This window comes from Hippopotamus amphibius, chromosome 11 (assembly GCF_030028045.1).
Source record: "Hippopotamus amphibius kiboko isolate mHipAmp2 chromosome 11, mHipAmp2.hap2, whole genome shotgun sequence".
Taxonomy (NCBI): domain Eukaryota; kingdom Metazoa; phylum Chordata; class Mammalia; order Artiodactyla; family Hippopotamidae; genus Hippopotamus; species Hippopotamus amphibius.
The window spans coordinates 20,825,247-20,965,017 of record NC_080196.1 but is presented as its reverse complement, the minus strand read 5'-3'; the positions used below and the strand labels follow the sequence as shown (position 1 = coordinate 20,965,017).

Here is a 139,771-nt window from a genome sequence, read left to right as displayed (position 1 = left end):
TCACAAATATAATGGCAGGTTTGGAACAAAGAACCAAAGGAGTCTGACATCCGAGTGTGTGCTCTTAAGCCCCATTCCATACTGCCTCTCATTCTCAAAGGAGAGGACTGCTCTCGGATATTTATGCATTGAGTGTTGATTTCGGTAACTAGGGCCAGTTAAGAACTTTATGACATTTTTAAGTAAGACGTGTCTACCTAAGTTTTATACTGTCTATATCTCAGTGTCAAACATCACTCTTAACATCTATACGTTTGCTGAATTCTTACCTTCTTTTTTCCTTTTGCATGCCCCTACCTGCCACAGAGCTCTAAAATAAGTATTAGCAAGCACGTTTCTTTTTTGTAAGATATTGCTTTTTCACAGTAAGAGTAGCAAAAGATGCGGTGACGTCCTTCAAAGTGTTCCCGTCCACGTTATGTTTCAAGCCTGAGAAGCACCATCATTTTCGACTGCAGGTTCCAAAGTGAGAAATATCTCCCATAGGAAGTTGTAAACGTTCCTGGAAGTGAAATGGTTTGGCTACCTCTTTCAGGGGCGCAGGGGCTCAGAAAGTTTCTCTTGTCTTGACGCAGCATGTAAACTGCTGTGCATATTTCAGGCGAGAAAAAGGAAAAGAACGTGATAGAAATCCTGAGAAATAGTCCCGAGACTCTGTGATTGATGAAAAATTCTTGAGAAATGCATTGGTGAGACAGGAACGTGAAATCTACCTCAAGGAACGTAAGAATCAGCCCCATGCTGTAGCTGGCTCCGTGGCTTAGTTGGTGAAAGCGCCTGTCTAGTAAACAGGAGATCCTGGGTTCGAATCCCAGCGGGGCCTCTTGGGGTGCTGTTTTAAACAGAGCAAATAAAAATGGGAGTGAGCTGGAATCTACACCTCTTGACGTGCCAGGAAGAAAGAAATCTGAGAGCAACAAGACCTTTGAAAGGCGCTAAGAAAACTCAGGATACTTGCTCAGAAATCTTGAGATGAAGATTAGAATTGCCGAAGGCCATAGCCTCTTGGTCGTTCCTTTGCCTTTTAGATCAGGTTTCAAACGTTGCCAGTTTCATTTTGTGTGATCTCTTCATTTATTTTTGCCTCCTAGAACTTCTTCCACAGCTGAGACTTTTGTTCTTCTTGAGTGACTCGTTGAATGGTCAGTCTCTCCCCTCTGATCCCCCCAATTTTGCGCCAGATAGCTTTTTGGCACACTGAAGAGCGCCGTAGAGCCACGCTTCTCAAACTTCTGTGAGCATATGAATGACCCGGTGTGGTGCATTACAATGACCACTTCAAGGTACTACATCTGCAGTGGGGCCTGAGAGTCACCATTTCTGCAATCTCCCAGATGAGTGACGTCTACACTACTGTTACATGGACCATACTTTGTGAAGCAAGTCTGCTGAATTAGTGATCTAGTTTCAATGGGTGTGCGTTCCAGTTCTGCACTTTCATATGTTTACAGCTATTTTCGACACGCATTAGTTCATCTGGAGGTGTTTTTATGTATTTGCCTTTTGTCAGGTCTAATCCAAAAGAAATAAAAGAACAAGGAAAAATTCTAAGAAGTAGAGTAGTGTAAATCAAGTAGTGTGATAACTGTTTCCTCTTTTCTTTTTCAGTTCATGTTTACTGGAGTATAGTGGCTTTACAATGTTGTGTTTGTTTCTGCTGTATAGCGAAGTGAATCACTTATACATATACATATGTACCCTCTTTTTAAGATTTCCTTCTCATGTAGGTCACCACAAGCATTGCAGAGGTCCCTGTGGTATACAGTAGGTTATCATTAGTTATCTATTTCACACACAGTAGCGTACATATGTCAATCCCAATCTCCCAATGTATCCCACACCACCCCTTCCCCCCTTGGTATCCATAAGTTTGTTCTCTACATCTTTGTCTCTATTTCTGCCTTGCTCATACGTTCATCTGTACCAGAAAATGCATGATCATTTATCTCTGTGGTTTCATGTGGCAATTTTAAATGTAATTAGCTGATCTCATGCAATCTTCTTATAATAATCGGTGCATGTGCTCTTTGCTACCCCAGGCTTGCATGATTTTTCAGGATATCTGCTAGGGTCAGGACTGGGCACACTGGAGGCTACTCATTAGTTGCTTTACAATAGACTTCTAATCAAATTATTGGAAAATGATAAATCATCATTTACGCTGCCAACTTGATGTGGGAGGGGGTGCGGTTGGGGGTTGTGGGGGGAGAACTCCAGCCTTGCTAACTGGGAAATACTGTCTCTTTTCTCTGTTTCCTGCAACCTTGTGACCAATCCAAGTTTTAGGCGCTGAGAGCAGGAGTTTTCAGCTTTGCTATTTGTCACAGATGCTGATGTAGAGCTGTCCTATCACAGATTTCTCACAAGGGATTTGAGGAGAGACCATGGTTTTTGTTCTCTTTTGGTTTGGTTTGGTTTGGTTTGGTTTGGTTTGGTTTGGTTTTGAACATGGTTTTGCTGCTGAGCGCCTTCCTGGTCCTCGCGGGAAATGCTGGGAAGGGGGAAACTACATTGACAAAGGTCAGGTGAAATGAGGAGAACGATAAAGCATAGGCTAGTACCTCATCTATTGAACAGGTTGACATGGCTCAAAGCACAGGCGTTCCAGGGCAGTGTGAGGGACACTGTACAATAAGTTGACTGGTGGCTCCCACCTGGGCTTATTCGGCACAAAATCCAGTCGCATGAATTCTCAAACGCTACTCCTCTTGTGACTCCCGCCTGAGAGACAACTGCGCGCAGCCCAGCCCGCCCCCGCTCAGCAGTCTCCTCCAGACAAGCGTGCCCTCTGGGAAGCTGGGTGGTCTCCAGGGCTCTGTGTGTGTGTCGTGTCCTGGGTCCTACGATGAGGAAGAGAGGTGGAAATCAAAGTCACAGGATAATGTCGGGGAGTTCCTTGTAATCAAATGCCTGAAGCTACCCTGCCTGATGCTTGGGAAGGAATTTGGGCTCTGCTTTTGAGTGCCGTTTGGTTATGAGTCATACAGTGTCTATAGTCTAACTTAAATTTTTAGACAGGAAGGAAAGCAAAGTGAGTGAGTGAAAATATACTCAAAGAAATATTTAAAATTATTAGGTTTGGGGGCACCGCCGAAAAGAGCATGCCATTTCTTTCGACTTGTTAACAGCGCCCCAGCGTGTCGTGTTTCCGTAGTGTAGTGGTCAGCACGTTCGCCTTACACGCGAAAGGTCCCCGGTTCGAAACCGGGCGGAAACAGTGCTCCGCGCAGGCTTTTGTTACTCCACCGACAGGTACAAATATTTCCGTACTACCTTGCTGCCCTCTCTAAGGTGCCCGACTTGGAAACAGAAGCTTTCCAACTTACCCTCACAGCAGCACTGCTCAGACCTGCATCTCATCAAAGGACTTAACTGTATTGTAACATTTCTTTAGGTTCCTCGGGCTCCAGCACCTTTACAATGTGTGAATTATGAGTATCTCCTTCCAGCCTGTGGCTACTGTTTTTCTCTCTTAACGGACTTGTGAGGAGAAAGGTGTTCAGTTTTTGTGAGGTACAGTGTAGCAATCTTTCCTGTATGCTTAGTGCCTATTATGTCCTGTCTAACATACAGTTGCTCAGCTCAAGGGCATGGAGTATTTTGCTAAACTTTCTTCGACAGGCTTTGTTGTTTTCCCTCTCACTGTTGGCCTAAAGGCACACGATTTGAAATGCAAGCAAATGGCCAGTAAGCAATCGAGGTATGCCTACCGCAATTACCAGTGAACAGATGAATGAACGCAATCAGACAAACAAGAATGTAAAACAAACAAAGGAGAAACAAAAGGTGACCTTTCCAGATGTCTTCCATCTCCGGCATTTTTTTTTTTCTTTGCCAGAAATATTTTCAAGAACCTTCAATATAAAATTTGTGTGTGGTGACGATGGAAAGGAATAGAGGAGGGGATGGAGGAAATGAATCAGAAGTTTCCTGTCCCCAGAAACGACACAGAGATCTTGCGTCCGGCAAAGACCGTTGCTTAACTTTTCCTTCCCCTCCCCCCCCCCCCCCCCCCAGTTCCCGGGGTCCGCGTTCGTACCCGCATCAGCACCCCCAGGGACTTGGTCCGTAGTCCGCCTGGATCCGAGTCTCTCGGCTCAAGTGTTTTCTTTCACAACGCGGTCAACGCCAAGGCGCCCGCTTTCCGGAAGCCCGGGCTGCGCGCCGGGATCCTTAGCCCGACCCGCATCACCCACCCAGGCTTGCCTGGGAGGGGTGGCCGCTCGCTGCCACGAGTTGTCCTTTGGGCGCAGAGACCTGTCGCTTCCGTGGGCTCAAAAGGCAATTGCCTTGAGGCACAGAAGAGTGGGGTTAGTGTGGGTTTCCCTGCGTGGGTGTTTAGAGACAAGGCCGTGGGACAGACATGCACGGAATGGGGCGTGGGGCCCTCGCGGGCAGGGTTTCTAGGCCGGCAGCGGCTCCTCTCGGACCTGTCAGGGACTCGGCATCCAGCTCAACTCAAGGTGCGGCCCGGCAAGCCCAGGTGGTCCGCGTTGCAACCCGGGAGGCCGACTCTTCCCGGAGTCAGGACCATGAACAGCGCGCTCTGGATTTGCGGGGCTGCGCGAGGGATTTCTCAAACGTGAGAAAGGAGAGGGGGAAATGTTTTGATGGTCTATTGAGCCTGGTGTGTGTGTGTTTTAGGCACTTTTTTTTTTAATTGGAAAAAAAATACGTAGCTCCGCATGTAGTATTTCTACTTGAGGGTTGTGGAAGAAATATTCACATGTTAAGGTATGGGGAATTCATTCTGGCTCACATATGATTTAACTAACACAACGCTAGCTAGAACAGCCTGTTTTGCGACCTATGAAACAGACCTTTTACATCTGCGTTTTCCGTTAGAAAAGGGGGGGGGGGGAGGGAGGGGTGTGCATTACCAGAAGTAGAAATGTCTGTTTTAAAGATAAAGATTAAAAGCCTCCCTTCCTGGAACGCCAATGCTAGTAGTACTTCCTCTCTACAGGGACCACCGTTGCTGTCCCTCGTGGACTAAGGGGAGTCACATCATCTGAATGCCTGAGTTTTCTCAAATGTTTGGGGCAATTTTAGCTGGCTTTTGCTTAGAGTAGGTCAGACTAGATCTCAGATTCTGTGAACTTTGAGAGGACAAAGGTGTGACAGGCAGAAAGCAGTGTTTCTAAAAGAGTTGCCTATCACCTAGACATCTGGTGGCCATTTTATTATGTGATACCCTTCAGATTATGGCCTGAAAATCCTCTCCGTGGCCACTCCTATGTCTTCAGCTTCATTTCATACCTCACTGCCCCCTCTCTCCCAACCACACTGTCCTACTTGCAAGCAGTTCCTCTTGTTTCCCAGGGACGTGGGCACATATTACCTGCTCTACCTCAACTACTTCTCTACACATAGTGAACATCTCCTCACCTTGAAACTTGACCTCCATCGTTACTCCTTAGATAAAACTTCCCCAAATCTTCCTAAGTAAATCTTCACATCCCTGGCAGCACTGACACCTCTCTTTTATCGCAAAGGCCAGTTAGGCAAAAGGTGGCAAAGTTGGGATGAGAAAGCGTTGCGTTCTGGATTCCGAGAATCTTGTGTACGGTCGAGAACATTACTATACCGTGTCTCGCCCTCAACAGCGAAGATCCTTCTCTCGAGGCAATTGTACATTTCAAGGTGTCTCTTTTGCCTAATTTGAAAACTAAAATAAACAAATAACCAAATTATCTAAAGAGAGCCTATCTGTCTGTTTGAAATGTGTGTGGTATTAAATCAGTTCCTAAATTCCAACATTCTATCTCAAATTTGACTTCTGCAATGTGTGTACCTTGACTCAATTCTTGCCTCTTTTTGCCTTTACTGTTGACCTTTGCATGCTTTTATCCGATGCATGATTTATCACAGAACTTGGCCGTGATTCTCCCTCTTAGTGAGTATTACGCTTTTAACGGTCTAAGAGGAAAAGATGTGATTCTGACAGCCAAATGCATTTCCAAACCAAGTAAATGTACTTTATTTTATCACACTTAATTAAAGAGAATACAGGGCAGTCATCAGTCATCCACGCACACATCATCAGGGCCCGATAGAAGTACATAAGAATATATGAGGAAGGCGGAAGCATGGCAGATTAACAGATTGCAAAACATTAGCCAAGAGCACTCACGGGTGAAAACTTGCCTTCAGGGAATGACATTCTTTCCACCATGTGTGGAATGTTCTGAGGGTTAAAACTCTTATGATTTTAAATATAGATATGGCAAACAACGTGTTATTGTGTACGCTAACCACAAATGACAGGAATCTGCCGGAGTCAACGGCTTTGCGGTTCTTTCTGTCCTCATACCGGAACCAGCGACTTCCGACGTCTTGTGTAAGTAGGCACACTTTAAGCTAGAACCTTGCAGGGGGGCCAGTGGCGCAATGGATAACGCGTCTGACTACGGATCAGAAGATTCTAGGTTCGACTCCTGGCTGGCTCGAAACCCTTTTGACACCTAGTCATCTTGCAACTGACATGCCAACCAATTCTTCAAACTTTCTCCCATCACAATTACGTACTCGGAAAACCTCCCTCACCTTGCTCGTTGTTTTGTTGCCCCACAGGGCAATCCTACCTCTCGCGCAGCTCGGAAGGACCCTTCGGAGGCGATCACAGGAACGTTCACACGCTAACATTTTCTCGTTTCCATCTCCTACCGCAAATGTGCAGAAAGGATCACATAGAGACACCTCTACACAGTTTCAAATCAAAGAGGCTTTAACAAAAAAGAAGAGGAGGAGGAGGAAGAACAAGAAGAAAGAAAAAGAAAGAAAGAAAGAAAGAAAGAAAGAGAGAGAGAGAGAGAGAAAGAAAGAAAGAAAGAAAGAAAGAAAGAAAGAAAGAAAGAAAGAAAGAAAGAAAAAGAAAGAAAGAAAAGAAAAGAAAAAAGAAAAAGAAAGAAAAAATGTGGCTGGCTCTATGAGTGTCTTCACCAATATTATTCTCACTGGGTTACCCCTCACCCTCTTCCTAACAGAAGGAGAAGAGGCTTTGACTGAGGAAACGTCAAATCCAGAAAGGCCAGGGTTGTGGCGACCGGATAGCGGAGCTGGTCCTGACTCCCACGCACTAGATTCAAGGTCGCAGCTTTGCTTCCCAGCACCGCGACTTCCAGAAGAGCGCTCGTTGGGCAATTCCAAAATGAAGGCGTAAGGTAAGTAACGTGTTGACTTCTTTTCAAGCAACCTGAGCTGCAGGTCTCAACTAGAAACGTGTAACGAGTAACCACCTCGGGTGGTAAGGAGTAAAACTTCCCCTGGCCCGTACGGGGATCGAACCCGCGACCTTGGCGTTATTAGCACCACGCTCTAACCAACTGAGCTAACCGGCCACGACGGAAAGCGACTTTTCGCTTAAAACTTTTCACCACTCTTCTCCCGCAGTACCTCTGCAGAAAGGCAAACATTTGCTTTTCACAGTCTTCAGATAGCTAGCTGCTCCGTGGGGAACCCAGCAAAGATCCGCTGTGCCCTCTGCACAGAAAGCCAAACTCGGACAGCAGCCCTTTGGACCAAAGGAAGCCTTGGATTGTACGGCGCCAGGCAAGGAACTGGGACACAAGTCTCACGTCCAATCCGCCTTGGTCTTTGAGACACGGCTGGTTTTAAAGGGCAAGAACAAAGACACTGGGATTCATCACCCACGTCTGACATTTCTGAATCACAGCTTCAGGAGGCAGGATGTTTCCGGTTTACCGTTCTCTGGTCAGGTGGGCCATGGCTCGGGGATCGGTTAGCTCAACTTGCCCTGGAGGAACAAACTGACTTTGGACGCTGGTGATAATAGCGACAACAGCACTTTTAGTACATTAACGATGTTATCCACAACAGCAATTTTAGTCTCACTCTGGTTGATCGGTGTTCAGGTGGCACAGAACTGAGGTCCAGAGAGGACAAGAAAGGACTGCCTGGCAGACCAGTGGGCATTTCCCCCTCTCCGTCCCTCGGTTTCCATCGGTCAGACGCTGCCCGGCACAGAATGGGCAGCTGCCAGAGTTCAAGTGCACCGAGTCCCGGTTCCTTTTCTGCGGTCGTTTTCTGGCGCCCAAGAGATGGTGATCCCAGAACTTCCCAAGGTCACATAAACTCAGGACAAAATCGAGCAATTTTTCAGAAATCCGCTGCACCCGGACGCTGCCTAAAATACCTGTCCTGCCTTTGGGAAGGAATTCTTCGCTTAAGGGTAGTATTTGCCTGGTGTGACTCTCTGACTTTAGTATCATTGGTTTTGAAAGAAAAGCGCAGTAACCTTGATCATTTCCTTCAAGAGAAAAGCCATTCAGTGTGGCCGAGCCTGGGCAAGCCAGGAAGTCTTTTCTCTTAGACACAGCAGTGGAGGGGGTGGGGGAAATAACGAGAGGCAGCAAGAGCAAGTTTCCGTAGTGTAGTGGTTATCACGTTCGCCTCACACGCGAAAGGTCCCCGGTTCGAAACCGGGCGGAAACACCTCTCCTCGTCGGGGTTTGCATTTTGAACCACCCTCCCGAATCTCGCAGGAACCTTCCGAGAAACCAGCTCCGTGAGGAGGCTCCCGAACGCCCACCAAATCTCATCCGGGAACCTGGGGGACTCCGCGACCATCGACAATCCGACCCGCCGGAACAGCCTTCGTGCACCACATTCCATCTTGCATGACAGAGCCTGCGCTCACTCCTAGCTCAGGGGAGGACTGCCGGGCATTTACACAGCAGCAAAAACACTTGCATGGGTTCCCCGGGCCGTTGGCCGCAGCTTCCTGCAAAACCTTCAGCTTCCTCTTTCACGTCTAGGAATAAGACTGAAAACCAACATGCCTTCTTTTCCGTCGGTTTTCTTTTAAGAGAAAGCGTCTCATTCTTCTTAGTAAGGGTGGAAAGCAACACCACCACCAAACTTCTCTTAATGGAAATGACACTATCATTCGGAACTTAACATTTTGGGGGGGGGGGGGGCGGGGAACGCACAAGAAGCACAGAAGAAGGGAATGACGCCCCTGAGCCTGACGGCCGGTTAGCTCAGTTGGTTAGAGCGTGGTGCTAATAACGCCAAGGTCGCGGGTTCGATCCCCGTACGGGCCAATCTCTTTGCTTTCCCCTTCGCAAGAAGGCCGCCTGCCCTTTTCCGAGGAGGGAACTGCCTTCTTACCCTACAGAGACCTGGGAATACTGGAGAGTATTCTCTAGCATCTTTCAAATCTACCGCCCTCACGCAGCTTTTATCCACTCATTGCCCAGCTCACCACAGCTTCAACATTTTTCCAGGCAGGCACTGACTGTTCTTTCCTTCCGGACCAATGGCTGAGAACAGAGAGCCGTGCAGGGCCAGAGGGCACAAGAGTGGGAGCCCAAAGGGGGGTGGGGGTGGCGAGTGGAAAAGATTACTGGCAACCTTTTGTTCAAAGCTTATTCGATTTTAAATTGTCTTTCCAAAGTAGTTGCGCAGTCAACGTCCTTTCTCAGATCCTCAAGCGGTACAAAGTAAAGAGGCGTTCTTCGAAGGTCGTTCTTTCCATGCCTCCGAAGACTCTGACAGCCGACATGGCCCTGTGAGGAAGGACCACGCAAGGTGGACTCTTCAGGATACTTCCTCTCCCTACATGTCTGCAGCACTTTGATCACTTTCAGGAGGAAATACAACACACAGACCCTTTTTCTTTTTCTTCTTCTTCTTCTTTCTTTCTTCTTCTTCTTTCAGATTCGATTCCTTAGAAAGACGGGCGTCTCGCATCCTTGCTTCTGACTTGAAAGGACAGTTCAATACCGTGGTTACTTCTCTGATCTTTGCGCGGAGTCCCTCCCCAGCCTCGTACAGTTGCCATACCTGAGTGTGCTGACCAGTGCTAAGCTCCACGTGGAGTACTTTCTGGAGGTTTCCCTTCTCACGGCTCTCTCCTTGCAGGTATTCTGTCCTGCCAACTCTAGCTGTCTTGGTCTCCTGGACTATCCACCCTGTCACTTCAACTCAGGGAGTTCAGGAGCCTCCGCCTGGGTTCCTGCTGGGTGCACTGGGGCCTGGAAACTCTCTCAAGGCAGTAAGAACTAGGGTGCAGTCCTAGATCTCACCTCAGTTCCCAGCAAAATTGCTCATTCCTTTTTTTTCTGTCAGGGATTACCATCCTTTGTTGCCTGACGTTTGGTGTTCTGAAAAGTGTTTCGTCTATTTTGCCAGGTTTTGGTTCTCTCAGGCAGGAGGGTGTATCTGATCCTGGTGATTTGGTCTTGGCTGGAAACAGACCTTTCTGCTCTTTGGAGGAGCAAGCCGGGGAAGCTGAGGCCTCTTCAATTCGTGCCGTGGGTTGCAGGCTCTGGGTGAGCAGAGAGGGGCGGGTTGGTTAGCCCAACGGCCTGTCTTAGGGCAGTTGGCGTTGCCTTTCTGGGAGACGCGGGGCCTCGTGTTGCTTGTGGCAAGCAGTGTGGGCAAATATTGGACCGGGGCTCCCGGCTCCGACTGGGCCAACCTGTCTGGAGGGTTGAGGCTACAGGCCTCAGCCCCGGTGAGATGGTCTTCTCCAGTGTGCGAGTGTGAGTCTGTGTGTGTGAGTGTGTGTGTGTGTGTGTGTGTGTGTGTGTGGACGGGTGTGTGTCTGTGTGTGTGTGCCAGGGCTGGTTGGGGGAGAGGAGGGCTCCTGTGGGAGAGCAGGGCCTGAGTCCGGGGGTGCTGAGGGGCCAATGCCACCAAAACGGGCATTCGGAACTCTGTCTCGCTGGCAGGCTGAAAGTAGGAGTTTTCTGATGAGGGGGTGAGAGCCTTGGAGGGTGTGGGATCCCTGCACTCTTTCTTTGTCGCCGCCCTGCTGTCACCTGCAGGGCATGGGAGCACCCACCTGCTCCATCAGTGCCTCCCCGTGGGTGAATTCTGGTCACCCTCCTTGGTGGCCTGGTGATGATCGCCACTTGGTGCAGCCTCAGAGGCCGAGACTGGATGAATCAATGGGGCCCACCCAGCACCCGAGTCCACCTGGGTGACCCCGCTCAGTGCTTCCCTCCCGTGCTGCCTCTAGTCCCCTTTCTTTCTCTCCCCCACCCTTCCTTCTCGCCTTTCCATTAGGTTATTACACCTCTGTGGTACCCTCTTCCCAACACTACTTGGCTAAAGTATATTTTAGATACCTTACAATGTACATAGCTTATGTGTACACTGAGCTGATAAAGTTTGCCAATGTATCCTACTCCCATGTGACCACCACCCAGATGGAGATTGAGAACATTCCCATTAGGCCAGAAAATCACCTTATGCCCCCTTACCAGTCAACATTGCATCCTGCAAGCTGATCGCTGTCTGATTTCTAGCACCAGATAGCTTGCCTGCTCTTAAACTTCATAGAAGTGGAATCATATAGCATATCCTATTGTGAGGCTTTGGTTTGGTTGGTCCAGCATGTTATTTCTGAGAGCGATTTGAGTCCTTACACGTACGATAAGCCACAGAAGTTTGTTCTTATTGCTGGGAAGTTTATTCTTTCGATTTTGTAAACAAACCAAAATTCATCTATGCATACAAGGAAACGAGACATAGCTCATGGTATTCATAGTTGGGAAAATGGCAGCCCGCGGGCAGAGCCTGCCAGCAGAGTGGCGCAGCGGGAGCGTGCTGGGCCCATAACCCAGAGGTCGATGGATCGAAACCATCCTCTGCTAGGCTTGCCTTTTGTAACGCCCAGTTCGCTCCTGGATCGCAGGCACAGCACAGCACCAAGAAGTTTCCTCAACTTGCAGATGCACCTTCTTCTGTGATCACTGCTAGAACCCATTACCAACCCTTACCTGACCGGTATAAACGGCTAAGCCTTGCCCTTTTCCCTTTCTTTTCTCTTTCCTTTTGCCCCGGGGGGCGGGGGGCGGGGGGGGGGGGGGAGCAAAATCCGGCCTCCTCTCTCACTTCAAAAGAGAGGCAAATCTCTGGCCCCTCTTACCCGAGGATGGTTGACAGATTTACCGTTCATTTCCAATGCATCAGCGTTATTTCTTCCAGGGAACGAAGTACACACTTGACTCCAGTTAGGGTTTTATATTTTCTTTACACGCGAAAGAAAAACCTTTTATTTCCCCTTGATTCCTGCCTGATGACTGTGTTGCAGCTTTACTTGCGCGCGAGTCTCCTACCCTTTGTCGCCTCTTTTTTCGCTCCTGTGCGTGATTTATCAAACTTAGATCAAATTTATGCGAATGTTTTGTGAATCCTTTTTGAAAGCGATGCATGTTGCCATTACCGTGAAGACGCCATTCGAGGGCGCTTTATGGGAAAAACGGAAGCTAATATCTTGTCGAGTATCTGGAAGGTAATAAACGATCTGAGCAAGGCAGTAGGAGGTGGGAGGAAGTGAAGCAGGAAAAGCTGTACAGTGCACAATTCCTTCCTTATCTGCCACATAATTTTAACCTAATGCTATGTATTTTTATGCTCACTTACCCACTGCTGCCTCTATGCAATAGAAAGTATTTACATTAATTGGAGTCTAACTTTGTTATTTCCCGTGACTATAAATGTTTGTTTTTTTACCCCTGGCTTGAATTACCGTCACATTTAGTAGTAGCATTCAGTAAAAGACATAATTTTGATAAGCAATTTATTATATATTTAAAGTAGAATTTCATTGGAAATACATCTTTCAGTGAATATTTTCCCATTAATTCACGCGTTTGTGGATGAAAACTTCTTATGGGGAGGAAAGGGAGAGGAGGAGGAGGAATGAGTAGAGAATGAAGACAGGTGAAATGAAGGCAGCAGGGACGACCAGAGTGTCGACAATGAAGAATGAGAAGATTATGGATCTTGGGGAGAATAGGAAAAATTTCACCGTGACTGGAAGGCAAAGTGAGTACTGAGGAAGGATGACAAGGCTGGAGACACGAGCAGGTTAAAACATTATCAAGGTGCGAAAGGTTCCCCCAGAGGAAGGCTCTGTGTGAAAAGTCTCTTTAAAAATTCTCTTTAAAAAATTATCGTAAAATGACTGCAGTTTGAAAAGCGGTACTGCACAGAAAGATCAAAATGTTAAAGCTTTACCAAAATTAAGACTTTTAAAAAGTACTCAAAAGACCAATCTAATGTAAGACGAGGTGGCCGAGTGGTTAAGGCGATGGACTGCTAATCCATTGTGCTATGCACGCGTGGGTTCGAATCCCATCCTCGTCGAGCCTTACAGTGGTGGGTAAGCGCGGTTTTCGCTGACAAACGAATTAATTGCACACTGTATAACTTTTCCTGCTTCACTTCCTCCCACCTTCTACTCCCTTTGGCCAGATAGTTTCATTACCTTCTCGGATACTTGAGTATTCTTGAATGCCGGGCTGGGTACAATTGCTCTCTACTCTTAATATCAATTACTGCTTATCTTCTCAGGTCCCACACATGGAAGTGCTGTGGCCTCATAGGAAAGGTGTCTTCAAGGTGCAACCGTCCCCCACGCCCCAGCGCCCTTTCATCACATTGTGGCACAAACTGCAGAGCGAAAGAACCCAAAGGTTTGGTCAGAACCTGCCGATTCCCTCCTCTGAACAATTTACAAGGTAAACAGGCAAAGGAAGTTGAAGAATGTTGATTTAGTGGGCCTCCAAATAAGAACATCTTAGAAGCAACAAGCAAAGGAAGAGAACAGGTCCCCCCACCGCCACTTTCACCTTAATTTCTATTTTTCCATGTGATTTTTAAAGATTCTCATTATTTAGGATGCTTGCTGCTTGGAGAAATTTATAGTTTCTTGTCGTAATGGAAGGACTCATTGAAGAGTAATATCACTAAAACCGTTTCCGCAAAAAAAGGAAATTTTTTTTTCCTAAGACTTCCACGGGTGTGTTTCCCCCAGCTGGATCGCGATGCACAAATCTTTTGATTTTAACGTATTCGATTGCTTTTAGCCTGTCATTTCACACTTAACAGCTTTGCTTCCGTTTTTCCCATAAAGCGCCCTCGAATGGCGTCTTCACGGTAATGGCAACATGCATCGCTTTCAAAAAGGATTCACAAAACATTCGCATAAATTTGATCTAAGTTTGATAAATCACGCACAGGAGCGAAAAAAGAGGCGACAAAGGGTAGGAGACTCGCGCGCAAGTAAAGCTGCAACACAGTCATCAGGCAGGAATCAAGGGGAAATAAAAGGTTTTTCTTTCGCGTGTAAAGAAAATATAAAACCCTAACTGGAGTCAAGTGTGTACTTCGTTCCCTGGAAGAAATAACGCTGATGCATTGGAAATGAACGGTAAATCTGTCAACCATCCTCGGGTAAGAGGGGCCAGAGATTTGCCTCTCTTTTGAAGTGAGAGAGGAGGCCGGATTTTGCTCCCCCCCCCCCCCCCCGCCCCCCGCCCCCCGGGGCAAAAGGAAAGAGAAAAGAAAGGGAAAAGGGCAAGGCTTAGCCGTTTATACCGGTCAGGTAAGGGTTGGTAATGGGTTCTAGCAGTGATCACAGAAGAAGGTGCATCTGCAAGTTGAGGAAACTTCTTGGTGCTGTGCTGTGCCTGCGATCCAGGAGCGAACTGGGCGTTACAAAAGGCAAGCCTAGCAGAGGATGGTTTCGATCCATCGACCTCTGGGTTATGGGCCCAGCACGCTCCCGCTGCGCCACTCTGCTGGCAGGCTCTGCCCGCGGGCTGCCATTTTCCCAACTATGAATACCATGAGCTATGTCTCGTTTCCTTGTATGCATAGATGAATTTTGGTTTGTTTACAAAATCGAAAGAATAAACTTCCCAGCAATAAGAACAAACTTCTGTGGCTTATCGTACGTGTAAGGACTCAAATCGCTCTCAGAAATAACATGCTGGACCAACCAAACCAAAGCCTCACAATAGGATATGCTATATGATTCCACTTCTATGAAGTTTAAGAGCAGGCAAGCTATCTGGTGCTAGAAATCAGACAGCGATCAGCTTGCAGGATGCAATGTTGACTGGTAAGGGGGCATAAGGTGATTTTCTGGCCTAATGGGAATGTTCTCAATCTCCATCTGGGTGGTGGTCACATGGGAGTAGGATACATTGGCAAACTTTATCAGCTCAGTGTACACATAAGCTATGTACATTGTAAGGTATCTAAAATATACTTTAGCCAAGTAGTGTTGGGAAGAGGGTACCACAGAGGTGTAATAACCTAATGGAAAGGCGAGAAGGAAGGGTGGGGGAGAGAAAGAAAGGGGACTAGAGGCAGCACGGGAGGGAAGCACTGAGCGGGGTCACCCAGGTGGACTCGGGTGCTGGGTGGGCCCCATTGATTCATCCAGTCTCGGCCTCTGAGGCTGCACCAAGTGGCGATCATCACCAGGCCACCAAGGAGGGTGACCAGAATTCACCCACGGGGAGGCACTGATGGAGCAGGTGGGTGCTCCCATGCCCTGCAGGTGACAGCAGGGCGGCGACAAAGAAAGAGTGCAGGGATCCCACACCCTCCAAGGCTCTCACCCCCTCATCAGAAAACTCCTACTTTCAGCCTGCCAGCGAGACAGAGTTCCGAATGCCCGTTTTGGTGGCATTGGCCCCTCAGCACCCCCGGACTCAGGCCCTGCTCTCCCACAGGAGCCCTCCTCTCCCCCAACCAGCCCTGGCACACACACACAGACACACACCCGTCCACACACACACACACACACACACACACACACTCACACACACAGACTCACACTCGCACACTGGAGAAGACCATCTCACCGGGGCTGAGGCCTGTAGCCTCAACCCTCCAGACAGGTTGGCCCAGTCGGAGCCGGGAGCCCCGGTCCAATATTTGCCCACACTGCTTGCCACAAGCAACACGAGGCCCCGCGTCTCCCAGAAAGGCAACGCCAACTGCCCTAAGACAGGCCGTTGGGCTAACCAACCCGCCCCTCTCTGCTCACCCAGAGCCTGCAACCCACGGCACGAATTGAAGAGGCCTCAGCTTCCCCGGCTTGCTCCTCCAAAGAGCAGAAAGGTCTGTTTCCAGCCAAGACCAAATCACCAGGATCAGATACACCCTCCTGCCTGAGAGAACCAAAACCTGGCAAAATAGACGAAACACTTTTCAGAACACCAAACGTCAGGCAACAAAGGATGGTAATCCCTGACAGAAAAAAAAGGAATGAGCAATTTTGCTGGGAACTGAGGTGAGATCTAGGACTGCACCCTAGTTCTTACTGCCTTGAGAGAGTTTCCAGGCCCCAGTGCACCCAGCAGGAACCCAGGCGGAGGCTCCTGAACTCCCTGAGTTGAAGTGACAGGGTGGATAGTCCAGGAGACCAAGACAGCTAGAGTTGGCAGGACAGAATACCTGCAAGGAGAGAGCCGTGAGAAGGGAAACCTCCAGAAAGTACTCCACGTGGAGCTTAGCACTGGTCAGCACACTCAGGTATGGCAACTGTACGAGGCTGGGGAGGGACTCCGCGCAAAGATCAGAGAAGTAACCACGGTATTGAACTGTCCTTTCAAGTCAGAAGCAAGGATGCGAGACGCCCGTCTTTCTAAGGAATCGAATCTGAAAGAAGAAGAAGAAAGAAAGAAGAAGAAGAAGAAAAAGAAAAAGGGTCTGTGTGTTGTATTTCCTCCTGAAAGTGATCAAAGTGCTGCAGACATGTAGGGAGAGGAAGTATCCTGAAGAGTCCACCTTGCGTGGTCCTTCCTCACAGGGCCATGTCGGCTGTCAGAGTCTTCGGAGGCATGGAAAGAACGACCTTCGAAGAACGCCTCTTTACTTTGTACCGCTTGAGGATCTGAGAAAGGACGTTGACTGCGCAACTACTTTGGAAAGACAATTTAAAATCGAATAAGCTTTGAACAAAAGGTTGCCAGTAATCTTTTCCACTCGCCACCCCCACCCCCCTTTGGGCTCCCACTCTTGTGCCCTCTGGCCCTGCACGGCTCTCTGTTCTCAGCCATTGGTCCGGAAGGAAAGAACAGTCAGTGCCTGCCTGGAAAAATGTTGAAGCTGTGGTGAGCTGGGCAATGAGTGGATAAAAGCTGCGTGAGGGCGGTAGATTTGAAAGATGCTAGAGAATACTCTCCAGTATTCCCAGGTCTCTGTAGGGTAAGAAGGCAGTTCCCTCCTCGGAAAAGGGCAGGCGGCCTTCTTGCGAAGGGGAAAGCAAAGAGATTGGCCCGTACGGGGATCGAACCCGCGACCTTGGCGTTATTAGCACCACGCTCTAACCAACTGAGCTAACCGGCCGTCAGGCTCAGGGGCGTCATTCCCTTCTTCTGTGCTTCTTGTGCGTTCCCCGCCCCCCCCCCCCCCAAAATGTTAAGTTCCGAATGATAGTGTCATTTCCATTAAGAGAAGTTTGGTGGTGGTGTTGCTTTCCACCCTTACTAAGAAGAATGAGACGCTTTCTCTTAAAAGAAAACCGACGGAAAAGAAGGCATGTTGGTTTTCAGTCTTATTCCTAGACGTGAAAGAGGAAGCTGAAGGTTTTGCAGGAAGCTGCGGCCAACGGCCCGGGGAACCCATGCAAGTGTTTTTGCTGCTGTGTAAATGCCCGGCAGTCCTCCCCTGAGCTAGGAGTGAGCGCAGGCTCTGTCATGCAAGATGGAATGTGGTGCACGAAGGCTGTTCCGGCGGGTCGGATTGTCGATGGTCGCGGAGTCCCCCAGGTTCCCGGATGAGATTTGGTGGGCGTTCGGGAGCCTCCTCACGGAGCTGGTTTCTCGGAAGGTTCCTGCGAGATTCGGGAGGGTGGTTCAAAATGCAAACCCCGACGAGGAGAGGTGTTTCCGCCCGGTTTCGAACCGGGGACCTTTCGCGTGTGAGGCGAACGTGATAACCACTACACTACGGAAACTTGCTCTTGCTGCCTCTCGTTATTTCCCCCACCCCCTCCACTGCTGTGTCTAAGAGAAAAGACTTCCTGGCTTGCCCAGGCTCGGCCACACTGAATGGCTTTTCTCTTGAAGGAAATGATCAAGGTTACTGCGCTTTTCTTTCAAAACCAATGATACTAAAGTCAGAGAGTCACACCAGGCAAATACTACCCTTAAGCGAAGAATTCCTTCCCAAAGGCAGGACAGGTATTTTAGGCAGCGTCCGGGTGCAGCGGATTTCTGAAAAATTGCTCGATTTTGTCCTGAGTTTATGTGACCTTGGGAAGTTCTGGGATCACCATCTCTTGGGCGCCAGAAAACGACCGCAGAAAAGGAACCGGGACTCGGTGCACTTGAACTCTGGCAGCTGCCCATTCTGTGCCGGGCAGCGTCTGACCGATGGAAACCGAGGGACGGAGAGGGGGAAATGCCCACTGGTCTGCCAGGCAGTCCTTTCTTGTCCTCTCTGGACCTCAGTTCTGTGCCACCTGAACACCGATCAACCAGAGTGAGACTAAAATTGCTGTTGTGGATAACATCGTTAATGTACTAAAAGTGCTGTTGTCGCTATTATCACCAGCGTCCAAAGTCAGTTTGTTCCTCCAGGGCAAGTTGAGCTAACCGATCCCCGAGCCATGGCCCACCTGACCAGAGAACGGTAAACCGGAAACATCCTGCCTCCTGAAGCTGTGATTCAGAAATGTCAGACGTGGGTGATGAATCCCAGTGTCTTTGTTCTTGCCCTTTAAAACCAGCCGTGTCTCAAAGACCAAGGCGGATTGGACGTGAGACTTGTGTCCCAGTTCCTTGCCTGGCGCCGTACAATCCAAGGCTTCCTTTGGTCCAAAGGGCTGCTGTCCGAGTTTGGCTTTCTGTGCAGAGGGCACAGCGGATCTTTGCTGGGTTCCCCACGGAGCAGCTAGCTATCTGAAGACTGTGAAAAGCAAATGTTTGCCTTTCTGCAGAGGTACTGCGGGAGAAGAGTGGTGAAAAGTTTTAAGCGAAAAGTCGCTTTCCGTCGTGGCCGGTTAGCTCAGTTGGTTAGAGCGTGGTGCTAATAACGCCAAGGTCGCGGGTTCGATCCCCGTACGGGCCAGGGGAAGTTTTACTCCTTACCACCCGAGGTGGTTACTCGTTACACGTTTCTAGTTGAGACCTGCAGCTCAGGTTGCTTGAAAAGAAGTCAACACGTTACTTACCTTACGCCTTCATTTTGGAATTGCCCAACGAGCGCTCTTCTGGAAGTCGCGGTGCTGGGAAGCAAAGCTGCGACCTTGAATCTAGTGCGTGGGAGTCAGGACCAGCTCCGCTATCCGGTCGCCACAACCCTGGCCTTTCTGGATTTGACGTTTCCTCAGTCAAAGCCTCTTCTCCTTCTGTTAGGAAGAGGGTGAGGGGTAACCCAGTGAGAATAATATTGGTGAAGACACTCATAGAGCCAGCCACATTTTTTCTTTCTTTTTCTTTTTTCTTTTCTTTTCTTTCTTTCTTTTTCTTTCTTTCTTTCTTTCTTTCTTTCTTTCTTTCTTTCTTTCTTTCTTTCTTTCTTTCTTTCTTTCTTCTCTCTCTCTCTCTCTTTCTTTCTTTCTTTCTTTCTTTCTTTTTCTTTCTTCTTGTTCTTCCTCCTCCTCCTCTTCTTTTTTGTTAAAGCCTCTTTGATTTGAAACTGTGTAGAGGTGTCTCTATGTGATCCTTTCTGCACATTTGCGGTAGGAGATGGAAACGAGAAAATGTTAGCGTGTGAACGTTCCTGTGATCGCCTCCGAAGGGTCCTTCCGAGCTGCGCGAGAGGTAGGATTGCCCTGTGGGGCAACAAAACAACGAGCAAGGTGAGGGAGGTTTTCCGAGTACGTAATTGTGATGGGAGAAAGTTTGAAGAATTGGTTGGCATGTCAGTTGCAAGATGACTAGGTGTCAAAAGGGTTTCGAGCCAGCCAGGAGTCGAACCTAGAATCTTCTGATCCGTAGTCAGACGCGTTATCCATTGCGCCACTGGCCCCCCTGCAAGGTTCTAGCTTAAAGTGTGCCTACTTACACAAGACGTCGGAAGTCGCTGGTTCCGGTATGAGGACAGAAAGAACCGCAAAGCCGTTGACTCCGGCAGATTCCTGTCATTTGTGGTTAGCGTACACAATAACACGTTGTTTGCCATATCTATATTTAAAATCATAAGAGTTTTAACCCTCAGAACATTCCACACATGGTGGAAAGAATGTCATTCCCTGAAGGCAAGTTTTCACCCGTGAGTGCTCTTGGCTAATGTTTTGCAATCTGTTAATCTGCCATGCTTCCGCCTTCCTCATATATTCTTATGTACTTCTATCGGGCCCTGATGATGTGTGCGTGGATGACTGATGACTGCCCTGTATTCTCTTTAATTAAGTGTGATAAAATAAAGTACATTTACTTGGTTTGGAAATGCATTTGGCTGTCAGAATCACATCTTTTCCTCTTAGACCGTTAAAAGCGTAATACTCACTAAGAGGGAGAATCACGGCCAAGTTCTGTGATAAATCATGCATCGGATAAAAGCATGCAAAGGTCAACAGTAAAGGCAAAAAGAGGCAAGAATTGAGTCAAGGTACACACATTGCAGAAGTCAAATTTGAGATAGAATGTTGGAATTTAGGAACTGATTTAATACCACACACATTTCAAACAGACAGATAGGCTCTCTTTAGATAATTTGGTTATTTGTTTATTTTAGTTTTCAAATTAGGCAAAAGAGACACCTTGAAATGTACAATTGCCTCGAGAGAAGGATCTTCGCTGTTGAGGGCGAGACACGGTATAGTAATGTTCTCGACCGTACACAAGATTCTCGGAATCCAGAACGCAACGCTTTCTCATCCCAACTTTGCCACCTTTTGCCTAACTGGCCTTTGCGATAAAAGAGAGGTGTACAGTGCTGCCAGGGATGTGAAGATTTACTTAGGAAGATTTGGGGAAGTTTTATCTAAGGGAGTAACGATGGAGGTCAAGTTTCAAGGTTGAGGAGATGTTCACTATGTGTAGAGAAGTAGTTGAGGTAGAGCAGGTAATATGTGCCCACGTCCCTGGGAAACAAGAGGAACTGCTTGCAAGTAGGACAGTGTGGTTGGGAGAGAGGGGGCAGTGAGGTATGAAATGAAGCTGAAGACATAGGAGTGGCCACGGAGAGGATTTCAGGCCATAATCTGAAGGGTCACATAATAAAATGGCCACCAGATGTCTAGGTGATAGGCAACTCTTTTAGAAACACTGCTTTCTGCCTGTCACACCTTTGTCCTCTCAAAGTTCACAGAATCTGAGATCTAGTCTGACCTACTCTAAGCAAAAGCCAGCTAAAATTGCCCCAAACATTTGAGAAAACTCAGGCATTCAGATGATGTGACTCCCCTTAGTCCACGAGGGACAGCAACGGTGGTCCCTGTAGAGAGGAAGTACTACTAGCATTGGCGTTCCAGGAAGGGAGGCTTTTAATCTTTATCTTTAAAACAGACATTTCTACTTCTGGTAATGCACACCCCTCCCTCCCCCCCCCCCCTTTTCTAACGGAAAACGCAGATGTAAAAGGTCTGTTTCATAGGTCGCAAAACAGGCTGTTCTAGCTAGCGTTGTGTTAGTTAAATCATATGTGAGCCAGAATGAATTCCCCATACCTTAACATGTGAATATTTCTTCCACAACCCTCAAGTAGAAATACTACATGCGGAGCTACGTATTTTTTTTCCAATTAAAAAAAAAAGTGCCTAAAACACACACACACCAGGCTCAATAGACCATCAAAACATTTCCCCCTCTCCTTTCTCACGTTTGAGAAATCCCTCGCGCAGCCCCGCAAATCCAGAGCGCGCTGTTCATGGTCCTGACTCCGGGAAGAGTCGGCCTCCCGGGTTGCAACGCGGACCACCTGGGCTTGCCGGGCCGCACCTTGAGTTGAGCTGGATGCCGAGTCCCTGACAGGTCCGAGAGGAGCCGCTGCCGGCCTAGAAACCCTGCCCGCGAGGGCCCCACGCCCCATTCCGTGCATGTCTGTCCCACGGCCTTGTCTCTAAACACCCACGCAGGGAAACCCACACTAACCCCACTCTTCTGTGCCTCAAGGCAATTGCCTTTTGAGCCCACGGAAGCGACAGGTCTCTGCGCCCAAAGGACAACTCGTGGCAGCGAGCGGCCACCCCTCCCAGGCAAGCCTGGGTGGGTGATGCGGGTCGGGCTAAGGATCCCGGCGCGCAGCCCGGGCTTCCGGAAAGCGGGCGCCTTGGCGTTGACCGCGTTGTGAAAGAAAACACTTGAGCCGAGAGACTCGGATCCAGGCGGACTACGGACCAAGTCCCTGGGGGTGCTGATGCGGGTACGAACGCGGACCCCGGGAACTGGGGGGGGGGGGGGGGGGAGGGGAAGGAAAAGTTAAGCAACGGTCTTTGCCGGACGCAAGATCTCTGTGTCGTTTCTGGGGACAGGAAACTTCTGATTCATTTCCTCCATCCCCTCCTCTATTCCTTTCCATCGTCACCACACACAAATTTTATATTGAAGGTTCTTGAAAATATTTCTGGCAAAGAAAAAAAAAAATGCCGGAGATGGAAGACATCTGGAAAGGTCACCTTTTGTTTCTCCTTTGTTTGTTTTACATTCTTGTTTGTCTGATTGCGTTCATTCATCTGTTCACTGGTAATTGCGGTAGGCATACCTCGATTGCTTACTGGCCATTTGCTTGCATTTCAAATCGTGTGCCTTTAGGCCAACAGTGAGAGGGAAAACAACAAAGCCTGTCGAAGAAAGTTTAGCAAAATACTCCATGCCCTTGAGCTGAGCAACTGTATGTTAGACAGGACATAATAGGCACTAAGCATACAGGAAAGATTGCTACACTGTACCTCACAAAAACTGAACACCTTTCTCCTCACAAGTCCGTTAAGAGAGAAAAACAGTAGCCACAGGCTGGAAGGAGATACTCATAATTCACACATTGTAAAGGTGCTGGAGCCCGAGGAACCTAAAGAAATGTTACAATACAGTTAAGTCCTTTGATGAGATGCAGGTCTGAGCAGTGCTGCTGTGAGGGTAAGTTGGAAAGCTTCTGTTTCCAAGTCGGGCACCTTAGAGAGGGCAGCAAGGTAGTACGGAAATATTTGTACCTGTCGGTGGAGTAACAAAAGCCTGCGCGGAGCACTGTTTCCGCCCGGTTTCGAACCGGGGACCTTTCGCGTGTAAGGCGAACGTGCTGACCACTACACTACGGAAACACGACACGCTGGGGCGCTGTTAACAAGTCGAAAGAAATGGCATGCTCTTTTCGGCGGTGCCCCCAAACCTAATAATTTTAAATATTTCTTTGAGTATATTTTCACTCACTCACTTTGCTTTCCTTCCTGTCTAAAAATTTAAGTTAGACTATAGACACTGTATGACTCATAACCAAACGGCACTCAAAAGCAGAGCCCAAATTCCTTCCCAAGCATCAGGCAGGGTAGCTTCAGGCATTTGATTACAAGGAACTCCCCGACATTATCCTGTGACTTTGATTTCCACCTCTCTTCCTCATCGTAGGACCCAGGACACGACACACACACAGAGCCCTGGAGACCACCCAGCTTCCCAGAGGGCACGCTTGTCTGGAGGAGACTGCTGAGCGGGGGCGGGCTGGGCTGCGCGCAGTTGTCTCTCAGGCGGGAGTCACAAGAGGAGTAGCGTTTGAGAATTCATGCGACTGGATTTTGTGCCGAATAAGCCCAGGTGGGAGCCACCAGTCAACTTATTGTACAGTGTCCCTCACACTGCCCTGGAACGCCTGTGCTTTGAGCCATGTCAACCTGTTCAATAGATGAGGTACTAGCCTATGCTTTATCGTTCTCCTCATTTCACCTGACCTTTGTCAATGTAGTTTCCCCCTTCCCAGCATTTCCCGCGAGGACCAGGAAGGCGCTCAGCAGCAAAACCATGTTCAAAACCAAACCAAACCAAACCAAACCAAACCAAACCAAACCAAAAGAGAACAAAAACCATGGTCTCTCCTCAAATCCCTTGTGAGAAATCTGTGATAGGACAGCTCTACATCAGCATCTGTGACAAATAGCAAAGCTGAAAACTCCTGCTCTCAGCGCCTAAAACTTGGATTGGTCACAAGGTTGCAGGAAACAGAGAAAAGAGACAGTATTTCCCAGTTAGCAAGGCTGGAGTTCTCCCCCCACAACCCCCAACCGCACCCCCTCCCACATCAAGTTGGCAGCGTAAATGATGATTTATCATTTTCCAATAATTTGATTAGAAGTCTATTGTAAAGCAACTAATGAGTAGCCTCCAGTGTGCCCAGTCCTGACCCTAGCAGATATCCTGAAAAATCATGCAAGCCTGGGGTAGCAAAGAGCACATGCACCGATTATTATAAGAAGATTGCATGAGATCAGCTAATTACATTTAAAATTGCCACATGAAACCACAGAGATAAATGATCATGCATTTTCTGGTACAGATGAACGTATGAGCAAGGCAGAAATAGAGACAAAGATGTAGAGAACAAACTTATGGATACCAAGGGGGGAAGGGGTGGTGTGGGATACATTGGGAGATTGGGATTGACATATGTACGCTACTGTGTGTGAAATAGATAACTAATGATAACCTACTGTATACCACAGGGACCTCTGCAATGCTTGTGGTGACCTACATGAGAAGGAAATCTTAAAAAGAGGGTACATATGTATATGTATAAGTGATTCACTTCGCTATACAGCAGAAACAAACACAACATTGTAAAGCCACTATACTCCAGTAAACATGAACTGAAAAAGAAAAGAGGAAACAGTTATCACACTACTTGATTTACACTACTCTACTTCTTAGAATTTTTCCTTGTTCTTTTATTTCTTTTGGATTAGACCTGACAAAAGGCAAATACATAAAAACACCTCCAGATGAACTAATGCGTGTCGAAAATAGCTGTAAACATATGAAAGTGCAGAACTGGAACGCACACCCATTGAAACTAGATCACTAATTCAGCAGACTTGCTTCACAAAGTATGGTCCATGTAACAGTAGTGTAGACGTCACTCATCTGGGAGATTGCAGAAATGGTGACTCTCAGGCCCCACTGCAGATGTAGTACCTTGAAGTGGTCATTGTAATGCACCACACCGGGTCATTCATATGCTCACAGAAGTTTGAGAAGCGTGGCTCTACGGCGCTCTTCAGTGTGCCAAAAAGCTATCTGGCGCAAAATTGGGGGGATCAGAGGGGAGAGACTGACCATTCAACGAGTCACTCAAGAAGAACAAAAGTCTCAGCTGTGGAAGAAGTTCTAGGAGGCAAAAATAAATGAAGAGATCACACAAAATGAAACTGGCAACGTTTGAAACCTGATCTAAAAGGCAAAGGAACGACCAAGAGGCTATGGCCTTCGGCAATTCTAATCTTCATCTCAAGATTTCTGAGCAAGTATCCTGAGTTTTCTTAGCGCCTTTCAAAGGTCTTGTTGCTCTCAGATTTCTTTCTTCCTGGCACGTCAAGAGGTGTAGATTCCAGCTCACTCCCATTTTTATTTGCTCTGTTTAAAACAGCACCCCAAGAGGCCCCGCTGGGATTCGAACCCAGGATCTCCTGTTTACTAGACAGGCGCTTTCACCAACTAAGCCACGGAGCCAGCTACAGCATGGGGCTGATTCTTACGTTCCTTGAGGTAGATTTCACGTTCCTGTCTCACCAATGCATTTCTCAAGAATTTTTCATCAATCACAGAGTCTCGGGACTATTTCTCAGGATTTCTATCACGTTCTTTTCCTTTTTCTCGCCTGAAATATGCACAGCAGTTTACATGCTGCGTCAAGACAAGAGAAACTTTCTGAGCCCCTGCGCCCCTGAAAGAGGTAGCCAAACCATTTCACTTCCAGGAACGTTTACAACTTCCTATGGGAGATATTTCTCACTTTGGAACCTGCAGTCGAAAATGATGGTGCTTCTCAGGCTTGAAACATAACGTGGACGGGAACACTTTGAAGGACGTCACCGCATCTTTTGCTACTCTTACTGTGAAAAAGCAATATCTTACAAAAAAGAAACGTGCTTGCTAATACTTATTTTAGAGCTCTGTGGCAGGTAGGGGCATGCAAAAGGAAAAAAGAAGGTAAGAATTCAGCAAACGTATAGATGTTAAGAGTGATGTTTGACACTGAGATATAGACAGTATAAAACTTAGGTAGACACGTCTTACTTAAAAATGTCATAAAGTTCTTAACTGGCCCTAGTTACCGAAATCAACACTCAATGCATAAATATCCGAGAGCAGTCCTCTCCTTTGAGAATGAGAGGCAGTATGGAATGGGGCTTAAGAGCACACACTCGGATGTCAGACTCCTTTGGTTCTTTGTTCCAAACCTGCCATTATATTTGTGACCTCGAGAAAATAATGTAAAATCTCTATTGCTTGTTTTCATTTTCTCACGTTCTTTAAAGAGTGCTGGCAGATGGTGTAGGTTATGACCAGCCTCAGTCTGTAAGACTGCTGCAGGTGTGTTATATCTAGGCCAGGTAAACAGTATTGCTCCCTAAGCTGATAGAGAATAGTATAAGGAAACCGCCTGTATCTCTTGCAACAGCAGACAATTTTGTTTCCTTTTGTTGTTGATTTCAACAACTATAGCTGCTCTAGTACTTCTGTAAAGGTGGGTCATATTTTCCACTCCTTTCTATTTGAAGAACTCCGCTGTAATCAAATGCTCTATGAGATTTAAAATTTTCTGCCCAGTGCGACACACCTCTTCTAGTGTATTTTAAGTATCCGGTATTATCTGTATTAATGGGAAGACTAAGTTAACTTAGGAACCACCTGCATTTAGGCACATCAGAAATGCCTAAATCTTAAAAAAATAAAAAATAAAAAAAGCACGCACGTGCTCGCACACCCACACAGACACAAACACACCCAGCATTAAAGTAATCTATGATCTCTTCAAGAACAAAAAAGAAGGGGTGATTAATATTGCCTGGGAGAAGTCTGAGCTCTGCGAAGATCTCACCAAAGAACATTGAACTGGCCACTGTTCCCTCTGAAATAGTCAGATTTTATAATCGAACCACAGTGTGATGGATAAAAACAATTTTGCGGGGCAGGATGTAAGAAAGGGAAGTTAAAATGTTTATTTACCCAAATGGAAATATTTTAGGGCCAGGATAGGAAAGAAAGATTTTGGGTATGTTTTGAAAGTTGGTGAGAGAAACCCACTGAACTTCAATTTCAACATAAACTATATGGCTCCATTTCAGATGTCTTTTATAGGCTGAAGACAAATCTCATTGGTCTGATTTGCATTTCAACGTGCGAATGGGACTCTAGGAGAATATTCTGCAGGACAAGCATACATCATCTACCACAGGTAACCATGTAAACATCTCTGCCATGACCTTCACCAAAATAAGACATGAATCACATTCCTTCAGCTTTGAACCACTACCTATCATGGCCCTGCTGTCAACCAGGCATTTGTCTCAACACTGATTTCAGTGGTGGCAAAAGAGAAATGTTTCTTATTATAATTTTTAAAATCAAAATTTTTAAAATATCACCATTTATTTATTTTTTATCACTTGCATTATTTTTTTCCCAGTTTTACTGAGATATTGACAAGCACTGTATGACTAAAAAGTTATCTTGGAAATTTGTCTATTCAGTTCTGCTGCCCAGTTTTTACTCAAGGTTTTTAAATTAACCATTTAAAGTGATCAATTCAGTGGCATTTAGTACATTCACAATGTTGTGCAACTCTCACCTCTATCTAGTTACAAAACATTTTCATCACCTCAAAGGGAGACCCCGCACTCATTAAGCAGTTTCTCCCCATTCTCCTCTCTCCATAACCCATGGCAACCACCAATCTGCTTTTTTTTAAATGTACAATTTGATTGTTTTTCTTATGTCATCTCTTTTACACATATTAATGTATATATGTCAATCCAAATCTCCCAGTTCATCCCACCTCAACCCCCCCACCTTGATGTCCATATGTTTGTTCTCTACATATGTGTCTCTATTTCTGCCTTGTAAACTGGTTGATCTGTACCATTTTTCTAGATTCCACATATATGTAAAATCAAATTTTTATTTTGGAGTAAGTTTTGAAACACTGCAAAGACAATACAGAGATTTTCGTTATACCCATTACCTAGTTTCCCTTAATATTAGCTTCTTCCATTACCATGGCACTTTTGTTAAAACTAAGAAACCAATGTTGATGCTTTATTAATAACTAAACTCCTGACTTTGTCTATATCACATCAGTTTTTACATTAATGTCCCTTTTGTTTCCAGGACCCCATATTGTATTCAGCCTCATCTAGTCTGTGACATTTTCTCAGTGTTGATGAAGTATTTTTGTAGAATACTTGACTATCTTCCAATCTGGGTTTGTCTGATATTTTTTGCATGGTTGGTTTGGGGTTATAGGTTTTGGTGGGAGACCACAGAGATAAAGTATTTGTCCCATCACATCATATCAGATGTTACATGATAGGAGCATAGCTAACCATTTGTGATGCCAACCTTGATCGTTTTTAAGGTAGTGTTTGCCATTTTTCTCCCTTGTGAGGTTTCTAATTTTTCCTACTTCCTGCTCTACTATTTAGAAGCTAGTCACTAAGTATGGCCCATATTCCAGAAGGGCGGGAAATTAAGCTTCATCTCCTGTGTGAGTGGGTAGAATATTATATTAGTTGGAAGTCTTCAGTAAGGAAAATGTATCCTATTTATTTATTTATTTATTTAATCATTTATTTATATCAGTATGGACTCATGAATATGTATTTACACTTTGGATTATAATCCAAAACTATACTATTTGTTGTTCAAACTGTTTCAGCTTTGGTCATTGGGAGCTCTTTCCCCCTTATAAAGAGACAATTGGTGAAGCTGTTTCTTTCCTACTATGTCGATATTAATAATTTTTTTTCACACGTCATGTAAAAAATCTTGTTTCATCTTTTGCTGAACTAGTTAAGACCCAGGTGAAAAAGTGTAGAAAGTGTGGGTGCTTTCACAGTTTATTTTTGGACGAAAATAATCCGATAAGGTCAGTTTCTTTGCAAGAATCAGTTACTCAGTGAACAAAAATGTGTCCAAAGCGGCTCTATTTCCCTTGTTGGGTCACTCACTGTTATCCTTTCTCCTTGCAGATGGAAGTCAAAACAGGACTTAAACATTGGGAGAAATCAAAGATGTGCGTTTAAAGTTTTAAAAATTGTCAGCGAGAGATTTGTCTCCCAGACATTGAGACATCGCAGCGGACTTCAGACTGGACGAACTCTCATCTGTGTTTAAGTGAAATAAAAAGACGTACTTCATTACACATCTTGGCCCGTACGTGGATCAAACCCGTGACCTTGGCGTTATTAGTACCGCGATCTAACCCGCTGAGCTAATCCTCCACCACGTTGTAAGAAAGTTCCTCTTTAGAAAATTAAATGGAAAGGAAATAAAATGGTTTCTTCAAATTTTTCTGGGGTGGGGAAAAGGGAACACAAAGAACGAAAACAACCAAAAACTAACATTAAAAAAAAAAATCACATTCTTCCTATTTCACTCTCCCTCATCGCGGAGTTAGGAAAAAGAAAACGAGAAAAACTTACCATTTGGGCTGAATGAACTCTGCTTCTTGGGGGCCTCTCTCAAATTAACAATTCTGACTTCAAAAGATCAAAGTCCCCGAGTGGTGTCCTTCCTCCTACCCAGGGAAGGCCAGGGGCCAACGGGAAGCTGCTCCAAGTCAGATTTGGGGGCGGGCGGATCACGGAACTGACCACGGAGCGGCCACGGAGCAGGGCTCCCAGGCCTCGGTTCCGGCGCGCTCCTCTTGGGGATGCTTATCGCTCCTGGAGACCATTCGGGCAGATCCCAGATCATGAGACCTGCGAACCTGCACTCTCTTGCCGTGGGCCTCGGCCTCGAAGTGAAATGCCTCCCGCCCTGCTTGCTGGGCTCTGTCCCGGAGCAGACCTAAGCCCTTAGAATCAGGGGCCTTTATCGGGACCCGGAGAGAAACATCTAGATCTGAAAAGGGTGGCAGCGTCGAGGCTCAAATCGAGCAACTTCAGAGGAAAGAGGCAGAAACACCTGCACCTACCAGGTGCGGAGCAGCCCCGGCTTTTTTCACTGGCCATGAAGCACCTCCACAGAAAACCCTCAAAGGCAGAGGTAATCAACATTCTGGAATACCTGAGGGCTAGCCCTGGCCCCACAGGCACATTGGTAGGGAAGCTTGAGAATACATAAGAGAAGATAGCCCGCACCAAACCCAAGCCCATTCAAATAATAAATGGAGAAGAAGTTTGCAAAGGAGAATGCAAAAATGTGCATCCAGCAACGTAGGAGGAAAACCAAGAGTATGTGAAGAGTAGAGGGTAGACCGCATTCTTTCATTTCTCAACAGGTAGTGCGCACCCACGAGGTGTCGGAGCGCGGTGCACATGCTAAACATATAAAGGGAGACACTGAGGCTAGACCTAGCATGAGGCGCAGTGGTGAGTGGGGCTGGGATTAATCCTCAGATGGAAATAAAAGTTATTCCTCAGGGTTTGGAGTCAAGAAAGGCAGGGAGTGACTTCCTCACAGAATGGGCTTTATGGCTTCTGTTACCAGGCCCCCACGCCCACCCCTGTCCTGATTTGCCTTTACTTCTTCACTTCCCAGCTTCCCCAGAGGCACTCAGTCTCCCTGACTTGCTAGTTCCTGCTCCTAGTGGCTGCTGCTCCAAATGGTGAACAGGGCACTGTTGGCAGTGCTAAAGCAGGCTAGGTGGGTACCCTTGGAACTGGGTCCAACCTCTCAGAAGGTTTGACCATCAGGAAGGCTTGACTAGAACCCTAAATCCCTAGGGTTGGAAGCTGGAAATACCTGAGAGTGACATTTAATTATGGAAAAAGATGGTGAATGAAAAAGATGGAGAACTGAAAGACTGAGAGAGAAAGATAAAGATTAAGTGACAGGAAGAGAAAGAGAGACAGTGAGGAAAAGCATAAGGGACAGAAACAGAGCCTCAGGGAGAGAGAGAGAGATTGAGAGGATAATGAAGGAGACACAGAGAAAGTCTGAAGAGAGGAAAATAGAGGCAGAGAGAGAGAGACAAAAAGTGACTAAAGGGACACAGAGACCAAAAATGAGAGACAGGAGTAGAGCAGTGGAGATAACTAAGGATGGAGAAAGCAAGAGAGAGGAAAGGTAGAGGAGATACTGACTGCAAGGCAGGGACAGAGACATAGACACAGAGAAATAAACAGAAACAGACTAAGACACAGAGAGAGACAGAAATGAAGATATTCAGAGAAACAGGAGGAGACTGAGAGACAATTAGAGACAGAGACAAGTTAGATAGGAAGAGACTGAGGGAGGAGGGCACAGTGAGAGAAAGAGAGAAGCAGAGACAGGTCAGGGTCTGAGGTCCAGAGAGAGACTTGTAGCAAGGTGCCAGGTATAGGAGCTGAGCAGAATTTGAGCCAGAAGCTGATCTGCAGGGAGAGAAGATGAGCACAGAGCCATAGTTCTTTGATATTTGACATTTAAAATAACAATATTCACAATGAGAATAATCACTTATATTTACATAATTGTTTGTCTGTAACAAAGCACTTTTGTTGGGAGTGAGGATGTTTGCAGACACAAGTCAGTTTTATGCAGAACAGGTGCTAAATCCGAATTCCTGGGAATTTCCTCTTTCAAAACAAGCTGCTTTCTCTTGTCCAATAAATGTATATATCCAGGACGGAGGTGGCCACACAGGGATTGGTGAGGATGGGGGGCTTAGGCCCCACCCCTAACCTGGCTCTTCTTTGCCAGACCCAGCCAGGTCTGCAGCTGCTGGAAGATGTTCTGTGGAGAGGTGGGGAGAATTTGGACAGTCAGACTCCAGCACTAGTAGAGACCAGGAACATGCAAATTAGTATGCAAATGACAATGCGAATCACCCAGAGCTGCTTCTCTCTTACCTGGCGTGCTAGGCGGAGGCTGGGGGAGTCTGAGGGCCTCTCAGGTGCCATGTCCAAGCAATGAGAGGCATTAGGGATGAGAAGGGCTGACTCTGAGGGTCCCAAAGGCTGTGTTACACTTAGCACATGCCAGGGGTCTGTATCCCCTGGAAAGAAAGGAGAGAGTGGTGTGCTGAGCTGAGGCCAGGTAGACACTAAGGAGTCAGGTTCTGATGGCATGCTCACCATTAACAAACAGCACTTGGGTGGCCCCTGGGGTCTGGCCACCATAGTAGGAGTTCGTCTGGGCCACAGCCTGGGCTATGGATGAGGGTGAAAGTCCGAACACCTGCTCACATAGCTCTAGTTGGGAGGGTAGAGCTGGGAGCTGGGAGAAAGGGCATCCAGGGACCTCACAGGTGACATCTGTGGAGAGAGGTATCCATAAGTGTGGAGTATATAGCCAGCTCCCTACCTCTTTAATAATCGCTTACAGAACTCTCCCCAGTGATGACCAGATAGCTCCAGACCCTCCCTTCAATGAGTTCATGGTCCTGTCAGAGACACACTCAGCCCCAGACAGTGATGGCCCAGAATGATCAGGGCTGTGATGGAAAAAGGCCTGGACTGGGGGGTGGGGGTCTCAGAGGGAGCATAAAGGGCTCAGGGACAGCATCCTGCAAGGAATAAGACCTTGAGGAATTAGCACGAGTGAGACAAACAAAGAGAGAAAAGAGGAAACAGCATGTGCAAAGGTCTAGAGGTAAGAGGGAGCTTGGAGTGCTGAAAGCACAAATTGGACCATGTCTCCCCTGCTTAAAATCCATAGCTCCCCTGTGATTCAGGGTAAATCGAATTTCTCAGCCTCACATCAATTCAGTCCTTCCTTCACCATTTATTTGAGCACCTACCATGTATTCACATATATGTTGAAGAAAATATTGGGAACATAGTGACAACCAAAACAGACCCCAGGCTTTGCTGTCATAGGACTCACAGTCCAGAAGGGGAGATAGGCAATAAAGAATTTATGATAAGACTATGGAAAGTGCTAAGGAGAATACAGAGCTAATGAGGTGGGAGGCAGGGAGGCAGACATTCTGAGAGATCATTCCTCCCTTCCTGAGGAGGAGACATCTTCTGTTGAGACTTGAAGAGAAGTAACCTGTGTGAAGAGGGGAAGATAAGTAATCCAAGAAAATTCCTGAGGATTACGAAGCTTGGTGTTTTTTTTTTTTGGCGGGGGGTGGTCAAAATATGTAAAGCCCTGTGAGGAAGTTGCATTGTATAGGTGAAGTGAAGGCCTAGAGACCAGAGAAGAGGCTGGGTCGGGGATGCAGGCAGGACAGCATGGGGGCCTCTACCAGGACAGCAGAGGTGGGAAGAAAAAGGGGTTGCCTGAACTGCAGAGATGTCCAGGATAAAGAGTGGGCAAGCCTCAGTGATTGACAGGCTATGGGGATGATGGGAAGGAGGCATGCAAAGCACTGTTAGGGTTTCTAGCCTGGTAACTGGAGAGAGTAGGGCCATTCCTGGGACAGGGACACAAATGAAGAGCAGATTGAAGGCACGATCACTCAGGTTGAGGGCTAAGTGTGTGAGTGAGAAGGTACATGAGGGCCAAGCACACATGCATACTCTAGTACGGCTGTCCACCCCCTCCCCCCCCACACATACCTGCCGGTTAAGTAAGTTAGGCTTGTCATTCCATGGAAATAAAAATGAGTCCTAACCACCTGTGAGATGGCTTGTCTGGGCATAGTACAGGATGTATGTTTTGGGGGTGAGGGTTGGGCCAGTCACTCACAGTAGCCAAACTCGGTACAGGTCTGGTACAACCACTGCCGGTCACCCACACAGGACACTTGGGGTTCTGTGACCTTCAGCTGTGCCACTGTCTCTGCTCGAGAAAAGCTTAAACACTTCTGGCCCAGGCTGCGAGTGACAACCTAGGGAACAATATACATACATACATACATTCCTCCCTTCCCCCCATCAAGCCAGGGCCTGGAGCCATAGGTCCCTACGAGAATTCAATGAAATAATAAATGTGAAGCACCCTGCACAGCGCTTGGTGCAGACAGCGCTGGAAAAGTGACAGCTGGAGTGTAGCAGTGGATTCCGAGGCTGGGGGCACTGGTATCTAGGAGAACTGTGTCCCCAGGACTACCGTTTTTTATTCATTCTGTAAATACTAACTGAGCGCTTGCTGTGTGCCAAACACTGTTGCAGGCGCTAAGAGGCTAGCTAGAACAAGGTAGGCAAATTAGATAGTAAGCATAGTCTCTAACATTTGCATATTGTGTGCCAGGCTCCCTGTTGAGTGTTTTCCATTCCCCTACTTCATTTCACCTCCGAGGTCCCTGTGAGATATCATGCCCATTTTACAGATGAGGAAACTAAGGTGCAGAAGAGTTTACGCTTGCCCAAGATCACACAGCGGACGTGGAGCAGGAACCCTTGCCTGCTGACTCCTGGCGGTGCTCGGGGGTGCTCACCTGCACTGCCCGACGAAGCCCGCGGTAGGGCGCAGGGCTGCTGCCGTTGCCCCGCTCCCCGAGGAGGAGTCGGCAGAGCTGCCGCACACTCAGCGGCGCTCCCGCTTGCCCGTCGTACTGCACCGCGCCTCCCACGAGTGCCTGCAGCGCCCCCAGCAGCTCTGCCTGGTCCGCAGCGCGCCCCAGGGACCCACATGCGCCCAGCTCCGCCCGCAGCGTCGCGTGAACTGCCCCGCCCGCGCGCAGCCGCCTTTCCACCTCCGCAAAGGCCGCGGACGCCGCCGCCCGGCACTGAGGGAAGCGAGAGGCAGCGTCGGCGAAGACTCGGGTGCGGGCCCCGGGCCGTCCTTATCCATGACCTGCATCCTCCCTAGACGCCTCACCTTTCCAGAGCCAGATTCATTCCCCCCGCAGTTGAACGCAGCTCTGGCCCGGGGCCCGGTCCTCTTCCCGCTCCTCCTCTGGGTCGTTCCCCCCAGGCCCCGCCCCACACTGAGGCAGCCTCCTGATAGGGTCGTCCATCCTCAGGCTCCGCCCCCTATCAGCCCCTCCTGTTGGATCTGCTACCTTCTTGGTACCCGGACCCATCTTCATCTCCTGCCTTTTTCCCAAATCCACCCACCTCTTGAGGCTCTCAAGTCTCTCAGACCCCGCCACCTTTCAGGCTTCACCGTTTTTTTTCTGGCTCCCACCCTCAAGGCCTCTTCTCTCTCCCTATCCCCCTAGGAATACGCGCCACCTCCTACCTCCCGGGATCCGCCAATTTCAGTGTTCATTAGGCTTCTAGACACCACCTAAAGTCCGACGGTAGGAGAACATCAGGCGACTCCGACCACTGAGGCCCTCGGCCCCCCGGACCCACCGCCCGCCATCCTTACGTCATTATACTCGGAGAAATCCAGTATGGCCCGCACTGGAGCGGAAGAAGCGACGGAGGCGAAAATGAGATGGGGAAACTGAGAGAGGAAAAGTTGTTAACCGGGGGCTGAGGAACTGGGATTCCATATCTTCCCGCCGCTGTGTCACTCACTCGTTGTGTGGTTTTAGGCAAGCCCTACCTTCTTTACACGGGACTCCCGTGAAGGCAAATTGTGAAAAGCTCTTCTGGGGGGCAAAGAGGGTGTGGGAAGAAGGAGTGTGGTGGGCAGGTATTCCTATTATCTGAGTTGGGGACCCTGGAGTCCAAGTTCCCTCCCCCCAGTCCTCCCAGTGGAGTCCCGGGACCTTCAGCCGGGCCCAGGCAGCCAGGGAGCCGGCATAGGAGCCTCCGAAGCAGATCCAGGGGCTGAAGGAGGAGACATTGAAGAGGCGGGAGAGTGCGAGGCGGGCAGAGACCACATCGGCCAGCCTAGGGTCAGAGGGGAGGCTGGGTCAGTCCTCATCGCTAGGAATCCCTGAAGATTCCCCCCATTGTACAGGAGGGGATCCAGAGACAAGAATGGAGGGAGTCTGGCTAGAAGCTCGGGCTCTTCTCTCATGAGGTATTTCTGAGGACTCCCCATACACGCATATTCATTTCCGCATGAGTGCCTAGGTCAGGGGAAACCCACCTGGAAAGCCTCCATCCTTCTTTTCCAGACTAGGTGGGAGAGGAAAAAAATCCAAGGCAGTTTAGGTGAAAATCTAAACTATAGGAGGGATTGGAGACAGTCAAGGAGAGCTACTCAGGAAGAGGAGGGGGCCTAGGCTAGACAGGTTAGAAGGTATTGGGGGAGAGGGAGACACGGTTAGAAAAAGAGAAAGATATTGATATATGTCTAACATCCTTCTCCCGCAAGCCCCCCCCTTTCTGGCTCTCCCCCCCTTCGCCCCCCCCCCCGCCCCCGCTTCCGCCTGTGCCTCAAAGCTTGCGGAATCTTAGGGATCAAATCCGTACTCGCTGCAGTGGAAGCGCGAGCTCTAACCACTGGACGGCCAGGGAATTCCCTAACAATTCTCTTACTTATCCTAAATGCTTTCTCTCCTCCCTAACTTTCCCAAAGCAGTTTGCAGTTAGTGCCATCCTACTTCAGTTAGAAACCAGTTTAGCTTGTGAGAATATTAAGATACAGAAAAGAACGTAGAGGCAAAGAGATACAGATGGAGACGCACAGAGATGGGGACAAGAGTGAGGCAGGGAGAGACAAAGAAACTGATTACAGACAGATAAAGAGAGACATCAAGTAGGAAAGGGAGAGATAAGTCCTGTGGGGAACAATAAAGTGGGGGGGGGGGAGCAGGGAGGAAAGAGTAGGGGTTGGTACTAGGAGTAGGGTGCACTGAAGGAGGTGAGACAGGGCACCACACAAGTATCTGGGGGAAGCCCACTCCTTGCAAAGTGAAGAGTTCAAAGGTTCAAGGCAGCAATGTGCCTGTAAGTCTGGAGAACAGCCAGGACCTCAGTGTAACTGGAGCCCAGTGAGTGTGAGAAAGAGGCCAGAGTCTGGGGAGGGAGCCAGAGTCACTCAGACCCTGCGGCCACTGTAAAGATTTTTGTCTTTTCTCTGAGTGTGATGAGAGACATGTGAAGGATTTGAGCCAGGAGAGAGGTGATCTGGTTTATGCTCTGATGATCGCTCTGGCTTCATCTGGAGAATAAGCTGAAGGGGTCAAAAGCAGAAACAGGGAGACCAGTGAGGAGGCATCTTCAAGTAAGAGGTGCTGGTGGTCTGGACCAGTAGGCCATAGTGTAACAGCAAAACAATGGAAGTGAGGGGTGGGGGGGAAGATAGAGAAGGAGAGAGACCCAGAGATAGGGAAAGAAAGAATAAGACACCAAAAGACAGAGAAGAAAACACAGGACCAGAAACTCAGAGGTCAGTTTTGGGCAGTAGAAGAGAGAGACACAGATGCAGAGATGCCAAAACACAGACATCCTCAGTCCCATGACCCCAAACACTTTCCCTGCCCCGACTCACGCATGGCGGCTGGACAAGAAGTGGAGCCGGGCCATGTCCAGCCCCTCAGCAGGTATACTCAGGCCATAATATCTGTGTTCCAGACCTATCACCAGGGCCCCCCAGACTGGGGCCAAGGTTGCAGGGTGCCCTGTGAAGAGTCCAAAGGGGGTGTGTGTGAGGTGGGTATCAACTCTTGCACCCCTCAGGCCTCATAGCACTGCAATATACAGCGGCCTTTCCTGGCCTCCACCAGCTTCCCAGCTATGTGTCTCCTCACCCTTGCTTCTTACCTCTCATCACTGAGCCAGGCCCAAGGCTGCCTTCGCCCCCCAGATGCAGGAATACAGGTCCATCCTGGCTGGTCCAATATTGGTCATTTACCCAATAGCGCTAAGAGGTGCGATGGGGAAGAAGAAATGGGACTGTGAGAATTCTGACCTGTTCTTTATTCCCTGTTCATTCCAGTCTCTCTCCCTAATGGATCTTCGTGTACTTAGTAGTATCTGAAATAGGCTTATTTATTTGTGAGTTCATTTCTCTCCTGTGTGTCTCCTCATTTAGAATGTAAGATCTACAAGAGCAGATATTTTTGTCAACTTTTTCACTCTTATATCCCCAGGGTCAAGAATAGTGTCTAGCACATGGTAGGCACTTGCAATATATTGAAATAATAATTGTAGAATAAGTAATGAACGCAGACGGATTTAGGAACAGGGCCTACGTGAGATGACCTTTGGAGACTGTGGATTGAGTAGGTGTGAAAAATGGTAAATCTGTTCATTCATTCAGTAGATATCTTCATGTGCCTATTGTGAGCCAGGTCTGGTTCCAATGCTGGTCCAGATTTTTGCTGCATACTGAGACTTGGTGGTGGGTTTAGTGTTTAATCTGAATGATGGGGGGGGGTTGTTGAGGGGCAGTGAGGGAGTGCGTGAACAACAGGGAAAAGGGAAGACTGAAGGACAGGACCTGAGGGATAAAAAAAGTGGGAGGCTGAAGAAAGGAAGGGGAAATTAGGGGTTAGAGGGCAAATCCAAGAAACAGAGGGGCTAGACTAAAGGGTGGTGAGGGATTCTGATAACAAGTACCAGATAAGACTGAGAGGGAGAGGGACGCGGAGACAGAGGTGTAGAGATAGAACAGGGGCAGAGTAGGGAGACTGAGGAGGGGCAGAGGAGGCAGTGGACCTCCCTTCTCCGGGCCTTACCTGCAGGAAGGATCGTCTGTCAGAGGCATTGAAGGGGTCCAGTGGCTGTTCAAGCCACCCCTCTTTTGGGAGGGCCACACCACCCGAGCCCAGGCTCAGGCCCAGGCCAGAGGTCTCCTGAAACCGCTGAATGTGCTCACCTAGGCGCCTAAGGAGGAAAGCTGTGGGACACGGAGGGGAAAGAGTCAGGCCATGCCCCTTTAGGGGCCCCTGCCTGACCCTCAGGATCCTCCTACCTGGAGTTGAGGACCCCCAGAGGGAAAACAGGAGCAGAAGGTGCAACCACAGGACAGGCCCGACAGCCATGCTGTCCAGTCCTCTGTGCAAGGGCTCTAGGGACTGTTTTCTCCCCACTCACTGAGGACATCATCCCAGCACTGGCCTTTAAATTTATGGTCTTTGATCAGGAGCTCAGGTTTCTTTTCAGACTCCTGTCCTGGAAAAAGTCAAGCTTCTGTTGGAACCACTAAAGCGAGGCAGGGACACCAGAGTCTGTATATAGAGACCCGCTGGTGTGGCCCCTGGATATCCAATTACCTCTTTCTCTGCTCCTAATTTTTTCCTATCTTGCTCCCTGATCTCCCTTCCCTCTGGCCCTCAGTCTCCCTGACTGTGCCCCAGTCTCCCCTCTCCTTCAGTTGCCACCTCTCTCTGCCTCAGGACCCCTCTTGCCCCCCTCCTCTCTCTGCCCTTCAGCATACCTTCAGTCCCCATCAGTTGTCCCAACACTCAGTCTGTCCCTCTCTTTGTTTCTCGGTTCTCTTTCAATCTTCTCTCTATCTCTCTCTTTCATTCTCACCCTGTCTATTTTCCAGTCCCGCCCCGACCCCCCCCCCACACCCCCTTTTTGTCCCTCATCAACCCCACCCCCACCCCTCTGACCCACAATCTCACCACTTTCCTTAGAGTCCTTATAGCACTTTGAATATTTCAGGCTCGCTCCTGCCTCAGAATGCTTGCTCCTGCTGTTCTCACTCTGTTAATTCCTATTTCTCTATAAATCCTCATGGCTTGCTCCCTCACCTCAATTAGATCTCTATTCAAAAGCCAGAAAGATCTTCCATGGTCAGCTCTTTAAAAATTGTCAACCCTGTAGGTCTCCTTTATTCTTTACTCTTCTTCATAGCAACTTATCACTATCAGAAGTTTACATATTTTATTTATTTATATAAGTTCATCATCTGTCTCCCAGACCAGAAAGTCAGCTCCATGTGGCTCTGGATTTTCATCTCCTTTGTCCATTGCTAAACGTCGGGTTCTTATAAGAGTGTACACAGTGTGCAATCAATAAACGTTTGTTGAGTAAATGAATAATCCATCCACTAATGTTGCTGGTTCTACTCTAAAAATTTATCTAGAATCAGACAACTTCTCCCCACCTCCAGCGCTTTCTTCTAGCCACCATCATCTCTGACTCGGACCCTCGACAAGCCTCTTAACTTTATCTTCAAAACAGACATATTTTACTTCTGGACAATGCACCCTTTTCTTTAATGGTTAAAGCAGATGTACAAGGTATGTTGGATGGGCCACAAGACAGGCTGTTCTAGTTAGCATAAAGTTCACGCCAAATTTTGTGTAAGTCAGAATGATTTCCCCATATCTCAATATGTGAGGTGGCATCCTTGTCTGGGTTTGGTATTGGGGTAATGCTTGCCTGGTAAAATGTGTTTGGAAGAGCTTCCCCCTCTTCTACTTTTTGGAAGAATTTGAGAAGGATTGGTCTTAATTCTTTGAATATTTGGTAGAATTTACCAGTGAAAGCCGTCTGGTCCTAGATATTTGTTTGTTGGGAGATTTTTGATTACTGATTCAATCTCCTTGCTAGTAATAGGTCTGTTCAGATTTTCTATTTTATCACGATTCAATTTCGGTAGGTTGTATGTTTCTAGGAATCTATTTCTTCTAAATTGTCCAATTTACCTATCAGTTTTAAGCAGACACAAGAATCTGAAACTTTTTTATTTATGTGAGAAGTCGTGCTTTCTGGGTGGCCGGTTAGCTCAGTTGGTTAGAGCGTGGTGCTAATAACGCCAAAGTCGCGGGTTCGATCCCCATACGGGCCAAAAGTGGCTTTAGAGTTACCAAGTAGTTTTGCTGCAGTCACCTTACAAATTGAAAATAACTTCGCAGACATAAAGTTGGGATTAAATGCTGATTTCATTTGTTCTTCATCAGTGATACCTACCTTGCTTGGCACCCTGCTCTACCCCACCCCCACTCTCACCCCCACCCCAGCCAACACAGTCCCAGCAAAAATGAAATTCAGGCAATTCATATTTGACAAAGGGGCACTTTCACCACTCAATACTTAAAATACAAAGCCAACGTTCATTTAAGGAGGGAGCAATGTTGGTAAGGCGCAGTCCCTTTGAAAGAGCTGATGGCTAATGGTTTCTGGCAGGGGGCACACGGGAGGCTTTCAGAGGCTAAGTGGGTTGACATATTCTGTGGAAGCGTGGTCATTTGGGAGAAACTGCTGTTGTTCGGTTGGCAGTAAAAGGTTTATTGAAGTGAGTGCATCCCTGGCTGCCTCACTTTCAGAAAGCAGAGGTTGACAGTGACTGGTTGTCATGCGAAAGTATGTTCACAAAACAGGTATCACGGATAGATTGAATTGGTTTAAATTCGAGTCTCGCGGCTACTTGTTGTCACTGCTACGGAACAATCAGTCTTTTCCTAAGTTTGCGATTAGTATGTGTTCTCAACATTTTACTTTGGCATAAAGCAAAATTATTTGCTTGTTTAAATATCCAAGTAATGTATACTGAAGACACTGATTTTTATCATTAATGATTTTTCGTTAATTTATTAATGACTTTGAGGGTTAACTGAAATAAGTGAGATAGAAAAAGACAAATCCTGTATCATCTCACTTACATGTGGAATCTAAAAAACAAAAAACGAAATCAAAATCGAGTTCATAGACTCAGAGAACAGATTGGTGGTTGCCAGCAGTGGGGGTTGGAGGATGGGCTAAATGAATGAAAGGGGTCAAAAGGTACAAATTTCCAATTATAAAATGAGTAAGTTATGGGGAGGTAAGGTACACCATGGTAGTATAGTAAATAATACTGTGTTGAATATTTGAAAGTTGCTAAGAGAATAGATCCTAAAAGTTTTCATCACACAAAAAAATATGTAACAATGTACGGTGATGGCTGTTAACTAGACTTATTGTGGTGATCATTCTGCAATATATACAAGTACTGAATCACTACGTTTATACTTGAAACTATAAGGTTACATGTCAATTTTACTTCAATTAAAAATATTGACCAAATTCACAATAATAGAATAATAAAACTTTTGTGTATGTCAACATATAGGGACTCCTTTCTCTGATATGCCTTTTCTTGCACCCACAACTCACGCCTCCCAATTCAGCTCTGACCCAGGCACTGACAGGCCTGGATTTCCCTCAATACGCAAAGGCAAGAATCTCTCAGGCCATGTCTTTGCTCATTAGCACAGAGTATCTAAAAGTCCAGAGACAGAACTTGGCACTGGATGGACCAATGAAATGAGTGACACACTGTTATACCAGGCAATAGAGGACATAGGTTTTTGAACTTAGTAAGCCTTGCGCATTGCCAACAATGGCTAGATTCCTTCTGCATCAATGGTTTTAAGCTTGAGAGTAGCTCTTGAACCTTTAGTGCTTGCATGGTACAGTCAACACAATCCTCTCTATTATCTCATATTACCATATGGGATACAGAGCATGCTAACAGGGAGTGCTGACTGTAAGGAACTTGATCAACCACAAATTTTGGTAGCTGAGGAAGTTCCAGGAACAAATCCTGGCAGATGTAGATACCAAGGGGCAACTTTATTTATTTATTTTGGTGGCTTGCAATGGGTGTTTTATGATGTTTATAAATTAATTCTATTCCAAACCCTACTCCAGGATTTAATTTCATCTCTGGTTCCAGAAGCCTTCACAGACTCTCAACACAACTCCCCAAATATCCAACTGAAACCTGTTATAATGAGTTCTTAAGCAACCCAATACCCCATTCCCAAAGTTTCTGGCACTGTCTTACTGACTTGGTAGATTAGGTGTACCTGGTTCAGTGCTTAGCACCCAGTAGGTAGTCAGGAAAGAAATTTCATTAGGGGATAGTTAGAACTTTTGGTTGAAATGCTTCCTTATTAAAACAAATGTCCTGTATTCACATTCCAAACTCCATATACTTGCACTGGGGTTTTCCAAACGTACTCAAGAGGAACTTGTCTTAATATTAACTATCTTCTGGATAGTTAAACATGAAGCCCTTACCTGGACAATTAGATTCAATGGGTTTGGAATGGGGCTTAGATTCGCAGGCAAAACAGTGTTCTCTAATGAGTAATAAAACGTGTAGGTATCACCTTTGTAGATCCATGAAACATGGTTCACGAAGTTGCATTCTCCCTACCTCTATTACATCACTTTCTTTCCTCTTTGGTTTTTCTTTCCAGATCCACTAAAAGAAGTGTCTTTTCTTGAGCATAAGTGGTGACAAAGTGAGTTGGGTCTGGAAAAGTATGTACTTCCGTAGCAGCATGTTTTTGGGGTTTTTGTTGTTGTTTTGTTTTCACATAGTATTCCTCATTTTAATGCAAGTCCATAAGATCACGGGTGGTTCAGTGTTCCGCCAACCCTCGTTATAAAGCGTGGCACAAACTAGTGATTAGATAAACTAATAAACTAATGAAAATGAACGTTTTCATTGTTTTTTCCCAGAAGCATTACAAGGATTTGTTTTTTCTCTTTAAAGCTTGGTCCCAGATTTCAAAAGTGTAAAATTCTTCATAATCTTCCAGGGACTGGGAAGTTTAATTTTAACCTAGTAATACTTGACAAGTAGGGCTGGTTTCCGCCACCGGGATGGCCGAGTGGTTAAGGCGTTGGACTTAAGATCCAATGGACATGTGTCCGCGTGGGTTCGAACCCCACTCCCGGTATATGAGTTTTAGCAGCTATCTTACCTGAAAATGAAATTCCTCACGCAAAGTTGGAAACCAGTCCAACATACAGTTGGCTCCGTCTGAACTCCTTTCATCCAATCTGACAGGGTCTATTATAATTGGTGGGTGTAGATAAATTAGATATAATGTAAATATTGACAAATTTGTTTGAAGATCCACTATCAGTTGTTTTCTATGTGTTCCTTTTGGTCTATTACAATTGGTGGGTGTAGATAAATTAGATACAATGTAAATATTGACAAATTTGTATGAAGATCCACTATCAGTTGTTTTCTATGTGCTCCTTTTGTTCCTTTCTTTTATTTCTTTCTTCCAGTCTCTGAAATATATGAACATTCTACATGATTTAATTATATCTCCAGTGTTGCCTTATCATTTGTAGGTCTTAAAAAAAATCATGAGTGGTTTCCCTAGGGTTACAGCTACAATTAATCAGAGTCTACCTTCAAATAATATCATGCTGCTGCCGGTGCAGTGTGTGTAAGAAGTTTGCAATAATATACTCCCCCCTATATTGTGTGTTACTGTGGTCATAGATTTTGCTTTCATGTATGCTATACCTGTACCATACATCACTACTACTTTTGCTTAATGCAGTCAATCATTTTTAGAGTGATTAAAATTGGGAAAAACTATTCCTTATATGTACCTCTATTGTATCCATTTCTGTGGATATTCATTCCTTTGTATTTCCTCTTCCTGAAGACCATCTTAAAACATTTCCTATTTTGCAGGCCTGATAGTAATGCACTCTTCAGTTACGTTTGTCTGGAAAGAACTTTATTCCTTCTTCACTTTTGGAAAATAGTTTTTCCTTGGTAGAGAATTCTGGGTTAACAGATTTAAAAAAAAAAAATTTTTTTTTTTAGCCTCTCATCACTTTAGAATGTCATTCCGTTATCTTCTGGCATATCTAATTTCAGATGAGAGGTCTGCTGTTTTAAATGATAGATAAATAGATGATAGATAGGTAGATGATAGATAGCTTGGAATTCTCTAACCTTGGAACTGAGGCCTGATGTACAGGTGTCCTCTGCTATGGAAAAGTAGAGCATTCCTATAAAACCTTCCACAAGCTGAATTGGCATGAAGTGAAGAAACAATTACCTCAGGATACTTCTTGCACACGGATGCACAAGATAAATAAAGATAAAGCACAGATACTCAGTCACAGTTCAAAGCCATAGCAGCTTGATGCTGAGATCAGAGTATATTTCCTGGAGTTTGGGGGTGAGCTTGGCGGCCCCACCCTAGCTGCTCCTGCTGTGCGCTGCCTCTATAATGGCTCCCTGCAAAAAAATCGCTGAACACTATTTTCACTTTTCTCCTTCATAAAAGCAAAAATCCTCTTTGAATTTCTTTCCCTTAACAAAACAGGTACTAATGTAGGCCTTTCCTAAAAATGAAGTGGCAGCAAAGTGAACTTTTAAAAAGCAAGGGAAACCTATATTTCATTATATTGGAAAAGTAATTGGCCATTAACTCTTCAAATATTTTTTCTGCTCTTATCTCTCTTCACCTTCTGGGATTCTGATTACCAATATATTAATTCGATTACAAATATATTAATCAATAACTCTTCGGTGCTCTTTTTTCAAATCATTTTTTTTCTTGGTATTTCAGCTTGGGTAGTTTCTAGGCCTACCTTCAAGTTTATCACCTCTTTTCTCAGCTCTATAGAGACTGCTAGTTAGTCTATCAGAGGCATTCTATGTCTCTTACTGTGTGTGTGCGCGGGTGTGTTTAAATTTAGCATATTTATTTGACTTTTATTTTCCAACAATCTACTGAAGTGTGTCATCTATTTATGTGTCGGGGTAACTGGGGACCTTCTACTTTCCATTGGCATCTGAAATGGGAGCAGTTTCGAGGGACTAAGCCCGTAACCTGTGGGATCTGATGCTATAGCCAGATAAATAGCGTTAGAATTGAGTTAAACTGTAGGACACTCAGCTAGTGTTGCAGAATTGCTTGGTGGGGGGAAAACTCCCATGTATTTGGTGGCCAGAAGTGTCAGAAGTAAAGTGTTCTTTGTGAGTAGCGAAGGAGACACACAAGAGAAAAAACAGGTTTTTTTCTAACACACTTCTCAGCCCCAAATTCACCCTTTTAGACTGCTTTTTGAAAAGGGATCTGGGCCTTGAAGATATTTATTTTCTTGTGCCAGCTGGCGCTGAAATATTGTCAGTAGCAGGTGCAGGAAAAACACAGTAGGAGGAAAGAGTTCCTGGAGCTCCTGCAGCTGTCAGTATCTCCAGCATCCATTTTACTGACTTCCACAATAGTTGGCAAAATAAACTGGGTATTCATTGATCCATTCACAAATATTTATTGAACATATCATATGTGATAAATATTCCAGGATGCAAAAAAGAATTAAGACTGGTTGTGCGTATCATACAAAATAAAAAACAGTGGTTTCCAGTAACTGCTGTAGCTTTCATTGCAAACTTTCAAATGGTAAAGTCATAGATTAAAGACAAAATATCCAATGATTGCAAAGCAAATCACTGATAATCTCATTGCATATGAGAGGGGCATTGTCATCTGATGAAAATTCTGAATCGTTTGGTGTCCAAATTATTTATGGTGCTTCAGTAATGCCATGTGTGGAATGATTTTTTGTGCAGTTTTTTACATAGCCCATCCAGTCTTTATCTTTCTCCTTTTAAAACTTCCAGTGCCTGCCACCTTCAGAAACCACATCTATAAAGTAAACACCAAGCTCTTAGTTTTCCACATCATATAGGAATTGAAAAACACAAGTTTGATCAAGGGTAAATTCCCCAAACTATGTTCAAGAAAATGAGAGCTAACAGTTTTCAAAATTATAAAGCCTATAGAGACAGCCCCATCAAATTGCAATCTAGGACCTTTAGTTTACTAAACATACTCTTTAACCAGCCAACCCACAGAACCCTCTTGAATAGAAAAAGAAAAACAGGTAAAGAAATATAGTGTGAGAAAGTTTTTATTTTCACATACTAGGAATTGCCTTTGAAGAAGAATATGTATATTTTTTGAAACAAAAAACTAACAGAAATTCTTTAGAATACTACACTGCCATGGAGTCTGCTTGAAAGAACCACATCCCTGGCAAATGGATCATAATTTACTGTTGTCACTACATCAATAACCACAAGAAGATGTGAGAGTTAACAAGTAATATCACATAATACGTGTTTAATTTTTCTAGTGGTCATATTTTAAGAAGTGGAAATAAAGTGGAATTAATTTTAATGCTTCAACTCTAAATATTATCATTTCAACATGCAATCAATAAAAAATTAATGACGTACTTTTTTTAAAACTAAATGTTAGAAACGTGTTAATGGCTATTGTTTTGGACAGGGCACCTCTACAACACTCTGGGGGAAAGGAAAAAATACTCACTTCACAGTATAATCTCTGCAGATTTTTTTGGGGGGTGGAGGGTTCCCAACAGGCAGATTTTTGGAAAAGCCTAAGTTATCTCCTTGAAGTTCAAGAGTGATTTGATTATTATATCAAAGGTCTTTTTGTTTGAGAGGGAGGTTGAAACAGACATCTTTCTAAAACAACCCTCCACCACTGCCAGCACTACCACCAAAAAAAAAAAAAAAAAAAAAGTATTCAATGAAACTTAAACGTTTATAACAGAGAAAAGCAAACCAAAAATCTTGAGAGTAGAAAAGTCAGTTACCTTGGTTGGTTGAAGCCTACTGGCATAATACTAAAGTTGTGAGTATCTCCATATAGACGGTCTATTTTTTTCCTTCTGCCATGGAATTTCCCTGTTGATCTCAGCTGGAAAAAGTAGGTAATAAAATGCAATGCACTAGTCTAGTCCTACTTAAAGTATGGTCTGCAGAATAGCAGCATAAGCATCACCTTGCTAAAATGTCATGGGCTGCATCCTAGAACCAATATAGAATCTTTTGGCGGGGGTGGGGGGCGGGGGGCGGTGAAGCCTAGAAATTTGGGCTTCATACGCCTTCGTAGCGATTCTCCTCAGCGTGAAGATTTGAGAAGCATTTATATCAGGAAGTTCCAATCCTTTGGACCTGTCTTCCCTCCCCACTCTGCCCCCTTTTTGATTCGGCAACAGCCCAACAGATCATGTATCAAACGAGGTCTAGAGGCGTGGCAGGTTCATTCTTTCAATTGCCAGCACCCCTCACAAAGCACGTTGTCCGGAGTAATCAACTTTTATAAGATAAATACATGAATGTCAACAAATGAAAGTCTCCTTCGCATGTTTTCGTTCCTTCCCCAGCTTCACCTTGATTTCCTTCCCAGGCTCCTCCACTCTGCCCCAAATGTCTGAAGTCGCGCCCAGAAACACCTAAAAAGGAGATCCAGTTGTCGAAAGAGACACCACCCCCAAACTGCCACTTTCCTCGTCTCCTCTGATACCCTCGCCCTGTTTTTGTCTGTTTAACTTTTGTCTAGGATCCCTTACAACTCGGAACAGTTTCTTACTCTGTCTTTGGCGGTGAGGCTGCCGAGCTCTTCTCGTTGAAATCGGAGCTGGGCTGGGACATAAAAGTCTGAATAGCTTTCTCGGGTGACAGGGCAGATCTCTGCCAAGATCGCTGAATTGAGGGCCTAAGGGGGACGCTATGATTTCATTTGTCCACAGGAGCGTCTTTCCTGATTTAGTTTCTCCAGTTGACGTCCCTTCTTTTTCCTCTAGGACCGATGCTCAGAGACAGAAAGTATTCAGGGAGAGGAGCTGGAAGAGTAAGAACTCTGCCCAATGGGGGAAAAATTAATGAAGAAAATATTGGTCAGATTTTGTTTCTTTTCTTTGACACTTCTTTGATTTTTAAAAACTAAGATATACTTCCGACATACTGTAAGAGTCACATAAAAGTGTACAATGCAGTGTTTTTGAGTATACTCCCAAAGTTGTGCAACCATTCTCATTATTGAGTTTCAAAACATTTCCATCACCCGCAAACCAACTCTGTACCCTTTCTCCTGCTCTTGGCAACTACTAATGTCTCTGTGAATTTGCCTATTCTGGACATTTCATATACATTGAATCATACAACATATGGCTTTTTGTGTCTGGCTTCTTTCATTTAGCACGAAGTGTTCAAGTTTCATTTTTGCTGTAGCATGTATCAGATATTCATTTCTTTTTATGGTCAAATAATAGTCCCTATTTAATTTTTTAAAAGTGTTTTTCCAAAGACCTTTCCGTCAACTCCCCTTCTCAGTATCATTAAAAGAAACGAGATAAAAAGGACACTTCAGAAGAGATTATTTAAGCATCCATTCAGACTTAACGGACAACCAAAATTGCACTGCGTGGCGGGTACCATGCAAGCTGCAGAACCAGATCAGAGGATTTACCTTCAAAGGACTTTAAGAATTTGTTTGTGTTATCAATTTGAAAAATGTACACAAAAACGTATTTGTTCCCAAAACGTAAGGGGAAGTCGAGCCAGCCAGGAGTCGAACCTAGAATCTTCTGATCCGTAGTCAGACGCGTTATCCATTGCGCCACTGGCCCCCCTTCACATACGTTTCTCTTTTATTCTTTGCTCACTAGAATCATTGAGAAAACGGTTGACTCATGATACAGGCGGAAATTAGTTGGACGAGAAAGACTTGTGGATTCTAGTAAAACGGATTGATTATCTTGGGGTCAATCTGCATAAGCTATATTCACTTTAAATATTTATAATTAGCAAAGAATCTTCTGCCTTGGAGCATAATGTATGTGATAGAAGGACTGTGGTTAGCATTTCCTCCCCCCTCCCCAATTTACGTGTGTGCTTGTTTGCATTGTTTCTACTTGTGAACGCTTCATTAATTTCTGCAGTCGGTTCACCTGTCCATTCATCACGTCATTTCATTTTTCTTTGGCACTTAGATACTGATGCTGTGTATAGGTCAACTTTTAGTGACCCATTTAATTTTCAATTTTGATATAGTGAAAGAGAAAGTGGAATAAGACACATTGTTGAGGTATGAATCACACGTTTTCAATACCACTCTCCAAAAAGCCGAAACTGTTCACAGAGGAAATAATTTCAGGCTCTATGCAGCAAAAGACTTCCGAAAGACCCACCCTCCCAAATTAGGCGAAATTAGGAGGTAATAATTCAATAAATGTAAACACTTTCAGAACCAAATTCACATAGGAACTTAGAAGTTCAGAGTCAATATAATGATAAAATTAAAGAACCCCGGTCATCATTACATACATTGGCTAGCTGTATTAAGGGCTCAGTGTAGGCGAAATAGGCACGTGGAAGTACAAAAGTGTTTATAATTGAGGGCAGTCCTTTGAGCGAGAGGTACAATAGTTTGGGTCCGAGTGCAGCCACGGTCCCCACAGCCTTTATCCATACTGTTCTCTCGTTAGATTTATTGCCTTGGCCCAAGCTGTGTATCTTCTCTTTGCCTCGGTTTTCTCATTTCTAAAGTACAATATTTTAAAGAGCGCGCGCACACACACACACACACACACACACACACACACACACACAAATGGATATTTATTATCCTGTCCTGTTTATGCTTCTCACTAGCCTGTTTTTGGTTTGATAGTTTTTAAATACCAGAGAACTCTTTAAGGAAGCTACCTGCATTTCTGTTACCAGAGAGGGGAATTTTACTACAGATTTTTAAAAACAAAATTTCTTGTTTCTCTTTGCCATTGGGGCCTGCTGCTACTTTTAGATTTAACAGAATCGGCACAAAACAAGCAGTTTTCCCCCCGCGTACTTCGGGGAAGCTGCACATAGCTGAGCTGAAGGAAGTTGAGCTGAAGGAGGTTGGGCTGAAGGAGGGATTCACAGGTGCTCGCCCAGTTTGGAGGAGGATAGAAGAGATAAAAGACTGAGCGTGTATTCCGGACGGAAAGCTACCTCCTTTACTTCTCAGTTTGTTTATTTACAGAATAAGATAGAGAGCTGAGAAGCACCATTGCGACAGCTGCTTTGTGATTTGAGCAGTGAAGCAGAAAGCAACGCTGTGAGCAGGATTTGAACCTGCGCGGGGAGACCCCATTGGATTTCGAGTCCAACGCCTTAACCACTCGGCCATCACAGCTTGCCTGCCAAGCTCTTTTTAGGCTTTAAAAAACACACCCATATACATCCCTGATTTATAATCTTGCTTACCAGTTCTGGCCATCCTTGCTTATTTGGCGTGTTTACTTTAAGCAGGATGCAAAAGCAGATCACTCCCCAAGCCCTTTCACTAGATCTCTCACTTCAGCCTCATCCAACTTGTCCCCATCCTGCCAGGCTCCGGGCTGCCAAGTCTCACCTCTTTCAGAGAAGGCAATATTCCAACATCACAAGAATCCTTGATTTTCTAAAATTTTCTACAGTCTTCATCGATTGCCTGTTTTTGCTTTATACTTGTCATGGAATGAAGTAAGAGTTGTGTTAAGTGTGCCTGTGATCCTACTCATTTGTGCTCTCCACAGACAAATACACTATGCCTTGCTGCTAGGAGGACAACTTGGCAGGATCTACCAATATTTCAAAGGCATATACTCTTTGATATAGCATCTCCACAAATGTAAAAGATAGACTTGAGCACATGAGAAATTATACTGTGTAACAGTCTCTGCAGCATTGACTGTAATAGTAAGATTGAGGAGAAACCTAATTAGTCAATTATTTAATTGGATAAATTATGGCATAACTACACAGTGGAAAGCTATGCATATTTAAAACAAATGATAAAGATCCCTATGTACATACATATATTATAAAATAAAAGCAAGATCCAGAGCAATCTCTAAAGAATGCTACTATTGGAGATATGTTTGCTTTAGATTGTACACGCATCTTACAAAAACAAACAAACAAAACAAAACAAAAAACAACTCTCAAGGATAATCAGTAAACTCAAAAAACAGTTCCCAGTTGAGCGGCTGGAGATGAGGGAGGTGGAAATCTTTGGAAGCAGGAAGGAAAAAGTGACCGCATGTCACTTGAGACTTTAGATGTTACCTATTATAAAAATCAAATAAAAGCTCAAGAAAACACCATAAATGAGGAAGTGGGGCAGAAAAAATTTTCTTACCAGGATTCTCCTCTGGAATGGTGAATAGAGCTTCCTTTCTGGAACTCAGCAATAGCTAGTGCTCTGAAGGAGGCCTCGCCTGGAGCCTCAGAAGGAGCTAATTGCACACATGAGATTTGAAGCCACTCAGGAAGCTTGAGGCAAAAAAGGCAAGAAGGTTCCAGAATGCTGTCCAAGCCTAGCTAGCCCTGGATACACAGGGCATAGAAGACCTGGGAGTCTCTAGGAGAATCACCTGATCCAAGATCAGATGGTTCTGGAATGTTCTTCAGACACTGAATTGGATCTTCCATTTGTGAGCAACCAGGACCAGCTCAGTAGGTCAGACTCATCATCTTTACACTCTGACTTCAAGGCCCTTGATTTGCTCTAGGATGTTCTGAGGGAAGTGGAAGAAATTCTCTCTCCACAGTGTAATCTCAGTGGACTATTTTGTCCAAATTCTCAGAATTTAAATAGCTTTAACTTCCTCCTTTGGGTCTAGGAATACAACTTTAAAAGTTGTTTTTTGTGTGTTTATTTTGTGGCTTTGTTTTTGTAGAGAAAGGAGCATACCTCTCTTTTTATTTTCTGTCTTGGGTAGAGTGTAGTTCTCTTTACAGCGGACAGTTCCCAGGTGTTGTTTCCACGAAATCCTCTCTCAGGGCAGAGGACTGAGTGAAGTGACTTTATAAATCTCCAGTTTCCTGTCCCCAGTTTTGCCGTTGAACCAGCTCACAGTTCTGGTGGTTTCACAGCACTTCCAACAGATTGCTTGGGGAGAAGACTGTGAAATCCACTCACAAATTAAAAAGCTCTTTTGAAATGTTTGCATTTTTTTCTCAGCTAGATCTTGATTTTCTTCCTAGTACTTCTACTCTGTTAAGGAATTCAGGAGTCCCCAAGGTGGGGGGAGGGGGGTGCAGGAAAAGAAGGCAGTTTAAAATAACACCAACCAAAAGCAGTCACTGTTCATCCCGTCCTCCCTGTGTCCACCTTGGGAGTTTAACTTTTGTCAGAGATTCTTTTCAGTTCCAAATGGTTTCTCAGACTCTCTGTGCCACTGTGAGCCCACCACATTTTTCTACACATCAGCATTCCCCCAGGAAACGTTCTTTCCCTTTCCTCCTGGATTTATGCTTGTGGACTGGTGTTTTCTTTAAAGCATCTTTGATTTTAAAATTTGTCCAAGCATCTTTCTCAGTCAACTTCCTTTCTCAATTTCAGGAAGAAGTGGAAGATAAAAAGAAATCTTAGAAAATGATTCCTTTGATGGCTATGAAGACTCTGAGACTCAACTGACAGTCAGGACCGGTGGCGCCGCACTTCTGGATGTGAAGGATCAGTTCAGGATAATTTCCTTTCAAAATGTTTTAATAATTGGTTTCAACATCACCCACTGGCCACTGGCCTCCCCACACGGAAGGTCAATATCAATTTATCGTTGACTAAACATAGTTGAAGTCAGAAGAGGAAACGGATGTTTTGGGGATTGCTGTAGCCTGAAACTGCCCCCCTCCCCCAAATTGATATCTTGAAACTTAATCCCCAGTGAGATTGTAACTGGAGGCGGGGGCTTTAGATCATGAGGATGGAATCATGAGTGGAATTAGGTCCTCATAAAAGAGATGGCTGAGAGCTCTTTCACTCGTTCCTTCATCTGAGGACACAGTGAGAAGACTGCTGTCTGTGAGACAGGGAGCCAGGAAGAAAAGTTTCACCAGACTGAGAATCAACACTAGCCTGTGGGAAATAAACGTTTGTCCTTTAAGCCACACTGGTATTTTTGTTACAGCAGCCCATGTGGACTAAAACCGGGGTAAAGACACAAATGAGGTGCGCAAGACTGAGCCAGTTCTGGAAAGGTAGACTCATTCACTTGTGATCAGTTGCACAGTATACATTTGCCTAAACTGTCAACATATAAAACAACAATAATCAGCTTTCAACTTTAGAACATATGGTAAGGTGGTGAAGAGCTCTGTAGACTAATTTATAACATATGATTGAAGAGCTAATATACCCCTGAGGTAGGGTAGGTAAGGGGGCCTATTGGCTCAGCCAGCTGAAGGCTCACTGCCTCTGATGGTCTTTCTGATTGAGTATAGAGAAAATAGCACTAACCATATCCGTAGCTGCATACCAGGTGCCAGGGCATGTTTTAATTTTCTCCATCAATAAAGGGACATCTGGAATAGCAGATGCAATTGAAATAATCACTTGAATAGATTTACAATAACTGTCATTTTCCACAACCCATTTATCTTCTACAGTTGAGTAAATGAGTTGAATAGAAATTTGGTGAATCTCTGTCCCTGTATCTTTCAAGTTCTTGATGTTGGCACTAATCTCTGAAATCCATCCAGGAATATCAGTATTGCATTTGGTTTAATTATTTTCACAGAGGAATTTCTGGTGGCTTCTAACTGGCCTTTTATGCCATAATAGCCTTCACTCCATCTGTCATGGAAATCATATCGAAATTCTGTCTGGAACTCGTAAAGTAACCACAGGGTGGGTTCAGGGACCCACTTATGCCCACAGTGAAATGGACCGGAGGCAAAACTTCATTGGTTGTCTGACCTTCATGAGTACCTTCTTTGCCTGGTGGACAGCAGTGGTGTTTTTTTATCTCTAGCAATTAAGGCCGGTTCAGAGCCATTGTCTAGTCATTCCTGAAAAGTCTATTTCCTTTTCCCTAATGCACAATCGCTTTGGTACGCTGGTGCAGTCCCTTCAGGAAAGGCCAGGAGGAAGAGTAACAGTATACATTTTTGGCAATGTGTCAGTGGTCTTTCTCAAGGGAAACCGGGTTTCTCTTCATTCAAAATTGCCTTGAGCGTGGGAGACTTCTGCCACAGGTCAGGTCCAAAATAAAGGTGCCGTCGGGGTCGGTTCCTGGTAAAGACTCTTTTCTTAGAAATCCAAATTCGGAAGAGAGCTACCATTTCCGAGGCGCCGGCTCAGCTCGGTCCTCTGATATTTTCCCAGGGACCCTCTCACAGGCCCTGTGGGAACCTAGCAGAGGAGAGAAGAGACAAGGGGGAAAACTGCCCCGTGTGAACAACCGAAACCATGCATCAGCGCGGGACTCTCAGGACACTTTCTTCTTTCAAACAAAGAGCAAGTGCGAAGATTCGTGGGTTTTATTATTTTTAAATCAGTTGAAATCTCTGAAATCCAGTAGAAGTACGTAACCTTTCAGGAAAAAAGAAAGCAAGAAACAAAAACCACCTGTTTCCGCCCGGTTTCGAACCGGGGACCTTTCGCGTGTGAGGCGAACGTGATAACCACTACACTACGGAAACGGCTGAAGAGCTTTTTTTCCAGCGGTTACATAACTGAGTAGACTTTGCCTGCAGAGCCCAGATCTGTTGACTTCCTGCCTGTTGAGGAAATGTTCATTGTTGCGGCGCATTTCTCTCCCCTTTCCTCTATTTATGAAAAACAAAGCAGAACAGAACAAAAACCTTTCATAATACCAATTCTTGAATAATTTTCAGGCTTGGAAAGCTAAGGCAGCATCCTGGGGATTTTTTTTTTGGGGGGTGAATTAAGGATATAAGTTTTTGTCGTTTTTTGTTTTGTTTTTTTGTGTGTGTGGATGTTTGTTTTTTTTTGTTGTTGTTGTTCTTGCTTGTTTTTTAAAGCTCTGATGCTTTCATTCAGACTCCACTGTTCTCCAGATAACTTACTAGTGTTAAATTCTTCAGTCTACAGTTTCCAAGGCAAAATTTAAAGTACTCTTTTGAGGCCTCGCTGGGAGGCCTTTTTTCATGCAGTCTTTTATATGAACGAATCCTTCCACCTCGTTCTATACAAAATACCCCACTGTCAGCTCCTGACCTCAGAATCCTCGTTTCCTAGCGGACAAGGTTCAAATTTTCTCCATCATTTAACTTCTAAAAATATCTGTTTTATCATGTTGTCTTCAACATTGCTGGTGATTTGATTCCCCAAAATTACAAAAAACAAAAGATAAGGATTCCAAACAGGATATTCTGTGTAAGCAGATGCGCTAAGACATGGATGTTATGTACCTACATATGGAAGTTTTCCACGGCACATAGTATAAGTGCTTTCACTGGATAATGTTGCTAATCTGTCCTGATCATTTGTGTAGAAAATACACCAGTATCAGACACAAAAGACTGAAAAAGATCTTCCCTAAGGTAAAATGAAGATACTGCCTATGTGAAGAAGACCATCTCCACTGTTAGACAACTAATCAGAAGTCATGGTGGTATTGGATTGTAAACTCTGGGAGGGTGAGGGAGGGACCAAGAGTGGCTTTGGGACCATTATGTTGGTAGTGAAGACTAGATTCTCAATAAATATTTGTCAAACCAGAGAGCAATATTAGAGATAACTTTCTGAAATGTATCCAAATTCCATGTGACATTCTTTTGTCCTGCAAGTGCCCAGCAGTCTCATCCAGAAGTCTAAGTAAAATCTGGCAACACATCTGCAGGTGGTCAGCCATTTTACTTCTTGAAGTTTTCATGGTGTCATGTGAATATTACGTCTCACCTTTTCTATCTTCAATATAAGCACAAAACTGACTATTTTAAAATATCAGTTGAGTAAATGACATGTGACATAAGGATTACCTGAAACAATATGCAAAGCACCTGGCAACATTAGGTTATGGTTAATTTCCTTATTGAGAGAGGCTAGTCTGTTACTATATATTTTAAAGGAAATAGTTTCAAGGAATGACAAAAGCAGTTTTGGCAAATAAATCTGGAAATATTTAAAAAATATAAAGCACTGAGTTCCACTTGTGGTTAAATTGTCGGAAGTTACAAGAGTGTGTCCCTCTCAACCTACTAACTGAAGCAAACGCATAATGTTAAGAGGAGTAGATTTTCTGAACCCATCAGGAGTTGAGGATACAAAAGAATCAAAGTAAACTAAATTCTAGAAAGAGGCCCTCATAGGAGAAAAGAAGCCCCTGGCTGTCCTTATCCCTGGAAGATGGGCAGAAGGGCATAGGGGGAAAAACCCATGAAGACCAGATTAGGAGAAACCAGAAGAAACTAAGAAATGTTTAAGTTTTGCCTGTGGGCTTGCTTGACCCAAACAGAATTCCAAGTAGTCAAAACCAGTTCCGGTTGTCTCTTTTAGGGGAGAGTAAGTCAAAAGGGGGTGAGGGAAAAGGCCAGAAAGTGGAAATACCCACTGAGACAATTTGAAGTGCAAAGCCTTCTGAAGCTGGGGAGCAGGCAGGAAAACAAAGAGCAACCAATACAAGGCACTTTGTATTTTAGCTTCCAACAGCCAGGACTGGACAGCTGAGAGAAATCTCTCCAAGGCGTACTGAACAGAGAGAGATCTCCCAGCCAAAAATAGCCTGGGGAAGACAGGAGAGCAAAGAGAATGTCCAGTCACCCAAACAGCTAACATTCTGGCTGTTAAGCAGAGAGAGCTTTCTTAGGGTTTGGAAATCCGGGAGAGTGGCAGTAAAGCACAAAGGGAGGAGAAAAGACTACAGATCAAGTACTGTAGTAAATTTTTTTTTAATAAAAATAAATACATACAAGTAAATTAAAAATTGTTTTTTCCACTCACCTTCCACCAAATTTTTACTAGAGGATAAAGAAAATGAAGACAACTACTAGTTCGTATGATGGATACTGACACAAAGTTAAAGAAATGTACTAAATATAAGAAATACCATCTTACAGCTTTTTAAACAATTAAAAACAAGATTTATAAATTGCATAACGTAGAACAAGTAAATGAAGTTAACTTGCCTCATTAAAATAGCTCTCTTTAGTGTTTCAAATCTTACTCGATATTATACATATATATACGAGTCAATTAACTTCAGATGCAAAAAAGTAGAAAAAAAAAGAGAGGGTTGTAAGGTCCAACAGAGAAAAGAAAGCAAGCAGAAATTTGCTGCACTTCTTGCAGGTGGATCAGGCCAGGCTCACAAGGGCAAAGGTTTCCCAACTCCTTCCTTTGAGTTGCCTGCCTTTGGCTTTAGTTCCCCTGCTCCCCTCAGATTCCGGTGTTTTTCCCTGGTCCGGATTAAGGTCCTGACTCCCTTGGTCTCGACTTCCTCTGTCATTGATTTGGAGGTTTTGGGGGAATGGGGAGGGGTCAGAGGTTCAGAAGGGCGGTCTTCACAGTCTTTATGCCTCAGATCTCAGCCCTGCACTCGGGCGCCACCAAGTGTCCTATGGCCGGCACTGCAGCGTCAGTTCCCCATCTTATTCGGCTCGGGATGAACAGTTTACAGATTTAGTTTAAAGGCGACCACGGAACCACCCTGATGCCAAGTGGCTAACGGCCTTTGGGAAGAGGTGACCCGCCCGGTATGGCCTTCAGGAGCAGAAAATCCGCATCCCGCGCGCGGAAGCCGAGTCCACCGAGCCCGGCACTGCTGGGGCTCTGTGTTCTGCTCCGTGATCCGCTCGCCGCCATCTCAGGCTTGCCGCAGCTTCACGTTTCCCAAGGCCTTCTGGGAATAGTTGCAAGGAAGTAGTTGCTTCCGTATGGTCTGGGTCTTTCTCGGTCGGTTTGAAAAAGACTGTGTTTTCCTGGGGAGAAGAACGGTTCATCTGTGCAGATTTGTCTTTTCCTTTCTGATAGAAAAAAGAAAAAAATTTTAAGGTTTTGGGAAGGAAAAAGACCGCCGACTTTAATTGGATATGACTCTAAAATATGTAAGTAAAGAGCTTTGTTCCAGGGTGGCCGGTTAGCTCAGTTGGTTAGAGCGTGGTGCTAATAACGCCAAGGTCGCGGGTTCGACCCCCGTACGGGCCAGTAGTTGTCGCCTTTTCCACCTCCTATCTATAGACCAGTGGATAAATTGCTGCTTTGCATCCAAGTACAGATACTCCTAATAACACCACCACTGAATGATTTAATTGTGACTTTTGTTTCTTTAGAAGAAACAACGTACCAGAGTCAGGATGGAGAGCTTTCAAAGAAAATTGAATGAGGTAAGGTGGCTGTTTTTAGGGAAGAGGAAACAGGGAGAATTAGAGAATGTCTTGCATCACTGGAAAAAACTTCAGGCAATAGTATTTTGATATAGTTTATACTTATGAAATGTAAAAACATCATTCCTCTTCATGGTAAGTTGCTCAGTTGATTAGGGTATTGTTTTTAAGGTGTTAAGGTCACTGATATGAGGTACATGCCTGGTGGTATTTCGGTTTTCTTTTTTTCAGTGTGGGAATATCTCAGACTTGTGGCGTAGCCTCAGACCAGCATCCGCGAGTGCTCTGCGGTAAAATGGAGCAACGATCAGCCTTTGGGTTATATTTGACCGTTACCTTGGTGCTGCCACTTCCCAAGCCATTTACAACTCGTGTAAATTTTTTTGAACGTTTATCATAAAAGCGTTGGATTTAAGATTTGAATTCAAAATGAAAACGGGGTGCGCAGTGCGGGATAAGAGGGCCAGAGTCCCTGGGGCCGCTCTCAGTCTAAGCGCCTCACTCTCCCGGTCTGTCCTTTTCTTGAACGTCTGGCCCCTGGGTCTGCGTGTGCCCACCACGAGCCTCCTCGTGTTTCTCTCCTCGACCCTTGCACTGTCCCTCAGACTCCCAGCATATTTTTACTCTTTCTCTTGTTTAAAATTATGGGGTTACTTTGAAAATGACATATACGATATCTTTAAAATAATGACATAAGTAATGCCTCAAGCCAGGGACATAGTGGGTGCTCAATAAATCTAGGAAGGCAAGGCCTTCCTCTGCTTTGGTCAGTGCTGCATCCTTCCTGTCAAGTATTGTGACTGGCTCAAATCCAGTGCTAAAAAATTTTTTTTTAAGTAATAAAGAGTATCCACTACTCCATGGCATATTAAATAATATACTTACAGATTTTAAGTACAAGAAGTACTTGACAGGTCATTGCTAACTCTGAAGATGAATGGGGCCACTGGCCAAGGAACGTGGACATTCACTAGAAACCAAGAATGACTGCTAGCTGATAGCCTTCAAGGAATGGGAAATTCCTAGAGATTTATCAGTGCCCACTGTTCATAACCTGTTTCTATTTGTCAGAGTCCTGATGTTGTTTTGCCTGATACTAGACAACAGCAGCAGAATTTAGTGAGTCATAATGTCAGTTATTTTTCTAAATGTTAATTTGGTTGCACTTTGAATCTAACATCTTCTAGGCAACTGGCTTTCAACTGAGGGTTTACATTGCTTACCTGTGAAGCTTTATTATTATATAAGTGTGTAGGACCTACTCCAGACTTACTGAATCTCTCTGCTTGATATTGTTGATATATTGTTATATATTCTTATTACATGGTTTGGATATTCATGGCATATTGTGTCTCAGAATTATTATATGTTATGTATCAAGATTTTTTTCTCTGTGAAGATTATGTTCGTTCACATTTATAATTAGATGCACAGTTTTCTGTCTTCTTTGAAAATGCAGTTGATTGTTATGTCTTTAGAGATTTTTGTCTAAAATTCATTTTGGAATGGCTCTGTTATTCCTTGTCATTCTTGTTCCAGAATTCCTTGTTAGTGGCATTAGTCTTGTTATAAACTCTCATCAGATCTTTCACTTCAAAAAGCCTAGTTAGTAAAATTTGTTATTTAGATTCCAGGCTGATAGGATCTAAAGTTGTCTCTGGGGATTAATCTCTGCTCTGCCCTTCCTGGTAAAGAGTGGAGGGGGAGCACCTTTGTAAATGTATTATGTCCTTTGTGTGTCCTGCTTTATAGGCAGATAGGGAAAGGGCAATGAGCTTTTCTTGTATCTGCTTCTTCTCATTTATCTTCAGCTCACAATAATCCTTATGCCAAAGTGGCATTTTTCGGTGGCATAATCTGCTACCCTTTATGACTACCTTTTTTGCTCACATTCCTTGGGAAATAGATGGGGAAGAACTACTCTAGAGAAACTGAGGAAAATGAAACCAGGTTTCCATGAAGTATAAACAGGATTTCAGGCATAATGCAGGACTATTTCTACTAAAGTGAAAAGACAATGACTCTTGTGGAACTCCAATCATAATCTTTGAAATTTCTTTAGATAAAAGGGAAAAGCCCACTCTGTAGGCCAGTTCTACATAGTGTACACTTTAGGTGTAAAATACAATGTCACTTAAGATTCAAAAAAGTGATAATCTACTTGTGATTTATTTTCTCAAAATGTCATTGAGCTCCCGTTTTCCCTCTTGCCCTCAGTAGGTTCTACTGATGCACAAACAAATACGGTTCTTCAGGCTGTACAAAACCAAAATGATGAGAGTCTAAAATTGACATTGCTGTCTTACTTGTTCTCAAAAATAAAAATGTCTGATTCCAAACCAAATATTGTGACTTATTAATTCTTTGCCTGACACTGATAACCAAACTCCATCATTTAGCTGAATATGTTGGATGTCACAAGTTAAGAGAGCTGAGACTGAACTTCCAAGAAACAATTTGAAATCAGGCACTGGAAGATAATTTGTGTTCAATTCATATACCAATCATTAGCAAATCCATCACTTTCTATCAATTACAGGAAATCTATTCACTTTTTCCTTCATCACAACTCTTCATATTGTGATGGTATTATCTGGGAAAAGACTCCACAATTGGAATAACAATTCAATACAGGCTTTACCAGTAATATAAATTGCTCAATGCATCTCCAACATGTTTAGTGGCAACTACACTGTTGAAATTGGCAACTACACTGTTGAAATACAAAAACTGAAAGGAAGGCCCCGCTGGGATTCGAACCCAGGATCTCCTGTTTACTAGACAGGCGCTTTGACCAGCTAAGCCACAGGGCCCCCTTTTAAACTGGGATTCAGTTATATCATATTTGTAACATTTTCTGTGAAATGTAGCATTGTGCAAGAAACGTACTTGATTTTGTGACAAAGAGAACGCATCTGAATTTCTGAACTATATTTCTATACTAAAGCAGAAACTTCAACATTAAAAAATAAAAATACATTCTTTAGTGTGATGTTTTAAAAATTATTTTAAATTGGAGTGAAATTTCTATTTCATGGTGACTTTCGCCCTCTAGAGGAAATATTGGATATTGCAACACATTTAAAAAATTTCTCCGTTAATTCATTTTGTCCACAAATGTGGCTTCTTCTGTATTTCAGGTAATTTTCTAGGCACTTGAGATAGAACAGCGAACAAAGAAAACAAAACTTCTTCATCTAGAGGATTTGTATTCTAGAAGCAGGTAAATAAAGCAAGTTTTAAAAATTTCCCCCTCCAAAGCCCCAAACAACGAGAGATGTAAGCACCAATTCCGCTACCGCCAGGTTACAGAACCCACGGTGCTACTTTCTGGGCTAATTCGCTGCACAAGACTGTCATGCTTCCTTCTATGTTATCTAATCTGGCACAAGAAAGCAAGCAAAGATAAGGACACACTGATACACAGGAGATTCTGCTCATTGCACCGTTGAGTTAAAACTGACTCGACTCCTGTCTTCATAGATTGTAAAAATGAGTGGAGGATGCAGAGAATTAAAGAGAAAATTAGGGCACAATGTGGTAAATTACTCTCGCAGGAGGTCGTGGGAACCTCTAACTTGGGCAAGATGCAGGGCCTGTCTTAGCAGAGTCACGTGACCTCTCTTCTGTTTCCAGGTCAGATTGGTGTTTGAAGAAGAGGTTGAGGCATGTTGGCCGAATACAGTTTAGCATGGGGGAAGAATAGATGAGACCATCGTCTGAAATGTTTAAACAACCGCCTTGTGCCTTGTACTTTATGGGAAAGGACGAGGGCTTATGCTTTCACTGAGCACCCATAAAATGCAAGACCCTGGAGAAAAGAGAAATCACTTAGGAGATCCTGTGACAGATCTACAATACCCGATTTCCTCTGGGCAACCCCCCAGCCCTTCCCTGCCAGTCTAGCCTGTCCTAATCTACTTGCCCTTTCTTACAACAAGACTCATTCATTCCTTTTGTCCCTATGTGCTGCTGCCATTCCTCTCTTTACATAAACAGCTTTTCTAATTTGTTTATTGTGTATCATTTTGATCATATATATGATTTTGCAAAACTGGCATTTTTGTTTTGTGCACTATATATTATAAATTTATAGAAATGATATATATTCTTGTGCTTTAAAAAATTATGACTTTAAGATCTATCAAAGTTGCTCTGTGTACACTTAATCATTGCTTCTAATTGATATGTCAAATCGCATAACCGGCATTGTAGTTCTTATCTTCTGTCCCAGTGATAGACTCACAGGTTGCCTGCACTGTCCTCCTACTCCATATAACACCACTTCCTCATCCATCCCCTTGTACGTACTTGTGCAAGTGTGTGTGTGTGTGTGTGTGTATACACACATTGATTAGTATATATATGTATACTAATTAATCCCAGTTTATTTTTGTCAGTCTACACTTGGACCAGCATGACATATCTCTTTATCCCTGCCCTGGCTTAACATTATTCAGCTTTCTACTTTGTAATCTAATACCTGAAGAGTGATAAATCTCATCATTTTTTCCTTTATAATCTGTATTTATGTTTTCTAAATATTTTGAGCATCTGTCTACATGTTTGTTAGTCATTTGTATTGCATCTTATGTACACTGATACTTTTCTTATCATTTACCCATATTCCTATAGAGGTTGAGGTTGGTGTATATTTCATGTTGATATACTTGGGGTACATTGTATGTTGTAGTTATGTCTATTGTGAATTTTGGACCTTACAGTATTGTCTACTGTTATGTTACCTGTCTGTTGACTTTGATGGAACTTAATGGCAGATCCTTGATTTTGTTATGGATTAATCTTTTTTCCCCTAATGGTTTGTACTTTTGCAGTTATGCTTAAAGGGTCTTTCTCCGCTACTAGGTTAAAAACTATTCTCTCTTTTAAAAAGCATAGACTTTCTTTTTTATATTTGAGGCATTATCTCTCTAAATATCTAGAGAAGTGTACTGGTTTTTTTAATAATAGTCTGTTGGGGTTGTATCTTCTAGTGCCCAAAGTTTTGGTTTAGGAAGCGTCTCCAGGATGTGTTGGTGGTCATGTAGCATCCTACACTTCCTTTACTTAGCCTCCTCACATTTTCATGAAATTATGTATTTAGTAAAATTATGTGCTTTTCCTGTTACAATATATGTCTGCAAGGTCAGAGAGAGTAACAACCCAGCACAAGTCATAGCATGTAAAGAGTAAATTTTATGAAAATAATTGTTTGAACTATATTTTATGAATTTCCCATCAAAGAACCTTCCAAAGATTTGTTTTTTGTTTATATTCTTGTAAGCTTGGGCCAATGTTTCATGGGCCTATGAGGTCAATCCTAGACTCCCCAAACTGTAAACAAATACTTTTTGGTTTCTTATAAGAAAAGTTATGAGAACAAGAATCCTATGTTGCTGCAATTGGTGAGTGGGAAGGTTTTGAACTTAAAGTTTATAAATTGCATATCTGTTTGGGTTCAATCCTTGCTTCTGGCTCATGAGCTTATTTTCTAATTTGTTCTTTTCAATAAGAACTGGAAACCCCTCTTATTTGTTCCAGAAAACTTATGAGTTTCTGTTTTGTGCTCAGGCTATTTGGTTATTTTTCACTCTCCTGTAATCCTACACCTTACCTCCAGAGCCTAGAAAAAAAATTCAAGTAGGCAGTGTTTAATAGGTACATGGTTGAGTCTTTCCACTATGGCCCTTGCCCACCATCAGTTTGGTATAACCACCCCAAGCCCATCAGTTCTTAAGTCTACTGTTAATTGATTTTAAAGAGAAATGAAAACTGAGAAGACCTTGAACAACTGGGATTATGTGACTTGCAAGCAACCTCCTCAGTCTGGTGGCCCTTACCAGTGACTGGACTTCCAAAAGGCTCCTAACTCTTCAAAAAGGCTCTGGAAATCAGGGCCCAGAGTTTGAAGGAGATGTGTTAGACCAATATATCGTATATCACAAGGAAGGAGGGAGGGGAGAGAGAGAGAGATTGTGTAGGGGAGGTAAAATTTCTCCTCTACTCAAGGTTTCTGGCTTGGCTTAAGAATTAAACTAGCATAAAACAAATTAATAGGAGAAAGACATACAAATTTTACTAAGTTTTACATGTACATGGGGGCCCTCACAAGAAAAATGAAGACTCAAAGAAGCAATGAGAGCCCAAGGCTTAGGTACTAGGTTGGACAAACGCTGTGAAAATATGCCAAGGTGAAAGGTTTTGGACTAGGGCAAAGTGGAAAAGTGGAAAATTAGTCACTAGTGGAAAAGTGACTAGGAAGATAAGGGTTAGTTTAAGGAGGGTTTTTTGTACAGATTTCTCTCTGCTTGGACTCCCCAGTCTCTGGTGATAAGAATGCTTCCTTCCTCCTGGTTCAGAGAGGGCATATGGGTATTCTGTGTCCTGCTATTGGAAGAAAAAGGAAGGTAAGAGTGCTCTTCTTGCATCTGCTGTTTTTCAAGTGTCTTTAGCTTAAAATAATCAACATACCAGAGAGGCATATTTTGGTGTGGCATGCTCTGAACCCCTACCATTGAAAACTTTATTTGCCTCCCATCTTAATTAACATACAAATATCCTAAGTTTAACTTAGTGAGCAGTCCTCAATCGGCCAGCTCTAACCCAGTTGCAAAAAAAGGGAGGTCATGAGAGTGCTGCTAGCTTCGTTTATAATTTCCTTGAAATAAAGATACGTTTATTCAGCACCGGTTATTTGCTAAGAACTACAGCGAAAGGTGGGTACACACAGGGGTTTTAACTTGCACTGCTCTAGATCTGCAGCACTTCCGCAAGTGCTTGGCACGTAGGCTCAACATAAATAGTCTCTAAGTGAATGGATAGAGATTAGTTTAGAAGTGTTCAAAGGGGCGCAAATCAAGAATCGTGTGTTCACAGATGATGCGACTTGAGGACATCTTTCAAGCTTGTGCGTGAGTGAGATGCCCTAGAAATGTAATTAGGGTCCAAGATTTCCTGTGTTCAAAGCTATCTGTCCAATAACTGTATTTTCTGATGTATTTTTCCAGAACCTTTTGTATTTGGGGACTTAAGTTCTGTTAACTAGCGGTTCCATAGTGTAGTGGTTAGTACGTCTGCTTTACACGCAGAAGGTCCTGGGTTCGATCCCCAGTGGAACCAGCTTGTGACAACTGTTTCTTTTTTTCTTCCTTCACTCCAAGGCAAACAGAGTGGGGTTTTCGTTTTCGTTTTTGTTTTTGTAAATTAGGCTTCCGAGAGCTATTTATGAAACAGAATTTCAGATTCTCCTCTGACTTTTCTTTGGGAGATCCGCTTTCATACTCCGCTTAGTTCTTTGCGGCAGTGTGGAGCATCAGGTTGTCACCAAAAAATTAGTCTTGTTATTTCTGTTATCTCTAGTCATCATAAAAGTCAAGGAGAAATAGATTTCAATGAGACCTGATCACTGGGGGCAATAAACATTTTCTCACCCCAAAAGTGAGAGAACCTAATCCGCAGGAATTTCTAAAATTGTAAAACTGGACGGAGGGGCAAGGATCAGATTTTAGGTCAAAGGCGTGTAGCCTGGGCCTCCGATTGAGAACAGTGCCAAAGAAATGTGTGGGCAGGTCTAAACACAGGCTGACCCCTTCGACATTTCTCATTCTTTCAGGGGACTCAGGTTCTCTCTTCTAGAACTCTTCAAGCTCTTCTAGCTCTTGCCTGGAAGTCTCAGGAAGAAGACTCCAGCTTTATGCTCCGAAAAGGATAAAACAGAGATCTCTGTCCTGAGAGGCATTGGACGGGTTTGATGGCTGAGGTTCCAGACCGAAGACAAGAGACATCTATGAAAATCTTGACCTCACACAGTGACTCTTCGCAACCCTCTTCGACCCCACTTCCACTCAAAATAAGCAAGCATCATTCAAAGGGTCAGAGCTTCCAATAAACTTCGCATAGCCTGCTCTTAACCGTGAATAGAAAAGTCACAATCGTTATATAACTGAAGACTGTATTAAAGAAATGTAACAAAAACAGAAACAAAAAGCAACTTATGGACAAAGGCTACATTGGCAGAACAATGCTGATAATAAACCAATATTAATATACTCAGAGAGATGGGAGACAACATTGAATACTGAAATAAAGATAAGTGTATTTACACAAGGAAAAAGGCTTTTGTAAAATAAAAATATATTATCAGAAATGAAAATTTTAATAAATAGATCATAAAGTGTGATAATATCTTGGAATAGCAAGCAAAAACAATTAGTGATACAGAGAAAAAAAATCAGTTTATTAGAGGAAAACTCTAGGATGTGCAATACCTAAGTAATATTACTTCCTGATATAAAGAATAGGGAAAATGCAAGGATGATAAACCTCAAAGTATTAGGTACATATCACAACACACATACACACACACAATGTCGATAGGCAGGGATCACTGAGTAGTCAATAAAAAGGATTTTTAAAAAGTCACAGAAAGGATCAGTGAACAGAATAGCTGACTTTTCAAAATTGGCACCGGAAGCTAGATGACAATACAGCAATGGTTTTGAATCTGAAGGAAAAGGAAATCCACCGTAGAATCCAACATGAAACCCAGGTGTCCATCAGGTATGAGTGTAAAAGAGAGACATTTTCAAATATACATTGCCTCATAAAATTTACCTTGCATACTTCCTTTCTTGGAATCCGTGGGAGGATGTGTTCTACCAAAGTGAAAGTGTGGGTTAGGAGGTAGGAAGACTTGGGATATGGAAAGTATGAGATGCAAGTGCAGCATAGGAGGTAAGTGAAGGGATAGTCCAGGGTGACAGGAATATCATACATATAGAGCGTTAAGCGGAGCGAGACCAGATTCTAAGGGTTTAGAAATGTCTGGGGAAGAGTTCTTCAAGGAGATGAGGTTGAGCAAAAACTGGATGTGGATAAACACCCTGAAAAGAGATTTAAATAACTGGTGGATGGATTTGGGGTTGAAATAATAAGACCTATTGAAAATTGTGTGAATAAAAATAAGATTACTTATTCCATGTGGGAGGAGTAATAATAGTTTGTTAGGCTAGTTTAAAATGAGGAAATATGTATAAGGAATGAAAAGGAAGAACTAAGTAATCATTAGTTGCAGATACTATGATATCTACAGAGGAAACTGGAGAGTCAATACATGTTTAAAATCAATAAATGAGTTTAGAACATTTGCTAGATAACTTCATAATTTTAATTCAGAAATGCATAGAAAATAACGTTTTAAAAATTTTACCTAAGAATTTGACAAATTATGTACAGTACTTTCACAGGGAGAGTTGTAAAATATTATGGAAAGATATAAAAAACTACCTAGGTAAATGCAGTGATACACCATATTAATGAGAACAAAAGCTCTATAAAATAAAAATACAAAATTTCTTTAACATTAGCTAAAATGTAAAATTATATATATAGTGAGATTTCAATCAAAATACCAACAGATGCTAACACTTGGAAGAACTAGAGAGCTTCCAAGCTAAATTATTTTAAAAGAGAAGAAAAGGATGGTACTGGTGCTTTCTCTTCTAATGTCAGAATGTATTTTAAGGATAGTGATTAATATGTACGTATATAGACCAAGGCAAATAGTGAAACACCAAACATATATATAGAAGAGTCGAGGTAAAAGGGAGAGAATTGAAAAGAGTGGGAGGACTATTCTTTACTTATCAGAGAACAGTGATATTGTTGTCGAGAAAAACCTGGCCTCTGTCCACCGATGCCGCATAGAAATACGGAGACAGAGCTTTGGAGGAGTAGAAAGGAAGAGCTTTATTACTTTGCCAGGCAAAGGGGGAACACAGTGGCTAGCGCCTCAAGAACTGTACCCCCCTCTCTGGGGAATAGGGAGAGGTCTTACAGTCAGGGCTCCTGGTCAGGGGTAAGAGATAAGGATCAAGGCAGTCAGAGTCTGGCATTCTTCTGACGGGTGGGTGGTGAGGTAAGAAGGAGTCAGCATCATCAACCTTCAAGTCCAACTGCTCTGGGGTCTACATGCTTGTGGGCAGCGTACCACCATTAATCATTAACTTCTTATACCTGGAGGGGGTTTCAACTTCTGCAAAATAGCCCAAAGATATTGTTCTGTGTATTGTTGCTGGGGAAACAGGACCTGCCCCAAGCCCGCTCTTGCCTGTTTCTCCCAGGTCTCTGCAGCCCCTCCCTTCACTAATTAACAACAGCTTGAATCTGCGCATTGGAACGCAGGGAAGCTCACGGAGGCTGAATGAGGGCTGTTTCCTATAATCAAAGACATAGGGGACACAGAGAGGCTTTGTGCCCAGGAGCCCCACAGGGCCGTGCTCGGTATCAGTATTGGTTTGGACCCAGAACTGAAATCCTCCTTTTCAGTCCTTGTATGAGCTTTTCCCATCGTTGTCATGGTAATTTTCAACTGTCAGGGTGCTGGTGGGTGTGTCATTTAGCATGCTAATGTATTCTAATAAATGTATAACGTGGCTCAATGTCTATGGGAAGTCAACTCTTCTGCCATCTTGCCTCTAGTTGGTTCTAACGAGTTCTTGTACTTTTTTCTCTTTGCAGCTTCCTTCTGAAACTTAGAAAAGTGATTGGTTTCTATTCGAGGGAGGGGGCAGGGGTATGATTCTGGGGAGACAGCCTTGGTAACACTATGGCAAACATTTTGGCAGTCATGGGCCTAAAAAATAGCCTGGCTGAAATCTTGACGTGAACCTTAATTCTGAGGACAGACAGAACTCTTGCTGCCATGGTTGGAATGAGCTTATCACCATCAAATTATCTGAGGACTGTAGTCAATTTAAATAGATGCTGAGTTCAACAGCAGTGTTTACAGCATTACCACTACAAAGGCACAGAGAGCAATCCTAAGTATGTATGTATGTATGTATTTATCAATAAAAACAATAGCTTATCTTATCGTGTTTTTGGTTTGTACCTCACTGAGCTAGTGCCCCATGCATATTATGTCCTTGAACCTTTAGAGCAGTTGTAGAAAGTGTAGAAACTCTCATTAACTTCCACTGAGAGATGAGGATGATGAGGCACAGAGAAATTAAAAAAAAAAAAAAAGGACCATGAGTGCCACAGAAAGAGGAGGACACTTCTCTCTTTGCAAATGCGATTGGCAGGTTGTGTAGGATGCTCCCAAGCCAATATTAAAGCAATCATAAAAGGACACCTGGAAAATGCAAACTTTTAATCTCATAATTCCTCTGTTCACCTTATATCAGATTTGCTAGTGATGTCACTCAAAGCTACACAATATAATTGTGAACCAGAGAGACTATGTCTAATAGAAATGTATTGGCACTAAGTATCACGTGGTACATGCCAAGCAAACTCTCTACTTTTTGGGCAAATCACCAAGTGTAGGTCTTCTTTATCCCATCACTCACCTGGCACTACAAGCAAACTCTGTGCCAGATTTAGGACCCTAACCCTCTTACTAAGAAATAGCCTCTGGGCCATAGTCCATGGGTTTCTGCTACTCAGGCCAGTGACTCCTAGAGAAAGTATGTTCTAGAGAATTGCAGGATGAAGATGTTTGTCTCTGTCTTAAATCTTGAGTTTACTCATTCACTGGTGGGAAAAAAAAAAATTGATAGGAGCCAGTCCTTCTGGGTCTATACAATACTTGATCCCTGAAATCACCCTTATAAAATTGAATAGAAATAACATACACAAAAGAGAAAATTGAAGTAGATGTGATACAAGTAAACATAGATGGTCATTGTGAATATTGTTAAACTACTGGGAAGCAGCTTCACACTTGGGCTGCTGGAAGGATGACATTCAGAATATAAGACCCTACAGCTTAGTTACAATATCTCTGAAGCTTTGTTGGTTCAAGTTTCAGAATCCGTGTCAGATAGACACTTGGGGAAGAAGTGAGGGCTATTTTAGCCCTATAAAGGGAAGGCTTTAGGAAATCAAAGGAGAGATCTTCATGCTGAAACTCCTAATAAGCTACTAAAAATATAAGACAGGAAAGAGGACAGTATTTTTTGAGCACTGAAAATTTACAAGGCCCAGCGGAGATGAAGTGCCACTGATGTATTCTCAGAGTGCTGTGCTGTGCGGAGTGAACTCACCACAGCGCCTCTGGGGACCTGCTTCTCCCTAGTCATCTCACTGGGGTCCCCAGGTAGCATCTGCTGCTTCTGCTTTCTAGCCACCTCCCCTCCCCAGATCAGGGCTCTTCCACTCCCACCTTACCCAGTCCACTTGCCTCTTTCTAACTCACTCAAGAAACTGAAGAGGCTAGAGATAGCAGCTATGCTTCTGAGCCATGATCCTCCCCCCCACCCCCACCCCCTCCCCCCCAAAGCTCCTCTAATGTTTTCCAGATTATCAAAGTTTACAGTTTCTCAGCACTGGTCCAGCCAGAACACTTATACACCCTACGATACATAAAATAGAGAACTAATAAGGACCTACTGTATAGCACAGGGAACTTTGCTCAACACTCTGTAATGACCTATATGGGAAAAGAATCTAAAAAAGAGTAGATATATGTATATGTATAACTGATTCACTTTGCTGTACAGCAGAAATTAACACAACATTGTAAATCAACTATACTGTAATAAAAATTAAAAAAATAAAATGCATCCAAAAAAAAAAAAAGAGAAAAAGAAATGTGTGATTCATAGTTAGTCCTTTGTGCGCTAGAAAAGATTGCCACAATAAACCCGGATCTGCCTTTGAACAGTCATTTCATCGTGTTTAAAAGGAAAATTTTTCTATTTTTATTGTTACTACCTCAGCTTCTTCCTTGGGACTTCCAGCCAATGCTAACAGGAGTGTTGGACTTTGGTGTGGTTGGGAAGAGAAACATTGGAGAAAATACCAAAACAAACAAACCAACCTCCGTGCCAGGGATACTCTGTTTGGCTTGCCAGTGGGGGCACGATGCTGGATATTTGTCTTCAATTTCGCAGAGGTTTTTGAGAGGCTGTCTCCGTGGCAGTGTTGCAAAAAAAGTAGGTGAAGCACCGGTGAGGATTCAGACTCCTGCCGTGACTCGGATTCGAACCGAGGTTGCTGCGGCCACAACGCAGAGTACTAACCACTATACGATCACGGCTAGCCACTAGGAAGCACCTGCCTGAAAGCTGTACCTCTGCTCTTTTCTCAGGAACATCTATTCCAATCATCTTAAGAAATATGCACTGTGTTCTCCGTCTTTATTTAGAAATGCCTTCTCAGCTTATTGCTTTATTCTGCCTCTCCACTTCCTAATACAGTATGTTGCTCCTTGCAAACAAATCAAAAGGAACAAAAACTAAGTTTCCCTGCATGGAATTTTCCAAATATTATGTCTCCTCTCTGGGGTTGCTAACCCTTGCGGAATCACTACTCTCACTTCTACTCCCAACCCATGCATGCCTCTTGCTTAGTCCTAAAGAGCGTGGTCCTCAGACTTCCAGCGATAGAATGGAGAGGGTGTTGCTTCGAAGTGAACCTTTCTGGGTCCCATTTTTAGCCAAACTGGTCAGAATTTCCAGGTGCTTGGCATAGAATCTGGCATCATATCAGGTGCCAAAAGTGAGTTCAAGGGAAAGGATATGGCTCCATCCTGACCCGTACATCTGTGAGTCTGGCGCGCCCTGGACTCAGCCTGCCCAAGCGAGAAAATGTTCGGTGTCTCTGGGTGATTTCACGTTATTGAAACTTCTTCCTCCCAGTTTTGCCAGGTTGCCAGAAGGGGATAGAGGAAAGTACTTCGTGTGTGGCCTGGAAGCTCTATGGCCCCCACCCTCTTACAGGCAGCTCTGGGAACAGTAGAGTCAGAGTCCTGGACGTGCCTTTTCCTTGGTACAGAATAATTTCCTTTCTTCTCTTTACCTGGTTAAATTTCATTCATGCTTCAGCTTTCCACTGAATTCATTGGGGGAAGCTTTCCCTGACCTCCCCCTCCACACAACGTATTCCTCTCTGTCTAAGTCAAATTTTATTTTCTGTGTTCCATGATCCTTTTTTAACTTTTCTGTTGATGTCCCTATATCAGTTTCTTATAATGTATTAGTTACTGGAGTTATTTTAAATTAATGTCAGTCTCCTCCCTTCCTCCCCCTCCACCACTGTGCTCCAAGAGGAGTTAACTGTCTTGTTTAATAATCTATCATCAGGGCTCCACATTTAGTAAGTTCTTTATGAATATTGTTCCACTGCACAATGAATGAGTGAATGAATGCACAGAGAGTCCAATCCAATGCTTTATGAAGGCAACTTCTCCCAAGAGCCATGTGGCCAGGCACATGGCTTTATTGTGTTCGGATGCTGTGGGTAGGAAAGGATAGATAGAAAATGAAAGCAAAGGAGTTCAGAACTACCTCAGCAGCTGTCCCTATAAAGCTTCTCAGCAGAGCCAAAATGATGTCTTTAGTTTTCTGAGATTTTCTTTTTTAAATTAATTTTTATTGGAGTATGGTTGCTTTCCAATGTTGTGTTAGCCTCCACTGCACAAAAAAATGAGTCAGCCCTACACCCACGTGTATCCCCTCCCTTTTGGACTTCCCTCCCCTTTAGGTTACCACAGTGCATTAGGTAGAGTTGCCTGTGCTATACAGTTTGTTCCATCAGTTGTCTGTTTGATACATAGTATCAATAATGTATATGTGGCAATCCCAGTCTCCCAATTCCTCCCACCCCCCCCCCCTTCCCCCTTGGTATCCACACATTTGTCCGCTACATCTGTGTCTCTATTTCTGTTTGGCAAATAAGATCATCTATAGCATTTTTCTTTATCTCCTTTCTTCTAGATCACACAAAACCACCCTAATTACTGGCCGGTTTGCTGAAGAATTACCTGCGTCCCAGTATTAATTTGACCAGGGAAGAGAGCTAGGGGTTTTCTGTCTCAAGGAAATGAGCTCAGTTACACTGAAGGAAAGGACATGCTTCCCGTACAGGGAATGCAAGCTGCTTCTGTCTCAGGCCTGTTTGAGTTGGGCCTCTCCTTCCTTTCTTTCCCTCAGCGACTTCCTCTCACCCTGTTTAGAAAGCACCCTATTTATGGACACAAGTGCTTTTCTGCATTTTCCAGCTTTTCTGCTGGAGTGTTTTTGGCAATTGGATTGATTTGCATGTGCTTCTCTATAAGGAGAGAGAAAAGCCAATACTGTGTGCTAGTCCTTGGTGTGGCAAAGGCCTAGAAAATAGCCTCTTTTCTGGTGCTTTTTATTTTTGAAAGCCTTTCTGAGGCTTTTGCCTGACACATTTACTACAGTGATTCTAAGGAGGATAAGAGACAGGGTGGCCTAATCCAACCTCCTAGCTCTATGTTTATCAATACCATGGACTTTTCTACTTCTGACTTTCCTAAATTTTCTATAAAAAATAAATTTAAAACTCTTTTACTCAGGGGCATAGCTCCAGCAACTCTTCCCTCTCTCTCTCCTATATTATTAAAAAAAAAAAAAATCTCTGTAGGGGGAGTTCCCTGATGGTCCAATGGTTAGGACTCCATGCTTTCACTGCCTTGGGCCCAGGGTTCAATCCTTGGTCGGGAAACTAAGATGCCATATGGTGCAGCCTAATAGTTATAATAATAATAACAACAATAATAATAATCTCTGTAAGATCTTTCCTATCAGCTTTTATTTCTTTCATCTGAAATGTTCTCTAGCTACCCTTTGAGCTACTAGCATTACTGTCCCTCAGTTAACAGTCATATTTCCCCAAAGTGACATGCACCATATTTGGATATGCTACCCTCACCAGCTATCAGATAATTTGTAAGCCTGCTGGTTTTTAGTAGGTCCCACTTTGAAGTGGATGTCCTGCCACTTGGGCTTTATGACACATAAGAGTCATTGGTCTGGAGTTATGCATGGCAGACAGACATGCTCTAAGGAGACTCTTGCAAAGCTCATGAAGAGTATCATGCTTCGGGATTTAGAATAAAGCCAAGTCATTCTGATGGCAACTATTATTTATTTGAAAAGTAGCTTCTGACATCTACTGAGCCATTTTAGTTACTGAATGCCTGACAGTGGGACATAAAGCACATATGAGCCCCAAAATATTCACCAGGAACTGGGTGTCCTATGATCCACCGAATTATAAAGATGGATACTTGCAGGAGCATTTCATTTTAAAATGAAATTCTATAGACAAGACCAGATCTGAGGTGGTCTGAGCAGCATGTGTAGTGCTCAGACTCCTGTGCTATCTGTTTCTACTGCTTTGCTACCTCTCCTTCAACTGTTTTTTATAACCTCTTGGTAAACTCCCTATGACCAGTTAACAAAGGATTAACAATCATGGCCCTGTTTGGATTGGATTTGCAGAGGTTTTTAACACTCGTAGAATTGGATGGCTATGCACTACAAGTTATACTTCCACTTAGAGATGGGAGGTCTTGAGAAATCCTCCCTGTCAGCCAAATACTGGGTGGTACATCTGGTTGTACATTTCTTATGGAAGGGAATCTGGCCTGATGCAGGAAAAGTAAGTCTATATATATATATGGACTAATTTATAGACAGTGACTAATGAGTTATCCAGCTAATCAACGTCATGGAAAACATGACTAGAATGTTATTATAATGAAGGTCTTGTGGAGTATAATGTATCAATAAATGGACACAGTAAATATATGAGTTACCCCAAAATGACCACCAGAGGGCTTCTCCTATGAAGGAGGCTCTTAAGAATGGGGTAGAAATGATGACCCATCCTATGGATATCGGTCAACATCTTTCCCCAACCAAGCAGTGATTGCAAAATTGTCCATGTACAAATTTGTTAACATCTCCCTTTAACATTCCTACTCATACCTTATACCAAAGTGTGTAAGCCCAGGTAGTTAAGAGACGGCAGTTATATGTGGGTTCTGTGTTGAGTTAGATACATTAATCTTGATTTCTAACTTTATCTCGTACAAATTGAGAATCTGATCAAAAAAATTACATTGTGCTTTCTTGTCTTACTTCGTTTGGACTGCTATGACAAATATTACAGGATGGGTGGCTTAAACAACAAACATTTATTTCTCATAGTTCTGGAATCTGGGAAGTCTAAGATCTAGGTGCCAACAGATTCAAGGTCTGGTGAAGATCTGCTTCCTGGTTTGTAGGTGCTGCCACCTCTCTGTGGGCTCCTGTGATTTCTTCTTTGTGGGCTTCAGGAGTGGATGGGGTGGGCTCTAGTCTCTTCTTTTTCTTATAAGAGTGCTAATCCTACCATGAGGATCCTACCTTCATGACCTCATCTAAACCCATTTAACTCCCAAAGCCCCCACCTCCAAATACCATCACTTGGTGGGGGTGGGGGTGGTAGGATTTCAATATATGAATGGGGTAACAGGAGGCTCAAACATCCAGTCCCATAGCATTTCTTTTCTAAATTGTAATTGGAACAATGCCCACCGCAAGTGCACTCATATTACATATGTAGCCCATAAGTGGTCTATACTGAATATCTCTTCATGTTTTCTTTAAAGCCGCATTCCCTTCTCTTTTGAGGCCTCAAGTATTCACTTTGAAGCATTCACATTATGGTACAAAACTGGATTATTTCCCAGGACTGGGTAAGTGAAGTGATTGCTGGATCTGGAGGAGGGAGAGAAGGCCAGTGGAAGATCCTCTTATTCCTTATAATTGTTTTATATCACCTTCAATTTGCAATGATTGAGGCATCTAAAACTCTTACAGGAGTATATGAAGTTAGTAAAGATTTTTAGAAAGTAAGTTTTCTCATTTCCCTAAAAAGAAGATGCATCCCCTTTAAATTTCCCAATGAAAGTAAAGAAACAATATCAACTATGTATGCTAAAGTCAGTTTTACAAATAAGATCACAGACATTACTCAATGTTGGTATTTATATTAATGTTAATGTAAGTCATAGACATGAAAATGCAGTATCCAGATTCCCCACCAAGGAGAGACTTGCAGAGTGCATTCAGTAGATAGGCAGCAGCTCTTATCTCCTTCAGGGTTAGGCCAGAGTTGCAGGCACACCCTTCCCCAGGGCAGTCCACAACAGTGGCAGAAGAAAAGCCTAATCCAGGGACATTTTCACCTAACGTGGGAACTCTGACAGGCAATTCAGGCTCCATTGCTCTCCACATGTTTGTATGGCCTGTATCACAGTTTGACATTCTCTATTCAATCCTCCTTCCTTCCTCCCTTCACAGATGTTAGTCCCTAATAAACATCTTGCACTCCAAATGCCATCTCAGTATCTACTTCCAGAGAACACAACCTGCATCACTATACCACCGTAATTTTTTTCCTGGATCTCTTGCATTTTATTTTCACTTCATTCAACAGGGCTTCTGCAAGCAAAGATTAGGAGTAGCAAATAAATCCTGTATTGAATTATAAACTATGTTCTCTGAAATCTTTCAGTTTTTGAACCATATAATAAAGTCAATACTATCTTTTAAATTAATTTTTATTGGACTATAGTTGCTTTACAATGTTGTGTTAGTTTCTACTGTACAGCAAAGTGAATTAGCTATACGTATACATATATCCCCTCTTTTTTGGATTTCATTCCCATTTAGGTCACCACAGAGCACTGAGTAGAGTTCCCTGAGCTATACAGTAGGTTCTCATTAGTTATCTATTTTATACATAGTATCAATAGTGTATATATGTCAATCCCAATCTCCCAATTCATTCCCCCCTCCAGTCAATACTGTTTTTATGATGTATTTTTTTAAAGTGGGTTAGATTTCATAACCTTTTCTATTTAGCTAATCTGTATTATCAAATTTATTATCTCAAGAGATCAGGGTTGCTATTGCTTTTGATTACCTATACACAGTAATTTACACACCCAAAGTCCTATATTATGGTGTTCTCTCCCCTCCCCCCTCGTGGGCCTTCTGTCTGTTCCGAAGAGAAACACATTTTCTGTCTTAAGGCTCTGCATTTTCAGTTTCCTCTACTTCAAATACTCTTCCTCTAATATCTGCCTGTCTTGTTCTTTTTTCAATTTATGTAAATCTCTCATCAAGTAACACCTTTAAAAGAGGCAATCTCCATTTACCTCCCCCATCTAAAATGAGTCCCCATTATGCTCTACAGCTTATCTCCTATGTTCTTCACAAGATATATATCATCCTACATATTATATATTTACATGTTTTTTTATGGCTCCATCACCTAGAGTAACTTCCAGAGAAGCAGATTTTCTAGGTTGCATTGACTGTTGCATCCAGAGTTACTACAAGCGTGTGTTAAATGAATATATGCATCCCAAAGAAATAGGACCAAGGATTTACTAACATGGGATTAAGTAAATTCTGCATATTTTTAATTAACAAACTCTAATTCCCATTAGAATTAAATCCTAAAGAAAATGTAAATGTTTGCTGAGCGGAATTTTAAAAATTTCATCATCTGATGCAACTATCCTTTAGTTAGGTCACTTAACCAGGATGTTCCTTCAAAGGACTTTTCTAAGTAGTACACTCAGAATTGCTAAGTTTCCTAAAAGCAATCAGCACACCCCGTATTTTGACTGCCTAAGAACATTACTATTGGTTAACATTAGGGTTACAAACTTGTTTCAAGTACTTGCCTATCTAATTCATCTCCCAACTTCTGAACAAGCCTCTCCTGGACATACTAGTCCATGTCAATCTGCAAATAGTCCTTTTGATGCTGAGCAGGGTCCTATGGGGGCTCCTGGACACGGAGGCCTTTTTGTCTCCCATTTTTTAGTAGGCAAGACTCCAACCTCCATGACCTTCCCTGAGTTCCAAAGGGCAGATTCGAACAGTTGCTAATCAAGGGAGGAACAGCCAGGAAACCACCTGAGGCAAGATACCCAGAAAATCTCATCAAGATTAGGACACTGGACCACCTGAGACCTGGCACACACGCTAATCCTGTCAGCAACTCCACTTTTGAAACCTTGCAGAATGCAGACCTGTTACAGCTTTGATCCTTACCACACAACTCTGACAACAGGGTCCTATGTAACCTCTCCCTTTTCCCTAAGGATGGGGGCACAATCCTTGAGGCACTAGCCTACCGTGTTCCCCCTTTGCCTACCAAAGAAAGCCCCTGTTTCTCCATAATTGTCTTTTTCTGTCCAGCATTGGTGCAGAAAGCCAAGATTTTCAGTTCAGACCACACTCGGAATTACTATTGGAGTTTCTCCACCTCCTCAAGAGAATAAAAGCATTTTGTAATCAAACACTCAAAATACAAGATTGTGTGTACCAGCTTTCTCTTTGATACCGTAGGTGGCTCTGAAAAGAGCCTTTGTTTTTCAGTTTTTGTCACCTTGTTTCTTATTTGGCCTTGTGGTGGCTGTCGGTCTTCTTGGGCAGCAGCACCGCCTGGATGTTGGGCAGGACGCCGCCCTGAGCGATGGTGACTTTGCCCAGCAGCTTGTTGAGCTCCTCGTCGTTGCGGATGGCCAGCTGCAGGTGACGCGGGATGATGCGCGTCTTCTTGTTGTCGCGGGCCGCGTTGCCCGCCAGCTCCAGGATCTCGGCCGTCAGGTACTCCAGCACCGCCGCCAGGTACACCGGCGCCCCGGCCCCGACCCGCTCGGCGTAGTTGCCCTTGCGGAGCAGGCGGTGCACTCGGCCCACGGGGAACTGGAGCCCGGCCCGCGAGGAGCGGGTCTTGGCCTTGGCGCGAGCTTTGCCGCCTTGCTTGCCACGTCCAGACATTATGAGTCCCAAAACTTCACTTCGGGTACCTACCAAAATGAAGGTGCAGGAGCAGCACTGTTTATAACCCTTATTGGGCGCGAAAAAGCAGATGTGTCATTGGTTAGGATTGTGGCTTCATTTTAACCAATGGAAAGGCGAAAGTGACATCCTTGCTTTCTGACTGGGCAGAACGAATTTCTGACGGCTTCTTGAACAGCCACCAATCAGATACAAGACTTTAACTTATCACTTTATTTGCATAAGGGGTTCTATATAAAAGAGGCCCTTTGTATCTTTTCCACACTGTTTTTCTTTTTCCTGAGCTCTTTCGAGTTGCTTTCCATCATGCCTGAACCGGCAAAATCGGCTCCGGCCCCGAAGAAGGGCTCCAAGAAGGCCGTCACCAAGGCGCAGAAGAAGGATGGCAAGAAGCGCAAGCGCAGCCGCAAGGAGAGCTACTCCGTGTATGTGTACAAGGTGTTGAAGCAGGTCCACCCGGACACCGGCATTTCATCCAAGGCCATGGGCATCATGAACTCCTTCGTCAACGACATTTTCGAGCGCATCGCGGGTGAGGCGTCGCGCCTGGCGCATTACAACAAGCGTTCGACCATCACCTCCAGGGAGATCCAGACGGCCGTGCGCCTGCTGCTGCCCGGGGAGCTGGCCAAGCACGCCGTGTCCGAGGGTACTAAGGCTGTCACCAAGTACACCAGCGCCAAGTAGATTTGGCAAGTAAGCGTCTTTACATCTAACCCCAAAGGCTCTTTTAAGAGCCACTAAGCTGTCAATATTAGAGCTGCAAATACATACTCTGAAAGTAAGTTTAAGTTCTAGCAATGATCTGAGTGATTGAAAATTCAATTGTGTGGAGTAATGCAGTATGTGGTTGTAATTGCTTCTGGGCAGAAGGAAACCAGTTATATTATCGAATGTCTCAGAAACACGGCCCTTAGACCTGGTAAGTTAACAGGGGAACACAAAGCGAATCATTCCTGTTGGGCCGCGAAAATGGACCCTTCTGTGTGAAGTAGAGTGACTGCCGGTTTAAGCCTTAACAGCCTATTATGTCACTTGTCATTTTTTTCTCCACCACCACCACCGGTGTGATAATATGCATTTATGTATTAGTAAACTTGGTCTCCAGTGACCTCCCCAAATGCATAGCCTTTTATCTCAGCAGTTATCTCCTGTCCGTGGCGGTAAGATGTGCTTAAAAAGATATAAGATAGAGAGTGGCGGCAGGGGCATAACTTGGCAAAATAATGTTTTCGCTTAGCTTTTAAATTTTGCCGCCCCCCCTCCCCCCCCCCGCCCCGCACTGCGCAGCCTTCCCAACCCCCAGGCCAGGAGGAATAGTCTGCAAGACAGAAGCTTGTCTTCAGAGTGAAATATAATTTACTAGTATTTGAAATATACACGGCTAGAGAAATAGAGATGGGTGTATAAGGGGGAAAAACAAGGTCTTATCACTTACCCGACATTGAGAAATATAAAGGATTTAAGAGTTGGGCCTTTAGATTCCAGGCCTCTGGTCTCAAGACTCAGGCCTCCAGGCAAATCCAACCTGTAGCCGTTTAAGTTTGGCAGAGGCTCCACTCGCCGGGGTCAAATGACTAAATACCATGCTGTGTCCACATTTTCACACCCTGAATTATGTAAGCTGTATTGAGTGACCCACTTTAAATGGTTAAGACACCAGTGTGCAGACGGGTTGTTACTTTAGCCCTTTCCATGAGAACTTGAGGGCCCTAAAAAGGGCCTTTTTAGTAAACCAACACGATCCAACTCTTTTTTTTACCCGCCGAAGCCGTAGAGAGTGCGTCCCTGGCGTTTGAGAGCATAGACCACGTCCATGGCGGTGACCGTCTTGCGCTTGGCGTGCTCGGTGTAGGTGACCGCGTCCCGGATCACGTTCTCCAGAAACACCTTCAGCACCCCGCGGGTCTCCTCGTAGATGAGGCCGGAGATGCGCTTGACACCCCCACGGCGGGCCAGGCGGCGGATGGCGGGCTTGGTGATGCCCTGGATATTATCGCGCAGGACTTTGCGATGGCGCTTGGCGCCCCCTTTACCCAGACCCTTTCCACCCTTACCACGCCCAGACATTTTCAGCAAATCAGCAGAAAACTGCATTCAGGTTGTCGCAGCAACGTTTAAAAAGTAACCTATGCGGACCAGAGTGAAAACCGAAAGAGCTGTGGCGGGAATCTCTCTGGGTTGGGGGAGGGGACCTAAAGGAAGAAGCCGGCCATAGTATTACTTTTGTGTTCTCTTTCAGTTATTTTTCGCCCCTTTTCTCATTTAACGTACTTCGCTCCTCATCCTCGTTAAGCAACCAATTAACATTGTAGATAATACGTAAAACAGCACAGAGAATAAAATATTCTGCTTTTATCTCTAGCTATATACATGCATTTTTTTTCTCCAACAGTATTTGCATAAGGTTATACCATTTTGTGAAGTTTTTCTCCTAATATGTGGGAGAAATACACTAACTTCCTAGAAATAGAGCAAGATGGGCTATTAAAATAGAGAATTTCAATATCTTCCAGGTATATTGTTTAATTTTCTTCTACCAAATGTATATTAATTTTCATACCAGTTTCTATTATTTTGCTGATAATGGGTAAAATCATTAAAAAATTAACTCTATAATAATGCGGACTTGGTTTTGTGAAGGACGATAGATGTTTTATGATTCATTTCCAGCAAATGAAGCAAAGCTTGCTGATGTGACCAATGGCTCGTGCCAAAAAAAGTAACAGACAAAGGCTCCCGCCAAAAAGTAACAGAACAAAGGGAGCCGTAGTAACAGTCACCGTGTCTTGGAGGAAGTCTAAATCCTTCAATCAAATAGCAACAAAGTACTTATTTTAACCTCATTGGTAAGCGACTTCCGGGAAAGCGTGTGAACCCCGCAGTACTCAGCCAATGAGGAACCAGGGGAAGGATTTGCGAACCCGAATAAAATACTTGCTGTAAGCCTCCCCGTATGCTTGTCCAAGCAGATACCCGTTCTTGCAAGACCGATATTAAAGTCTCGCTTTGCTGTATCCTGGGCTTCCTTGTCCTTTCTTTGGTAATCTGACAAGTGGGCTTATTTCTCACAATTTGGTGGCCCGCCCGGGATTTATTTTGACTGGTGGGTCCTGAGTCTATCCGCGGGGGGGGAGGCGCTTCCTGCCCTGGTTTTGGTGGCCTCCCTTGTTTGGGAGGTTCCTGGCCTCCGCGGATCCATAGAGCCGCGGAGACTGGTTTTTGGAGACAGTCAAGATGACACTGTGGGGGCGGGGGGGCGGGGAGAGAAAAAGACAGGCACCGGGGCGACCCGGTAATCTTGTGCGGGAGCCAAGGTAGGAAAATTGGACTATAAGTACTGCCTTAGGGTCAGGAATTCTTGGAGGCTGAGTGTGAGTGACTGAGACATACAAAGCGAGTGCAGAGTCTCGATCTGGGGGTCCGTTCTCCCCGGAAGGGGGGAAACGGCCGAAATGGCAGGAGACAGATGAAGCTGGCCCTGATGTGTGCAAGAAACCTCCATTAAGGGGGGTTGAGTACCTCAGGGGGCTCTCGGGAACTAAATTACTTGCCTGGTAGACAAGAATGGGAAGAAAACGTCTAGGCCTAGGGAAACTGGGAGGAAACTTCTGACGCTTTCCCCCGGGTAGTCCACTGGGGGAAGGGCTCGGCTGAAAAACACCAAGGTTTGCTCAGTTGTAAGGGACTGAGCGGTCTTGGCTGAATGGTGAACACTTAGATGCAAGGCTGCTGACCTGATGGTTTTCCTCAAATTAGCTGCTTCAGTGGAATTTGTTAGGATAAAAATTGAGAATTTTACATGAGAGCTTTGCTCGGAAGAAAAGGGACAAAGACTTCCTGGCCGGTTACTGCTTTCTCAGGCGACTGAGAGATTCACCAGAGCCGTGGAGGCACAGTCCTCATACTGTGCAGTGGTCCCATAGGGAAACCCATTCATTCGTTAAAACACTTGCTCACTGGGGGTCGCAGTAATGATTGGCCTTTCAGCAATCGGAGCACCTGCAGTGGTCTTAGACTACTGAAGGGAGAAATCGAGACTCCTAAGGGAGCTGAAACGACTCTGGGGTGATGCCTAGAGGAGTTAAGCTCACAAGCAGCACACTGGCCCGCCACACAATTTCACTAGTAAAGTTTATCGTCGACAAATTCAATTCAGTTTTAAAATCAGAAAATGAGACCTTTCAAACAGGAACAAGGGACATCAGAAAGCCACCCTCTGACTGACACCCCAGTCAGGTGAACAAATATACAAAACTCACACTTGCAAGTGTCTAGTTGATTGGAAAATTATCCTAAGTGAGATCTCTACCTAAAATGTTCACTTTAATATCTAAAAAGCTGCAGATACAAAAACTTGAAGGGTAAAATGAAAAACTGATGGGAAAGTTCCTCAGAGAGGCACAGAAAGTGTGAAATGGGACAGGCAAAAGGCAAAGGTTATGGTAACTACTGTGTAGCAAAGGTGATTGAGAAAAGAGGAAAGGGATCACAAGGAGGAGGAAAGAAGAAATGTTACAAATGTGAAAAACCGAGTCACTTCCAAAAAAGAGTGCCCCCTTTGGAATAAGGAAGAAGTGACCTCCGTCATGGCTTTAGATGAGGAAGAATAGGGGAATCAGGGGTCCCCCTTCACTAGACCTCCCCGGCAACGCTTGATAAATTTGAAGGTGGGGCCCAAAGGGGAGGATTCAAACTTTCTGGTTGACACAGGGCAGCCCGTTCCTCCCTAACGTTCAAACCACAAGGGACCAAATTCTTACCAGAGAAGCTTCTAGTTTTGGGGATGAAAGGAGAAGGGCTTCAAGTTTCTATATTTGAAGCAATGACTGTGAGGACTGAAACTGTGACAACTGAGGGGTCATTTTTATTTGTTCCCGAGGCAGGGGTGAATCTTTTAGGCACAGATTTAATCATTCATTTGGGTTTAAATATAGGGATAGAGAAGGGACGGACTTTGGTTGACTGATTCTTGGATCCTAAAATATGAGACAATATTATTAGAAAGGGATGATTTGATACTAACCACAGATCCCGGCTATCTTCTCAAGTGCCAGAGAGGTAAAAAGTCAAGAAGAATTAGGTCATAGTTGTCTCGATATTATTGAATACCAAACCAAAGTCAGACCAGACTTGGGGGAAATGTCGCTGCATGGGGGCATTAAGCTGTTCATAGACTGGTCCTCCAGAGTGATTGAGAGCAAGAATCATAACAGCTGTGCCGTTATTGATGGAGACCAGTTGTCTACCTGTGAGGGGGAAGGCTACCTAATAAATGGTCTGTACAAACTTGTGAATTGTTTGCCCTTAATCAGGCTCTGAAATTGCTTGCAGATAAAGAGGGCACCATCTATACAGATTCTAAATACGCCTTGGGAGTGGCCCATACCTTTGGGGAAATCTGAGCAGAAAGAGGTCTTATAAATAGCAAGGGAAGGGAACTGATCCATGGAGAATGGTAAAGAGGTTTTAGAAAATTTGTTGCTCCCCGCAGAACTAGCAATAACACATCAATGGTCATCACAGGGGGAGCGCCTTTGAGGCGGTTGGCAATAGACTTGCTGATGAAGTAGCCAAAGAAGCCGCCTTAGAGAGTGAGACTAAACTCCTAAACTTCACCCCCAATATACCTGTGGTCACTATAAGGCCACAGTTTACTGAAGAGGAAATGAAGAGAATGGAAGAATTAGGAGCTTCCCCAAATGGGGAGGGGAAATGGTTTCTCCCAGATGGGAGAGAGATGGTCAGTAAACCAATTATAAGAGAGCTAATGACCATAGTACACAAGGGAAGCCATTGAGGATCTCAAGCAATGTGTGATGCACTTTTGAAAACCTGTGCATTTGTGGGCATTTACACCATTGCTAAACAGATCTATAGAAGATGTATAGTCTGTCAGAAAATAAACAAGAAGGCTATCAGAAAATCAGTGAGGTGGGGAAGGCCCCCAGGGCTGAGGCCATTCCAGAGCATTCAAGTTTTACTTTACTGGAATGCCAAAGAGTGGGAGACTTAGATATTTATTAGTAATTGTTGCCCATCTCACTGGATGGGTGGAAGCATACCCATTAACGACTGCAACAGCAGGGTCAGTAATAAGGGTACTTTTGGAACAGGTGACTCCTAGTTTTGATTTAATAGAAAACGTTGATTCAGATAACAGGAGTCACTTTACCTCAAAAGTGTTGCAAGGGATAATGGGGGCCCTCCAGGTGCAGTGGGACTTCCATACACCTTGGCATCAACCATCCTCAGGGAAAACAGAGAAAATTAATCAGACCCTTAAGAAACATTTAACCAAATTAATGCTGGGAACTAAGTTACCTTGGATTAAATGTCTTCCTGTAGTGCTCCTAAGAATCAGAACGGCTCCCCGAAGGGATCTAGGGCTTTCCCCTTATGAGTTATTACATGGCTTGCCGTACCTGGGAAGGGCAACTGACCTGCCCACTATGGAAACAAAAGATCCATTTCTAAGAGAATATGTGCTGACCGTGTCCTCCACCTTGTCTTCCCTCAGGTTGAAAGGACTCCTTGCCCAGACTCCCCCACTTGAATTCTTCACTCACTGTTTCCAGCCTGGAGACCTGGTGCTAATTAAGTCTTGAAAAGAAGATTGACTCCAGCCCAGCTGGGAAGGCCCCATCAAGTGCTCCTGACCACCGAGACCATCATACGGACATCAGAAAAGGGCTGGACTCATTATACACATGTTAGGGGATTACTAAAGGACTTAAAAGGGGAAGGGGAGGACAAACAGTGGGAGATGCACAAAGTGCCTGGGAAACTTTTAAGGCTGACTTTAAGAAAGACGTCTTAAGGAAGACATCCAAACATGAAACTAAATACTGGCAGATTGCATGGAGGTTAAAATGGGAAGATCAGATAATGATCTCTAGTGCCCAGTTCATCCTAGGGTTGGGTCCAGTCTATAATGACTACCATGTTAGGTTAACAATTAATGTAACCAAGTCAGCTACACCCTTAACTGTAAAGTTTGATGCTTGTCAAGTTTTACCTTGTGGGAATCTGGAAGGTCAGAGGCAGCTCTCACAGGTAGATAAATACCTGAACAAATCTTAGGTGTAAGTAATAAAGACTTAGGGCAAACTCTAGAAATTGAGACAGGTTATGGAGACACTAATGCCTGGGTAGGATTGGTCAAATTTTCAGTACTAGCTTTGAACAAAAGCTATTGTTATGTATGTGCTGCAGGAAGGCCACAGGCGCAAGTGGTCCTGTTCCCTCTTGACTGGGACACAGACCCCACTGGGATGAGTTGTATGCTTGCCCTACACCAGGACAAGGATGCTTGCGGCAACAAGGCTTGTAAGAGCTTGTCTCTGCTCTTCCCTGCATTGCAGAGTTCAGACCCGAGGGCAATACCCTCCTTCTCCATAGGGAAGATGAATCACTCCTGTGTCACTCTAGGCAAGTTTCACAACTCCTGTGGGACAACTGCTGACTTGTACCCATGTCCTAGGTGTCTCCAATGAATCCGGTAGCAACTACTTGAGTCTGCACATCCCCCGAGGGGATGTTTGGTGGTGCTATGGAAGGAAAACCTTGTGTAACCTGTTGCCGTCCAGCCGGACTGGGATCTGTACTTTGGTCCAATTGGTCATTCCATTCACCCTGGCATTTCTCTCCACCTCTGAAGGTAAACTTCAGCGCGGAAGTGAGAGGTCCATACAAGGGTCATTTGATTCTAATGTGTACATAGACTCAATAGGGGTACCTAAGGGAGTTCGTAATGAATTCAAAGGCAAGAATCAGCTGCAGAGTTTGAGTCAGCCCTCCTTTGCTGGTCCACCATTAATAAAAATGTTGGCTGGATTAATTACATTTATTAAAATCAACAGAGGTTTATTAACTACACCAGAGATGCACTGCAAGGTGTAGCGAGCCAGCTGGATGCAACCAGTTGGATGGCTTGGGAAAATAGAATAGCCCTGGACCTGATTTTAGCGGAAAATGGGGGAGTATGTGTTATGCTGAGAGGAAAATGTTGCACCTTCATCCCTAGCAACACAGCCCCAGATGGCATGATAACTAAGGCATTACAGGGATTGAAAACCTTGGCTAACGAACTAGCTGAAAATTCAGGAACTGAAGACCCATTTGCAGATTAGCTAGAGGGATGGTTTGGCAAGTGGAAGGGGATGATTGCTTTGGTACTAACTTCCCTGGTCATTGTAGGAGGAGTCCTAACATCCTAGGATGTTGTATTATTCCCTGTACAAGGGGGCTAACCCAGAGGCTAATAGAAGTGGCTATAAACAAACAAATGCTCATGACTTGTAACCAAAATAACCTCCTGCTGTTAGATGAGAAAGTAGATCATGAAAAAGAAAGTCAATATTTGCTTTATATGTTTGAACAACAACAAGGCCTTAAGGGCCTAATAAAATAGTGAAAATGAATCAGAAGTGATAAAAAGAGGAGGGACTTGTGAAGGACAATAGATGTTTTATGATTTATTTCCAGAAAATGGAGTAAAGTTTGCTGAGGTGACCAAAGGCTCCTGCCAAAAAGTAACAGACAAAGGCTTGCACCAAAAAGTAACAGAACAAAGGCAGGCGCGGTAACAAGTCACATTGTCTTAGAGGAATTCTAAACCCTCCAATCAAGTAGTAACAAAGTACTTATTTTAACCTTATTGGATCAAAAACGGATTAGGTGACCTCTGAGAAAGAGTGTGAACCCTGTAGAACTCAGCCAATGAGGAACCAGGGGAGGGACTTGCGAACTAGGAGATAAAATGCTTGCTGTAACTTTCCTGTGTGTGCCTGTCCCCGAGACACCGGCTCTTGCAAGGCCGGCATTAAAGTCTTGCTTTGCTGTACTCTGGGCTTCCACGTGCTTTCTTCGGTAATCAGACAAGTGGGCTTGTTTCTCACATGGCTAATCAGTATAACATAAATATTTTCTCCACTGATTTGAGGAACTTAAGTGATTGTTTATTGAATATTTCACTTAAAATTATTTGAGTTTTTATTGTTCTGCTGATCAGTCTGTATAGTGCTCTAGCATTTTAATTATTTGTAATGTTGAAAAATAAGTATTTGCCAGTGAATTCATACTTCATAATTATTTCAAATTAATTTCTACTATTATACTATTCTTGGAAAATAAATCATTTTATCTAGCTGCAGCAAATAAATTATTTTAGTACTCTTAACTGTATTAAATCTATACATTTATTAGGGTGAATTTGTTATTTTTGAAGTACTGTGTCCTCCTAACCTGAAAAGTACTGAATCCAGGTTTTTAACTGTTCTGAAATTTTAAAAGTATTTTTTTTTTAATTTTAAAAGTAACTGTCATTGAAATAAAAGAAAGAAAATCATTAAAGAACAAGGGAATTACATGCTAATGCTGAAAGAAGGGATTAAAATTTCTCAAAATTTAAACAGTAGTAAAACTGTATATATTTTTTAAATTAAGTGTATACAACTGCGAAAGTTTGAAATACATAACCATTCTTTTAATAAAGGCTTTTTTAGAAAGACAAAGGTAGACTTTCTCTTCTCTGCATTTGAATTTTCTACTTGTTCACTAATGACAGATTAACTGCTCTTCTAATTAATAAAAGTTTAATTCTTTTAAAATTATATGTTACCTAGAAGAAAAAATCTACTGAGACATTTAAAAACCTGGATTCAGTATTTTTCAGGTTAGGAGGACACAGTACTTCAAAGATAACAAAGGTGTTCATGACATTCAAGAAAAAAAAAGTTAAGAAGGTCTCTTTTTTTTGAAATGACATCGGTTAAAATAATTCAGTGAGTGGAGAGTTCTTACTAGATTCTGTGACCTAGGTAATAAAAACCATTGGCAGGGGTATTCCTTATTTGGTTACAGTAACAGAATTTACTTGTAATGTCACATCAAATAACTCTTTCATAGGTAACCCTGTCAGTTTTGCTGGCAGGACTTGGTTTCTGTCAGGAGCCCGCAACCCACTATCTTTCTCCACTACTTACCAACTACTTTGTTGAACCATACCATAATCCTCTATATGTTTTCCTTACCCCACACATACTTTTAAGTCTATGAGGCAGAAGTTTAATAGTCTGTGATTGATAACACTTTACATTTCAATGGCAATAGTTATGGAAAACATTTTCTCAATTGTCTTGGTTGATTTAAGTTCTGTTAGAAATAACCAACTTGTCAAGTTCTCCTGAGGCAACAACACTTGAGATTGGGGGCAAATCCCAAACATAAGAAATCTTTCTCGGGCTCCAGAGTGGTGTCACATCTACAGATGTAATCCCAATATTTTAATTTAGCAACATTGAGGGTGGTGATTAAGGGAATGCCTCCCGGCACATGTACTGTTAGGAAAAACGTATGTGGCTGACAGTATTTGGGTGTGGGAGACTATTACCGAGTCCAAGCTCACTCTGCTCGTTGCACGACAGGCCAATGATTTGGAGACGTGATGCTGAGGCAAGGAATACTTTATTAAGAATGCTGGCAGACCGAGAAGATGTCAGACTAGTGTCTCCCCCCAAAAAATCACCTTATCAGGGTCTGGATGTCAGTTTGTTTTATAGAAACAGAGAGGGAGAGGCTGTGAGGAAGTGAAGTGAAGGGGCCCATCAGTCTTGCAAAACATCTCTGGGAATGACCAGCCTCGGTGAGGGGATGTTAATTTCTTCTTTTTTTGCAGCCATTCACACAGGTGTGCAGGGCAGGTTGTCTGCCTGTGAGCTGAGCAGAGGCGCTTTAGTTTAACATTCAGGCAGAGGGGCAGTGTTCCCTGAGGCAGGCCATCATGTATGATTATAATAACAAACGCAGCAAAAAGCAAAGGTTAAAGTCAAAGAAACAGATCTAACATAGAGTCCAATTTAGCTCTTCCCTGTTACAGACTATCCTGCCAGGAAGTCTCCATTAATCTGCAGGGGAACTGGATATTTTTAGGCATGATGGTGAGGAGCTTGGCGTGGATGGCACACAGGTTGGTGTCCTGGAAGAGCCCCACCAGGTAGGCCTCGCACGCCTCCTGCAGCGCCATCACCGCCAAGCTCTGGAAGTGGAGATCAGTCTTGAGGTCCTGCGCGATCTCAAGTACCAGGCACTGGAACAGCAGCTCGGTGAACTGGTAGCCGCGGATCTCGCACAGGGCCACCTTGCGGGGCTGTAGAGGTGCAGCTTCTTCACACCTCCTGAGGTCGGCTCGCTCTTGCAGACCACCTGGTTGGGTCCCTGCTGCATCGTCTGCTAAATTAGAGCCAGAGTAGTGTTTCTATTGTACCAAAATGTTTCAGAAACTGATGATGCTAATGGTTACCTGTGAACGTACACTGATGATAAAGATTAGTGATAGAGTCCTAATAGGTCCATATACAATCACTGCAGAGAACTTTTAAAACGTTATAAAATCTTTTTATCTCACTTTGCCTTCCACAGGGTAGAGGATGGTAAGAGTGACTCAAGTTTTTTCTATTAAACTGTTGACTTAAAAAATGCACGTGTGAGGGCTTCCCTGGTTGCCCAGTGGTTAAGAATCTGCCTGCCAATTCAGGGGACACGGGTTCAAGCCTGGGCTGGGAAGGTCCCACATGCCCGCGGAGCAACTAAGCCCATGCACCACAACTACTGAGCCTGCTCTCTAGAGCCTGTGAGCCACAACTAATGAACCCACACACTGCAACTACCGAAGGCCGCTCGCCTAGAGCCTGTGCTCCTTACCAACAAAAGCCACCGCAATAAGCCCTCGCACTGCAGCGAAGTGTAGCCCCCACTCTCCACAACTAGAGAAAGCCTGTGCGCAGCAACGAAGACCCAACCCAGCCAAAAGTAAATAATAAAGTAAACCTTAAAAAAATGCACATATGAGAGTTACAAATTAAGTTTTATTTGGGGCAAAATGAGAACTGCAGCTCAGGAGACAGCATCCCAGATAGCTGAGAAGAGACAGAGGGGAGGAATAGTATGTAATCTTGGTAAAGGAGTACATGCAATAAAACATTTTTGTGGGGGGTTTGTTAGTCACCAGGAGCAGACAAGACATCACTACGTAGGGATGTAGTGCTTTTCTAGATATAAGATGCAAGGGTTGGGCTCACAAAATCATCTCCTGAAAACATATATCTGAAGACCTCTTCCGGCTGCCCGTTTTCCACAGGACAGCTGCACTAGCACAGTGTGATTTGATCCTTGCAGTTGCAGATGTCAAGTACAAATTTATGGTTGACAAAATCTCACTACCCCTATTCACCACCCAACTAATGAACAAATGTTAAGTTCTTTTACAGAAAATATGGGTGGCCCTGAAAAGAGCCTTTAGTTTGGACTTATTCGAGTTGTCGTAATATAGGCAACTACTTGCCCTTGGCCTTGTGGTGGCTCTCAGTCTTCTTGGGCAGCAGCACCGCCTGGATGTTGGGCAGGACGCCGCCCTGAGCGATGGTGACTTTGCCCAGCAGCTTGTTGAGCTCCTCGTCGTTGCGGATGGCCAGCTGCAGATGGCGCGGGATGATGCGCGTCTTCTTGTTGTCGCGGGCCGCGTTGCCCGCCAGCTCCAGGATCTCGGCCGTCAGGTACTCCAGCACCGCCGCCAGGTACACCGGCGCCCCGGCCCCGACCCGCTCGGCGTAGTTGCCCTTGCGGAGCAGGCGGTGCACTCGGCCCACGGGGAACTGGAGCCCGGCCCGCGAGGAGCGGGTCTTGGCCTTGGCGCGAGCTTTGCCGCCTTGCTTGCCACGTCCAGACATTACGACTCCCAAAACTTCACTTCGGGTACCTACCAAAATGAAGGTGCAGGAGCAGCACTGTTTATAACCCTTATTGGGCGCGAAAAAGCAGATGTGTCATTGGTTAGGATTGTGGCTTCATTTTAACCAATGGAAAGGCGAAAGTGACATCCTTGCGTTCTGATTGGGCAGAACGAATTTCTGACGGCTTCTTGAACAGCCACCAATCAGACACAAGACTTTAACTTATCATCACTTTATTTGCATAAGGGGTTCTATATAAAAGAGGCCCTTTGTATCTTTTCCACACTGTTTTTCTTTTTCCTGAGCTCGTTCGAGTTGCTTTCCATCATGCCTGAACCGGCAAAATCGGCTCCGGCCCCGAAGAAGGGCTCCAAGAAGGCCGTCACCAAGGCGCAGAAGAAGGATGGCAAGAAGCGCAAGCGCAGCCGCAAGGAGAGCTATTCCATCTACGTGTACAAGGTGTTGAAGCAGGTCCACCCGGACACCGGCATTTCATCCAAGGCCATGGGCATCATGAACTCCTTCGTCAACGACATTTTCGAGCGCATCGCGGGTGAGGCGTCGCGCCTGGCGCATTACAACAAGCGTTCGACCATCACCTCCAGGGAGATCCAGACGGCCGTGCGCCTGCTGCTGCCCGGGGAGCTGGCCAAGCACGCCGTGTCCGAGGGCACTAAGGCTGTCACCAAGTACACCAGCGCCAAGTAAACAGTGAGTTAGCTGCAAACGATTCTAACGGCTCTTTTAAGAGCCACCCATATTCTCAAAGAGAGAGCTGGTGCTTGCTTTCCTTTTGTGCTGGGCCTTTCACTCGTTACAGTATTTAGCCTGTGAGGTAGAGGAATTCCTGAACAATCTTTTTAGGGCTTTCCTGTCACGGTAAGCTCGAGATCTAGTAACGACAAAAATAACGTTACCCGATTCTGGCAAAGTTCTGGAAATTTGTAATCTGGCCTTGAGCTTTTCATTGCCATTTAAGAACTCCCTATATTCAAAAAGCCTCAGCTACCAGTTCTGATACCCATTAGGGTTAAGTAACGAGGGAGGAGTTACTTTTTAAGTTCGCAGTAAATCCAAATACTCCCTAGTCATCGCTCTGGGACAAAGAATTGGACTCCTGCTGGGGTGCAGCGACTGCGCGGGCAGTTTAAATTTGCGCGGGGAGCTCCCGCCCTTCCCCTCCACCTCCTGGTTGGTGGCCGGCGTCCGCGAAGAGACTGGGGTTTGGGCGCGCGGGAGGAATCCACTTCCTGCTTCCCAGTCTGGTACACATAAGTTCTTTGAGTAAACATTTTCCGGTAGTTTCTGCTTTTTTCACTTTTTTCCTTTTCTTTAGCGCTTTATTCCTTTCGAGAATGAGATTTATTTAAAAATCTAAATTTTCCTTGGAAAGAAAAGAAACCTGGATGTGATTTTCAGCCTGAGAAATACCAACGCTTTAATTTAGGATACCGCATTCCTTTTGCCCTATATCCGTATAATAGGAGACATTAGAAAACTAAACATGACTATTTGGGGTCCAATGAAGGCGAGAAGCTTCAGGGCGTTTATCTCAGACGTTTTTCTGAAACAAAACTCAGTTTCTATTTTAAAGCTGCTTTGGTTGGTATTTTAGGTCCTGTTTTGACATTGCCTGGAACCAGTGAAAAAAAAAACAAGTTCCCCGTCATTCACGTTCTTGTAAATGAGAACCAGGCAATCAACAAACAATGCTTCTCTAGATTATGGTTGTTCAAAATTACGAGGTCTCTCTTAGGTCAAAAGCCATAATCTATAAAGCATTTGGAAGCTTCCACTATGGCTCCTTTTTGGTTTACGTAGTAATTTTCAATGAATTTAATTTATGTAAACAAATTACCTGATTAATCTAAAATGGATCTAAATTTAGCATGGTAATAATGTCTAAAAGCAATTAATATTGTATTAAATCGACTGTCAAATGTACTCTTCCCCTTTGTTGACTCAGAGCCTACCCATGTTTCAACTCCCACTTCAACCTTGCCTGCTTTCTGAAATTTCTTGCCCTTTTTGAGCTTTTTCTAACAGCTTGTCCAGCTTTTGGAAACTGCCTCCATAATGTCTCATGCATTTTTTTGAGTTGCCACTAACTGGCTTGTATGTTTCCATATAGAGAATGTACACTCGTTATGACGTGAAAAAGGAAGTTCTTTTCCTTCACCATCCCCACCCCACACTAATGGTAACTGAGTACTGTAAATAAACAGAACATAAATGATTTTTGTTTTTTCTTGTTGTGTCATGTGTCACATGAACTTCCCATCTTTTCCATTAATCTAAATAATTAGATGATAATTTCCAAGCTAAATACTTTTTTGATTGTTTCTTTGTCTTATAGCTTATAGGAATCAGAATAAAATCTGTGGAAGGAGAGGGAATGGGATAGAAGGTGAGTCTTCTTTAACCCCAGATAAAAATTTGTAAAGACTAAATTTTTGAAAACTTTAAGGTTGAAAAGGTCCCAGCCAATTCTCCTATTGCTCAGAAAATTAAACTGCCTAGGAGATAAATAAACCAGGTAAATAAATCAAATTTTCATCTTTTGGGTTGTTTGCACCTTGATGGAATTCCCTTATGAGTAAGGGGAAGATTTACTCCTTTGCTTGAAAAACCAAATGCTATCAATTTCTCTCATTGCTAATCAGCTTCAGAAGAATTGACTCAAAGTGAAACTAACACAGTATGTCATTTGAAAAAATGTACATTGCAATGTATCTTATGAAATAAATAGACATTTATTGCTCACGATACCTACAACTAATGCCAGATCTTCCCCAGAGGTCATAAACCAGAATGATGCCCTAACTATTGCCTTAGATGAACCAGCTGTTTGTAAAGGACTTTTTTTCAAGGTACATTAAATATTTCCTTTTTCTACTGTATACATATTTCTTCTTAAACTAATCTACAATGGTTATTGAAATCAAGACACCCATTCCCTCAGAAGTTAATAGAGACATACTGACAAAGTCTGTCAAAAGGTTAGTGGCCCTATATGTAGATACCATGCAGATATCTGTTCTTCAATTATAACCTTATCTTTGCTATGTTAACATTAATTTCATTATAGTATAAATTTTTGTTAATTTTATTTTCAATTGTTGATGATATATGGAAAATACTCAATTAGTAATAACTACACTTACAAACTATCCATTGATTTCAATCCATTTTGTCATGGACGAGGCAGGGATTTGTCTTCACTGAGCTAGACACATTCTAGATTTGGATGTGCTTCACTTTCTCTTATGTTGCAAGAATATCGGTGGATTTATTGAATACTTTATACCTCATATCCCACAAACCAACCTCAATACATCATACAGAAAAGGTAAGGCAATGTACAAACGGCAATGAGACTTACTACTCTTAACGTGTACCACATCCTTCATTGAGAAAGAAACAGCCTTGTCAATTATTGGGAGACTCAAAGTGGCACCTAGGGGTTTGGCACACTACTGGAGTCCTGTTCAACTGGATACTGTATGTGTGCTGAACAGCGACAAAGAATCGGTGTAATTTCTACCATTGTCAAAACACATTTGTTAAAGAACTAAGAGGTAGAAATGTTCTGGTATCACTGCTATCATACTTAATAACCAACTTGAAAAAGTTTCACTTTCCATTCTTGCATCTCAGGGCTCACTCTGCTGTGTTCATTTTGCTTTTTTTTTTTTTAGAAGTTTTAGTATCCAAAGCAGGACTGACAAAATCAGGTAATTTCAGTCAAAATCCTAATACTAGTTTTGGAATTCGGAAGTTAATTCTAACATTTATTTGAGGATCAAAGTGGTAAAAAAAAAAAATCCAATAAACTCCTCATGAGGTAGAATATGATTTAGTGATAAAAAAAAGAGTCATATAGCTATAATACTGGGTGGTATTGCACAGAGACACATTTATCAGCTGAATTAAATATAAAGGCAAGCATCACATCTAAATTTGTTGAATCTTTAGAAATGAGAGCTGTAAGTGAGGAAAAGATAAGCTGTTCAAAAACTTATCAGGGCAATTGGTTATCCACAGGAAAAAAAAGACCTTTAAATGTAAAAGGAAAACCATTAAGGCTTTTTAGAAGGTAAATTAAGAAAATATCGCACAGTTCCAGAGGATTTCTTAAACAAGAAACAAAAGCACTAACCATGAAAATGAGTGTTACATTACACTTCATTAGAGGAAGCATTTTCTTTTAAAGGAATTTTGTAGCATCAAGACTTCTATGTTCTTTCTTAATTTGAGAAGCACGTTAATATTATAATATTAGTGAGTATCAATTTTAAATGAGGAAGGGGTTGAAAAGTATATTTCTAGTAAAATACGACCTTGACCTCACCCGGGGTCAGATTTTAGAAGATTCCAAACTTTCTTCTCTCTTTCCTTCTAGTTTCTAATCTAGAAGTGTTAAGCGGTCTTTTCTTATTTTGTCTACAGAGAAAACAAGTCATTTTTTATCACATAAGAAGTTAAGATTTTCAGAGTAAAAGAATTTCAATTATAAACTTAAAGATGTTAAATAAAAACCGTTTTGACTTAAATTTGAATGGAAAATATCAGTTGAGATTTTTTTTTCTTTTTAGAAAACACTTTTTTCCCCTTATCACTTTTCACAGAAAAGGTCTACAAGCAATGAGAATCCATGGATAATGACAATTCCTATTGCCCAGATTATGGTTTCTGTTTGTTTTTGGGGGGGTGGGGGGTGAGGTAGAAAAGGATAGCTTTATTGCTTTGCCAGACAAAGGGAGGCACACCGTAATTCTGCCTCAAAAAACTATGTCTCCCCCCCAGAGGATTTGGTGAAGGGTTTTATAACAGTGGTTCATAGGTGGGGTCTGACAAGATTAGGGTGTGAGCAGGGCTTGCACTCCCTTAATCTCATCTCAGGTGGTCATCTCCTCTCAGGGGTGTCCTAGCCTCCTAATTGTCATGAGCTTCTCTGGTGCCTATAATCTTGCAGATTATAGTTTCTCAACTCCTTTTCCAAAGAGCAAACTCAGCTTTGGTTAAATGTCATTTTAAAATAAAATATATTTTAAGAGACACAGTAACCAAATGCCATTTGTAGATCTAATGGAATATCATTCAGAGAAAATCATTGTAAAAAAATATTTGAGGCCATTGAGGATTTTTTTTTTAATACTAGATATTGGATGATATTACAAATCATTTGAAATTTTTCTTAGGCAAGAAAATCTTGTATTTTGTTTAACTCTATCTGTTAGGATGTTTGTGAAAATATTCATGATGAAAAAACATGTTTATAATAAAAAATAAGTACATAAACAAATTCCAAAAAAAAAGAAAAGAAAACACATTTATGATTTCTTTACACTGTTACCCTCCCGCACAATGTACTCGTGGATAATGAAACAACATAGATGTTGGTAATTGTTGAAGCATGTCTGATGGACACTTAGAGGTACGTTATTCTCTTCCTCGTACTTTTGTGCATCATTCAAGATGTCCATAATCCCTTCCCCGCCTTCGTCCCCCTTGTGCTCTCCCCCACCAAAAAAGTTTTTTAAAAAGCTGGTCTGATTAACGAACATAATTTTCTTTCAGTCATCAAGGGGTGACAATGAGAGGACTCAAGTGTTGGCACAGAGAAGTTCCTGCTACTGAACTAAGGGAACACGAAGAGAGGCCCTTTGCACAAGGGAGGAGCTCATAGCAGCCTTGGCCCCCTCCTTCCATCTCACAGGCCTGACAATCAAGGAACACTATCGCCATCTTGTGGCCCTGTAAGAAAATGTAGCTAATATTGTTCTGTGGTTTTTATTAGGCAGTCCATTGCTAGGGTTTAATAATTGCATATATAAAGAATACAGTAAACAATCCTACTTCAAACACAGTCATCATCTGCCCAGTTCCCCCATCAATAACAAAGAACCATGTTTATTAATTTCCTGTGTACCCGTCTGGAATTTCTTTATACAAACACAAATATGTAAACGTGGATTCCATTTGTCCCCATTAACTCAAACGGCTAATGGCTATATTCCTCTCATGGTTCTGCCCCTTGCTTTTCTCATTATCTAGCTTGGAACTCTTTCCTGTTAGTAAGTAGGGTGGCTGAAACTTCTTAGCAGGTGCATCTGAGGAGGGGAACCCAAGGCCAAACACTGGCTGCATCTTCCCTGAAAATAAGCCTAAGGCTCATCTTTGAGAGGGAGCGAGGGCCACTTTGACGAGCTGCTCAGGGGCTGAATCTGGTCGGGGAAAGCCTTGAGGTGGCTAAATTTCCTGTTCCCTTCCTGGGACGGGACTTTCATGCTTTGTAAGGAGGGACATTGAGGTCCTAATGAAAGTATTTGTCTTGTCAGTGAAGCCTTCTTTGATTGTCATCTTTATCATTGAGCCACCCCCTGCAAATTTCCTATTCCTACTCACTGTTTTTCTTCATAAAACATATCAAGTTCTGACATGCTGTGTGCTTATTCTTTTGCTTATAATCTTCACCACATCGCCCTCTTCAGCAGAATGTAAATCTCTTAAGAGATGTATTTTTCTGTTTGGGTCCACTTTGATCACCACTGTATCCCCCAGGTTCTAGAACAGAGCCTGGCACAGAGTATATCTCTGAATAAATGGATGAAGTAATATTCCTTGGCTCCACTGTTGTCATGGGAGACCCTCAAAGAATTTTCTTTACTTCCTTGGGTGGACGATTCAGCAGATCAAAAACAAATTGTTTTCACTTCCTGCCATTCTCTGAGTGCTCCTTCTGGTTGAACTCCCAGATTTCTCTCCCCTGCAAAAGCCTTTGGTTTCGTTAAAACTCAGATTGCTTCCTCTTCCTGAATTTTTTTCATTAGTGACTACTAGTACATATATTATTTTATTTTATTTTTATATGTCAAATAAGGCAAGTGACACATTGTGTCACTTCAAGATATTCTGCCCTCTCTGAATTTCGAACTTAGTGCCTTTCTATTAGGAAAGACATGCAGCCTAGTTGACTTCAGGAGTTGCAGCTGACAGGAAATGACGAATCTCCCTCCCATCAGAGTACTGTTTTCTGGATTAACATTTCTCCCAGAAGAGAAACACTGGTGTCTAAGGACTTCTCCACATGGGCCAACAAAGCTTCCATTTCACCCCTGCAGTTAGAGGGACACAACACTAGAGGGCAGTGCCATTGATGCCATTCCCTCCTCATCCAGCGATAGGACCCTGTGGACTTCTGAGTGGAGACAGCTGTGTTCGCATTTGGCTAGTCTTTTTTCTTAACCCGCTCTGATTTTCTCACCTTCCGAAATTTCATTCACTCTTTACTGCCCATACTCTTCTCTCTGGCCATACTAGATGGAGTATTCCATCTGTCCAACCAATGAAGGGACGAATTACTGCCAAACTTGTCCGCAGCCTAATCGCCTCCTTTAAATCTGCACTTGCAACCACATGGCCTGAGATACTCTTCAAAATACCACCAAAAGTACCTGATAGCAATAATTGCCACTATCTATTTAGGGAAGTATATCACAGAAAGATAAAAAGCGAATCACTCACATTGTTTTATTTAATCCAATTTAATTTTTTCATGGACATATATCATTATCCTTATCTTAGATATGAAGCTGAGGCCCGGGGAAAATAAATTATTCAAGTCACATGACTGATAAGTGGCAAAGCCAGTACTGCAAAGCAGATTTCTTTTTTACTCTAAAATGTGTTCTTTCTTACATCTCAGCACCTCTTCTCTCCATGTTCCTTCTCCATGTGTGCTTACCAGTTCTCTTAACACATATTTACAGATTTGAGGATTCCTTCGCCAGTTAAATAGGCATCCTTACCTCCAAGGGCTTGCCAAATCTTGTAGATTATTCCTACACATTCTTTTTCTTTCCACTTATTCCTGCATCCATTCGTGGTACATAGCACTGTGGAGGAAATGCTGTGTCACATATAGGCCACCTCTGACTTCAGAGGCTGATGGAAGGAATATGGCCCAACATCTGGGGCCCTTCCATGTTTAAATAGCTTCTGGTTTCTGCACATCTAGTCACACCATCTTGTAATCTTTCTGGCACAGCTAAAGAAGTGTACTTCAAAACTCAGTTTGAAATGTAACTCCTCTGCTCAAAGTTCTTCAAAAGATCTTCCATCCTCTTAATCCGAATTTGAGACCATTACTCAACATGTACAATTTTCGAGCTCATTAAAAATTCATTTGGGTATCCTGAATGAATGTTTTACATGCAATTAAACAAGTTCTTCTTTCCTCAGGGCATGCCTGTGCCCTTTATAATCTTTTCTTCCTTCAGTTTTATCCTTTAATGCCCATTCTTGATTCCTTTGATCTGATATATTGTTTGTCTCAACTCCCACAGCTCTTTATTTACACTTGTGTTTTTTGCTTTTCCATCATACATTTCCGGGGGTGGGGATGGGGGGTGGGGTGGCTTCTTTTCTGAACATCTCCATTTCCCCAAGAGCAGTAACTATCACATTGTAACCTAGCACATTCTCAACACATAGCATGTAATCTTCAGTATTTGTTACTTTGTCCTGGAGAGTGGAAAGATCATTTTTTTTTTGGTAGATGTCAAGATAGAAAATGAAAAACAATTTGTATCTTTCCTTTTCCACAATTGATAGCCTCCTCTGCTCAGGCCTTGAGAGTGTTTTGTACCAAGGAGGTTTGTCTTGGTATGTTTCCTGCTCCAAATACTATGTGACTTCTCAATGACAAATTCTAAAATTCTATTGGCATGCTCTTAAAAGTTGTCCACATGATGCATATCAAATAAATTAATTTTAATACAATATAGGGATTGTTGTTTGTTGTGCATTTTACTTATCTGGTAAGCAAAAAGATGTTGGATTGAAATCTTTAGAGGATTTTGTTTTTGCATTATCTAGTACTGCCTGGTACTCATTTCTTTCCACAAAACTGTTGCCACTGGATTAAGTCTCATGTGTTTTACTAGGTGGGAGAGACAGAGAGAGAGAGAGAGTGAAGAAGAGAAAGGGAGGAGAAGAGAGAATGGGAAAGAAAAAGAAAGGAAGGAAGGAAGGAAGGAAGGAAGGAAGGAAGGAAGGAAGGAAGGGTCAACAAAATTGGAAAGGAAGCCCACCGCTGAAACTTTCCAGTTTTTCCCTATAAAAACCTTTTCCCTTTAACCAGCAACTTGGAGGTAGTTTTGGGGACATTGGTCCACCATCAGCCCAGGTTGCCAGATTCCTAAATAGAGCATCTTTCTTTTTCCACTGACCCTTGTCTCTCAAACGTTGACTTGAGTGGTGAGCAGCCAAATCTGAGTTCGGTTCCAGCTCTAGCCGGTAACATTCTGGTTGGTCTAAGAATTAAATGGACGAGACATTAATGAGAAAATCAAAAGTTTAATAACATGCGTACATGGGAGAAACCCAGGAAAAGTGAGTCACTTGACAACATGGTCGAAATCCTCATCTTGAATATCATCTTCAGCTAAAGAAAAAAGAACATGTTGGGATAGTGGTTTGGCATTTCAGAGGGGAGGAAGGCGATTCACATGGATGTGGGAAAACATATGTTTGGTAAACAAATGTTTGCTGGGCCAGGCAGAGGCAATGGGACCCAGAGTGGGCTCTGATCTCTATGCCCTGCCAACTTTCCCTCACCACAACTAGACCATATTTTTTGTAGTCACCTCTGGTGATAGCACTATTTCAGAACAGGCCCTTTATCTAAATTCTTTCAAGCAGTTAGAGGGGAGGTAACAAGAAAAACTTCCCAAGTCTTTTTCTTAAAAATCATCAGCATAAATTAATCCTTATGCCAAAGAGACACATTGTACTCTCCTATAATAACATGTATACCTTGTATATACCTGGGAGATACTGAGGAAAACTGAGTGAAACTCCCTGAAATAGCCCGAGCCACTACACTGAATACCATCTTCAGCTAAAGACAAAAGAAAGATGTTGGTGGTTGGGGACGCCAGTTACAGGACGTTATCAGGAAACACACAGTGAGCAAAGGTAAGGTTCCTATGCAGATTTAAGTTGGGTACCTTCTCCATTGATAAGAGTTTCTCTTCCTTGTACAGAGAGGGAGACACCCTTACAAATGGAGACTTCCCTTATAAATGTAAAGTTCCCTTATAAAGAGTATATTCTATTGTTTTTTAGAGCATCTCCTGTATCTGTTATTTTTTTTTCTCAAAAATAATCAGCTCAAAATAATCCTTATGCCACAGAGGTGTGTTTTGGGGTGCCATATTCTGCTACCCTTCATTTGGCTGGGGAAGAATCTACCTCCAATCTCCCTCAGGTTGCTGACAGAATTAATTTCCTTGCAGCTTTAGGACTGAGGGCATAAGCTTCTTGCTGGTTGTTAGCTGGATGTATCTTTCAGTTCCCAGGGGCTACCTGCACTTCCTAGAGGTGCCTGAAACTCCTTGCCAAGTGGGCTTTCTTTTTCTCTCACTGACCATTTACATAATGAAGCCAGCAAAGATACCCTCTAGAGTGAGTCAGCTAGTAAGAATGTCTTATATAGGTCAATATAATCACAGGAATGGTCCAATCATTTTTGCCACATTCTATCAGTTAAAGTAAGTCACAGGTCCAACTCACACTCAAGGGGAGGATATAGACAAAAGCCTGAACACCATGATGTGGGGCTCATGGGAGTCTGTCTACCACACACAAAACATGGATAAATCTCAAAATAATTCTGCTAAATAAAAGGAGTCAATGAAAATAAAGTACATACTGAAATATATTTATACAAAACTTTAGAAAATGCAAGCTGATCTATAGTGATGAAATGCAGATCAGTTGTCCTGTGGGGATGGGGACAGAGGGGGCAGGAGAAAAGAATTACAAAAAAGGACAATGAAACTTTAGGAACGATAGATAAGCTCATAATCTTTGTGTGTGTGGGGGGGTGAAGTAGAAAAAGATAGCTTTATTGCTTTGCCAGGCAAAGGGAGACACACCTGGGCTTCTGCCTCACGGATAAGCTCACTGTCTTGATTGGGGTCATGATTTCATGTATATACATATGTCAAAATTCATTAAAATGTACTCTTTAAATATGTGCAGTTCACCCTATGCCAATTATACTTTAATAAAGCTGTTCTTTAAAATAAAAGTAAAAATTCAATTATTCGGTCAACTTAAGATATAATAGGAAAAAGAAAATTTGCAATATACATTTTAATTTTTTTATGTTTGTTTATTTTTTGCAATATACCTTTTTAAAGTTGGTTATGAAAAACCTACACGTAAGGAACAAGAACTCTAATTCTCAAGTGGAAATGAATTAGAGCCTGCGACGTGCTCCCGGGAAAATTTGTCTGGTGTCTACTCGGTGGCTTATGAGAGTCCCACCTTATGTATATTCAAGGATGTCACTTCCTAGCAGGCCAGGAACATTAAGTATGAGTACCTCAGGGGAAGAGAACACCCTTTCTTTTAATTTGGGGTACTTTAGTGCGATGTGGTAGAGTTAAGAACATGTATGTAGAACAAATTTTGATCTCAGAATGGGGTAAAATATTGCCTTATTGTTTCCTTATGATTCAATCTTCATTTAAAGTCAGGCTCAAATAGGCTTCTACAAGTCACTCTTCCCAGACTTTCTGACGATCTCCCCTATCCAATCCTGGGACACTGTGTTCCTCTGAATGTCTCTAAACCATGCTTCTCCTTTCCATGTGGCCCTCACATGGGGCGTCTTCATTTTCAAGTCCTCAGGCGTATGGTCTGGGAATGTCCAACCCAATCACTCTTCAGCAACAGGTTCTTGGTTGTATCCTTAAGTAGCATCCTTCATGTGGCCTCTTGGAAAGAGGTTTGTGTGGATGTCACTTGAAACGAATTTACCTCTGAATGTCTTAATTTTTAAAAAACCCATGTAGTCATCTCTTCAGTGCTATACATTTCTTCAATTTTGGCCAGTAGATTTGATCTTGAGAATCTAAGTAATTGAAATTCTGCCTTGGTGTGTTTTGTCCTGTGGACTATATTTTTGATGAACTTAGTTTACTGCTTATTGGAGTAATAACTTCTAAAGTGAGGGACTGGACAGACCAGACTCCACCTCTACCTGCTTCATTGGTCTTTCACTTTCTCCTGCTCCAGCTACCTGAAGAAACTTCAAATCAAATGACAGAAGCCAACCCCTAATGGGAACCATCAAAGGGAAAATCCACATACATAATCATAACAGTTGAAAGTAGGGAAGGGAGGACAGCTTTCTTTCAGGTGAATTCAAAGTTAAGATTTGGGCAGATGGTCTTCCTCACCTTACTAAAAGGCCAATCCGACGAGGGTGGGATTCGAACCCACGCGTGCAGAGCACAATGGATTAGCAGTCCATCGCCTTAACCACTCGGCCACCTCGTCCCTCTACACTGATGTTTTGGCGTGCTTGGTTTCAGAGTTTCTGCTCGGGAAGTCACCGGCCATCCCGCAGAGAAAGACACTTAGGAGACGGCTTGGAGACGTCTGGGCGACGTTGAGGTGACTACCTTCCACACGAATGGACAAAGAACTGGAGTGGAAGAGCTGCCACAGGGGAAAAAACGGGCTTGGCTTTCACAGGAGTCGTGGTAGAAACACGTTTGCCTGGGCCTTCACTCCCTTTCTCGGGCTGCCTGGTCCCCGGCAGGAGGCACCTCAGCATCAAAGTCCGGGCATGTGGTGGGCGTGACGCGGCCAACCTGGGCTGAACCACAGCTTGCGGTCACTCTCCCTTGCCAGGGGACCCTGGTCCCGCGGCCCGAGAGCGCGGCCGGAGGTCCGCAGGGGCAGAGGTTCCCAGAGCGGGTTCCACTGGAGTCGACCTCGGGGAAGCTGGTGAATGTGGACTCCTAATTCGTGGTTAATAAAACAGTCTGGGAAATTAGACGATGGATCCGAATAGGGCTCAATTTCTACTGACTGTTATTGCCGCTTCTGCCATACTTTAGGGTGACTTGCATAGAGAAGACTCCTTAATTATTAGGGTTCTCTTCCCGGGTCATCCGCATCAGGGGAACCATGAATTCTGTTTTCCTTCCAAATCCCTGTGTGTTTCTTGAGTGGCTTTCCAGAGGAAACGTTTCCCAACTTTCATTCTATACTCCAAGGGATATGCGCTAAAAATGTTGAGCCTCACCTCTAGTAAGAAAATGATTCTGGGAAAGAGTAAAAAAAAGCTATTTTAGCTGCTTTTTTTTTTTTTTTTCTTTTCTTGGTTTTCGATTGGTTTGTTTCATGGAATGAATAAAATGCACATGAACACGAGTAGGGACTAATTCTGACTAATAATGAATCATAAATGCCTGAGAAAAGAAGGTAATATTGAAGGTGAGTTTTGAAGAGCAAATTTTCTTAAGGTGTGAAAAATGAGGGTGTCCCAGACTAAGGAAAGCGCATGATCAAAGGCAAAGAGTATCTAAAAAACTGTTGGAAATCACTGTGACTGGAGCCTTGAAGCACATGAGTGGCGGATCAGGAGACATCAACAAATCTGAGAGTGGAAGGTGATCATGAAGATTTTTCTTTTGAAGCCCAAGCATATCAATCATAGGATGAACAACAGGAAACATAGGGGAAATTCTGTAGGAACGGACCCCTGCTGCATTTTCACACTCTAAGTGTGAGGACACTACCTTAGTTTGCTCTGACATCTTCTTGAGTGAAGACCACGCTCTGCTTGTCTCAAAGAATTAATCTCTCTTCTTACTTGGAAAAGTCCTTATATTTTAGTGTTTGTTGCGTTGTCCCTCCTGGATCTTCAACCTCAATTTAACTCACATCCCTCCACCTTGTTTTCCATGCTCAGTCCAATTCATGATTTTGTATCAAGAAGAATCGATTTCCCCTCTCTCCCAACAAGCCATTTTCCCTCATGGAGTGCTCTCCCCCTTTTTCATTTTAACCTGGGTAACTTTTTTATCCATACTTGGTTCTCAGTTTAAAGCTTATTTTTTTAAATTAAAACATTTAAATCAAAGTTAACACGATTCAAAATCTCAAGTACTTCAGAAATATGTGTATGTTAAAAAGTGGTCCTCTTCCTCCTATTGTATTCCCCTTTGATAGAGGCAAAGATTTTCAGCCATTTGGCTTTTTGTTTGTGTTGTTGTTTCTGTTTTTTTACCAGCATGTCTCCAAATATCATGCTATGGCAGAGATAGCTAGTTGCCATCAATATTTGTTCTTTCCTTCCAAGAAATGGAAATTTAGTAGCTTTCATAGCCACCCATGAGATTACAATGCACAACTTTCCTTGATGTATGTTCATGTGACCAATTTCTAAACTAGGGCATTAGAGAGAAAATGGCTGTAAAGTTTCCAGGTTATATCCAGAAGAGAAAAGAAATACCATTCACTTCTCTCTTCCTACTGTATCTGCTTGCTGGAAAAAGCAACATCATAGAAATGAAGGTGTCATGAAATACAAAGAGATTGAACCCAGGAACCCACAGGAAGGAGGAATCCATGAGAGAAGACTGGAATCAACACCCTAGAGCCAAAGTATTATTCTGGGATTGAGTATACCTTCAAACTATTACATGAGAGATTGGTAAAAGTCTGCTTCCTTCAAGCTACAGTTCATTGGGGTCTTTGTGCTTTTATTTCTACTTTTTGATTTTTTTAAGTTTAGTATTTTCTATTGATTACCCCTTATATGAAAAGAAGATTCATTTCTCTTCCCTTACCTTTAACGCCACCATATACAGATACCGTTCCTATCAATTTTTCTTCCAAATATAAAATTATATTGTAATGTATATTGAATTAGTACCACCAATCATATATTATGATTGGTAAATATCATTCACTGATCTCTCATGATATTTTGTTTCCTGAACATATTTTTTTTCTTAAATTACCACCAATAACCATAAAAGTTTTGCCAAAGAAAGAATAGGTGTTTTATATACTACCTATATAGTTTTCATCCTGATATCTTCTTTCACCTTTCTGCACACTTTCTTCCCCTGCCACTGGTATTGGAGAATCCATTTTCCAAGTCAGTAGCTTCCTGAGAAAGATTTCTGAATATTTTGGTGTTCGAGAATAACTTTTACATTTCTCTGACACTTGACTGAATACCTGGTTGGGTATGGAATGCTAGGCTGGGTAATATTTTCTTTCAGGATTTTGAAAGAGTTCTCCATTTTCTTCTAGCTTCCAGTATTGCTTTTGAGAATTACAAAGTCATTCTGATTACTATGCTTCATTTGTAATTAGTTTTTCTCTTTTTCAAGATGATTTCTTTGTCCTCAACATTCTGAAATGTCTGAAAGAGATGCCTTTGTGTGTTTCTATTTTCATTCACTGTTCTGGGAGCTCGATTATGTCATTAAATTTGGAAAATCATGTATTTCAGTTTGAGAAATTAGCTTGACTTTTTTGTTGTTAATTTTCTCACTTATGTGTTCTCTATTCTCTCACTTTACCTTTTTTTTTCTGGAATTCCTTGTACTTGGTTTTAAACCTCTAGGATGTTTCCTCTACTTTAAAAAAAAAAAATTATGATTCTCTCCTAGTTAGGCAGTTTTAGGTTTACAGAAAAATTATTTCAAAAGTTCAGAGTTCACACACACCTGCTCGCATCCCCCACAGCTTCTCCTGTTATGTACATCTTATATTTTGTGGTACATTTGTTATAACTGATGAACCAATATTAATAATTATTATTAACATGATTCATGTTAAGGTTTACTCTTCATTTTAGACATTCTATGATTTTTGACAAATGCATAATGACGTGTCCATTATTACTGGATCTTGCAGAATAGTTACACTGTCCTGTACTCCACATCTTCGTCCCTACACCCCCCACACCCCTGAGAATTACTAAAATTTTTACTGTTTCTATAGCATTACTTTTTCCAGAATGTAATATATTTGGAATCACACAATATGCAGACTTTTCAAATTGGCTTCTTTCACTTAGTAATATGATTTTAAGTTTCCTTCATGTCCTTTCATGGCTTGATAGCTTATTTTTTATTATTGAATAATAGTCCATTGTATGGATGTACCACAGTTTGTTTAGCCATTCGTTTATTGAAGGACATTTTGGTGGCTCCCAAGTATTGACAATTAGGGATAAAGCTGCTATAAACATTCACGCGCAGGGTTTTTTTGTGGACATAGATTTCAACTCATTTGGGTATATACCAAGGAGCATGACTGTTGGAGTGTGTCTTTATTTTTTTCTCCACATTCTGGAGGATGTCCTTTACATTTTATTCCAATTACTCTATTAAGTTTTTCATGTCTATTCTCACAATTTCAATGTTGAGACATCTGTACTTGGGAGTTACCCTTTTGCACAGCATTCTCTTAAAAAAAAAAATAGACACAATAACTTTCCTGAGACGTTTTCTCCTCTCTGCATAATATTTCCTCTGTTTTTCAGTTGATTTTTAACACTGTCTTTCATAGTAGACATTAACTTTAGATGTCTAGTGATCTTTGGTTGCTGGTCTATAAATGTAAGTAGGCCCTACAAATAACTGAAAATGAGATTATGAGTCCAGTTTATTGACTGTGGGCTTCATTGTAAAGTGATCTGCCTGTGTCATTTACTATCAGACAATATCTTTAACTCATTCTTCTTGCAATAGTAAAATCGCTTGAAGAAAGATCATTCAATCTGCTTACATGGCATAAACCTGACATTGATTTCTGAGAAAATTCTTAAAGGACAGAGGTTGGAGGAAATTCTTTTTGAATTTCAAACTTAATGCCATCTATTCCAAATTATAAAATTATATTAAATTACAAATAAATTATAAATTTACATTCATATATACAAAGAGAAGATATATTACACACCACTTCTGAATAAGGACCTGTATCTTCATACTTAATGGGCTCCCAAAGCTGATCAAGGAAAGATAAAACAGAAGAAAGAAAGGTAAAAAGAGCTACACTATTTCAGAACACCCAGATGAACAGGGCCAGGTGAGCCTCTGTGGTGTCATGAAATAAGGAAGAAACTGTGTTGGTGTTTGTATGTGTGTATGTGTATGTGTGTGTGTTCACTTTCAGTTTTGGCCACATAACTACATGGTTATTTTGAGGAAATATCTTAATTTAGCTAGTATGAGCAAAGCAACGGGACTAATACCTTCCTCTCCATCTATTTTTCATCTTCCAAATTTCCATATTAATCAATTCACCTCAGAGTTTCCAACAATTCCAAAGCGAGAGCTTTTCCTAGGGCCAAGGATAAGGGTATTGGTAAGTTCCCACGTTTGGGATGGGGAAGACCTTGAACCTCCAGTGTTAGCGATGGCTCCTCGTGGTTTTTCTCTTTGGGTGGACATGCTTTGGCCAGCAATATTCCCCAGAATCTACAGGTGGGCTCTGTGGGAATTCTACACTTTCTCATAGGAGACATGATAATTGTAAATGTTAAGTTACTTGTGATACTAAATTCCATAGAAACAAAACTCTTTTTTTTTAATTTTTTAATTCCTGGTCCTCCATGGCACCCCTGGCATCCAGCAGAGGCTGACACGCAGTATTCACTGAATATCCATTCCTTGAATGAATAAATGAACGAACTCTGACCAGGGAGTGCAGGCCCATGGCACAACGCAGGAAAAGAAAGAGGCAGAAGTCTTAACATACTGACAGCCGATTACAGTGGGAGCGGCAGCGGCAGCAGCAGCTGGGGTGACTTTTACTGTAGTCAGTGCGGTATCAGGAAATGCTGCTAGTCAGAAAATGATCACTCAAGTTGGACGTAGAGGTGCAAAAGAAATTTCACCTCTGTGCGAGAGGATGGGAGGTACGGGCCGACCATAATTCACTCTTCCCCGCCCCGCACCTCTCAGTCAAGTACGCACACGCACAGGCGTATGCACGTACGCACGTACGCACAGACAGATGCCCAAGGCCTTTCCTCTTGACTTTTGGGAAGGGATCAACAGGAGAACTGGAATTGGGCCAGCGCTCGCAAACTCGCATCAACACTCCTGATATCTCCCACTCAAGGAGATTTAGAATTAAGTACCGAATACAATCCCGTCGTCAACGTAATGAAAGTCCATCTCTCTGGCAAGAATATTAGAGAAAATACTTTTTCTGATTTTTTTTTTTTTTGTTCTAATTGGTCGAAAAGAGGTGGGCTCGTCCGGGATTTGAACCCGGGACCTCTCGCACCCGAAGCGAGAATCATACCCCTAGACCAACGAGCCAGTTGATTGGGATAGGTGCCCATATTTAACATAAGAAGAATCAGAATCAGAGTTCCTTTTGCCACACTTTGAGTCAGAAGGATGAACTACAATTTTCTTGATTATTTAATCAATATAACTGTATTTAAATAGCAGCAATATACATTTTGGGGCCTTGTGATGACTTCTTAGGTTCAAGTTACTGAATTTCTCATCCTTCCTTTGGTCAGTTGTGTAATAACCACTCCTAAGTGAATTCCATCTGTGGACTACTCTGTGACTTAATTGACAAAATTACATAATAAAGGTTACATTAGGACTATACTCTAAAAATAAGGATTTTTAAAACTGAAATATAGTTGACGTACAATATGTTAGTTTCAGATTTGATCCATATTTTCATCTAAAGAAGTACATATTCTAAATTTCATTATGTATTGTTATTTTGTGGTGTGACAAATAATTTGAGTGACATTCATATTAGTTTTCTGTATTTTACTTTCATAGAGGAAATTGTCTATTTTCTTTGACAAGTCTCCTAAAAACTTGCTTTTTCATAAGTAAGCATTTTTGTCCAGATATTATTTCAGTATGTGGTCCCCTAAAAGAGGATTGTACCCCAGGTACAGGTCATTATTATTGCATCTGTTTTATGACTTTGAAACTTCTATATTCTGCTAGGACTAAGAACAGTATCCTTCAAAGATTAAACACTTTAGGAAACAGCTTCCAAAGACCTTTCCTTCAGTGCAAGCAGCTGTCTTCAAATTCTTTACAGACTGGCATCCCTGCTTGCCAAATTTCTCATAAGACTTCTCTGAAAAATGGCAATACTGGCAGCTGAATGCTTAGTTTGGCTACCTCTTGTATATATCTTTAGCTTTAGAGAAAAGTTTTGGCTTTTCAGTAAGGATTGAGAGAGAGGAATTTGAAGTGCCAGCTCCTTTGAAAGGTGGTTCATCAACTCAATTTTTTAATAGTTTCTTACCAATGTTTTTCTGTTTTCCCCATAACACCATGTCTGTGAAAACTTTTGATCAGCAAATATGGAATATATACTTGAATGGCATAAAAATTGGGATTTTATACAAACTGCACATTAAAGTCTGGTGTTTTGTGTATGATCGGAGAGTGCCTGAAATAATCCTCAAAAGGACATAAAATAACTCAGGTAGCAATTACATATTCTATTATCTTTTAATTCCAAGGCATTTTAAATTTGCATAGTTCAGTCAACAGTGCATTAACATTTTAAACTGAGTACATAAGGTTCAAGTCCTAGTCTGCTTAGTAGGCACTTGAATTACCACTCTGAAATTTTTTCCACCACTGAAGTTTCCATGAATTCTTTGGGACAGGTAGTGACTACAACAGGATGAAACTGCAAGGAAGTGGTTTGCTTTCCATCCCCACTCCCCCTTTGTATTTCTTGATTTTTATTCTGGTTATCCTTTAAGAAATGTACCCAATTTTCTCTTGTCCCCAGCCTACTTTGTTATGTCATAGCTTCCAAAATTGGGTGATAGGAAGTGAGAGGTAAAAAGGGAAAAATTCAAACCTCCCAAATGCATATTTAAAGGATTTTTTTAGAACTCAAGTATTTTTATTTATTTATTTATATATTTATTTATTTATTTTATTTGAACTTAAGTGTTTTAAAATAATGAATTGTCATCCTATTAATGAACCTAATATGACAAAACTGTGTCCTTTATCTTAATTGCAAGTCCTAGCCTCTGATTTATGCTGGACAGATTTTTTTCTGGGGAAAAGAAGTGACTAAATAATCTGCCTTTAGTTACTAGAGGAATTGGTATAGAACATATTTTCCCAGCTTCTCAGTGAGAGTGCCAGCAGTTAGGCAGGGGGACGTCCCTGCTACTCATACAAAGGGGCTGAGACTGGCATAGCCAAAGTTAGAAATATTTTAATATGTGATACTATGTAATCCTCTATCAAGAACAAACCTATATAGAAGGAAAAAATGAAATCTGCCCAATAAAAGAAAAGGAAACAGGTCATGAGAATGAGAACACTCTGAGTAGCTTTGAATTCTGGGCTGGAGTGTTTTGGAAACCTGGAACTCTGAAAATAGAGGATACTTATGATGCTTATACAGATGAAAAGCCATGTACCCACTACTCCAGAGCATTAGACCCTGGAAGATGTCCCGCATAGACACGACAGTGAGGAAAAGTCACCTGACTGTTTGCCTAGATGATAGCATATAACAATACCTAACATGGTTTAATTCCAGATTTGTTCATACTATTGACTGTTGTGAGTGGTAGAGCAACTTAGAGCTTATCAGGAAATTAAGGATCCAGAGAGGAGGAGATAGGGAAGAACTTGCCATACAGTCTGTGGTTTGAGCTTTCTCCATGAGGCGGTGCTGGGACTGACGGTGATGGCTTGAACCACGCTGAGGAGACAGGTGGTACAGATTGAAAGACCAAGTGCCATTCTCCGCAGATAAACCACAGCTTTACAACCACCACTACTTAGGAAGTTACTGAAGTGAAAAGCTGATATTACATCTGAAATTCCTTTGGCACAAAGTGTCATTGCATTAGCAAAAGCCAGGTGAATAAGAATAAGGTCTATGGGTTTTTTCTCAGGACCCATGACAAACAGGTACACATGCCCTACAAACAAAAAGAAGTCCCTCCAATGCCAGGTCCGGTAATAGAAAGGAAGATTATTCCCTGGATGAAATTACTCTAAATCATCTTCTAATTTCATGGACAGTCCCAGGATAAACCTTTTGAGAAAAACAAATAAATAAGGATGACATATTTCATGTCCGTGGCTTCTCTCTGGTTTGCTAAAATGAAAAGAATAGCTGAAACACTGAAGGGTTAAATGTACATGGTTCCGTTTATGTATTCTCTTCTCAATCGATGCCTTTTCTGTTTGTCATTTTATTTTTCTGCTGTCTCAATTGATTTATAGAAGGTGGTGACTCCAACATCTACATGTCCAGCCCATTGTTTCTCTCCTACATTACACATTATCCACCTGATTCCCTGACATTTACCTTCCAAATGTTTCAAATGACCACCTATATGTGGCACTATTCCCCCTGACAATCTTGCTTTACTTCGTGTATTTCCTAACTCATAGTCAATCCCTACAATTCTCGCTTTGTAAGACAGCATTTCATCTTCCCTCATTTCCAGCATCTAACTAGTTGTGGGTTCCCTACTCAAATCCCCTTTAGTAACCTGTGCATCCATTTCTCAAGTGCTATGAGTATTGGTTGGAAACCAGTTTCAGAGCTGGCACTTGCTCTGGAGTTTGCCATTGGCCAAAAGAGAGCACCCTCTGCCAGGAGGATAAGCACTCCCACTCCTTATTCAGCAAACCTAGGCCAGTTACTGACTGACGTGCAGACTTATTCCATGGTCACATAGGCTGGAGGTGGCTGAAACACATTTTGTTAACTAAGGACTACATTGTGGGTCTTCGTTCACCTGTTCATACCTGCTTTATCCTCTTCTCTTCCTCCAACTCCTCCAATAAATCATGTGAACAGACAACTTTCAGAATCTGCTTGTAGGGAATCCAATAAAGACCAATGTCCTGTTGATTCCATCTCTTAACACTTATTTAATCTTACCACTTGCTCAATCAGAAATGCCACCCTAATATCTCATACAATGATTTGTGTACCATCTTTCTAACTCATCAGTCTTCCTCTAGGGTTTTTCCCATTCATTTTTGTGCCAGACTAAGATTTCAAAACAGAATTCTGTCTATTTGAATCCACACCTTATAATCTCTTGATAGCTTTGCATTTATTCCAAGCTCATTTGCCTTCTTTTGATCTGTGAAAAATCTTTGTCCTCCTTATTTTCATAGCAAACTTATAGTAAATTCTAAAATATGTTCAACTCCCCAAAACAAATTAAATCTTGGCATTTATTTTACCCACAGGAACATGCACAAAGTCTCTATGCTAATCTCTCACCTGCTACCACCTCATAATCATAGCTAAAACCTCATAGCTGACTCCTGTTCATTCATCATAAACCAGCCATTATGGATTGAATGTTTGCATCCCTCCAGATTCATATGTTGAAACCCTAACCCCTAATGTATTGGTATTAAGAGGTGGAGCCTTTGGGAGGTAATTAGGTTTAAATGAAGTCATGAAGGTGGAGGCTTCATGATGGGATTAGTGCCCTTATAAGAAGAGACCATAGCCTCCTCCCTTTCCCACACCCACAAAGAAGAAATCAAGTGAGCAACAGCAAGATGATGCCTACAAGCTAGGAAGTGGACCTTCACCAAACACAGAATCAACTGGGCCTTGATCTTGGACTTCCCAGGCTCCAGAACTGTGGTAAATAAATTTCTATTGCTTAAGCTATCCAGTCTCTGGTATTTTGTTATAGCAGCCTGAGCGGACTAAGACATCAGCATAGACTTCCCGTGCCTAATAAGCCCTCACTAAACTCATTGAACTGTGTCACCATTGCTTCTTGCTTTTCTTCTTCCACTTAACTGTGAGACCCATGTATCTAAGCTACATGGGTAACTTACTCTCCACCTAGTATCTAAATTACGAGGCTCTATATCTGCAAAATAATATTAAATAAACAGTTTAAAAATAAACAATCAAATGAGGCATGGAGTTATGGTTGTAAAAATGCATGTTAATGACAGAGATGAAGTTAGAGGCCACTTGGGATGGGACATTTCAGAAGATTCTTTTTCTCTATGAATCTAAAAAGTCAATGACCTGGAGAACTCAAGTCAATCTATGTTGGATGACACATTTATTAGGGACCTCGATGTCTCCTCAGATAAATAGGTGGGTTTGTACTTCAAAGCTCCCATTAATGTTATCGGCTCCAATAAGACACACAAGCCATCTTTCAAAAGACACAATAAGCTCTGACAAACTTACAGTTACTTTTTCCATGCTTGTGATTAAGTAGCTGTTACTTGACAGACTCACCACTCTGAGACACCCAAAGAAGTTTTTGGAATGAGAATTTTTTCTTTGCTATTCACAAGAGGATGAAAAATAGACTGGGCAGGTGATACTTTTACATCTATTCTGGTTGCTGGGAGGGGTGAGAGGTTACATATATTTCTAAAAAAACCTTTGCAAGGCTTTTACAACCAACATTTAATGATCAACTAAAGGCAATCTGGGAACATGGTATACCCCAGCTGGAGTTTTTCAGCAGAGACCTTCTACACGAGGGCCAGCATAACCTGGAAGTTCAGTGAGCTATCTGGCCAGGAAGCCTAGTGGTGCTTAAATCTCTGCAGATATAGCTTCAGTAGTGAGATTATTTTTAAGCCTATAATTGAGGGACATGGGTTCAATATCAAGAAGGAGAGTTATCAGAAGTTTTAAACACTTAATCATGGTATATGTGAAGCCCAACTTAACTTCCGATTCTGACCTAAAGTCTTCATTTATCACCTATCTATCATCTATCTATCTATCTATCTATCTATCTATCTATCTATCTATCATCTATCTCACTAGTAAGTATTTTTCTGATTTGAGACTTTCCCAATGTGTTAGACTCAGATACTGTCCTGAAGAAGGTAATGGATCAGCTCCCTCATGGACCAGAATAAAAGTAAGTGTTTCTGGATGGCAGCTGGGAAATGATCAGGGGTCCTGGCACCTTCCTTTTCCATAACTGACAAAAGAGCTCAGAGCCTTCTCTCTTACAGCCTGCCCCTCACTAGCCCTGCCCCAAATAGCCTCGCTTCCAAAGCCAAAGGCAGTCCCAATCCACGGTTGTCAGATATAGTCACCTTGGTAGCTTTGTGCAGCCCTGGGTGGTGTTCTGGCAGAGCAGGACCAGCCAGGCCCTGTTTATAATTTCCCAAGTCCCAGTAGTCATGCCTAACTCTCATTGTTGTCAAGATGTCAACATCATAAGTTTTGGCTTCACAAGGGGTAAAGGGCTCCTTCTGCACAATGTTGATCCCTGGAGCACATCTTTCTCCTCTCCATAATGTCCATAATTTGCTGAGCCCAGAAACATTCCAAAGCCAGTTATAGTAAATGAACAGTAATGAGTAGGAGGCACTGTGAGGATGAGCAGTTACCACAGCACAGTTCCCTGAGAGATCCAGGTTTCCTAGCCTTTATTACAGCCTCCTGCCATGCCCTCCACTTACCACCAAAGCTCAGGAACAATTTGGAAGAAACATCTGAGAATCAGAAGTGGCTATTTTAAAAATAATTTAAAACTACTATCTTCATTGATCATGAAATATCATTCAGTGTTAGAAGAAGGATACTGGAAACCCATGATAGAGAGTGTCTAGAAGACAGCAAAAGAGGAACCTTCTGGGTGCTGGTTTCTTGATCTGGGTAGGGTTATATGCACATGAATCAGTTCATACAACTCGTTGAGATGTTCACTTATGATTCATGTACTTCTTTGTATGTTTATTTGTATTAAAAGTTTACTGTCATTATATAGAAACTCTCTCTGGTCACAATAATGCTTTTCTGTCTTAACTATTTTGCCTTGTATTAATACGCGTTCTCCAACATTCTTATTGTTTGCTATTAGTCAGTGTATCTTATTACATAATTTTATTGTCAACCTAATCTCTCATGTATTGGATAGATCTCTTGAAAATGGAAAATAGCAGTATTTAATATCATTTTATATACTATGACATGATACATTATGATATAATACAATATTCACAGGCAGAAAAGAATAATAGTTTGACTTATGGCCTCTAGAATTACTTTTCCTGAGTTTGATGCCACTAACTGCTAGCTCTGAGATCTTGGGAAAATTACTTACTTTGTGCTTTCACACCAGTAAATTGGTGATAGTGAAATTAAAATGTTAATATTTAGGAAGCATTGTATAAAGTTTTGATGTTTGAAAGGATAAAGCTTGTCTGGACTGAAAGTGTAAAAATCAGCTCATACTGAAAAAGGAAAGAAAAATCCAAATACTGTCATTCACCAGGCTGGGAGAACATACACAGATAAAGCAGGCTGCAAAATTCATAGGAAGCATCTTTGCATGTGCCTGTTGGCCATCCATATGTCTTCTTTGGAGAAATGTCTAGTTAGGTCCTCTTCCCATTTTTTGACCGTGTTGTTTGTTTTTTAGATATTGAGCTGCACGAGCCATTTGTATATTTTGGATGTTAACCCCTTGTCAGTCACTTCAGTTGCAAGTATCTTCTCCCATTCTGTAGATGATCTTTTCATTTTGTTCATGGTTTCCTTGGCTGTGCAAAAGCTTTTAAGCTTGATTAGGTCCCATTTGTTTATTTCTTTTGCCTTGGGACACTGATCTAAGAAAATATCGCTATGATTTATGCCCAAGAATGTTTTGCCTATGTTTTTTCTAGGAGTCTTATGGTGCCATGTCTTATATTTAGGTATTTAAATCATTTTTAGTTTATTTTTGTGTATCGTGTAAGGGGTGTTCTAATTTCATTGATTTACATGCAGCTGTCCAGCTTTCCCAACATCACTTGTTGAAGAGAATGAATATATCTTTTTTAATGAATAAATAAATTGTTTGAAAATAGAGGTTTTTTTTCTAGGCATCATTTGATAGTGCCCTGGTACTCACTACTATACAATACAGTCAGCCTCTTCATTATCAAAGAGCAACAAAATAATCTGGCTCTACCTTAATTTAACTGAAGGATTTCTTAAATTGGAACCATTAAGTATAGGTATTTGGGTACAATGCATAGTTCTGGCATTAAGATATCTGATGAATCCATTTGGAAAAAATACTTGATACTTTTAAATTTATCACACATGTTTATGGCACAAAATCTTAGAGTTGATATAAACAAGCTTTACTCTATTTTTAAGACTCTCTCTACCATATTTCATTATTGTCCTTGTACACTAGTTTTTTATCCATGTACTAAACAATGGTAAGTGCCTACTTTTTTGCTTCATTACACCATTACACAGTTTTTAAATAACTCAGCTATATTATTATGTTGTACTTTTTAAGATTTTATTTTCATGACATTACTGTGGCTTGCTTAAAGACAAGGACTATATCATTTATCTTAATTTTGTAGCTTTCCTGTGAAAGTTTCACAGCATTTTCCTAATATTGAGCATGGAGAACAGGAAAAAACACTCTCTGAATTGGTCATTAGTAATTGTCTGAAAAGGAAGGAATATGAGAGCCTGGAAAAAATTAAGAGCATCACTTTAAAATGTAATCATGAAGAAAAGATTACTCAGTATTAAGAACAGACAGGAAGTATCTATTATAAATAACGAGATGTGTGATTGCTGGCACAAAATGTTTAATGGTAACTTGATATTTGAGTTCTCCAAATAAGTGCTATTCTGTGCTTACTTCTTAAAAATTAGAATTGAATTTAGAAATTTAAATTAACTCTAGAATCTTAAAAAGAAAATAATTTAAAATAGAAGAACACATGATTAAATTGTTACACATCTAAAGAAGTGGCAGGTAGGAGGAAAAAACTGATAATACTTAATTTTAGAACACACTTACGTGGCTGGTGGACACATCAACTGCCTCTTATCTTTCATGTATTTATAATTTTGTTACCAGGAAAAAAGAAGTATGAAGATAAACTCTGCATCAATTTTTCATGTGGAATCTCACATGAGATTTAAAGAAATAATGGCTGAAAATCTCAAATTTAGTGAAAGAGACCTCCAGATTTAAAAAGTCTCAGAGAACTCAAAACTGTTTAAAATCTGGCCAATCTTAATCACGTTTGTAAAAATAAAACACAGGAAAAAAAATCTTAAAAATGGCCAAAGAGAAGCAATAGTTTTGCCTGTAAGGGAACAAAAATTCTCAAATGACAGTGAATTTTTTATAAGAAATTATGGACCTGAGACAAAACTCCATTGATCACCTGATCCTATAAAATCCCTTCCTCTAACTGGTGGTCCACAATGACACTATGGATCTTCAGGAATTATTGTCAGTTCAGAGCCAGTGTCTATTAATCTCTGAAAATCCTGATTACATTTCCTTTCCCATTACTTAGTACCCTAGTAACTGATTGCAGGTCCTTTTGGGGATGACTGAGAGGTAGATTAACAGTATACAATTTTTGGCAGTGTAGCAGGGATAGGTTCCAGGCTTCTGCATTCTAAGGGCTCCCGATCTGTGAATTGGCTCAAGTCTGGGAATTGATTGATGATCTGTTTTAGTGATTCATGTCAAGTTGCTGTTCACCAGATCTGAGGCTTTTCTCTGTATACAGTTCAAGTAGACTTCTCATACGCTTCAGCTCTACAGACACCATAATCAACCAGGCACTCTGATTAACAACTATAATTACACCCACTTTGTCTTTGATGATTAAGTGCTACCACTGGCCCCTGTCACCTTGAGTTGCAGTCATCCCCATTATGTTTAGGGATTCCAGTACAATAGGGAAGACCCACCATAGAGCTCTTCTTTTATGCTGGGTCTGTTCTCATAAATTTACTAGTCGCAGTCATGGTGAAAGGCATTCCTCCTGACCCCCTTGGTTTGGATGAACAGAACTAACACAAAAATTGTCTCTAGCATCCCTAAGGCTTTGGATACTTCCCTCTACAGTATACTAAGAAGGTCCTGAGATTTCAACTTCATTTAGTGTAGGCCATATTTGGGTCTATTTTTCAATCAACAGAACTAGAAAAATTTAGTCATTCTTAGGCCCTCAAGCTAAAATTTTGAATTCATAATCTCTGCTTAATGGTCTCATATCAATACATTTTACCGGATCTAACTTTATATTACTTTCAGCTTGAGCCTACACCCTTAAGATCCGTTCCCACACACATATCGCTAGCTGGAATCACAAGCAATCTGGGAACTGTTTCTGAATTACTTTCTGCATTGTACATGGCTTTGCTCTAAAACCTGTTCCAGGATTTTCATGTTTCCAAAGAGCATCCTGAACTTCCATAGTCATGTTGATCACCTATTTCATAAGCCTCTAATGTAAAATCTGCCTCCTTCATGTCTGGACCTGACCAAAATCAAAATATTACACTGAGTCTAATCAAGCTTATAAATCTAGTTTTGGATTTACAGGAAATTTGGAGGATGATAGCATATTTAATGACACCGTGGGAGTGAATAATATTCAGATGTCAAAAGTTCTGTTGAACAACTCTCCTGGTTTCAGAAAAAAAGTAAATGATATGAAATAAAAAAAAGAGGAGTGAAAATTTTACGGACTCTTACTAAAGACATTTAAGAGGCAATTGAAAAGAGTGCAGTGTTGGACCTTTCTGGAGTTTTGTTTCAAATAAATCATACCACTACTACTACTACTAAGAACAGCATAATCAGGGAAATGTGAACAAGGATTACTGAAGGTCTGCTTTGTATTAGCTGTTGTTAAAGAATTAGTATAATTGTTGGGTGTGATATTGGTATAGTTGTTAGTATTTTGTAGTATTTATTAGCAACGTATCCTGAAGTATTTACTACGGAATAAAATGATATCCTGAATTTACTTTAAAGTATTCTACAATGGTAGGGAAAAAAGCGACAGGATCCTTGAAAGGATTGCCATTATATTATTTTGTTTCTTTTTTCTTTTTTTTATAAGAACTTTTATTGAGATACAGTTGACATACAATAAACTGCATATATTCAAAGTGTAAAATTTGATTTTTTTTTCTTATTAGTAATATATATATGGCAATCCCAATCTCCCAATTCATTCCCCCCGCAACCCTCCAGGACTGCCATTATATTATTGATGGAAGCTGAGGAATGGGCCGGCGGTCGTGGTATTTGAGTGTACGTTTCACATTTTTCACAATAAACATAGAAAGGCTCAAGGGGCGCGTTCTGGAAGGCTGAGAGCCTGCCGGGACCTGGCAGGGGAGCTTGAGTCTAACCCGAGTCTCCTGGAAACCAAGAAACTGGAAGACACAGGCGACAGGGAGCCACAAGAACCACCGCCTCCACCTTCTGGACGCATTGGCCATAATCACATAATGACTATAATTGTAAATATTATAATATAAATATCATTGTAAATTGTAAACAGAGCCTTTGGGGTCTGCAGCACTATTTAGCCCGGAAGTAACCAGAATGTCCTTGCTAGCTGGGACCTGTTTCCTCTCTGCTCCTCTTTACAATCAGGGTCTTGAAACTAGCGAATCAGAACTTTCCCACTGCCACCTTCACTTTTCTAAGTGAGGAGCAATGAAGGGCCCCATTGGTCTTGGCCGAGGCCTCCTTTAAAGCCCACTTAAGTCCAGATGGGTTTGTATGGAACAGAGACTGAACCCATGTCAGGAGAAGACTTCCAAGGGAAGGAAGTTTACCTCGAAATTTCGGGTGTGGCCTGGCGTCTACTGCTCTGAAATTAAGGGATAGAATGGGTACTAGGGAGGAATAGTTCAAATAGTAGATGTGAGAGGGCATGAAGCCGGAGGATCAACGCCCACGTTCCCCAAAGTTTCCCTTCTTGTGGTAGATGCATGTTGGGTTCTTTATAGAACTGTAGCCTAGCATTAACTGCTCCATCCTGAGCATCAGGGATTTTTAAACTTACATACATTTTCCTTTCTTGTTGACCCTGACATGTCTTAGAGTTGGATAATGACTAGCTAACTGGTTGAGAATTAATCTTGCTTGTTTAAGAATTCCAGGGAATGGCCTTAAGGAGGTGGAAGATGGCCAAACTTGGAATAGAAGATTATTTGCACATAAAACCATCAAGAGGAAGTTGACCAGACCATCGCCACGACCAGTTTTGAGATGATTATAGGAGCCGACTGTGCTCTTCTGCACCTAGTTCCCCCACCTGTGCACCCCTGACACTCCCTTTTAAAACCTTTGTCCTCTAACTGGTAACTTGGAGATGGTTACAATGCATTAGTCCACAGTCTCCCCAGGTTGCTGGCCTCCTGAATAAAGCAACTTTCCGTTTTCCACCAACACTTATCTCTCCAGTATTAGCCTTACTGACAGCGAGCAGCAGAACTTGGGTTAGATACCGGCCTCCTCACGTTACAGAACTTAGCCTGTGGGCAGTGTAAAAAGCAGGAACCACGTGCAGCTTGTAGAGAGGGAAATATTTTAAAAGCTTCAGGTTTTTCTCAGATCAGTGTAGAACATAGGAAGATGAGGGTTTTAACCAGTTCTCCAAGTTAATGTCTATTAGTCATAAAGGAAGACACCAAGGTAGCAGTAGGAAACGATTCCAGGTCCATGTTCAGAAAGGCCATATGTGTTGGACATTGTTTCTCAGGGTTCAAATGAACTTGAGCAAATCTTACGTCCACCTCTTCCCTCCTTGCTCTCTGTACCTTAAAGAAGCCAGCTCATTCTCTCCTTGGATACTTTCCAATGCTGCACATCCCACTGCTCTTCCAATGCCTCTGTAAACCCTCTTAACACTTTCTTTCTTTTCTTTTTTTTTCCCCTAACACTTTCAATGACTTGTTTTAGGTTTAGATTTAAGGCCCCTGAGATTGATGAGGGCAGGAGCACTTGGTTCATCCCATTATTACCTGGGGCCAATCCTCCACCTTCAAGAAGTAATTATTGAATGAATGTGAGAATGAGTGAATGAGTTAAAATATACATCACACAGGATTGGTAATTAATGTAAGATAAAGTTCTCTTCCAGTTACTCTTTGGGACAAGCTTTAACAATGTTTGTAGAGAGAAATGATAAAGGTAAAGAATCATTTGTGCTATGAAGATGATGGAGGAAAGATTTAAAAAAAAATAAGTTTGGAAAGGTTCATGGAAATCAGCTGGAAACCACCCTCTTTAAGTATAAAAACACAACTGCCTTATTGCACCACTATAAAATTGCAACTTGTATCTGATTTTCACCAAAAGTGATACTATACAAGAGTACCTTTATTTGAAAGAAAAGTATTTGCTTCAAATTGGCTTTCCACAGAGCACTCGTTTCTGTGAAGCCAAGTGTTTCATCAAAGAGTTGTATATTCAGATTTCCTTTCTCATTGATGCAGTTTCTTTTTCTCTTCATAAATATCCAAAGACTCTAAGTAGGTTTGCTAGCAAGCCTAATAAAGTTTGTAGGTGGTAACTGCTCTAGGGGATGTGGAAGAAGTGCTTCCAAGTTTCAGTTTCATGATGATAGGTTGATTTCCCAAAGAGAGGAACTGGGAAAAGCAGACCAGGAGGAGGCTATTGGGCAAGTCCAGGCAATAGAGGGGATTATTGGAGCTCTGAGATGAGTGTGCAGATTTTTTTACATTCTATCTAATTTTCAATGTGTTTTAAAATTGCCATAATAAAATGTTTTTACTTTTTTTCCAAATAGAAAGAGTTTGGAAAAATATTTTTACTAAATAATCTTAAGGATAATAATTTTAAAAGAGAAGATAATGTAATTGGAAAAACTATTTGAAATTCAAAGGGGAAAAAACCTCCAGTCATTCCCTAATTGGATAGACCTCAAACATTTATACATACATAGCCTATACTCTATGCTATATAGATATAAAATACTAAAATCATTGTAAAACTATGAGGGTAAGTCAAAAATTATCTGCACTCTGGTTGTAGAATTTATTTTAATTAACTTTTAAAAAAGACACATCATTTTTTGACATAATCTCATTGCTTTTCAATATATTTTGTCCATCTGTTGACAAGCTTTTGTATTCCCTCATTAAAAAATGTTTTAGGCTGAGCTATGAGCCATGAATGCACCGCTGTCTTCACTTCTTCATCAGAAGTGAATCTTCATTATCATAGGGTTCCTTTTGGGGGACCAAACAGGTGAAAGTCCGATGGAGCAAGATCAGGACTGTAGGGAGGATGCTTTAACACCTCAAAAACAAAGTTTTTGCAGAGTGTTGACAGTGTGGACAGAGTGTGTGGACATGCACACCCTCAGACCACAAAAAACGAACCATTGTGTGCTGCTCTTCTTTCGTGCAAATCACAAGTCGGGGCATCCATTTTTGCTTGCACCGCAGTCACAAATGAACTGATGTAACACATTCACACCTGCACAACAGTGACTGGGGAGACAGCTGCCTTGAACAGAAAGTGCTGATAAGACAGTGTGGCCAACAGAAGTTTTAATATAACTGAGCGCAGATAATTTTTGACTCATGCTCGTAGATTGTCCTTTGTACTGAAGAATCTGGCTTACTCAAGTATGAGTGGCCAAACTGGAAAAAGAAACAAAATTCTGGAAGCAAAATTGGACAGTTCTTAAAAAGATCCATAGAGTTCAAAGCCCTTAACCAATTCATTCTCCTAGTTATGAGTTGGTTGAAAACAAAAGCTCCTTCAAGGAGTCTGCTAAATATCAAGAGAACAATATGTTAGATAGGGTAGAGTTGAGGAATAATCTGCAAAACCTGTTCTATGCAGTCAGCGCCTTAAATGCAAGGCCACACACACCTACAGAGGGGAGAGAAATATGGCAGAGCTCATAGCAAGTGGAGAGGAAGGCAGACTTCAGGCCAAACTCAGGACACTGAAGAGAGCATTACTGGAAATGCTAGGAAACTTTTGAAAACGCTCCCAATTCTTCACACCAAAAGAAGCACCCGACGAAGGTGGGATTCGAACCCACGCGTGCAGAGCACAATGGATTAGCAGTCCATCGCCTTCACCACTCGGCCACCTCGTCCCACTCTGCTAGTTTTCTTAGCGTACTTCACTTAAGAGCTTACACTCGGGAACTCACTACCCTAGAGAGATGCTTAGGAAAGAGATGGCTTGAAAACGTCTGGGGGACGTTGAGGTGGCTACCTTCCACACGAATGGACAAAGAACTGGAGTGGAAAAGTTGCGACGAGGAAGAAAGCGAACTTAGCTTTACACAGGAGTTGTGGTAGAAACATTTGCCTGGGCCTTCACTCTGTTTATCGGGCTGCCTGGTCCCCGGCAGCAGGCGCCTCAGCGTCAAGTTCCGGCAGGCGGTGGGCGTGACGAGGCCAACCTGGGCTGAAACACAGTTTGCTGTCACTCGCGCGTCAGGGGACCCTGGTCCCGCCGCCCGAGAGCACGTCCCGAAGTCCGCAGGGGCAGAGGCTTCCAGAGCGGGTTCCACTGGAGTCGTTGTTAGGGGAGCTGGTGAATGTGGACTCCTAATTCGTGGTTAATAAAACAGTCTGGGAAATCAGACGACAGATCTGAGTTAGGGCTCAATTTCTATTCAGTGTTACTGCCGCTTCTTCAATACTTCAGCGTGCAATTGCATAGACAAGAATCCTTTACTTCGTGGGGCTCTCTTCCCGGGTCATCCGCATCAGAGGAACCAGGAATTCTGATTCCGCCACACCTCCTGCACCCCCCAGATACCTATGTGTTTTCTAGGGAGAGCTTGTGCAACTTTTACTAGGTTTTCCAAGTGTTTTGGTACTGAAAACGTCAAGAAACTCAACACTAACGATAAAATAATTCAAAGAAAGAAAGAGGGGAAAAAAGGGTATTCAGCTCCATCTTGTTTCATAAAAATGACCACATCGGACAGATGGAAGAACAAGAAAAGGAGCTAATTCTGACTAATCAGATTGACCATAAATGCCTGGGAAAAGAAGGTAATATTGAAGGTGAGTCTTGACCAGCAAGTTTTCTAGTGATGGTGAAGAATGAGGTTGTCCCAGACTTGAGGAAAGGGCCTGAGCAAAGTCAGAGAGACATGCAAAGCAATCATATGACTCATACTGTTGTCAATTCTGATAGCAAAGAGTAAAGAAATTATATTCCTTTCACAAGGAATGACAGTATAATTAACATGAAAATTGTCAAAAATGTATAGTCCTTTCACAGGAAGAGGTGGTGAATCATTGGGAAAATAATACACATGTATTTGAAAATTAAAACCTTGAAAACATAAACAGATTTATTTGAAGGCAGATTAGATAGAGCAGAAGGGAGAATTAGGAAACTGGAAGTTAGATTTGAGGGAATTATGTAAAATACTAGCCACCAATACAAACAGCTGAAAATTAGGAAAGAGGAATAAGAAAAATGAAGGCTAAAAGAGAAGTTCTAACATATATCCAATCAAAGTATCAAAAGAAATTACTGAGAGAATAGGAAAGAGTCAAGTATCTCCAAATATGCATCACATAAGCTTCAACAATTGTCAACATTTTGCCAAACTGTTTTTCCATACTATTGTAAGGTTAATCTCAGGCATTATATTATTTTGTATACCGTTTCATCTGTTCAATAACAATCTTTAATAGATAAAGTGGGTGTTCATTCATCTTCAAAACTAGAAGTTCTCAGTATAATTTGTTGAATAAATTGTTTTCAATCAGCCAATTCTGCCACTATTTTCAGGAACAGCTGAGGAAAGAATAACAGTTTTTGTTTATGATGATTGGCTATTACCTATGTTTCTATTTATTTTTTATTGCCATTAAAACTCTACAAAGTAGGAATAACTCTAGATTTCACTGTTTAAAATGAGGTGGTTTATGTGTAAAACAAGAAGCAGAATTATTCTCAGTGAATTTCTACAAAAGTGTAAGGCCTGAGTAATATAAGCTTGCAAGTTCAAGACTACTAATAGTCTTGGACCTTATAGTCTACCCTGTTTCTCTCTTTCCTTCTCACATTTTAAAATAAAGCCTCGGTCTACAGGGTCTACAGTTGCTCCTCATTGCCTTCATCCATCTCTTCTTCCCGCTTTAGGCATCCAGTCCAAGTATTCTCAGGGTGATTTAACTCTCAAATACCTCAGACTGAGTTATCTCACTCTCTGGCGATGCTCTGCAGATTTCAGAGGTCTCCTGCTTATGTAACCAGCATGCCAGCTCCAGCCCACTGCTTACCCAGACATCAAGGACTGTAAACTGACCCCTGAGCATACTATAAGCCTGATTAAAACCCTTTAACAACTATTGATGACCTATGCCCTGGTGGCAGACCTCTGTTCTCTTTCACCAACCTCCTCTGCACTCTTCTAGTCACACTCTGGCTGCATCCCATATTTGGTAGCAATGTATTTGGGGAAAATCAAATTACCTTCTTTGGGGAAAACGTGTGAGAGTAGCTCATATTTTTTCAGAAGCCACATGTGGAAAAGCCTGGACTGTGAGGCTGTGCTTGAGATTTGTTCTTCTTTACACCTGCGGAAGTCTCTAAAACTGCTCTATTCAACAATGGCCCAGCTCTTATTACAAAAGAGAAGCGCAGAGCATTTAGAGAGAGCTAAATAAGAAGCCGGTGGTCTTGCGCAGGGCCTCCTCTTCCTCTGCGGAGAGGTCCAGGAACTTAAAGCAGGGCGAAGCTAGAGCTTTCCTAGAGCGACCTTCCAGGTCTAGCTGTTTTTCACTTTCCTTTGCTCGATGGTCGGGGATTTCTGCCCAGGGCAGCTTCTGAGTTCTCTCAACTCCATTCCGTGCAGTTTGGCCTTGGTGGGCATAAAATTACCAATAGATTCTAGAGGGCCTGAAAAAATATGAATACAGAGATGATATGGATGACGTGAGTTTACAGCAAAAGGGGAATTAGCTCAAATGGTAGAGCACTCGCTTTGCATGCGAGGGGTAGCGGGATCGATGCCCGCATTCTCCAGTTTTGCGTCAGGTGCTTAAAAGGCAGATTCAAAGCCAGGAGCATCTGTATATATTAAAGAGAAGTAGTTAAAACGTTCATCTCTTTTCTATTAGCTTGTTTAGTATTCTACAGCACCCAAGACAAGGGCACAGTGGTGGGGAACAAATCCAGAGTAGGCGATGATACTTAATGAGGGAAAAAGCCGGTGGTGCATGTATTTATTTTATTCTCTATAATTATAGAAGTTTTTAAGGATTAGAATTGAGACCTAAGTGGAGCCTTAACAGAATCGTATAAACTTTAAGATGATATCTCATTTTCATTATTTTCTGGCTACATTTTTCTTTTTTCTCAAAAAAATGCATTTGAAAATGTATATTAGTAGAAATACTTTGTGCTATGGTCTTAATATTTGTGTCCCCCTAAAATTTGTATTTTGAAAATCTAATGGTCAGGGTGATGGTATCAGGAGGTGGGGCCTTTGGGAGATGATTAGCTAATGAGGGCACAGCCTTTATGAATGGGATTAGTGCCTTCATTTAAAGGCTCTAATATATAACTGATTCACTTTGCTGTATAGCAGAAACTAACACAATATTGTGAGTCAACTCTACGCCCATAAAGTTTTTTTTATAAAGGCCCCAGAGAGCTTGCTTTCCTCTTCCACCATGTAGGAAGTCAGCAAAACCAGAAGAAGGCCTTCACCAGACATCTGATCAGCTGGTGTCTTGATCTTGGGCTTCCCAGCCTCCAGCACTTTGAGAAATACATATTGGTGCTTTACAAGCCACCCAGTCTATGTATTTCTGTTATAGCAGCCCAAACCAACTAGGACATCATATTTATTTTTTTATGTACGTTTCTAATTTTATAAAGCCCAATTTTATTTTACTAAATTTACAATATATGTTTACTGTATGTTTTTATACTATTCTGTAAAAGGAAAGCACAACTTGTTAGGAATTTGTTAACATAATTAAACACGGAGACCATTAGACTGAGGTAGCTCTAAATGCCTTGGTAGTTTAGGTGAGCAAACCAAAACAGGAATCTGAGAAAATGAAATTTAAGAACAGCTTATCACAATGAGTCAACTAGACCTTCCCACATAAAGCAGTCTTAAGCTGTAGCCAATCAAATAATTTCTTTGCTTTACTTCTGACATCTCTATAAAAGCTTTCCCTCCAGCTTCTGCCTGCAGAGCCTCCTAACCACTTTTTGTTTGGCATTCCCTGATTTGAATGGATGCTTGCTCAAATAAACCCTTGTAAGTTTTAATGATCATATTAAATAAAACAAAATGTCTAGTATGATTCAAAATACTGCATGTAACCTAAATATATACTTTGACAGCTTCCAGGATACTCTGGTGACTTAGCATGAGCAATGAAGTGATAAAGTGTCCACTTTATTATCTAGTGCTTTCCTGGATGGGACCTCCCTGCCCTTCCCAGGGAGATGACTCTGTGACTGGACAATGTCCTGATACATGCAGGACATATTTAGGAATCGAGATCTCAAGAGAGAGTTCTCTGGACCCAGCTTTATTCCATTCACCTTCTGTGACCTGTCCTGGGTGGGGCATATGTGCTCTCAAGTTTGGGATAATATTTACAGCTAGGAAAAGTACTCCAAATTACTTAGTTCAATTTACCCTCTTGGGATGAAGTAGGGAGGCATGTGATAAGGTGTATGACCAGGTAGAATCCTTGTGTCATTGTGAAGGAGGTAGGGGAGCATATTTTTAAGTCGAAATCACTGTTTACTTCCTACCTACTCCACCAACAACAATATGCTTTTACCTGTAATATTGTTCTACAGATTTCTGGTTTCTGGGCCTCATTATCACTCCTCCTTTTCCAGGCCCAGACAGTTGGATCATTTGAGGATGCCAGATTTTGTTTCTCAGTCGCTAAAAGCTGCATTGTTGTTAGTTCATCAGGGTGAAATTAAATGGGGGAAAAATACCTGACTCTCTTTTCAGAAAGCAGTATTTTATTTCCCCCCCAAGCCAGAGCTTTAATCTAGCAGGAACTCCATGCAAGTTCCCACTTTCGATTCCCTCTAATAGAGTTCAGTGCTTATTACCTCTGGGAAGTTACTTTGTGATTTCTAAGTATGCACCAGGGGGTTCCTGAGGAATGATGGTCATAAGAGCAAAGTAAAAAGGGGGGTGGGAGGTGGGGTGTCAGGAAATGTTCTTTATTTGAGATCACCTTGCAAGACAAGGTGGGGAGAAAGAAGTAGAGACGCTAACGCACTGCAGCACAACAGATTCATTCCGTCGGTAATTGTTTGATACTAATTGGCGCTAAGGGACCGGTAAGAATAAATGCTATAGGGCAAATTCAAACACTTCGAAGATGGTGTAGTAAATGGTGGAGTAGGAAAGCAGAGGGGAAAGGGTCTCTCCAAGGGATGTTATCTCCGATTGGAAAAACGATGCTCCAGGTGAGGATCGAACTCACAACCTCGGCATCACTCGCACACATACTGCCTTATAAGTACCGCGCGCTAACCGATTGCGCCACTGGAGCTGCTGTGTCTCATTTCCGGTCGCTTATTACACGGCCTATGTGGGAATATCCAAAATCTGCTCGGATCGCAATGGCCCAAGTACCTCCATCCCTCCCGGAGTCCGGCAACAGCATCTTGCGCACAAAGGCAGTGGACTGGGTTCAGCTGCAGACCCCACCCGGCCACCAATCCTGAAGACGCGGAGGGTGCTCTGCTAGCGGAAACGAGGGCGGATACCTTCAAGACCACAGCGAAAAGTGCAAACACTCGAGACTCCGACTACCTCGAGCGTTCTAAGGAGGACCTTAAGTGGGCAGACTGGGCGGGCGAGCCTGCTGCTGCTGGGTGGGTACCGGAGCCCTTCCGCGTGCCTCTCGCCGGGATGCTTCTCTTCTGGGCGTCGGAGGGAGGCTTGCTCTCCGAGCCTCGGGAGGAGATAAATGTGGGAGGACCACGAAGTCGTAGCAGGCTATCTCAGAGTGTGTGAGCATCCAGAATTCCTGTGGGCTTTCAGGGCACATTTACTTCGCCACCATCTTTCTTCCCCCTGTATCCTTTTTCTGGGCACATTTACTCAGTGTTCTTTAGTTTGGTGGTAATCTTTCACGAGTTAGAAGACAGTCTACCCCTAAGGTGTATCTCTTATTTAATGTCTTTGACGCTTTTTAAATGTAATATTTGGATAACTTCAGAAAACACTATTTGAATCTAAAACGCATTTGTATCATCGACCAGCTGTGACCCAATTGACTTTTAATTATTCCGAATACAAGCATATAGTTTCAAATATGTGTAATGATAGCTCATTCTAGCCTCTGTGCTGCTAGATATTAAATCTGGGCAAGAATACAAACTACCTTGTGTATAAATTTTTATACTGTCCTAAGAGATTCTTTAAAACACTTAGTTTCATTCTAGTTACTTCTTTAAGTTACTTAGTTTTCTTAATGAGATAATAGGGATCTCCATGGAGTAATGCTAAGTGTCAAATTTTGGTATGATGTTTAAAAATGGAGCAAAGGATTCAAATTTCCATTAATAATTATGATGATGGTTTGAAGTAGAATTTATATAAGGCTTTTTTTTTTTAAGTACGTTTACATGTATTTTCTCAATCTAGTTCTATAGCAATCCTACAGGGGTAGAAATTTTTATTGAAATAATATATAAACAATATTTTCTGACCATTTACTGTAAATGAACGGAACAGTCAATCTCTTGTGGAGTTTATATCTGAGAAACCTATAAAAGTCATACAATTTTTTTTAAGAAAAGTCATATAATTTTAAAAAATGTATCAGTGAGCACAACTGAACATAGGAGAGGGCACGCAGCATTTTCAGTCATGTGAGCTGAGTGTTTATAAAAGAAAAACAAATTAACTTCTAGCTCTTTGGGTGACTGAGATGTCAAATTTATATTTTCAAACATAATGAAGTTGACATAATTAGATAATGAACTCCCATGTAATCGGTCTTATAATCATCAGCGGTTTACCAATCTTGGTTCCTCTATCTTTCCAGCACTATTTTTTTGGGGGGGGGGGGGAGGTAGGCAGTTGGAGGTGGGAGTGGGAATAAAACCTAGACGTATCATTTCACCCTAAGTGCTTCAGTTCGTATGTCTTAGAGATAAGAACTCTATTTTATTTCACTTTATTCTTTGAGTGCAATATCTTTGTCACATTCAGCAAATTTAGCAGTAATCTTTTACTGTAAGTGACTTAGCCAAAAAGTAAGTGGCAAAACTAGGATTTGAGTCCTAGAAGCTCTAGCTTCTTCTACTTGATCGCTTTTCCAAGATATTTTAAACAAAGAACAGTTGTCTTATTTTAAGGGAGTGTGTGCCTTCAAGTGAATGTAGAGTAATTAATTTCTTTAATGTTTAGACCAAAATGTTGTCTATAAGGGAGAGAGTAAGTGACCATTGTTTTCAGTAAACAATTTGCTTGCTAAATATATTTATGGTTTCCCTTTATTCCTTTTTTGACATCAACAAAAATCTCTTTGCCCATCTACTTTGTTTTCTGGGGTTAGTTCAAAGTTCAGGAGAAAGTGTGGTGCTCTTCCCAATGGGGCCCCCACCAACCGTAAGACTTAAAGATATTGTCTTGCAATATCTACTCTTCCTAAGTCTCAGGGCTGGGTTTCCACGTGCACATGGTTGTCAAAAGCAATTTTTACCTTGTTGAGTTACGTCTGATTTCATAAATATTCCTTCTTTTCCCAGCCAATAGCATTATCATGCTGTCCTCGTTTAATAGTTTAACTGATTGACACATAAATCCATAGCGCTAAGCTGGAAATGTACTACTATTGCACACTCTAACATTCTAGTTTATCCTAGAGATATGTTGGTATAGTGCACACACAACAAAAATAGTCAATTGAGAGAAACTGACAGGTATGCCAACCCTCTGTCCTAAAGATGATCCTTTTGTTCCTGGATCAGTCATTGACTCCACAAATATTTGTTTAGGACCTGCCTTGTACCAGAATTCATAAGTGAATAGAAAAATAGAATCCCTGCCTTCCCAGAGCTTACATTTAAGAAAATTTTAAACAGAGTTTCCTAGCAACCCTCTGCCTTTTTGTCTCACTTTTATTTATTTATTCATTTCTTAGTTAATTCCTTCATCAACAAACATGCCGAGTGTCCACTATCGCCAAGCAGTGTGTCAGACAATAAGGTTGAGATCAGAAGGTGTTAGGTCTTAATATCGTTCTGGCGAAGGACCTGAAGGGTGTAGTTATGAACCGCCGTACGCTTAACACAAAACCGGTTTCCACTTACATCTTCCCAGTTATTTCCCTGATTATCCCATTTTCTCTCACAAGTGTCCTTCAGTCTTGCACAGGAATACAGTACTCCTGCCTGTTCTGTATTAGAAGTTAGAACTAAGGGCACAAACCATAGCTTTTGAGGCACACACGTACCAAAGAAAACAAAGGCATTGCTGGGTGGAGGGGGTTGGGACATGACATATTGTTTAAAAACAGTGCCAGCAGGATAGGATCTCACATTTTTGTTGGGAGGTAGAGTTCACATACTTATGATGTCACTAAATGTTTCTGCCAATGAGAAGACAGGAAGGGACCACAAAGTTCTACTCCTGAAGACAAGGCTAGAATGGGCCTCAATGTTAAAAGATGCTATAGAAAGCAAAGTATAATCAAAAGATGAAAACTGAAACAGAAATATTAAAAGAAGAAATAAGAGAAAAGGTACCCTGGGATCATTAACAGGAAGAGAAGGGGGGAAAGGGGACTGTGATTTGCGGGGAGTGATGATGGAGGGGAAGGTCGAGGCTGCAGAGCACCAGAAAGTGTTTACTTCTCTTAACATCACCAGGGAATATGCTATGTTTTTTCCCTTTCTGTTAACAGATATTCACTGAGATCCTGCTGCATGTAAAACACTATGCTAAATGTGGTGGGAGATTAAGAAGTTGGGGCTGTCGTTCTCCAGGGACTTCTAGTGTAGGTGGTGAGACAAGATACCCAGACACCCATGAAAAGCATAGTAACTATAAAAGACTGTGGATGGTTGCGTACATGTGGTTCAGACAAGATGTACAGATCAAGGAGAAAGATCTCAGTTCTTGCTGGTGTGGGACACAGAGTCAGTCTGTGACCTGGAGAGGACTTGGTTAGGAGATGAGGAGAGAGAGCCCTGCAAGCTGAGTATGAGAAGGAGTAAGGAGGTTGGACTTGTATGGATGTTTAAGAATGGAGAGAAATCCTAAAGGAACCAAGGAAATCTAACTCATTTGCCTCCTCCCCACCCCACCCCCACCCTTTTTTTTTCAGTCAGCACCCTTTTGTGTGAAATGTGGGATAGTTAAACCATATTGCATTCTTATCCTCATCTGCACTTTCACTGGTTCTGCCCTTCTGTGGTGGGCCTTCAACCTCTCCACCTGGGTGAGGATAGAAATCCCAAGCAGTTCCCAAGTCCTGTTCAGTGCTCTCTTCGCAATATGCAGTGGTGAGATCAAATGTTGGATTCCACCATCCAAATCAAGTAAGTTCTGGCCTTGAAAGGGAGGGCCTTGCTCCAACCCTGTCCCTTCCCAGAATTTTCACCTCCTTTCCTGTCCCAGCACACCTGAAGGAAGCAATTGTACTCCCATCAGTAACAGTGGCTTATTTCCGAATGAGCCAGGGGACCAGGCCTCTCTAGGGATGCCAGCCCAGCTAGAATCACTATTCTAGATCTTTTTGCAGCTTACTTCTCCCTCCATCCCTAAGCTTCCCACCAGTTGCCATTGGTTCCTACCTTAAAGTCTCTGCACTGCTTCTTTAGTATTCTAGGGATTCAGATCCAGAAAGAAGGGGGCCCTAGAGGGAGCTCCTGGCCTTTCTCCCCTCTCCCTCCCCAATTCAGACTACTGCATATTTGGTCGAATTTTCATGATCAGCACCCTTCTTCTCTCCTTCTTCCTGAGCTTTATACTCCTGGCCTTCCCTCATTCCCTTCCTGATACCGGGAGACAGTGCTTTGTCTTCACAATCACCTTCTTCATCATAGGTAAGGGGTGAAAAAAGGAGGATTCCTTCAATCATTCTGGTTCTGGGCAGGGGTGGTGTTCCATTGGGCACTGCCTCTTAGAAACTGTTCAGGGACTGTTAAAGAAAAAAGGTAATACAATGACAACAGAAGGAAAGAAATAGTGTACGCGAGTTAAAGAGACAACTTAAGGTTTTGGGAATTAGCCTGAAGGCCATAGACTAAGCTAACCAGATGGGTTGTTGCCCCCTCCCTTTTCTTTCTGAGTAACAGGTATCTGTGTGTTCCTTGCACTACTGCTGCACTCTCTGCATGTTTTGAAAGTAACTAACTGTTACAAGGATGCGAAAATCACCTTTCTCTACCCTTCTTTCATCCTTTCATTCAGCACCACACTGTTTTTCTTATCTGGTGAGTGTTCTTGGAGTTTTGTGAGTCTGGGGGGTAGGTCCTGAACTCAGAACAATTATATTTGCAGGTTTCAAATATTTCCCTTGAGTACTGTTAATTTTTGGACATGGATTTGGTGCAATGATATCTCATTTGCTCATTGCAGCTGCTCCTACTCTACAGTGTTAGAATTTTGCCTTTATAGAAGTCACAGAATCCATTTCTCCTGGACATACTGTAAGAACCATGTCTTGGAGATTGAGAAATTGTAAGATATATTGTAGTAGGGCACGGGGTGGTTGGGGTAAAGAATGGGGTTGACAGAGTAATCTGCACTTTAGGTTCCTAGACTATACTCTCATTTGTTAATCCCATTTAAAAACTGTAAATTTCATAATAAATATCAAGTGTTATAGTCGTTTTCATTTTCAACATCATCATTTTTTCCGCAGGAATTCTCTGCTTGTTCAGCTCCCATCATTGCTGGCTTCAGTGTGTCTTAGTGCAACCAATCCAAGTGAAACCCATGCAAATATCAGTGGCCAATGGGAACTCGGTCACAGTCACAGAAAGGACTCTGGGGAGAGATGACTAGCCTGACCTCAGTGGTGGTGAGAAGGCTACTTTTAGAAGAAAAATCATGTCTAGCCTGTTATTCAAGGCTTCACAGCTATGCACACACTCTTGTTTAATTACTGCGTGAGACTGGAAAGAGTTGGCCTGTTAATAATCATTGTTCAGACACGGATTAGGATTCCAGGAACTTAGATTCTCACAAGAGAGAAGACACAGTGGGGTGTGGGGAGGGTTGAGTGTGTTTGGCCTTGGAGACTTGGAATGGAAAAACTTCTCCTCACCTTGAAGATGCTCTAGGCACCCACCTCCCAACCTTCTCATTGGTATTGCTGGTCTCCTGGCAGTAGGTTTTGTTTTGTTTTGTTTTGTTTTGTTTTGTTTTGTTTTGTTTTGTTTTGTTTTTAACAGTAACAAAACTGTTTCTCCACCTATGAAGTCTGAATTTTGATGAAAATTTTCTGCTCCCTGGGAATTTTATGACTTGAATCAATTCACTACTCCATTGTTCAGGACTCTTTTTGCTGCAGGTAACAAAACCTTATCTAAACTACCTCAAACAACAATAGCAAAAAGTGAATATCGGAAAGATGAAGGGGGTAGCTCATAGACTCAAAGAAAGTTCTGGTAGAATCGGGGCTACGTGAGAGACTTTGGGGGCTAGAATTGGAGCTTATTTCCTTCAGGATACTTTTTTTTTTAATTTTTTTTTTTTTTTTTTTACTATTCAGTAAGGGTTAATGGGCTTTCCTGATACATGAATGTAAGCACTCTCCTAGATTCCCCTTGCTCATCACTTTCAAACCACCAAAGCCTATCCTCTCCACCTCAACCAAACCTTTGTTCCCCTCTCTGAGGCCTCCTCATACCTAGTCATCCCGACCAGGCCTTTGTCGGCCCTGCCTAGACTCAACAAATGCTGCCCAACTCGATCTTCCACGAACACAGAGCTGAGAATGTTCTCCTTAAAAACCTATTTTGCCTTCTTGCCTTCAGGATGAATCCCTTATCTTGATAAATAAAGTTATTTACAAATTGGCACCAACCCTATCTTTTGAAATGTTTTTTTATTGTGATGCATCTCATATATGTCCTACATGCAAAAAGTATTAAAATGTATATGTACAGTTAGAAGGGTAAGAAATGAACCACCATATCTAGAAAAAATATTGCCAGTGTATTAGAACCCCCTACTGTTCCCCATCAAACTGCCTTTCCAGTTATTTTCCTGCTCCTCCAGTTTCTCTTCTCCATGCCAGTTAGAACTGTAGTCCTACCACATGAAAGTGCTGTCCTCAAATATACCAGGCACCTTTGTAACTTTTAGTCATACAAGTACTGAACCCTCTGGCCCTTTATTTTCTCCTTCTTCACAAAGTCAAACTTGTTTCTCCTTCAAGATTATGTTCAAATGTGACATCATGAAGAGCTTCCCCTGACTTCCCCACCAGAGTTAATAGCTGTATTTCCATGCTGCTGGCACATTTTCTTCTTTATTTCTGAAGTAGCATTTCTCCTGTTGTATTGTACTGATGAATTTAGGTTTGTCTCTCTGTCTTGATGTTAGTTTTTTGAGGAATTTGGATTAAGCTTTACCTGTGAATCCTTAGAGTTTCACATTTTGCTTGGTAAATGAATATCAATATATGCCTTTTGAGTTATCAAGTTTAAGCTTTAGATGATTGGGAAGCAGTTGGACATTACTATCAAAGATGCCTACCTTTTATTGACCACCTAAATAGTTGCTGGGGCTTTACCTGCTTTGTGTAATTTAATCTCACCACAAACGTGCGAAGTAAGTATCATCCCCATTTTGCAGATAATGTAGTGGGGTAACTAAAAAGTTAAGTGATTTGTCCAAATTCACATATCCTAGTAAAAGGCAGAGTCTCTATGTCTGCTCTTTTTTTTTTCCATATCAAGTTTCTTCTACATGAACAGTGATAAGAATAGCGATTAAATGTTAAGACAGAACATGTTAAAGTATGTTTATGCTGGAAATGGACAGATTGTGATGAAGAAACAAATTTAAAATATCAGCTGTTGTTAAAGAAGCTGCAAAAATAAGCCTGGGGACCAGTGAGAGTTACATACTTTACAAACAAATTTAGGCAGCATAAACTACTGATTTCCAGGGATAGGAATTTAAGACTCCTGCCCTGTCCTGGAGCTATTTAAGGTTGAGCTTCACATCTCTACACTATTATACTTGTGTTAGCCTCTAATACTTCAAATTCAGAAACTGCAGTGTCATTTTACTATGCAATCATGAAGATTCGTGATGTATGGCATTATTAATAGCCAGACTTATACAATTCTAAGTTAATATGTAATCATATACAATTAATGTACTTGTTCTGAATACAAATACTGAATATAAGCTGTATATCAAATGCCTTTTATAATGGTTAGATTTGGAAATTTAGCTATGTCTAATGTGAGTTAATAACGTAAGGAATGGAGCTCTTAAAAAATGCTGAAAAAATACTTATTCCACTTTATTTCAAATATGGGGATGGTGTAGGGTATAGCAGCTAATACCACTTGCCTATTCCACCACCAGTCAACAACACCAGCACCCGCATTCCTCCTTTCCAACAGAAACATGATTTTATTCACATAACTGTCTCTATACTGTCTTGGCTTTGCAGGAGGTGGACCCCATTCTCAGCTACTGAGGCAGAATTATGATTGATCTAATTAATCACAGTGATCAAATTCTTGGCAGTACTTGGATTAGGTGAAACTATATGATACAAATCTAGCCAACGTGAGGGGAAATCCACTAGGGAGCATATAAGAGAAGTTGTTCTCAACAAGAGATACAATAAAGAAGTCTGTTTGGTTTTTTTCTGGACTTTATCTTGATATTGTGAGAGTTTGAGGTACTGCAAGGAAACTAGCTGGCGTATGAAATTCATATATTGAGAATGACAGAATGCAAAGATTTAAAAATCTTGGTCCTGATAACATCATGGAGTCACTGAGTTAACAAGGCACGTAGCCTCCTTACCTTCTGGACTTATGCACGATAGTAAATTCACTTTGTTTAAGGCAGTTGAATGCCATTTGAATTATTGTAGAGCTATTACTGGAAGTTTCTTTGATAGGGGAGGGATCAATGGGCTAAATATCTTACAGTTTTGTAAGCATCATGTTGTAAGTCCTCCTGATCACTGGCATTATGAAAAACTTGAAGCTAATAGGTGGTGTTAAACATATCAGTGTGGTGTGCACTTGACTCACTAAGCTTTTTCTTTTTTATTAACAGTCTAGACATTCTCTTCACTTAGAAGGCCTACTTCTCAGCCACTAGCTCCAGCTCAGGCCTACTGTCTGACTGTCTCTGGCTTTGAACTTAAAGGACACATGCTCAGCCTCAGCCCCTGAGCACATAAACAGCCACTATGAGCCTTAAAGCTATATTCGGGAAACTAGAATTCTGAGGCTATGTATGGCACTCCACTGCTCTTCCAATTAAACACCCAGGTTGAGATAGCATGGAATCACAGACTCGTGATGCCTACCTGTACCATAAAGTAATCTGTTTTCCTGATGCTTACAGGCATTTTTCTCACCCAACTCTTCATTCACGCATACAGATTTTTAGTGTAAAATTAGTCATTGTAGTTACCAAGCACGCTGCCCTTAAGGAATATAAAATTGACTGGGGAGGACAGCTGAGCAAACAGCTGTTCACAACACGGTGATAAAGGCCAAAATGAGGGGTGTGCTCTGCACCCTAAGAGTACAGGAAAGAACACCATCCAAACTGGGGAAGAATTAATAACTCGGCTAGGTGTGCAAGTATTTCCGCTATTCCATTTGTTTACTCTAGTCCCTGTTTCCCGGTTTCCTTCCGTTTTCAGAAGCAAAGCCTTAAGAACTCCATCATTTGCTACTTTAAGGTCCCTCACCACGAGGTCAAGGACCTGAAACTGGCAGGTTATTGCTTATAATGAGGCCAAGTATCTTTATATTCTATCGTCTGGGAAAGTAGAGGACAGGCAAATCAGAAGGACAGTGCACATCAGCCACAGCCAGAAACTCGACCTTATAAAAATGCAAAAAAACCTCATAAGGGGTAATTAATAATGGTTTAAAGAGTGTTGGTGACAGTGGGGCCAGTGGCGCAATGGATAACGCGTCTGACTACGGATCAGAAGATTCCAGGTTCGACTCCTGGCTGGCTCGGGGTTACCGCCCCTCGCTTTCGGGGGAGGAGCGTGGTGTGTTATTTACAGCCCATCTCGGACTGTTTTATTACGAGAAGGTCTTCATAAAACCTGTGTTGTTACTCCTGTTCGAGCACCACACAACCTAGAATGGAGGGATGAGGGGAGGGGGAGGGGGGAGGGGGGAGGGGGGAGGGGGAGGGGCGGCTAGAAAAGATATACAAAAGAGTAAGACAAGAATCTTGCACAAATCGACTAATAATATCTTATGTACCCACCCGTCTTGCATGAAAAACTCCCTTTTCAGAACACATGCCTCTTGAGAACGCAGTGCTCTCTTGAGAATTAATATCAATAGAATCCTCGACGAATCCTGCTAAATTTTCTCCAGGGTTCAGCCGTCCAAGTCCACACCGAAACAAAC

At 42.6% G+C, this 139,771-nt stretch overlaps 5 protein-coding genes, 1 long non-coding RNA gene, 30 other non-coding genes and 1 pseudogene across 36 annotated transcripts; 17 read left to right on the top strand and 20 right to left on the bottom strand.

The window, feature by feature from the left end:
• Positions 1-749: 749 nt before the first annotated feature.
• On the top strand, positions 750-823 carry TRNAT-AGU (transfer RNA threonine (anticodon AGU)). The gene has a single exon. It is a non-coding gene; the product is annotated as a tRNA-Thr (tRNA).
• Positions 824-3,144: 2,321 nt separating this feature from the next.
• On the top strand, positions 3,145-3,217 carry TRNAV-UAC (transfer RNA valine (anticodon UAC)). Its single transcript has one exon. It is a non-coding gene; the product is annotated as a tRNA-Val (tRNA).
• A 3,159-nt stretch (positions 3,218-6,376) lies between these two features.
• TRNAR-ACG (transfer RNA arginine (anticodon ACG)) lies at positions 6,377-6,449 on the top strand. Its single transcript has one exon. It is a non-coding gene; the product is annotated as a tRNA-Arg (tRNA).
• An 817-nt stretch (positions 6,450-7,266) lies between these two features.
• Positions 7,267-7,340, bottom strand: TRNAI-AAU (transfer RNA isoleucine (anticodon AAU)). Its single transcript has one exon. It is a non-coding gene; the product is annotated as a tRNA-Ile (tRNA).
• Positions 7,341-8,381: 1,041 nt separating this feature from the next.
• On the top strand, positions 8,382-8,454 carry TRNAV-CAC (transfer RNA valine (anticodon CAC)). Its single transcript has one exon. It is a non-coding gene; the product is annotated as a tRNA-Val (tRNA).
• A 537-nt stretch (positions 8,455-8,991) lies between these two features.
• Positions 8,992-9,065, top strand: TRNAI-AAU (transfer RNA isoleucine (anticodon AAU)). The gene has a single exon. It is a non-coding gene; the product is annotated as a tRNA-Ile (tRNA).
• A 2,487-nt stretch (positions 9,066-11,552) lies between these two features.
• On the top strand, positions 11,553-11,624 carry TRNAM-CAU (transfer RNA methionine (anticodon CAU)). Its single transcript has one exon. It is a non-coding gene; the product is annotated as a tRNA-Met (tRNA).
• Positions 11,625-13,040: 1,416 nt separating this feature from the next.
• TRNAS-GCU (transfer RNA serine (anticodon GCU)) lies at positions 13,041-13,122 on the top strand. The gene has a single exon. It is a non-coding gene; the product is annotated as a tRNA-Ser (tRNA).
• A 1,366-nt stretch (positions 13,123-14,488) lies between these two features.
• Positions 14,489-14,560, bottom strand: TRNAM-CAU (transfer RNA methionine (anticodon CAU)). The gene has a single exon. It is a non-coding gene; the product is annotated as a tRNA-Met (tRNA).
• Positions 14,561-17,047: 2,487 nt separating this feature from the next.
• On the bottom strand, positions 17,048-17,121 carry TRNAI-AAU (transfer RNA isoleucine (anticodon AAU)). The gene has a single exon. It is a non-coding gene; the product is annotated as a tRNA-Ile (tRNA).
• A 537-nt stretch (positions 17,122-17,658) lies between these two features.
• On the bottom strand, positions 17,659-17,731 carry TRNAV-CAC (transfer RNA valine (anticodon CAC)). Its single transcript has one exon. It is a non-coding gene; the product is annotated as a tRNA-Val (tRNA).
• Positions 17,732-18,772: 1,041 nt separating this feature from the next.
• Positions 18,773-18,846, top strand: TRNAI-AAU (transfer RNA isoleucine (anticodon AAU)). Its single transcript has one exon. It is a non-coding gene; the product is annotated as a tRNA-Ile (tRNA).
• Positions 18,847-19,676: 830 nt separating this feature from the next.
• Positions 19,677-19,749, bottom strand: TRNAR-ACG (transfer RNA arginine (anticodon ACG)). Its single transcript has one exon. It is a non-coding gene; the product is annotated as a tRNA-Arg (tRNA).
• Positions 19,750-22,908: 3,159 nt separating this feature from the next.
• On the bottom strand, positions 22,909-22,981 carry TRNAV-UAC (transfer RNA valine (anticodon UAC)). The gene has a single exon. It is a non-coding gene; the product is annotated as a tRNA-Val (tRNA).
• Positions 22,982-25,302: 2,321 nt separating this feature from the next.
• TRNAT-AGU (transfer RNA threonine (anticodon AGU)) lies at positions 25,303-25,376 on the bottom strand. The gene has a single exon. It is a non-coding gene; the product is annotated as a tRNA-Thr (tRNA).
• Positions 25,377-31,300: 5,924 nt separating this feature from the next.
• On the bottom strand, positions 31,301-38,635 carry PRSS16 (serine protease 16). Its single transcript, XM_057699981.1, has 12 exons — positions 38,502-38,635; positions 38,266-38,426; positions 37,349-37,448; positions 37,077-37,206; positions 35,404-35,527; positions 35,058-35,135; positions 34,926-34,973; positions 34,180-34,470; positions 33,489-33,630; positions 31,928-32,107; positions 31,703-31,848; positions 31,301-31,586 (listed from the first exon to the last, which is right to left on the bottom strand). Exons 1-12 carry the CDS (start codon positions 38,569-38,571, stop codon positions 31,518-31,520), a joined length of 1,539 nt encoding a protein of 512 aa, XP_057555964.1. The 5' UTR covers positions 38,572-38,635; the 3' UTR covers positions 31,301-31,517.
• Positions 38,636-40,257: 1,622 nt separating this feature from the next.
• TRNAI-AAU (transfer RNA isoleucine (anticodon AAU)) lies at positions 40,258-40,331 on the top strand. Its single transcript has one exon. It is a non-coding gene; the product is annotated as a tRNA-Ile (tRNA).
• A 2,801-nt stretch (positions 40,332-43,132) lies between these two features.
• TRNAL-UAA (transfer RNA leucine (anticodon UAA)) lies at positions 43,133-43,215 on the top strand. The gene has a single exon. It is a non-coding gene; the product is annotated as a tRNA-Leu (tRNA).
• A 5,451-nt stretch (positions 43,216-48,666) lies between these two features.
• On the bottom strand, positions 48,667-48,739 carry TRNAR-ACG (transfer RNA arginine (anticodon ACG)). The gene has a single exon. It is a non-coding gene; the product is annotated as a tRNA-Arg (tRNA).
• A 1,465-nt stretch (positions 48,740-50,204) lies between these two features.
• Positions 50,205-50,286, bottom strand: TRNAS-CGA (transfer RNA serine (anticodon CGA)). The gene has a single exon. It is a non-coding gene; the product is annotated as a tRNA-Ser (tRNA).
• A 4,201-nt stretch (positions 50,287-54,487) lies between these two features.
• On the bottom strand, positions 54,488-54,560 carry TRNAV-CAC (transfer RNA valine (anticodon CAC)). The gene has a single exon. It is a non-coding gene; the product is annotated as a tRNA-Val (tRNA).
• A 2,974-nt stretch (positions 54,561-57,534) lies between these two features.
• Positions 57,535-60,537, top strand: LOC130831749 (uncharacterized). The gene is made up of 3 exons (XR_009048100.1): positions 57,535-57,926; positions 58,152-58,205; positions 58,437-60,537. It is a non-coding gene; the product is annotated as an uncharacterized LOC130831749 (long non-coding RNA).
• Positions 57,953-58,026, top strand: TRNAI-AAU (transfer RNA isoleucine (anticodon AAU)). The gene has a single exon. It is a non-coding gene; the product is annotated as a tRNA-Ile (tRNA).
• Positions 60,538-60,944: 407 nt separating the features above from the next.
• TRNAT-AGU (transfer RNA threonine (anticodon AGU)) lies at positions 60,945-61,018 on the bottom strand. Its single transcript has one exon. It is a non-coding gene; the product is annotated as a tRNA-Thr (tRNA).
• Positions 61,019-65,251: 4,233 nt separating this feature from the next.
• On the top strand, positions 65,252-65,324 carry TRNAV-UAC (transfer RNA valine (anticodon UAC)). Its single transcript has one exon. It is a non-coding gene; the product is annotated as a tRNA-Val (tRNA).
• Positions 65,325-71,175: 5,851 nt separating this feature from the next.
• Positions 71,176-71,247, bottom strand: TRNAH-GUG (transfer RNA histidin (anticodon GUG)). The gene has a single exon. It is a non-coding gene; the product is annotated as a tRNA-His (tRNA).
• Positions 71,248-78,415: 7,168 nt separating this feature from the next.
• LOC130831725 (histone H2A type 1-H-like) lies at positions 78,416-78,821 on the bottom strand. Its single transcript, XM_057700080.1, has one exon. The coding sequence runs from the start codon at positions 78,800-78,802 to the stop codon at positions 78,416-78,418; it is 387 nt and encodes a 128-aa protein (XP_057556063.1). The 5' UTR covers positions 78,803-78,821.
• A 308-nt stretch (positions 78,822-79,129) lies between these two features.
• LOC130831733 (histone H2B type 1-K) lies at positions 79,130-80,706 on the top strand. The gene is made up of 2 exons (XM_057700088.1): positions 79,130-79,519; positions 80,595-80,706. The coding sequence occupies exon 1, from the start codon at positions 79,130-79,132 to the stop codon at positions 79,508-79,510; it is 381 nt and encodes a 126-aa protein (XP_057556071.1). The 3' UTR covers positions 79,511-79,519; positions 80,595-80,706.
• On the bottom strand, positions 80,582-90,049 carry LOC130830818 (histone H4-like; annotated as a pseudogene).
• Positions 90,050-90,700: 651 nt separating this feature from the next.
• On the bottom strand, positions 90,701-91,570 carry LOC130831720 (histone H2A type 1). Its single transcript, XM_057700074.1, has one exon. The coding sequence runs from the start codon at positions 91,549-91,551 to the stop codon at positions 91,159-91,161; it is 393 nt and encodes a 130-aa protein (XP_057556057.1). The 5' UTR covers positions 91,552-91,570; the 3' UTR covers positions 90,701-91,158.
• A 311-nt stretch (positions 91,571-91,881) lies between these two features.
• Positions 91,882-92,262, top strand: LOC130831740 (histone H2B type 1-J). The gene has a single exon (XM_057700095.1). It carries the CDS (start codon positions 91,882-91,884, stop codon positions 92,260-92,262), a length of 381 nt encoding a protein of 126 aa, XP_057556078.1.
• Positions 92,263-103,826: 11,564 nt separating this feature from the next.
• On the bottom strand, positions 103,827-103,908 carry TRNAS-GCU (transfer RNA serine (anticodon GCU)). Its single transcript has one exon. It is a non-coding gene; the product is annotated as a tRNA-Ser (tRNA).
• Positions 103,909-109,640: 5,732 nt separating this feature from the next.
• TRNAP-CGG (transfer RNA proline (anticodon CGG)) lies at positions 109,641-109,712 on the bottom strand. The gene has a single exon. It is a non-coding gene; the product is annotated as a tRNA-Pro (tRNA).
• A 14,504-nt stretch (positions 109,713-124,216) lies between these two features.
• On the bottom strand, positions 124,217-124,298 carry TRNAS-GCU (transfer RNA serine (anticodon GCU)). The gene has a single exon. It is a non-coding gene; the product is annotated as a tRNA-Ser (tRNA).
• Positions 124,299-127,128: 2,830 nt separating this feature from the next.
• TRNAA-UGC (transfer RNA alanine (anticodon UGC)) lies at positions 127,129-127,201 on the top strand. Its single transcript has one exon. It is a non-coding gene; the product is annotated as a tRNA-Ala (tRNA).
• A 2,425-nt stretch (positions 127,202-129,626) lies between these two features.
• TRNAI-UAU (transfer RNA isoleucine (anticodon UAU)) lies at positions 129,627-129,720 on the bottom strand. The gene is made up of 2 exons: positions 129,683-129,720; positions 129,627-129,662 (listed from the first exon to the last, which is right to left on the bottom strand). It is a non-coding gene; the product is annotated as a tRNA-Ile (tRNA).
• A 9,573-nt stretch (positions 129,721-139,293) lies between these two features.
• Positions 139,294-139,366, top strand: TRNAR-ACG (transfer RNA arginine (anticodon ACG)). Its single transcript has one exon. It is a non-coding gene; the product is annotated as a tRNA-Arg (tRNA).
• The last annotated feature ends 405 nt before the right edge of the window (positions 139,367-139,771 follow it).

What these genes read in the sequence shown, in the direction of transcription:
- PRSS16 (XM_057699981.1), bottom strand. Translation starts at nt 38,571, where the DNA reads ATGGCTGTCGGGCCTGTCCTGTGGTTGCACCTTCTGCTCCTGTTTTCC. An exon ending in CTGTACCGAGTTTGGCTACT is followed by an intron (nt 32,108 to 33,488) that starts GTGAGTGACTGG and finishes CTCTCTCCACAG; the next exon opens with ATGTCACCTGTGAGGTCCCT. An exon ending in GCCTCCGCCTAGCACGCCAG is followed by an intron (nt 31,587 to 31,702) that starts GTAAGAGAGAAG and finishes ACCTCTCCACAG; the next exon opens with AACATCTTCCAGCAGCTGCA.
- LOC130831725 (XM_057700080.1), bottom strand. Translation starts at nt 78,802, where the DNA reads ATGTCTGGACGTGGCAAGCAAGGCGGCAAAGCTCGCGCCAAGGCCAAG.
- LOC130831720 (XM_057700074.1), bottom strand. Translation starts at nt 91,551, where the DNA reads ATGTCTGGACGTGGCAAGCAAGGCGGCAAAGCTCGCGCCAAGGCCAAG.
- LOC130831740 (XM_057700095.1), top strand. Translation starts at nt 91,882, where the DNA reads ATGCCTGAACCGGCAAAATCGGCTCCGGCCCCGAAGAAGGGCTCCAAG.
- LOC130831733 (XM_057700088.1), top strand. Translation starts at nt 79,130, where the DNA reads ATGCCTGAACCGGCAAAATCGGCTCCGGCCCCGAAGAAGGGCTCCAAG.